The following is a 139689-nucleotide window of genomic DNA, read 5'->3' on the forward strand; positions in this document are numbered from 1 at the left end:
TTCCTGGTCTCCCATGTGGATGCAGTGGCCCAAGGACTTGGGTCATCTTCTGCTGCTTTCCAGGCACATTAGCAGGGAGCTGGATGCAAAACAGAGCAGCTGGGACCCATAAGGCATGCTGACGCTGTTGGCTTAACCATCCATGCCATAATACCAGCTCCAATTGTGTTTTAAATAAGATACCGATGCTTCTCAGTTTAAAATGGGGCTACATCGCAACGACTCCGGCAGAAGTTGAAAATGTCATAGGCTGGAAAAACATTTGTTATTTCTGACCTATGGAACAACCCAGCTCAGCAACACGGCATACTGTAGAGGGTCGGCTAGCTCTGTACCCTCACTGCCCTCTCCCCTCCCCTCTGCCCAGACCTATGACAGCATTGCTGACTGCTCTTGTCACAGTCCGACGTCCGGAGAGAGTCCTCTTTCGTATTGATAGTTCAGGGGAAAGATCTGAATTCAGAATTCAAACTACTCTCCTACTGTGTATTGTTTTCACACCATTGTGAAATCAAGAGATTGGACTGTAACTCTGACACAGTAAGTTTAATACATCCTGGGCAATATCCAGTAGTAACTCTTCGCTACTATTATTTTTGCATATACAGTATGTAGGACAGAAGTAACAGTAGAGGGGAAGGTAAGAAGGAGTCACAATTGGAGACTGGTGTGGTGGCTCAATGGGTTAATCCTCCACCTTATAGCAGCCACATCCCTTAAGAGTGCCAGTTCGTGCCCTGGTTGCTCCACTTCCATTCCAGCTTCCTGTTTATGGCTTAGGAAAGCAGCAAAGGTTGACTCAAGCCCTTGAGTACCTACACCTATATGGATGACCTAGAAGAGATTCCTGGCTCCTGGCTTTGGGTCGGCTCAGTTCTGGCTGTTGCAACCATTTGGGGAGTGAATCAGTGGATGAAAGATCTCTGTCTCTCCTTTCTGTAAATCTGCCTTTCAAATTAGAAAAATATATAATAATAAATCTTGGGGGGAGGGAAGGAGAAAGGAGTACTAATCAATCAACTCCATCTACTAACCCTACTCCCTTAACTCAGCACGCACACACCCTGAAATCCAGGAGCGCCACCTCCTCCAGGAAGCCTTTGAAGTTAACAGCTGAGTGGCTGTCCGTGTGCCTCTGCAGCGCTTAAGCTTTCACAACTGCCAGCGCCACTGCAATCATGCGTGTTTATTCCGTGTCCTCAGCCCCAGAACACACCGGCCCCTAGGTGCGTGGCTGATATGAACATTGCTGACTGCGTATTTGGCACGGTAGACTGCTTCTCTCCCCGCCCCCACCTCCCCAGCGTGCGTGTGTGTGTGTGTGTGTGTGTGTGTGTGTGTGTGTGTGTGTGTATTCTCCGCGTCTCTGATTGTCAGAGCAAGGACTGCACGTAAACGAACGAAGACAGACAGAGACTTGGACTAAAAATGGCTCAGCAATGTTTTGTGATGGAGACGAAAGAGAGGCGCTGGGAGCAGAGGCTGGGCAGCGGAGTAGGATTTGTGTCTCTTATCTAGTCTTCACCCCAGCAGGGGGCAGGACGCAGGCCACCTCTTTCTCGTTCGTTAGCTACATTCCTTTCAGAGGCCACAGGGGCAGGCCTGGACAATGCTAAAGAGCCGAGGACGAGACTTAGCCAAAGGGCCTCCAAACGAAGGGCCAACCAATAAAGGTTAGCCAGGAGGGACTAGAAAAGGAAGGCGCCTGTGCAGTTTCTAGCACCTTCTTTGTTTCCCCAGGAGGCAGGTGAATGTGCTGTGCAGGAGACCAAGTGCTCACGTTCCCTGGGAGGCTATGTGTGGGTCCAGAGAGCTCTTTGCAGACGGGAGGGGCCCTGAGTCTCTAGGCTCTGTGAGGTTATGGGACACCCACTATGCAGCAAGCCCTGCACACAGCAGGGTTAAACCCGGTGCAAACCGGAAGCTTTCAATCATTTGCTTTAGCTGCATCTTTAGAGATGCAATGGCGAGGATAGTGTGAAGGGGAAACGGCTTCTGTGATTGTAACAAGCAGCCTAAAGGGGACAGACTGAGCCGGTTCTTTGCTCACTTTTTGTGAGATCTTCTGACTGCCCTTGACCACTGAGGACCTGCAGCGGCATGGTGTGGCTGGGGTCCACGCATTCACCTGTGTAAGTGGTCCGGGTTCAGGAGAGTTTCCTAGTTGAGGTTCAGATCACTACTTTTCTTGCTCCATCTTTCCCCCTCCCCGCTCTCCGCACGACGGAAGGTCTGCGGTCTGCAGCAAAGTCGTCCCATGCACCAGCTGCTGATGCCGCGACACACACTGCAAGCCTAAGTGTACTTCCCCAGTTGGAGTCCTCCCTCCTCGTTGGAGCGGGGCAGCCTGACCTCCATTCGAAACCCAGAGACTAGAAACAAGAGGCAGAGAGCAGCCTGGCCATACGTTCTTCCTCTCCCACCCTATCATGTGCATAGCAACAGCTCGGGGAACAGGGAGGGGTTAAGCTCCTTATAAGGAAATGAACCTCCTCTTGCTTCTGCGGAAATCGTATGGGTTAGGGTTTTTCTTCTTCTTCTCCTTTATGTTTAAAGGGCGCAGTGAAAAACTATCTATACCCCATAGGATTCACAAAAAAAAAAAAAAAAAAAGATTCCCCCCAAGACGGGGAAGGCTGGGCGGAGGACCACGAGGAGCGAGGAAGGGCGGGGCGGGGCGCTATGCGGAAGGCGAGCAAGCGAGCGAGGAAGCCGAGGGATGAGTCATCAAAAAGAAGCTGAGGACGGGACCGGAACAAGAAATCGGAGCTGGGAAAGAGACGAGCATTCATTAGATGCAAACCATGCCAATCACGGCTGTTCCACAAATGACCGGAGAATCTCCTGTGCTTCTCCAACCGGGGGAAAAAAAAGGGGGCGGGGAGGTGGGGGGCCTGGTAGGCGGTCTGAAGCCTTTGAAATCGGAAAAGAGCAAGCCGTCAGAGGCGTGTGATGCGGCGCAGGCGGGCACTGGAGAAAGATGGCGCTTGCCATCAAGGTCACATGGCAGTTTTGGGAGACTGAATCAAAATGCTAGCTGACAACAATAGCATCGGATTTTCAGAAGCACTTTCAATTCTTTCAAAGAAAATTCCTGATTAGATCCGTAAACACCTGGCACTTGTCAGCACACTCATGCTACAAAATACCGTTACAGCTGCGCGCAGGGGTAGACTTGGACTCTTCTACCTTGGGGAGCCTGCAGGGGGTGGGGGAAGGTAGGGGCAGCCCAGGGGCATGGGTGACCACCGAGTGTCAGGGCAGAAGGTACGCACCGTGGGCTCTGCACTGGAGATGACGTGACCAGCTGACCGTCAAACACTGAATCTCAACAGATCTTTGCATATGTGGCAGGCTCAGTGTTGCATATGCTGTAGCTGCTAAAAGTTCCCCTAAGTCTGAACTATAGTTAATCCAGGAAAGGCTAGGTGAGGTGAGTTTCACAAACCCCATTTGTGTATTCTTCTATTGCTTTGTTGTGCTTTAGTTTCTGCAGAATTTCAACCCTGGCTCCACTGAAGCAATAAAAGGACTTGTGCTGTGCTTGGCTTGGGGGAAGGGGCACCCGTGTATGGGGGGGACAAAGGAAGCGCCCGTCAGTGAAGATTCAAGAATTTAAGCGTTCTCATCCAACCGATGATTTCTCTCTTTTTTTTGCACTTGAGTGATTTTCAGATCTCCGCCCACACTCAAAGAGCTGCCCCGGCAGTCACTTGCAGTCAGAAAAGCCAGACAAGGTGGGTGGGGCACTGTGGCAACACAGACTTCGGGGCGGAGGGACCTGAGGAGGGAGGGAATGGCAAACACCCACCTTTTCGCTAGCTCCCTCTAGTCCTTAGCTCTGGCCATTGCAGGCTTAGCATTTACCCTTGATAGAGACCCCGTTTTGAGAGAGCCATCATGAAACCACTCCAGTTGATATTTATTGATTGCTTTGAATCTAAGCAGCAGTGTGGGCTTGCAGGGGTAAGGGGCTACCATCCATCTGTTCTCCTTCCCGCAGCTCTGTTTATTCCCTGTCCCAGGCCTTTGACAGTGCCTGTAAGAATCCTAAGGGGAGCCTCAGAAGGGCAGACTTCTTTATGGAGGAGTCATTCTAGTGCAGTCATTCTAGCAGGGTAGGCGGCCCACGCGGGAAGAACTAACACTGGAGTCTGAGTCCCGTGGGGGAATCGGACCCTATTGCTGTTTTTCCTTAGGCCACTCTCGAGGCTCATGCCAATTTGGTCAAGTCTGTGGGGGGAGAGCGAGCGAGCGAGCTTCATCATCTGTTATAGAAAATCAAGCCATCATAAGAGTGTGTGGGAGTGGAGAGTGGATGGAGGGAGGGGCAACCAAAAGCTCAATCCTCTAGTAGTCCCTCTGGGGAAATAGAAACCTCGGAAATGGCAGGAAGCAGTGAGAAGCACTTTCCCTTTCTCTCTTTTCTTTTCCACTATATAGAGCTCAGAGAGCCTGCGAATGGCTGGCTCTACCCTAAGGGATCCCTAAATGCTGGGCGGCAGTCAGAAGAGGCCACTCGAGGGTGCAATATTCCATCTCAGCCACCAGGTGGCACCAAATCATAACGATAGCTTCAAAGAAACCATCAGGAAATGGACCTTGAGAGCCCTTGAACTATTTTCTTCTTCCTCTCTGCTCTCCATACAGAAGTGAAGAACAAGAAGCCTTTCAGATATGGTGGATAACCCTCCTTCGATGAGATCGCTTGAGTATTTAAGCTAGAGCCACTTGCAGCTGAAGATTCCCAGAGTGTCGGCGTGGCTTTGCTACCTGCCTTTTCCAGAGACAGATTTTCTGAGCTACAAATAAGGGAAAAGGTGATTTTCCTGGAATCTCTCCAGATGCCTCCAATCTCTCCCTCCCCCCCCCCCCCCCGCAGAAGCGTTGTTTTTCTCCTGGGAGGTCAGCTGAAGAACAGCAGACATGAGGCCTGGGAGGCTCTGTTCAAATTCACATTCCCCTTCCGCAGGACTGAGTGTTGTTGGCCTGGGCGTGTTGGGAGTGACCCTGGTTGAGTCAGTTGTGACATGACTAGTGAGCCTCATGGCCTCTTACGGTCACAGCCCTGCTGCCGGCACCTCAGAGGTGCTCCCAGTCCTAGGCTCCCGCCGCCATTCCTGTCAGTCAGCTCCAGCGTATTTGCTGGAAGGAATTGTCTCCTCTTCGCAGTGACTGTAACAGCTTGTGCCATGGGCCCTCGTGAGACTGTGAGCTCCTGCAGGGCAAGAACCATATCCAATATTTCTCTTGATAGCCCATAACTGCTGCTGGCTGCAATAGGTGCTAAATAAAGCACCATCGTTGTAACACATACAAAACGTAGTCACACACGTGTTTAAAAGATCAATTTTATTTATTTGAAAGGTCAAAGTGATGGAGACAGAAAGAGCAGGAGGGTTTCCTTCCGTTGGTCCACTCCCCAGACGGCTGCAATGGGCAGGGCTGGGCCAGGAAGCTACAAGCCTGGAACTCTGCCTGGGTCTCCCGCGTAGGAGCCGGATCGCAAGGGGAGTAGCTGGGACTTGAACTGGATACCAGTGTTGCAAGTGGCGGCTTAGCCTGCTGCGCGACATAGGCAGCCCCACGTTCTCATGCCTTTGTCTTTATTGAGCCTTACAAGAAGCCTGTGAGGTGAGCGCTTTGGATCCTGTTTTTCAGATGAGCAAATAAGACTCAAAGAAGATCAACAACTTGCCCAAGGACACCCAGCTCTGAAGAAACAGAGGTAGACGTGCAGACAGCTTTTCTCCACCCCACCTCCCCTCCCCAATCCGGTTCTTTCAACTTTCAAAACCAGTAAAATCCCTCCTGGAGACTGAAACCCATGGGGCCTACCCTGAGGACTGGGGCGATGGGAGGAGAAGATCTAAAGGTCAAACTCTCCTCCTTAAATGTCTACTCCCTTCCGCCCACCCCCCCCCCTATTGCCCAAGAGGATTTCAGGATGCAATTGTCTTGTTTAAGAACGTCTGGGTGAGAGATGTCCTTGTGGATAAGAAGGGAACATGTGGGGTGAAGACAGGGCAGTCAAGTGTGTTCCTGCTGCAGACTAATGGAGCTCGGTCAGCCCAGAGGAGCACTCTGCCTTAGTCCAATAATAGGATGAAGGATTTGGATGAGGACATTGATGGCATGCAGACCAACTTTGTAAATGACATGAAATTGTTTTCAGAAAGATCCCAAGAGGCCAGAGTAAGAAACATGAAACATGAAATTGACTTGTTGAGTTTTTCTAAACCCAGTGGTTATGTGCGAGGCAGGAGAGGTGTGGATTCCTAAGAATCCATGTGAAGGTGCTTTAGTGTTCAAGGGGACTGTAAGCTCATTATTTTTGACATGCGTTACCACAAAGGCTCATGTGCTCAGCTCTAGAAAGATGGCGTGTAGGGGTGGTGTGTGGGGTGGGGAGGCATTGTAGTTCTGCTTTCATCTCTGCTCATCAAGCCACAGTGGACAACTACCTTTAGCCTTGCACACCATCCATGAGCTGGGACATGGACAGCCTGGAGCATGCGCAAAAGAGAGACCAGGAATGGGAGAGGACTTGAAATCGTTATGTAGGAACTGGCGGGGCTGTTCAATCGGGACAAGGGATCAATAGGCTGATGGTGGTGGTTCAGGATCCAGTTTCTAACTATGGCAGGTTCCTAATAATCAAGGATCCACCTCCTAGTAATGAAATGTGCTCTGGGAAGGGCACAGTCATGCCTATGGGAGACCAGAATGGAGCTCCTGGCCTGCCACTGTGGCCATTTGGGGAGTGAATCAGCAGATGGAAGGCCTCTCTTTCTCTCTCTCTCTCTCTCTCTCATACACACACACTTTCAAGCAAATGAAAATAAATGAAAAACATTTTAAAAAGAAGTAGAAGAGGGATTCACCTGTTTTGTAAGAAAGCAAAGGGTGGGCGCTATGGGGGGCAACACTCTTTGCCCAGTCTAAGGAGGAATTTTCTACTGGCGTGAACTGCTCCCACATGCACTGGGCTGTTTTTTGTGAGGAGGATCATCTGACATTAGTGGAGGTATTTCAGCCACGGTAAGATGACTGCTTGGTAAAGAGGTTGCAAAAGGGAACAAAAGCATCAGAGCCTAAGGGAGATGATCAAGTGACCAGTACGGCTGTTTCCAGACACTATAATTTTGAGCCTCTCACTGGGGGGTCGGGGAGGATAGAGGTGGAATTAGTTGTAGCTCTGGGAGCAGGTACATCTTAACTGGTTATGATCTCTGCTTCTAACCATTGTTCTTTCATCCTGCCCTTCATCTAGGTTCCAGAAATATTTCTGTAAGTGCTCTAGTATGAGGCCTTGCAACTCAAGTACTGTAGAATGTCAGTGACCCTGGTCATCTGGCTCTTGGTCAGGACATCTGGCTCCAACTTTTATCAGATGCCTCCATTGCCTTTGGGTGGGAGCCACTGTCCGCATACCCCTGGCAAGAGACAGTCGCCTACCTTTTTGTAGGAATGCGTTCTGACTCATTACAAAGTTCCTCCTAAACGCCCTCCCAGTGCTTGTATCAAGATGGTGGGGGACTGGGACATTGTGTTCTGTTTTGGAAACTGTTGGTAATACATTATAAAGAACTTCAAGAGGCTGGTGTCATGAGTTGAAACTTTTATTATAATTTTTCATTATAAAAAAAGAAAGGAAAAAAGCATCTTCCTTATGTTGAACCCAAATCTTTCCTATCACTTCCATCCATCAGATCTTGGAGCCCTTGGAGTTACACAGAATAAATCTACAGCTTTCTCTTCCCCAAAACACCAATAATGATTTGCTGACAGTAGACAAGTTTCTCCTGGGATTTTCTAGTTCTCTTACTACTTTCATCCCTCTTTCCTGAATATACTTTCTTAAAGTCTGGTGTCCGTGACCGAGCCAAGGGCCTCCAGTGTTGCCTGACCAGCGCACGGTAACATCAGGTGATCACCTCCTTTATTCTGCACATTTTACTGCTATTAATACAGCCCAAGGTCACAATACTTGTAGCAACCAAACTGCACGTTTGACTCATGACTCATGATGAGTTCTCACTGACCCTAAAACCTTTCTAAGCCAGATCGCTCACATCCTGTGCTTGTACTGTGACACTTTGGAATTCACGTAAGGGACTTGACCAGCTTTTTGGTCATTTGTCCATTTGACCTGGTGACATTGTAAAACAGAAGGCTTTTTTTGTGTGTGTGCAGTCAACCAGTTAAGAGTCCACGTCGATGTACCTTTAGTCACCACCCACAATTATCCGCATTGTCCCAAGAGTTTGGAGAGAATGGTTTGTTGAACTGCAGATGCACGGTGGGTATAGTATTGCCCTAATTTACCCAAGCAGTCGCCCCATCCAAGGCAATCAGCCAAGTGGGAAGTGGTTAGTTTCTCCTGAATCTCTCCAGGGGCCAAGCAAGCTCTACTTGCTTCTGAAAGCATCCACCAAGCACCCTGGTACCCATCTGTCCTAGAGTCTGTCCCTCAGTTACTACCACATTTAGTCAGCTATAATCTGTGGAATTCACCTTATCCCAATCCCACGATTGGCGGGGCTGCCTCTGCCCATGCTTAGGGCTGCAGCGTGCACCTCTTCCTCTGTCCGGGGCCTTTTCAAAGCCACCACCAGTGAACTGTCCTGCCGTTGACGCTGTGAGTCTTCACAATTGCACTGGGCTGGTATTATTGACTCTATGAGATGAAAGTACTCACAGCAGCTTCAGGTTGTCTTGGATGATGCTGTCCGGGAGCTCCGCTCTGCTGTTGTGCACTTTCTCCATTGTTTGTTTGTTTTTTTTTTCTTTTTAAAATTTATTCTGAAAAGCCTACTCATGGAAGAGAAGGAGCAGAAGAGGCATTGGGAGGTTTTTGTTGTTTTCTGGCTGTGAAAGCATTAGCAAGAGTTCTGCAGGGCATCCTGCCACTCATCCGAGAGTACCCAGCCTCTTCTGCTGTCAGGAAGGCACTCCCCCCCCCCCCCCCCCCCCCCGCAGCCTATCCTGCCCATCAGATCTCCTTGAATTTTGAATCCTGTACTTCGGCTGGGCTAGTCCCCTCACTGCTCCTCAGACATGCTAGACTCGCTCAGCTCTGTGTTCTGGCTGAGGTTTTGCTGTTTTTTTCTTTGTTTTTTTCCTCCCAATTTAGAATAGCTACTACTGTATCCTACCAGCACTACTGCCTCATATTCCACGACTAGCCCTTCTCATCATTTCTCTAGTCCCTTCCCCCCTTTACAATACAATTGAAGTCACACTCTAGATAATGCTTTTCATTCATTTTATCGGAGTTTAGGTTTGTGATCCTGATAATACGCACCCCAAAATGGGTGTCTTTTATCCCTCCAAATATATAAACCAGCACAGGGCCCATACCCATGGTCCTGGTAACTTGTATTTTCCATAGAGATTTCCACAGATTGCCACCAATCTCTAACCACAAATTCAGTCTCAAGATAGTTGTCTAGCCCCCCTCAGAGACAAAAACACCAACAGAAAAGGAAACCGGATACACGCAGGGGTGAGGACTAGACTGAATCAAGGTGAAACAACTTTTGCCATGTGAAATACAATTCAAGCATCTATTCTTCAAACAAGGGTTTTGGCTTTCTAGGCCAGCTGAGGACGAGCAGTCGCAATTGGGCTAAGACAATCAAGCTACAAGGGGCAAGACTGGACTGTTGGTTAGACTGAAATCCTGCCTGACTTGGAACTCATCTCTTCCTACTAGAAGCTTCAAAGGTGTGGAGACCAACTCCAATCCCTCATTAATCAATGAGTCCTACTGTGAGGGAGCTGGGTTTGCTGTGACACCTTGAGTATTTAGCGAGGAGAGTCGGGGTCTGAATTTTCCCCAAATACAGTCTCCTAACATACACTGTGCCCATAGGGAGATCTAGTTTGGGCCCATCTGAAATGGAGCAATCAGAAGACGAACCATAAGAATAAAGACTCTGAATTTGGCCTCAAAAGGAAGCTGGATGAATACAAGTGCTTACCTTTGTATCCATCCACCCCGGTTGGCAATTGTTACTGAGGGCTTCTTAGGTGCTTGCGTCACCTCCTACCCAGAGCAAAATCTTTCCTTGTGTCTCACTTAATGCCCATTTCTCTCTCAATCATTCTTAGAAGAAATGGCAAACACAGGTCATCTGCTCTGGCCTTATCTAGGCGTCAACTTTTTTGAGGATGGCTATAGCACGCTTGTCACATAGTAGGTGCTTCATGACTATTGCTTCCTCCTCTGTAAGTTACACAACAAACAAACAGACAAACACAAACCAACGCCTAGTCCTTTGGCACATTGTTTTTGCTCTTTTCTGGACCCTCTCCAGCTTTTGCACACCTGCTCAGGATGTGTAGACTCATAGTAGGTCCCATTTATACGTTGAAAAGCATAACCAGTTGGCAGGCAGCGTGCAGCAAGCCAAGTAGAATGGTGGCAAGGGTCATACATCGCTGAGTTGTGTCCTAGGTCTGCTTCTAACTGTGACAGGCTTTTCTGGGCTCATTTCCCCAACTACAAAGTAAGTGGGTTGGACGCGATGACTCGGGGGTTACTTCTAATTCTAATACTCACGATCTGATTACTTCCCAGCTCCTCCATGCTATATTTGTGTTACTATATACTAGTATTCACAGAAGGTTTGGAAAGGAGGGAAGAAGAAAGGAGGGGGAAGGAAGGGAGGGAGACAGGGAGAAAACCAGCTCTACACTATGGACCCATTCCACTTGTGAGCCCCCCGATACCCTCTCCTCAGTCATTGCTCTTCATCTTCTCAACTCTCTGTGGGTCAGAGTCTGTTGTGCCCGTCCCTCTTGTCCCTGTACCACATCAGTACCTGAGTTCTGGCTTTTGGTCTTTGTACACACTTCCTCGTGCTCAGTCCCTCTGACCATTGTCCGGCTCGTGATGCGTCACCTCCCTCATTTTGCCAGGGTCCCCTGAAAGAATTCTAGTCCTGGTGGCTGAGGTACCAGTGACCCCACCCAGCTATCATGCCCCCATGAGCGGATGCCCAGGTTAGTCCTTCAAGTCACTGAGAATCACATGCCATCTCATAATACTCACCCCGTGGGGCCCCACTGAATCTGCTCTGCCCTCCCCCACCCCCCTCCCCCACCCCACCCCAGCCTCTCCTTCTCCTGGGGTCAGCACGGAAGCCCACAGATGGATCCTGGTCCCAGGAGAGAAATGGCTCTCAGGGCCCCAGTGGCCAGTCCAATTCCAACGCATACAACAGGAAACAAGAATCCTTGGGGATGGGGGAAGGCAGGGCCCCTGCCCAGGGACCTCACCCAAGGCCAGGGAGTCCACATGGCTGATGCCGCACTGGATTTAGATAAGAGAAAGAATGTCAGCAAGTTAGAGGTCAGGCCTCCTCCCAGCCCCCGAGTTCGAGAAGATGAGGGCAAGGTGGTGGCGATCGTGGCGGTGACAGCAGAGAAGGAGGCAGCGGCGGCGGCGGACGGCAGCGACGGAGGAAGGAACGGTTGTTTTTGTCTGTTTCCTTAGGAGGCCTGAGGTGCTAAGAGGAGGTTTTAGCTGCAGGAACCCAGAGCTTGGGTGGCAGGGGAAGGGGGCCCAGCAACCTGATTAAGGCTGGGCGAGGCCGAGGTGCACGGAACAGCAGAGAGCAGCCCAGACTTGCGTCAGCTTTAAAGGTCCGGGGGCAGGGGAAGGCCGCCTGCCCCCCTGAATCCTAGGTCTGCAGGAAAGTGGGGCAGGGGGCAAGGCCTGCGCAAGGGAGGCGGGTTGGGAGTGCTAACTGGATTCTTTATTTTTATATCAAGACACTGTGTTTAAAATTTTTACAAAGGACGAACTCCATGGGTTTCCGTTAGTGTTTTAAGAACTTTTCTTTAAAAAAAAAAAAAAAAAAGGCCGACGACAACAACAACAACAACACTAACAACAACAACAACAAAAAAGAAAAACCACCGCCTTTTGGAAAGAGGAATGACAGACACAAAAGAGACTGTAAAGAAAATGGGGCAAATTTCTGATAGCAGTTCCCCAAGGGGCAGAGGCAGAGCTCAGATGACCCCGTGCGGGGGTGGGGGGAGGTGGGCGTGGTGACACGGCCTCCTCCGCAAGACCTTGCCCACCACATCTGGGCTAGCCAGGGCGATGCTGCTGGCTTCGGGGGTGGGGAGGGAGGCAGGGCAGCAGCCCTCACAGGTAGGCAGGGCTGGTCGTATGCCTGTCCCCTATGATCCTCCGGCCCCAGCCGTCATTAGCCCCTGCCTCCTTCCACCCCATGGCTTTGCTCGGATCTGTTTCTTTCTTGGGGGCTGAAGATGGGGTGGGAGGGGGAGGCGGGGTCCTTTTTCTTGGTCTGATTATGTGGGCACCGAGGGTTCCAGAACCAGAGAGACCTGGGCCCAGAGCCCTCCCTTCCATGGCCTCTTAGCACTCACGGGTTGAAAAAGCATTTGTTCCAAAATTGGTGTTTTGTTTGTTTGTTTGTTTGTTTGTTTGCTTTAAAAAAAATCAACAAAAACAAGACCCAGAAAAAAGACCAAGTCTGGGGGAGGAAGAGCTACTCTGCTCTTGACAGCTCCCGAGTCTGGAGTTGGTCGGTGGTGCAGTTCCAAGAGAGGCCGAAGGCAAGCACCGAGGGGGTGTCCAGCTGTGGCTTTCAGGCCCCCCAGGAGTGTCTGTGGTCAGACTCGGGGAGCTGGCTGCAGCTGTTGTCGCTTGGCCGAGCACTCCTTTGTGTCCCCATCTGTGGGGTTTGTTCCCGTTTGCTTCTGTCATCTGTGTTTTTGTACATGCGGGTGCATGTCCACGTATGTCTTGTGTTTGTGCAGGTGGCTCTGCAGTTTGTAGGGTGTGGGTGAGTGCGTATACATAGATGTCAGTCTGTGTTTGCGTGTGCATGTCTGTGTGTGCATGTGTGTGTGGCTCTGGGAGGGAGGGAGCCGGGAGATGAGCTGGGCCCTGGGCTGAAGCTATACCCGGGTGGTGGAGTGTGAGTGGGGCAGCCCAGTGCTATTGAACCCTGCGGCAAAGGTGTTATAGGGATGCAAGGTCTGCAGGCCGACCAAGGAGTTAGGGATCATGGTGATGGTGTTGGGGGTCATGAGTGGGATGTCGTCAGGGGAGCGCCGCAGGGTCAGGGTGTAGTCGGGCAAGGCAGTGAGGCGCAGAGTGTCGTGGGGGGGGCCAGCCTCGCACTCGTGGTGAGTGGGGCCCAGCTGTAACGCTGCCAGCTCTTCCTCAGGAGCAGCTCCCAATTCCTGGGCCCCGGTTCCTCTCTGAGGGCTAGGTTGCCGCAGGGGCTCCTGGCGCCGCTTGTCTTTACGGTAGTAGAGGGCAGCAAAGGCCAGCACGTTAAGGAACAGGAGCGAGGCCCCCACGGCGATGGTGACACTCAATTCGGTGGAGTAGTCACGAGGATTCTCCACCAGGAGTGGCCCTGCATCCTGGTCTCCATTCCAGGAGCCTTGGGCATTCTCGTTGCTGTAGGCAGGTGAGATGGCTGGCCGTTTGGTGCTCCAGGTCTTGCCGTTGGGCCTGCGGGTGATGTGGGAGCTGTGGGTGGTATCCGGGGGCGGCACTTTGGTGGTTGTGGACGTATAGTGGAACATGTCATGCAGGTTATATAGGTGGGGTACCAGGTGTTTCCAAAAGGCCACCTTAGTGGCGCGATAATGATCGCGGACCCTTGGTTTCAGCCCGATGTGAAGGTACAGCTGGTCTCGGGGATTGTATTTGGACCAGGCCACTTCCTCAAAGCGGTTGGCCTTGGTGTGAATGAACTTGGTGTCCTGGGGGACCGGCTTGTTGGGATCCCTGAAATACCACATGGAAATCTGGGGTCACCACTCTACCTGGATGAGGAAAGGGCCCAGTGCTCTTCCTCTCACACCCGCCCCTTAACTGCTCCTCTAATCCAAAACATGCCCCCTGCCTCTGCAACTCTGTCTTTTTCAGGATCCCTCCCTCTCTTTTCCACGCCTTGAATCCCCAGGCCCCACAGCGAGCTGCACCGCGGCAAGCTGTCACTTCCTTCTCCATGCACATCCTCTAAGATCAGGCTTCACATGCGTTTCCTTCTCATTCCACGAGCATCTATCAGGCCCACTGCAGCCCAGGTGTGCCAAGAACCCACTAACGCCCCTGTCTGAATGCACTGGATTCTCATTTCACAGGCCTCTGGCCACTGCCCTCGAATCCCATACTTTGGACTGCTAATTCTCACTGCTGCCAAGTGCTAATGTTAACTGAATTCTGAGCCACACTTTTGAAGGGAAGAAAATGACATGGAAAGGAGGTGGGAAGGACAAGCAAGATTTCGAAATGATCTTAGGAAAGAAAAGATGAAAAAGGTTTCTAGAGAGAAGGGGAGGATTGGCATGCTGGAGTACCAAAGGAGAAAACCCCATTGACTTCTTACCCAGTCTTGGCAAAGTTGGTCCAATAGGTCATGACAACTGCACTGAGCATAACATCATTCTTGGAGAAGTTGCAGGGGAAAAGGTCAGTGGGACCTACCATGGGTACACCAAAGACGTACGGTACTTCGTCCCCATGAGCTGCATCTGACCAGGCAGGCTTCATGAGGCTCTGGCAGTGATGGTAGAAGGCGTAGAAGTAGGTAGGTGAGCCATAGCGTGCATGCAGATCAGCCGTCACCACTGAAGGCTCCACCCACTGGTGATCAGTGAAGAGTGCCACCAGTGTTTTACGGCGGGTCTCGGGATTGTCACGGTCTGCCCAGTCTGTGTACATGAACTTGATGGTCTCCCGCAAGGTGTCCTTACCCTCAGGGTAGCCGTACAGATTGTCCACAAAGTTGGAAACGGAATAGTCGAAGTCAGTGCCAGAGACGCCATCCTCGGGGTCCACCACACCTTCCACAAACTTGAGTCCCTCACCCTGGTTGACACCTAGCATGATATCGTAGTTGAGAAACTCGCCCTGCTCCATGAGGATCTCAGGGTCATCAGGAATGACGTCACCATCAATCACAGGGCCAAACGCCACATGGTAGCGGGCTGGTTGGATATCTTGTTCTACCAGCTCCTTTGCACTCTTTTGCCGGAGACAGTCCACCATGTCCACGGTGTCCAGCACATTACAGCCCACTTTGTCGGCCAGCAGGCTGGTGTATTTCACTGGTTGGTAGTTCACGGCCCAGCTAGACAGAGCAGAACCACTTTGGATGATGGCTCTCTGGAAAAGGCCTACAGAAAACAGGTAGCATCAGCTTATATCACTCATGTCATATATGCAGCCACAAAATTTCCTAGCCATCTGTCCACTGAGGGTGCTGTACATTTTGATGGGGTTTAGGAAGGCGGAATGAACCTTTAGACAGGGCGTGAGGGATGAAGATCGGCGGATGGACTGCTGAGCCCTCCCCCTGGGTGGCGTGCTCCTTGCCTGCTGCCTCCATTACTTCGCTGGCTTGTGTGAGGGTCGGTAACGTTGGGGTTAAGGACATGCCAGGAAGAATTAACCCCTTGGATTCCACACATCAGCCTCCTTATGCTCCCCTCTCTTTATCTCTCGTTGTCTTCCCTTCTTGCTTCCTGCCCAGCTGGGCCCAGCTCTGTGCCAACGCACCACCAGGGAGCTGGCGCTTACACCACAAAGGGGTCTTTTTCATGAGAGATGAGAAATGCAGGCAGGAGAGAGCCCCACATTCGGGCACTTTGGGGAAAGATCTCAAGGGCAAAGGCCTTGGGGTCTAAAGGCATCCAGGCCATGTGTTGTGTGCAGTTTCCGGAGCCTTGCCTTTTCCCGACACAACACTTTCACGTCCACATCAGCTCAGAGGCAGCCAGACCCCCAGACTCAAAAAAGAACATGGTTTTCAGCCCCCTCTTAGGAAAATAAAAAAGAGGGTGCCGTTCTCTCCTTAGCCCCAACACCCTAAGAGGGAGAATCCGGCTCTTAAACATGCAATCCCATGCTTCTCGGAGAAAAGCAGTTTGCATGGCAGAAAGAGAGGGTGAGAAATGAAGATTACTGCCCAACACACACAGCTTCACTTTCCCCAAAACTATGATTCCATGAGCCAATTCCAGAAAGATTCAGAGAATGAATCCTTAAAGAAGTCAGGCCTACACAGATGCTGGCCTTGGTGAGACAGTGTCTCTTTGGGAAAGGAAACGGTGCTCTCAGAGGTAGCACTCTCAGAGAAAATGTACCTTGAGGGAAAACCAGGGTGGGGGCAGCCCTGGCCCCACTCCTGTCATCCAGCTATACATTCGATCCCTTCGCATTGCACCTCACTCTGCCCTCACCAGGGTAGCCTCACCCTGTAGGGTGGAGCAAAGGTGACTCGCTTCTCTGAGGGCCACGCCTTCTCCGAAGAGAAACTGCAGGTCTTCCTGTAAGAGCATCACTAACTCCTGGCGTTGGTTTTGATGACAACAGCATGTTCTCTCTTACAGATTCCCTTACTTCAGAAAAAAGTTACCCCATACCTCAAGAGCGTTCTCTATAGTGTGCACGTGGGTACAATATTTTCTGAAAGCAAAAAAAAAAAAAAAAGAGAGAGAGAGAAAAGAGGCGGAAACATTTGATGTCCTTTTTGGGAGGGTCACTGGCAGGGGGACCCACTGAATGGGAGAGATTAAAAATGAGTCTCAGGGGCCCAGCAGCATGGCCTAGCGGCTAAGGTCCTCACCTTCAAAGCGCCAGCATCCCATATGGGCGCCGGTTCTAAACCCAGCAGCTCCACTTCTCATCCAGCTCCCTGCTTGTGGCCTGGGAAAGCAGTCGAGGACGGCCCAAAGCTTTGGAACCCTGCACCCATGTGGGAAACCCGGAAGAAGTTCCTGGATTCTGGCTTTGGATCGGCATAGCATCGGCCATTGCGCTCACTTGGGGAGTGAATCATTGGACGGAAGATCTTCTCTGTCTCTCCTCCTCTATATATATCTGACTTTGTAATAAAAATAAATAAATATTTTAAAAAAAAGGAGTCTCAGATTGTTGGTGTTGAGGCAGAGTGGGTTAAGCCACCATCTGCAATACTAGCATCCCAAATCAGAGCTCTGGTTTGAGTCTTGGCTGCACCCCTTCTAATCCAGCTCCCTACTAACGTACCTGGAAAGGCAGCAAAAGATGGCCCAAGGACTTGGGCCCCTGTCTCTCACGTGCAAGACCAGGATGAAGTCCCAGGCTCCTGGATTCAGCCTGGCCCAGCCTGGTTGTTGTGGCCATTTGAGGAGTGAATTAACGGTTGCAAGATCTCTCTCTCGCTCTCTTCTTCCCTCCTTTTTTCCTTCCCTCCCTCCCTCCTTATCTTTGTTACTTGGCCTTTTAAATAAATAAATAAATGTGTGTTTGCTTTTTTTTTTTAAGATTCAGGGCCCAGCATGACGGCTCAATTGGGTAATCCTCTCTTGCAAGCACCAAGATCCCACATGGGCACCGGTTCGTGTCCCAGCTGCTCCACTTCCCATCCAGCTCCCAGCTTGTGGCCTGGGAGAGCAGCGGAAAATGGCTCAAGTGCTTGGAACCCTGCATCCACGTGGGAGACCCAGAAGAAGCTCCTGGCCCCTGGCTTCAGCTCAGCTCAGATCAGCTCAGCTCTGACTGTTGCAGCCACTTGGGGAGTGAACCAGCAGATGGAAGATCTTTCTGCAAATCTGCCTTTCTAATAAAAAGTGGAAAGAATCTTTTTAAAAAAAGCTTCACAAAGCCTTCATGGGCTATGCCTCAATTCCCTTAACAACACAAATTTGTAAACAAACAAAAACAGTCTGGGGAATAGCATTTACTGCAGTAGTTAAGACAATCCTGGAAGTGCCCACACTGTAAGTCAGAATGCCTTGTTTAAGCCCGGCTACTTGGTTTGCAGTCCATTTTCCTGGTTCTGCACTTAGTGGGAGGCAGCAGGTGATGGCTTATGTGTTTGGGTCCCTGCCACCTACATGAGAAACCTAGATGAAGCTGCAGGCTTCTGGCTTCAGCCTGGCCAAACTGTGAATGGTGCAGGCATTTGAGAAGTAAACCAGAAGATACAGGATCTTTCTATCCCTCTCTCGTTTTTGTCTTTCAAATAAAATGGGAAAAATCAGATTTGTGGCAGGTGTTGTTGACACAAGGGGTAAGCTGTCCTTTGGGATACCAGCATCCTGTATGGAAGTGGCTGGCTGAAGTCCTAGCTACTCTATGTCGATCGAGCTTCCTGCTACTGTACCTGTGAGGGAGCAGATAATAGCTTGAGTACTTGAGCTCTTGCCACCCATACGGGAAGCCTCAATTGAGTTCCTGGCTCCTAGCTTCAGCCTAGCCCGATCCTGGCTGTTGCAGTCATGTGGGGGGGAAAAAAAATCAGCAGATAGAGGATCTCTAGCTCTGTTTCTGTGTGTGTGTGTGTGTGTGTGTGTGTGTGTGACTCTGGCTTTCAAATAAACAAACAAACAGATAAATAAGTCTTTTTAAAAAACATGCAAATGAGCCTCCCCTGGGTGGGATGTGTCACCCTTGGAGAAGGTCTCGGGTCCATGAATAGACCATCATCCCTCAGGAGTCCACCTCACAGATTAGAGATTCTCATTTCAGACCTTCTTCGCCCTCAGAGACGCTGCCTTTCCTGTACAGACTTGTTTCTCCAAGAAAGTGTTTCTTACACTTAGAAACTCATTTTCACCCTACATCACTATAGAATGATGTCCCCTGCCCCCAAACAACTATTGTCCTTTCAGATGGGTAATTGAGTCCCACTCTTGCACGTCAGATCCCACATCAGAACCTTGCTTTTTCAGGGCCTGAAGGGGATTCTCTGCTTCCCTCTCGTTTTCCCACAGACCCGTCCTTCCCATTCTCTCCACTCCCCCAAAGCAATACTGAGCTGCTAGGGTGCTCCTGCGCACAGACCTGGGCATTCCAGAGCCCACGGGGCTCAGAGTGGACAGCTGGCACTTGGTTAATTTACATCTGGTCCAATAAGCTACTCACCCTCTGAGTGATGGGACAGTGTGAGGAGGCTGACACAGGATGCCCCGATGCCTGAACCGAAGACGGTGATCCGGCGGGGATCGCCTCCAAAGAAGGCAATATTTTCGCTCACCCAGCGGAGGGCCTGGATTTGGTCAAGGAGGCCATAGTTGCCCTTGGCAGCCTGATCTCCGGTGCTCAGGAAGCCTGGATTCAACAAAGGGTACAGTGAACGGGGAGGATGCAGGGTTTGGGTTAGGAGTCAGGGAAGTGAGGGTGGACCAGGGGGAACATACCATGTAGCTAAACCATCATTGCTTTCTGCAAGGTCTAGCGTTCACAATAAATGAAGGAAGGGGTGGCTACCAGTTTCTCATCTGTTACTTAGGTGGGAAGGAGGGGCCTCAAGACCATAGGAAGGGGGTGTTTGTGGGTTACAGATTGAGATGGTGGAAACTCGAGCAGCCATTCAGAATCCTTTGCCCCATTTTACTATCCATGGGACAGCACCTTAAAACTATGTCTTGAGCTACACAAAAAGACAGGGGGTTTGGAATCAGTCCTTAGTCTGACTCCTGGCTCTATCACATTCTAGTTATGTAGCCTTTGGACAAGTTATTTAAAGGCTCTGGGTCATAGTTTGCTATTCTGCAAAATGAGGCCAAAAATACATCATAGAGTGGTGACAAGGATCCAATGAACATAAGCTTCTATAACACACTGTAGAACTACATTTCTTTGTCCCTTCCCATCTGTCTCTCCCTTTGTCCTTCCTGTATGATTGAGTTCATTGCTACTTCTTGACATGGCCTCTGATGTTCCCCTTCCCCTCATCTTCAGGGCAGGTCCTTAATTTCCCTTTCTCCAAGATCGGGGACCTGATCTGTTTTTCACAAGCTCCCCAGGTGATGTTAATGCCTGCGAAAGTTGCAAAGCCACCGAGTTAGACCATCTTGTTCATCTGGCAGAGAAATGGGAAGTCAGTGTTGGGCGTTACCACAGAAACAGGTTTTCCCGCCCACCCACAGGGATTTGCTGCTGAGGACATAGATCACCATGGAGACTACCTTCCCGCCCACCTGCTGAGATTTGCTGCTGTGGAGACTTGTTGCCATGGAGACTACCTTCCCGCCCACCTGCTGGCTATCCCACAGAGATGTCCTATATTCCCTCCCAACCCGCTTCCATTTTAGACTGATCCTGCTATTTTATTTCATGTCTCTCCCCCTGATCGGCAGGTTCTTTGGCAGGCTCTGTCTTCTCCTGTCCTAGGTTTTTGCATGGGGGTCTTTCCGGGTGAGGACTTGCAGCAATTTCCTAGACATTGCCAATGCAGACTTGGATTTGAATTTTGTTGTTGTTGTTGACACCATAGTAGAGAGCTCACTCACAGCACCTGGAATGAACTTTGTGCGGGGGCCCTGTAAGGAAGCTCCTGCAGTTCAAGAGGGATCCTGGGCCATCCTGGAAGTCTATAGTTGGAGGCTGAATTCCAACAAGCACAAGACCTCATGGCTTTCTTTGCTGGTTTCTACAAAAGAGTTCATCTTCAAGTGTGCTACTAATTTACCTTTGGTAGAATTAAGTATGCAAAGGGGCTTAGTTCTTTCTCCTGGCACCTAGTCACAAGTCTTTATTAATACCAGGTTCCAGATGAGGAAACAGGGAGAAATTAGAGACAGCCCAAGTAAGGATGAACTGAGGAATCCCCACTCCCACTGACAAGGGAATCTACTTCTCCTATGCCGGACCCACCGAGGAACTGAAGCTGCTCCCGTGAGCCTTCAAAAACACTGCTGACCAAGTTCAACCCCACTGCCCAAGCCCGGAACCGCTCAGACCAAGTGCCCTTCTTGCTTCTCCTGGTCCCCTCTCCTTCCCGTATATTCTCTTGGCCTTTTCTCTCATTTAGGCAACATCAGACTTGGCTTCAGTCTTGGCCAAGGCATCATTTAGGAGAAGCGTGCATTTTGGGATGTAGTAGAGCCGATTTCTCCGATTTCCTGGATGAGGAAAAAAAGGCTCAGGGAGGGAGGATTCAATCATCACTGTCTGCTCCTTCAGGTCCTCTGAGCTGCAGATATGGGACCAGGAGGCATGTGGCTAGTGCCAGGCCAACATCTCTACTATGACAACAAGCTCAGGCAGTTTATACAGCAAACACAACTGACCGCAAGCACACAAAACCAGGTAGGGTGGCAGAGAAGCAGCTCACTGAGAAGTTTCCCAGGAACTCAGCTGCCCCAGTCACCCCAGTCACCTCCATGGGAATGGAGGTTAATACCCCACTCTAGAAACTCTCAGAATAGATCTGAGCCACTCTCTCCAGCTCGCATTTATACTGCAGCACATGGTTAAGCTGATTGTCAACAGATTGCTTCAGAAACAGATACTTGTGTCACTTAAGGCTTGACGTTTCCCAGGTTTTCAGTCTGCCTGGAGGGTACCTAAGCAAGGATGGAGGATTAAATTCTGGAAGCCAGAATAAAACTTGGCATGCTCCTGCTTCCTCAGCCCCAGGAATATCCGTATCTTAAATCCTGCTGGAATCCCTCTCTTATGCTGGCTTCAAGCCCACTGGGGACTTCTCAAATAATAGCTACTCCTCTCTGCCTTGGAGAGGATTCATGGATTAGTCTGTGACATCCTCAACATATGTGATTCATCCAAGATATAGTATAGAGAAGCACCTCAGGGGAGTTGTCTGTTTGGGCTGGGTGCTCGGGAGAAGCTGATGGGAGGGATGGTGAAGGATGCATGCAATTGAGGTCCAAAACTGGCTGTGTGTTTTTAGAATGTTTGGGGCAAGAGAATAACAAAACCTTAGCTGCACAACACAGTCCCTATGCATCAGGGACAAATCCCTGTTCTACATCTGCCAAGAGAAAAAAATAATAAAATCTTTTATATACCTGGAACCCAATCAGTGGCTTGTTGATTATATTTGTATTCCAGAACAGGAAGTGAAGGGCACACAGGTAGTGGTGGAGGACTTCCATAGAAATCCCAGTTTATAATTCCCTGTCAGTTTTGAGTAATACAGAATCCATGCATATGTGGGGTCTTCGATAAGTTCATGGAAAATGAGAATTATGAAAAAGCTATGGGGACTGACTGTGGTATAGTCAGTTAAGCTGCTACCTATAGCACTGGCATCCCACATGGGTGAGGGTTTCAATCCTGGCTGTTCCACTTTTGATCCAGCACCCTGATAATGGCAGAGGAGGATGCCTCAAGTACTTGGGCCCCTGAATCCACATGGGAGACCAGAAAGAAGCTCCTGGATCCTGGTTTTCATCTGGCCCAGCCCTAGCCATTGCAGTCAGCTGGTGAGTGAACCAGTGGATGAAGATCTGTGTCTCTCTTCCTCTATTAGTATCTCTGCCTTTAAAACAAATAAACACATATTTGTCTAACAAAACTATGCACAGATTTTTAAAAATTACACTAAAATAAACCTACCTTTAATTCCATTTTCCATTAACTTTTTGAAGTATGCTTAAATTATTTTGATCATCAACTTAAGCAAGCCTGAAGAATAAATTTCTGTCCCTTACATGTGTTCTTCTAGTTATCCATGTGAGAGGAGGTTATAAAAGGGGCTTCTTAGCCTGGGTTAGTTTCAGGGGTAACCATCCAGTGTGTGTGCGTATGTGTGTGTATACACACATGTGTTTGTGCATGTTGTCTTGGAAAGTCTGTAGCTTCATCAGGTTGAGCTTTCTGATGCAGAAGCTTAAGGATTAGAGCTGCTGAAGGTCTGTGAAGTAATCAGAACACTGGTGCTCACAGGGAGCACTCACCAACGGCAGCCGTCCGTGCGGCCTGTAGCTTCCAGCTGATATGTGGGGACCTCACAGGCTGGGTGCAATCTTGAGTCTCTCCTTGTGTCTCCTCTAGGTCTCCTTTCCCTGTGGCTCTCTCGACCCTGTTTCTCCCCAACCCTTTTCTTCTCTCTCTTCCCTTCTCCTTTGCTCTTTTCTTTCCCCCAGTCCCCGCTGGCCTGGTAACATGGAGCTGGAGGCCAAAGCTTAGTATTCTCTGTACCTTCCAAGCAACCTTGCAGACTAGAGATTTGCCTTTAAAATGGTTAGAGGCAATGGAGTGGAATGACTTTTGTCACGCTAAGAAAACGTAGTAGTAAAATTGCTTTTGGCTTTTAACTACTGTATGGTTGTGTGTGTGTGATCCATTACTCTTTAGGAAGTGTGTAGCCCTACTGTGTCAGTTTCTAGCCTTATTCGTGGGACCGTGGGATTCAGACTTCCTTTATCAACAGGGGTAGAACAGTTAGCAAATAAGGGCAGAATCATTGAGTCCAAAGCTAACCAGACTATGGGAGACCAGGGTGGTGTTGTATATGTCCCCCCATCCCCAACTATCCCTGTTGCCACTGATGGGGACACACACTCTCTCTTTTTTCAGGCAATATCATTTCTCCCATCTAAACTCAACAAAAGTTTCTCCTTGCCCCACTCAGTGTTAATGATAAGTCAACAGAGATTTGGCCTTCTGCACACACAACTTCACCTCAAAGTCAGATGCAGTAGCAGGGCCTCACCCTAGGAATGGAGTGGGCAAAGTGACAGAGTGTAGAGTACCAATGAAAATAAGGCCTGTTTCTCAGCTGGCCGTGGGTGAGGCATATCTAACTGCTGGCTCAGTACTTTGGTCTACAGATACACAAACAGCCCAGACCTTGCTCCCACCCATGGAACTCTGAGGACACCAAAGCCTTCGGCAAGAAGGTGACTTCTTCAGGCAAGAAGGTAACTTCTTCAGACCCCTCCAGGCACACAGGGTCTAGGTGAGCCAGGTTGCTACGCTTAATCACCCTGTCTGAAGCACTTGTTTACTTCAAGACCTGAGCCTTATATAGGCATCGGGAGGTCATCAAGGAAGATACAGGCAGAGAGGCAGCTTAAAATGCTGAAACAAATGTGTACATGTAGAAAGTGTGTGTGTGTGTGCGTGCGTGCACATGTCCATGTGTATGATGAGTCATTGGACATAGTGGGAATGTACGTGTAATGGGTAGCAGTGTGTAAGGATGTGTGGTGGGAGAGAGTAAGAAGAATGTGGATGCATGTGGGGGTCTGTAAGGATTATTGGAGGCATGGCTATGGATACAACTGGATAGAGGTATGTACATATAAGATATGGATGTAGTTCAAATAGCCTAGATGGATACACATTTGTGGGGTGAAACAAAGCAACAAGCATGTGTCTACTTATGGAGTATTTAGACTAGAATACTTTAAAAGATTTATGGAAAATGGAGTGAAAAGTTATGTTGATTTCAATGCAAAAAAGACTTGCAATTTACCAGATTTTCCTTATAACACCATGTATTTTCCATGAACATTTTGAAGGTCCCTCTGAGGTAGGGTAAGTACGGAAAGAGTGTGGTGCGAGTGTATGGGGGGGATCGTTAAGTGTAGGGCATGGGATGTGTGTAGCGTGGAAGCAGGAACACAGGATGTAACTGTGTATCTAGTATCTGTGGATGTGTGGGTGGACATACAGGTGAGGGTACATGCATGTAGAGAGGGGGAATATTGCTTGTATCTGGGTGGAGAAGGTTGAGGACAGATTGTATATGGAGGTGTGTGAAGTAGATGTGAAGTATGATGTATAGAGGGCTATGGAGAGGTGTATGTGTGATAGTAGGTGAAAGAAATATTTGTGTACATTTACATAAATACATATAGATTCTGTATATGTGTGTGTAGTACGGTATGGATATGCAGGATGCAGGGTGCAGGGCATAAAGATGGGGTTGGGTGAGCATGGGTACATGCGGTATGCATGGGTGGAGACATGGACATGGAGATGTGGGAAGAAGTATATGAGAATGTGTGTGTGTACATAAATGAGAGGAGACAAATGTGTATATGTGGGCGTGGCTGGGGAGTGTATAGAGAACATGGGCATATGTGGATGTATGTGCCTGCGACTATGCATATGGCATGCATGTGACTGCCAGAATGTCTTTATGTGTAAGAGGGGGTGTAGAAGCAGATGTGGGCTAAGTGAATGTGCTTTGTGGGGGTACATGAGACATAATTATGTGTGGGACTAGCTGGGGCTTATGTGTGAGGGTATATAGGAGTGTGGACACGGTGTGTTCCAGAAGGACTGTGTATGTGTGGAGTGTTTAGGGGTGAGGAGGAGACATTAGAAAAATTAACAGGCCCTACAAAATTCATCAGTCAAAAACCTGGTAGCAAAGAACTAATAGAGGCCCTAAGACAAGGTGTGAAGCTTGGATTCCCAGTAGTCCCAGAATGAGGGACCAGTGATTGGCTAGCGGCTAAAGGAATACAAAATTTTTGTCTAGGGGTCAAGGAAGTACAACCTTTTTTGTCATGATCATGAACAGCAGCTAAAGGGGCAAGGCTTAAGCATCCCACACCTGCATTCTTTCTTCCCCCTTTGAGAAGCCAGTTCTTCCTCCAAGGCAGCCAGCAGGAAAGCATACCTAGCACTCCGACTCGATAGTTGAGGGTGATGACGATGACGTTGCCATAGCTGGCTAGGACGCTGCCATCGATCATGTTGCCTGTCCCTTCCATGTAAGAGCCTCCGTGGATATAGACCATGACAGGTTTAGCACCACTGTCCCGGATGTCTGCAAGTAGAAGGCATGAGACATAGGCTGGGTAGGATGCCCTTCCTGCCCCACCCCCGCCAACCCTGGTGGAGGGGGCGAGGGAAGGGGATGTGGGCAGCAAAGCTATCCCAGGTGCCAGGACACCACTGCCATCCTTGCGGGCAGGACTCATGGGGTTGCTAGGCCTGGAGCTCAAGCTTTGGCCACAGACACTGGGGCTTCAATCAACGTTTTCGCACGTTCTGGTTATAGGTGCCTCCCTAGCTGGAGGCAGTGAGACCACCAAGGTGTCCCCACCACTGGAGGGGCCCAGGTAAGGGGTAGGGGAGCAGCAGGAAGAGGGAGGGCTAGCCTCTTAGCTGCATCAGTTGAGTCCCTGCCCTGGGCACCCAGGAGTCCTGGGACCTGACATGGCTTTAGAGATCGGGGGCTGGGGAGCCCTGCAACCCCAAGACTACAACCAGTTACATGGAAAAACGGCCACTGGCAGCAGCTGGTCCCCCAGTGCAGACAGAGACAAGAGGTGTGGGATAAGGGGTGGCACGGGGAGAGAACAAGGAAGGATGTGGGGAGAGAGGTGTAAATGGCAGAAATGGGTGGGGGCACCTGACTGACACGGCTGCTCAGCCACGTGCCCTTTACCCCATTCTCCCTGGGGGGGGGGGGTGGGACGGAGCTAAGAATGCAAGTGTCTGTGCTCAGTAGGCATTAAAGATGAAGATGGGGGCCCCCACAGAGGCCACTCAATGAGGGACCAGTAGGCAGCCGCTCCCAAGCCCAGGCAGGAGGGCGTCGGAGCCAGGGCAGTCACAAGAAGGTTCCAGGCCTGATTACCTCTGCCTGTTGCCCCTCATGTGTGAGTGGACCCATGGTCTGCACTCCCTTCCCCCAGCACAGCCCTGCCCAGCACTGGGGGAGGGGGCCCTAAGCTGGCCCCTTCGAGGGCAAAGGGGCAGGAGCAGGGCACAGAGGTAGAAGGCAGCACTCACTGCTGTGGAGCAAACACAACCTGTTTCCCTGAGGAGGAAGGCTGGTCCCACCAATCAATCGGCACCCCAGGATCTTAGGTCATCTACTGACAGCTGAGGCTTCCTGGCCTCAGCCTGCCATTAGAACCTCTGCTCTTTCTGGCCCTGTTCCGAACCCACTGCAGCCCCTGGCTCAGAGGCCATTGCATGGTTGTGGGAGAAGGCTGGGCAGAGTCTAGGTGCTGCCATTCTCTAGCCCCTTTGCTTCTCCCTGTCTCCCTCTTTGGTTCACTGTCCTGTTGGGCCCCTCTTCCAGGAGCCAGACTCCCCCATGGGTCATAGGGGTCTTTTCAATGAAACCCAGGGGCAGGCCGGCCATCCGGAACCCTGTGTGCCTCTCCCGCACCGCCCCCCACTCCCAACCCCTGTCTCTCCCTTCTCCATGCTGCTCAGAAGATGGGATGGGGGACTGGGACAAGGAAGATGCCCTCCCCGTGGCTCTGCTTGTGGCCCCTGCTCCTGCCAGCCGTGTCCATCACCCTGGAACTCCCCGTGGCCGATGTGGCCCGAGACAGAGGAACAGCCCGTCGGCCTCGTACAGGAACAGAAACACACCAACGGACGGACAGACAGACAGATGGGGCTTCTCCCCATCGAGAAGGGGAGGGGCTCTGTGCCATGCACCAGCCGCCGCGCCCTGCAGCCCCCAAATACCTTCATCTTCATCCCCGTCATTATCCGCTAAGTCCTCGCCCTGTTTCTTAGCGCCGGATCCTGGGGACCAGACACGGGGAGACACAACAGCACAGAACAGAGAACAAAACAGAGAGAGAATTCAAAAACAGCATGACTGCAGTGTGGCCCAGCAAGCCAGCTCTGGGCCTGGGCCCAGGACAGGCAGGAGGGATGGCAAGAACTGAGGGAATGGGTGGGCTGAGGCCCAGACCTGTATCAGGATGATGGTGTTGCAGGCCTCTGCTGTGCTGGCCTCCCTGCTCCGCCTCCCTGTCCCCAACAGCCCATCTCAAGCAATTCCCTTCCCAGTTAGGAAGGAGGTGGCTGCAGGTGGACCAGGGCACAGAGCCAGAGGCCCACTTGGGGGCAGGATTCATTCTGCATGGAAGGGGCTGTGCGTGTGGGCCCAGGCAGGTGGAGCTGGAGCGCAGGGACAGGTACCGTGGGTGAGGGATGACATTGCCAGCATGTATGGATATCCATGTGAGGTATTTCAGGCCGAGCCACATTGCCGGGACCCCAGGCCTTGAGCTCCCAAGGGTCCAGTGAGTGGGCTGGAGCCAGGCCTCAGCTGACCCTGATTCCCGCAGGAGAAGATGGTAGATGAAGCTTTCTCTCTGCTCTTTCTTGTCCCGTCCCCCCGCCCCCGCTCTGCTTAATGGCAAATGGGGTTGCTGCCCACAGGAAGAGACTGCAGAGCAGCAAGCATTGCTCTGAGATGGAGAGAGCCAGAGATGCAGGGAGGGGAGGAAGAAAGGGCACAGGCGAAAGGGACAAGGGAGAGAATGAGAGGGATGGGGGGGGGGGGAGGGAGGAAAAGAGAAAAAGAGAGCGAGAGAAGAGTAATGGATAGCTCCTACCACATACTGAATGTTTACCATGTAACAGGCCCTCTTACTTCTGCCACATGGTTTGACGCTTACACCCCTATCTTCATTCCTGTTGCACTGATGGGGAAACTGAGGTTCAGAGATGTAATGTGACTTGCTCGAGATCACACAGTTAGGAAGTGCTCGAGACAGGATTCAAACCCAGGTTAGCTTGAGTGCAGAGCCCATGGTCTTTCCACTGCACCATGCCATCTTTCAGGGATGGAAGAAAGAGAAGAAAGAAACAGATGCAGAGAGAGAGAGATGGGAGCATGGTGAGGAGAGGAGAGGAGAGACCAGTGGAGAGAGACATTCCGGCAGCCATTCTCCTTCCTGTCTGAAGGAGATGGGAGGTGCAGCTTCCAAATGGTGGGGGAGAGAGGCTCTTGTCTGGATGGTGGCCAGCGTGCGGAAATGGGGCTCCCCCTCCACCTTGAGACAGCCAATAAGACCCTGGCCCAGCTCCCCTTCCCCTTTCAGGTTATTTGCTGAGCAGCTTTCCTGAGAGCTAGCCATCAAAATGGGATGAGACCTCCCACGACGACGAAGCAGCCTTTCCACTAGGCACCCGCCCCCGCCAGCCCAGCCCTTGGGGAGACAGTGCCCCCAGCTGCCTGTACTTCTGCTGACACCTACCGTCTTCCCGCGTTAGCTCAACACCTGCCAGCGGTGCCCTCAGAAACCCGCTGGGACACAGACATCATCACCCATACAGAGGACAGCCTGCCAGACTGACAGGACTCCCGCTTGCCCACACACAGTTCCCCTCCCACTCGGCCGGGGGAGGGGCAGGGCAGCTCTTCCCCAGAAAGCCCTTCACTTTGGATCACCCTGTCCCTCTGCCCCTCCCTGACAGTGTCCCTGGGCGGCTGCATGGGTTGTTTTTTGTTTTTTGTTTTTTGTTTTTTGTCTCTTTCACACAGATGACTTTGCTCCTGCAGCCAGGCCCCAAATTTTGGCTCTCTCTTCATGGTGACAACTGCCCCCCATCCATGTCTCTGCACGCCATAGCCCTAACGACCTCCGGGTGGGGGGGGGTGGTGTCTGCATGCCAAGAGACATGATTCCCACTTCACCCAACAGGTCTCGGAGAGGGAACTAATTGGAACACTAAATAACATTATGTCTATCCCCAACACACACACACACACACACACACACACACACACACACACACACACACACACATAAACACACACTGTGTGGAACCCATTGCTTAGAACCGGGGGCGGGGGCTTAGCAAAACCAGCTGAGTTTTAGGATGAGGTTAGGAGCTTCTTCAGAGCATTGACAGGCTGTTGGTGCTGTCTAAGGAGTTCCTCTACCTCAGATCCCGGTAGCACCTAGCACGTGACCTTGCCCGAATCTATCGTCAGGACTGGAAAATGTTTGTATTTGACTAAGGGCTTCCAGTCAGCTCTCTGGCCCACCCTTGGCCCTTAAAGGAGCCCTGGGTGATCATTGTTCTGAAGAACGGTCAGGATTAGCGCTGGTTCTTCTATCACCCCTCACCCATAACTCAAAGGAATCAGTCTAAGAGGCGTAAGAGACAGTCTTCCTGACTCCTTTACGAGTGAGTAGAGTACAAATGATAGATCAGTCCCCTACCAACTTCTGATGTGGAAACTCAGGATCCTAAAGGAAAGACTTGCCTAAGGGCTCGCTATGGGTTGGCAGCAGAGCTGGGACTGTGAGGCTTTGTGCTTCCCAGACCTGTTGTGCCTTTTCTACAGCACACGAGGCTTTTGCACTGGGGTCCAAAACATTGACTGCCTTATGCTTGTGCATGCACGGGTGTGGTCCCGAGCTGGTAGCGGGCATGGTAGGAAAGCCTGTCCTGAAGGCCTCGTGTCTCACTCCATGTCCCAGGGTGCACCTGAAGCACACAGGGTCCCTGCTCAGCACACGTATTCCTGCCCTGAGACATTCTTCAGTAGGGAGTATCCAGTCCCAGGAACCTGGACAGTCCCACTCACAGAAACCCTGCCTTGGGACATCAAGGGCAACCAAACTCCATGCCTGCCAAAGGGCTGCCAGGGAGTTGCTTAGCATTTTCCACCTGCTTCTTTAGGCTCTTATTGATTCCAATTCAGCCCAAGTCAGCCACATGTCATCATTTTTTTTTTTAATTTCCTCCAAGTTGAGGAGGTGGGAATGAGCAGATGGGAGTTGGCTCTGGGTGCAACAGTGGAAAGAGCATGCCCTGAGGGGCAAAAGATCCAGGTTTCTGCCAGCTCTGCCACAGACCGGCAGGGGGCGCCTTGAGCAGCAGCAAGTCACTCCCCTGGGCCTGTTTCCTCATCCGTAAAATTGGGATGCTGACTTTTGCCTTCTCCTAGGCCCCCAGAGGCGTTGGGGAGGATTTGACGAGGTAAATACGAAAAGGCTTTGCAGCGAACATAAAGTGACATTCAAACAGAAGGATTGGGTGTGGATTCCTCTCAGCAAGAGCGTGAATTTAAAATACAGGATCTCATCTTTCCTTATGGAATTCCTCGTTCTCAGGGACGCCCCCTCCCCTCGTCCCACACACGCAGCAGTGCAACCTGGGTCGCCCTGCTAGACTCTGGCCAGAGGTGGGGGGAGAGGAGGAGGAAGGGTGCAGGCTGTGTGACAACAGTTCCTAACCCCATGTGCACATGTGTTTGGTCTAGGCTTCAAGACTGAAGAACGGGTCTAGACTTTCAACCCGCCAGAGAGGCAGGGAGGAGTGGTCTTGTGGCTCAGCTCACTGGCAAAAGGGAGGAGCCTCTGGCTCCATTTTCTCCTGAGGTGTCACAGAGAGAGAGAGAGAGAGAGAGAGAAGAGAGAGAGCCGCTGGCTCTGTCTTTGGCACTCGCTTCAGGGTGGAATTAGGGACTGGGAAGATTGGCAGAAATTGGCAGAAATGGGCTTGCTGCTTCTGATCTGAGCCTGTCTCAGGTCACCGAATTCTCCCTGTAAAGCGGCCAGAGCCCTTAGACGAGGTGGCCTTTCTGCCTGCTCACTGTCCCCTGAGCCCGGGCTACGTGAAGGAAGGCCGGGTCGTCAGGGGCAAGGGCAGGTGGGCAGGCAGCCCTCCCTCTCTCTCTCTGTCCCTCCCCACCGGCTCGCTACCTACCTCCTTTCCTACAAATTTTCTTGTTGGGCTTTCGGGCGCATTCCTTGGAAATCCGCTTTACTGTAAAATGAATAAAAAACTAAAAAATAACAGGAGGCCTCTGCCCAGGGGCATGCACCCCCCACCCCTCCCCAGGCCCCAAGAGCTGAGCTGCTCTGCAGGCAGCACGTGGCAGAGAGCCTGTCCCACCATCTCCTTGTTTCTGTCACTTACCTTTGTATGACCCCCGCGGGAGGAGGCATCAGCTAAGTGGAAGAGGAGGCACCTAAGCATTGCCCACCAGGCTCGCCCCTGCCCCTCCCCCTCCACACACCCAACTCCCTTGGTCTCATACACCTACCACCTTTTGAAGCAGGTGGAATTGGTAATGGGTTGTGGGGGAAGGGGCTGGTGGAGCCAGCATCCTCCCGCGGGCAGCTGCCAGCAGTGTGACCCATACTCCCCCGGGGGGACCCCCATCCAGCACTGGACCTCGACCTGTCAAAGCTCTCAGGCCTGACCAGGCCCCTCCTGGCAACAGTGTCACTCACACATGGGAGCTCAGACAATGCTGGGAGAGAGCAGGACTGGGGAGGGGAGAGAGGAGAGGCCAAGCTGAGTGATGGTTAGAAGCATTTTCACAGACGGACAGACGCATGCTGCAGGGCACACCACCACATGCAAGCCACCGACACGACAGGGCAGGCGTGGGGGGAGGGCACAGTGGCGGGCCGCCGCACTCACCATCCTCTGTGGGCACATAGACATTCAGGTAGAGGCAGTCTTCATTGGGCTCCTGGATATAAGTAGCGACGATGTCCAAGTTGGCAGTGAACCAGACGGGAAGCATAACTTCGGGCACAGCTGTGTGGATGTTCTGGGGGCACACTGGGGGAAAGTGTGTGGCGTTCCGGATGCCCGACCAGGAGGGGGGTGGTTCAGGGGGCAGGAACCGTTTCTCGCCGATTGGAGGGGCGGCGTAGGGCACCCCCAGGTATTGGTCCACAGGTCCCAGGATCTCACTGGGCAATGGTACCCGGGCACCCCTTAGCTTTCCAAAGTGAGTATTGACTGTGGGTGCTGGGGCTTGAGTACTGGCCCTCAGCACCAAACCAAGGAACCACAGGGTGAGGCACAGGCTCTGGCCAACTGTGGGCTTGGGGCTCAGGGACGACGAGGGCAGGCCAAGCCGCAGCCACATGTTCTGGGCAGGGGGTACTGGCAGGAGAGGCAGACTCCAGGGTCACAGCATCCGCCCAATAGGCAGCCCCTTCATGGCCACACTGACTTGAACCTCAAATCTGAGCTCTCCAGAGACACCTACAGGTGCCGAGCGACGTAGAGAGCAGGTCGTCCAAGCACCACAGCTTCAGAAAGGGGACTCCCTCAGGGCCAGACAGGCCTGTGGAAAGAGGGAAGGATGTGTCATCCAAGCGCTCTGGGAGGGCTAGGAGTCTGTCTTTGCTATCCAGCTGGGCTTGGGCTATTCTCACACCCAGGCTTCCAGAAGACTCGCTGACCACCCCCAGACACTCAGAAATTCTACGGATTTGGCCATGGTGGGAAAAATCCAAGGGGGATGATGCTTGCTGCCAGTGTGAGTTCACAGTCCCCCAAGTTCAACTGCACAGCGCACAGTGGAGTTCCTCAGGGTCAGCTGGAGCCAGAGGAGTAGCATATGGGAGGAGGGAGGTGGGGGAAGACTGGAAATGGAACGCGGGTGGGTCCCAGTGATCCCGCACGGGGACCTCCAGATCAGGAGAGGGCAGGATCGATAACCTCACATTAGGACACTTGGTACACAAGAAAGGAAAGCAGCAGCGAGGCACAAGGTCCCCTAGAGAGTCCCCCACCCCTTCACCTCAGACAGGCCAGGGCCAGGGGCAGGATGCTGCATCAGCAGAGTCCCCAGGTCATCCTGCACCTATCCTGTCCACTTTACAGCTTTCACTGCCCCCGAACCCTATGCCTTGTGCTTTCTGCTGGCTATCTCTGACTTCACACCAAATGCCAGGATTGAGGGCATCCTAGGCATTGCGGATGCTTGTCCAGTCCAGTGTCAACAACGCAACAATGGTGTGTGTGGGACACAGTCACCTAGACTCACAGGAATAAAGTCACAAAGACTCAAGGAGGAAGGGAGGAAGGGAAATCAAACCGGGATCACAGACACTGCGATGTTCCCTCCGAGAGAGACATACATGCCAGACCCTCAGAGAGTCCCATGTTGTCAGACAGAATGCCCCACACAGCCGGGGCCTCACAGAGTGACACACTCAGAGACCCACACAGAGACTGACTGAAACAGAATCACATACACCCGCATAGGTAAATACCCAGACACACGCAGTGGAACGGTAACACACGGGTGGAGACCGACACCGAAATAGCAAGACGCTCCAACACACAGGCCTTCTGACATCGCTACACAGCCGACATACACATACACACACACACAGACGCTCCCACACTGTCACACATGCACGCCCCCGCACACGTGCACGCCCCCGCACACACGCATCGAGTGCACATTTCGTTTTTTCCCGTTTCTCCCGCCAAGATTGCAGCCCTGCTCCTTTAAGAACTGGCCGAAGGGGTGGGGGAGGGCGATTGGGAACGCCCGGCCACCACGAGAGGAGAATAAGAATGTGCGTGTGCGCGTGTGCGTATGTGTGTGTGTGTGTGTGTGTGTGCGTGAGAGAGAGAGAGAGAGAAGAAAAAGGAGGAGGAGGAAGGGCGGGTAAAGTGACTAAAGGGGTGGGGGCTCAGAGGAAATGGGGAGCAAAGTATGGGGGGGAAGATCCCAGACACGGCCCAGAATGCACCCCGGTAGAGGGGAGGGGGGAAGGGGAAGGAAGGGGTAGGAGTAGGGAGGTGGGGCAGGAGGGAGTGGGTGGGTGTGTGTGTATGGGGGGGGTAGTCCGCAGCTGAGTTCACACAATCCCCCCATTCACCATCTCCATGGCAACTCTGGGGCACAGACCGCTCATTCACACGGCTTCCCCGCCAGCAACCCCCCCTCATTAACCCCCTCAGTGCCGCCCCCACCCCACGAATTCCATTAACCCCTTCGGGATGTCTCCCTCTCCAGTAACCCTTCGGCGCCAAATGCCAAATTCCCTTTTGAGGCAATTCCCTGCAGCCCCTCCCCGTGAACACCTAACCAAACCAACCGACCCCCAAACGCCCTCTGTACCCTAGGACCCACTGTGAGCTCCCAAGGCCAAGATTCCCATCCTGGTCCAACTTGCAATTTGGGAAAAGACAAGGGGAGGCAGCGATAACGAGGAGGATGAGAATGGCATCTGGGGACACATCGGGGGCTGGAGCGGTATTGGGTGAGGGGCATTGTGCGGAAATGGACCGGTGTCGGGAACTGCAGTACTGGGGGCTCCATGGGTTTGGAATGGGATCAGGGGACAGAGTTGCACTGGAATGGGGGAGGATAGGATAAAGGCCTCCATTGGGTGGGGGGGCTGCAGAGAGTGGGGGAGGGAGCCTGGCTCTGAGATGCTATGATGGAAGGGGGATGGGGCTGCACTGCAGGGGAGGGGGGACTGGCAATGTGCAAGACAGGAATGGGGCTAGGGGCCCTCCAGAGGGGTATTTTGATGAGCATGCGGGCTGCGCTGTGGAAATCGGGGGACCGCGGGGCGGGAGGATGATAGGGATGCGGGATTTAGGGAGGAGGTGGAGGAGAGAAGCATGGAGGGGAGAGAACTGAGGGGTCAGGGGTGCCAATGGAGAACATGGGGTTGAGAGGAATGGGGGCCATTTGCTGGAGAGTGGAGGAGCCAGGAATTGGGAAAGGATAGGATACGGACAAGGTATGGATGGCTAGAGAATGAGAGACCAGGGCAGGCAGCCTCACCTGTTCCCCGGGCTGCTGCGAGCGACTGAATCGGGCCGCGGACCACCCATATCGCCTCCAGGCCAAGGGCTCCGCACCCGAATCCTCGAGATCAGCTCTCCGGCAGCCTGGCTGCTGTGCCCGCGCACCAAGGGGGCGCGCTGCGCGTGCCCGGACACGGGGGGGGGGGGCGCGGTCCCTGCCATTAACTCCTTTTGTGCCAGAGATGGCTGAAATCCTGGGGCTTGGCCCAATTCCCCCAGGCTCAAGCATGCTCTGTTCATGCTCTCTTCTTCTCCCTCTCTTAGACTCACCCCTTACACCACAAGATACCAGAAAGGTGATCTTATAGGACACCTAGTCTAAATTTCACCCGCAAAGCTTGAAGTCTTGGAATGAGAGGAGAAACTGAGGCACTGCAGGCAGGAGCCCTCAGTGATACTGCATAGACAATCGTCCTCGTTCCTCACCTCTCCTCAGCAGCAACCAGAGGGGCCATTCTGCCCATATTCCATCTCTCCTGAAGGTCAATGCCACTGCCTTCAGCTGGGGCATGTCAGATGCCCGTGGTCTCAGCATCTGCTTCTCCTCTCCAGATCTTCGTGTCTGTGCATAGCCCACCTGCCCATTTTGTCTGGCACCCCCAAGACCCTCTGAATGTCCTTTAGCCTAGCCCACCCTGTTCCCTTGTTGCTTCTCAGAATGTTTATGTCAAAAGCTGGGTCAGAAGAGAGCAAGTCTGAGTTGTGGTGCCCTTCACCCTGTCAGGGCATGCCATTGCATGCAAGCCCAACTCTTGAATGTGGTAAATCCCATGGAGAAAGGGCTTCATGGACCTCAAAGGGGATTTTGCTTTATAATTTGGCTATTGATTCATATTCGTGTTTTGTTTTGTCTTGACCAGCACACTTGAATACTTCACAGTATTAAGTCTAACTATAGTTTGGATGTTATCTTTGAGTCATCAAACCACCCTGTACCACCCTACAAGGCTGGGCTAGTTCTCTCACAGCCCAAGCTACGCAGACCCCAAGACTCAGAGTAAACCAGTTGACTCTCTTGGATAGCTTCAGATCAGAGGCCCCCACATGATGGCAAGGGGCTCGAGACCAACACTGTCACAGCTTCAAATGCAACTCTGCAGCAAGAGCTTTGAGTTTTCTCTACTGCAAAATGAGAGTGAGCAGCAGTCATCTTGGGTGGCCCCCAGGGGAGGGGGAAGCAAGCAGTCATGGGAAAACAAGTAGTTCTAGCAACAGGGCAAAGAGCAAAGGGCGTTGCTTTTGGTCTCTCTTCCTCCCAGCCCCACACCATCCTCCCACTGCCCATTTTATGATGACATATGCCAATGAGAGACATTTTCTTTTCATCCCAGAAATGCTGACTTTGGGGGATGTATTTTAGCATCTGACTAGAAGGATGCCACATGGTGCATGGTGGGGACCACACTACAGGCTTCATTCCACCCCTGGCCTACTGGAGACCCAGTTACATCTGTGGTGTTGGAGAAGGAAAGCAAGTTACATTGATTGGCTTCCCTGTGCTCCAGCCCCAGTGGCCTACTCCCTCCATGGAGACAAACTGTGAGGAAGTTGCCTCACTGGGCTGAGAAGTTAAGTTGCCCTGTTGAAGACAGAAAGGGTCCTCTATCTTGGTATGTTGCTAGGGTGGGGAAGGGAAGAAGAGGGTGGCCATTCAATCAAAATTAAGACATTCAGGGGTGAGAGATGAACTAGGGGAGTGGATCTGAACAGACTGAAGGCTCTCACTGGTGGGTGTGGCCCCCCAGCCCTGGCCCGACTGACCACCCTTTCCAGCCATGCAGGACTCACACACACCCTTTGCAAAGAAGCTTTGTGTATTGGGTGCAACAGCTCTGGGGTGTCTATATAAATAATATACAAAACCCAACAGCTCAATGCTTCACATTAACAAAAATACTAAAAACTCAGTAAAAATGGAGCCTGAGGGAGGGGCCCCAACCACTACTGGTGCTAGCCCAGGCAGGGGACTGGGGAATTCAGAGGGAAGGATGGGGCCACATCCAGTGTACAAGCAGTTCTTCCAGGTGGCTCAGTAGCGTCCAAATATGTTGGTGCTGGGCTGTGGCTGGGTATCTGTGAAAAACCAGAAATGATCAGGGTTGGGAGAATAAGCAAGGTGCAGATATATACAGAGAGAAAAAACTGTTTAGGCTCCAGGGGAGGGGAAGGAAAAGGGGAGAGGGAGCAGAGGCTGGGGAACGAGGGAAGAGCTAGCTTCTTCCCTCTCCCACTGCTTTAACCCTTAGGCCTAAGCCACTACCTTGGCTACTTCTGCCCCACCCCAAGGCCACATGTACCCCACAGGGCTCTCCCTGGGAAGGAAGGTGGACCTACTGGAGAGCTGTTGTTGGAGCTGCCGAACCAAAGCCGCTGTCTGCTGCTGCTGCTGAGTCTGCTGAAGCCCCTGGCGCTGAAACTGGGATAGAAATGGGAAGTGCAAGATGGATCTTCCAACCTGCCACCTCCCCCTTTCAGTCTTGTCTCCCAACCCTTCTGGAGAGGGTTGTGCCTTGCCTCCCAGCTCTCCCCCATTCCGTCCCGTCCCCCAGGTTGCTTCATTGGCTCCATGCCCAGGCTGGGGGCCAGCTGTCCCTGAGCCTGGGGCTGTAGTGAAGCAGCTACCTGGGGCTGAGACTGGGGCTGTGGTTGGGGAGGAGCTGCCTGTTGCGGTGGCTGCTGCTGGTGTTGCGGTGGCTGTTGTTGCTGTTGCTGTTGCTGTTGCTGTTGCTGCTGCTGCTGTTGCTGTTGCTGTTGCTGCTGGGAGAACATAGGAGACCTCTCTGAAGAGGAACGAGGGAGCCAGGACTGTGAGGTGCAGGGATGGGGAGGGCTGGACGGAGGCGGGGGGGGGGGGGGGGAGGTTCCGGGCCTGGAGACAGGCAGGAAACGCTGGGCCCATGGTCTTCCCTTCTTACGTGGCTGCCCTACCAGCTATTAAATCAAGACTCTCCAGCAGACTCCTCCCTGCCAGGAGGGCTCCTCAGAAGACAAAAGGGAACTGAGGAGGGCAGGGGCTTAGTAAGCCCCACCCTAGGCCAAGCACTCCACCCCTGCAGCTTTAGTGCCCAGCCTCCTTTAGTCTTGGTAGCAATGTGGTAACAGCTTCTGCCTGGCTCCCTCACCCCCTGGGTTCTCGGGTCCCAGGTGAGCTGCCTGGGCCTTACCCTCAGTATCTGCTGTTGCTGCTGTTGCTGCCGGATGTGATACTGTTGTTGCTGTTGCTGTTGCTGCTGCTGCTGCTGCTGCTGCTGCTGTTGTTGCTGCTGCTGCTGCTGTTGCTGCTGCTGCTGCTCAGGCAAGATGGAAGCAGAGCGGACGCCCGCCTGCACACCCTGGGCACTCAGTGGAGCCATGGTAGCTATCATGGGTGTCTGCTGCAGTGTCTGGTGTGAAAACCTCCAAAGAGGAAAGGGCCAAAGGTCAAGGCATGGCAGGAGAAGGAGGAGGAGGAAGAGGGAGGGCAGAGAGGGAGGTCCATAGGGAGTTTGAGCCCTGGGTTGGTGGTAGACATTTAATCCTAGTGGTTAAGAAACTGCTTAAGATGTTTGCATCCCATATTTAAGGGCCTGCATCTGATGTACAGCTCTGGCACCTGACTCTAACTTCCTGCTAATGCAGACCCTAAGGAGGCAGAAGTGAAGGCTCAAGTGACTGAGTTCCTGCAATCTTTGGGAGATACCTGGGCTCGGTCCCCAGCTCATGGCTTTCATTGTGGGCATTTGGGGCAGAAAGCTGGTACCCAAAGGCTCTGCTTATACATATCTCTGCTTCAGATAAACAAACAACTAGGTAATAGAGTCCTGTATCCCTGATCTGATTCATCCATTTTTCTTACTGCTAACAAGAGGAGCCCTTTGGGGGACTGACAGATTGGGAATAAGGCACAAGATGATACTCCATTTTGGTGGTCAGGAATGCTTCAATTTAGTCCAACTATTTTTTTTTTCCTTCTTATGAAAGTAAAAATCCATTGGAGCATGTGATAGGAATTCTAAAAACACTCACTTGAGGTCTTTAGTTGTAACTCTTGTCCCCCAATACCACTCCAAGGTGCTCTATTCCTTTGCCCTCCCTATCTACATCTGTCAGACTGTCTGCTGGGCAAGTCTCATGGTTTCTCCCACCTTTTGCTGGGCATCCTCTCCACTCATCCCACATGTCTCACTCTTTTCATTCTGCTCAAAATCTCAATTCTACAGCTAGGGCATTCAGGCACATTGCAGCCCTCCTTCTCCGACCTAAGTTCAGATTTTCTATACCCCATCCAAGCTCCTTCTTTCTAGCCCTCTAACTCTGTGTATCTTGGCCTCCATGTCTTTATTCATATTACGTCTTTTCTCTGGAATGCTCTTCCTTATCCCCAGTCCTGTAAACCCCAAGCACAGCTCTCCTTCAAAGGCCATCCTAAGGCTGACCCCCTGCATGCGACTCTGATGACTCAGGCCCACACTGATATTATCGCACACTTTCCCTACCCCCCCCAAATTTCTATTTTACTTCACAGGACACAACAGCACACCTGATTATATCTTTGTTCTGAATGTTCTCTAAATACTCTGGGTAAGTCTCATCTTTCCAAGTGTAGTAAAAATTCTTCGGTGCAAGAGACTATTTTTGCTTTGTTTTACGGTCTTCCCTCACCTCACCCAGTCCTGGCATATTGTTGGTACCCAGTGGCCAGTTAGTCAGCGTCCCTTCCAGGGTTTTCACCTGCATAGTCTCAAGACACAGGCTTGATCAACAGTAATCATGGTGGGAAAGTTTGTTCATTAGTCCCTCCTTGTGAACGGCTCAACCCTAGCTTTGTGACTCCTTATCAGTTTGAGTTACTAAGAACTCCTGATTTTTTGTTATTAGAGTTGGATCCATGACCCACCTGGCTTCTCTGGAACTTAGAAAAAATGTTTGGGAACTGCATGTGAGATTACTGGTCTCAGACATCCCTTCCAGCTCCAACTTTTGGCGGTTATGGACTACGTGGTCAGATAGGCATCCTCAAGTCCTGCAAGAGTTCTGACTGCTCCTACCTCTAGCTGTGGAATTTCCCCAGGGCACCTGCTTCCTCATACTGCAGGGTCTCCAGCTAGCTCACCATTACTTCTGGTACCTTTGAGTGGAGGTCAGTCCATGTCCATAGGTTGGGGCCTGCTGGTGCACATAGCCACTGGGCCGCTGCTGCAGGTGGCGTGTAGGATCTACAAGAGTAGGATTGGTAGAAGGGTGGGTGCTCTGATAAGGCTGGCTGGAGTAGCTGGGGGGCACCATGGTACCTGCAGGGCCTGTGTGCTGCTGCAGTCCCACATGAGAAACATAAGAAGTATAGCCCTGTAGGGAAGAAGGAGAGAGGGAGTCACGGGCAAGGGTGTGTGGAGCCATTCGTCCTGCTTTCCCTGAGTCTCATGAGCCTGGGTCCTTACCTGGGAGGTCTGCAAACCGTAGGAAGAGCTGGGAGTCATCTGATGCACAGACGACTGTCCCAACATCCCCTGACTCTGCTATAAGGCAAAAGAAGAAAACTTCAAGTCAGAAAACACTCTCTGCCACCTCCCATCTTGCCATCTGCCATCTTGCATTGTCCCTGTGAGGATCCCAAGTGTCTGTGCCAATGCTGTGATCCTCAGAAAGTCCCTCCCCCGACAGTCCTCCCTACAGCCCCTCTCACTATCTTTGCCTGGAGCTGTTGGCGAAGGCGCTGTCCTTGGGGTACCGCAGGTTGCTGCTGTCGGTACACAGATGTCTTGTAAGAAGAAGGTTCTAGGCCCATGACGCCAGTCATATTCGTGGGCAGCACTCCAGGGTATGTTGGTCGAGGTGGCAGCTTCTGCATTGGTAGTCGCACAGGGCGGTAGGGATCCACGCGTGGGCCACCTGGAAAGGAGAGCACAGTGACATCTTCTGGTTCCTCACCTCTACCACCCCCTTCCTGTCTCTTACTCAGTGGTCTCCTCTTCTGGAGCTCCCAGCAGTAGGAGGCTTGTTAACTCCATCATTCCCCACAGCTGCCACTCACCTGCAGGGAGCGGCTGGTTCTGGGTGTACAGGCCTATGGGATTATTCGTCCTGTAGTTAATATGGGGAATGGAGCCAGGGTTTGTATGGTGCAGGAGGTCTGGAGGCACTGTCACACCATAGGGCCCGCTCCGTCCTGGGCCCATTCCATAGTCCTGTGTGAATGGCATGGGATAGTAAGTAGCCCGAAGCTGGAGGGCAGACAGACAGGATGGGGCCAAGAGGAACTAGGTTGACTCGATTGGCTTTGTAATTATGCCAACAGCAGCCTTCGCCACCCAGCCCTCCCACAACCACGCACAGTAAAGTTCCAAGGGAAGCAGCTGTGGGAGTCCTGGGAGAGGATGCAGCACTTGCCTCGGTCTTGGTAGTTGTCTGGTTGCGCTTCTTGCCCTTGGTGGGCTTCTTCTTGCGCTCCTCCGTGTTAGGCGGAGCAGCCCCAGGCTTGTCAGTTTTGGGGGGTTCTGGAACCTTTTTCTCAGGCTCCAGCAGGGTGGGGGCAGGGGGCTCTTCATCTTCTGGAGGCAGTGGCAATGGCTCTAGGTAATAGGCACGGGGCCGGGGCCTCAGGTGTGTGTGGTAGAGCAATAGCCGCTGTTGTTCCTCTCCTCGAGATACTCGGCGGTCGACCCGGACAGTCCCGAACCAGCCCCATGAGAGAGGCCCAGAGAGCTTCAAGCCCTCCAGGAGATCCCATGGGGAGATCTTCTGTTTGGTGGAGACCTGTAGACCCTGCTCCAGAAAATGAGAAACAATGAGCCGTCAACACTCAGAAATAAAACGGATGTCGGGAACTGGCAGAGGAGGGTGAGGGGTCTGGTGATAGAAAACCAAGAATAATCAGAGGGAGGCTCCGGGCGAAAGAAAGGAAGAGAGGCTGATCAGGACACATGTGAGGGAACTTCAACAAGTTCATGAAGCTGGAATGCAAAGGTAAGTTTGTGAGGCTGGTGTTGTGGCATGGCATGTTAACCCACTGCACAAGAAATTGGGCATTCCCATATCAGAATCCAGCTGTTCCATTTCCAATCCAGCTCCCTGCTCCCACACCTGGGAAAGCAATGGAAGATGGCCCAAGTGCTTGGTCCCCTGCCACCCATGTGGGAGACCTGGATGGAGTTCCTAGCTTATGGTTTCAGTTTGACCTTGCCCTGGCTGCTGTGGTCATTTGGGGAGTGAACCAATGAACGGAAGACCTCTCTGTCTCTCCCTACCTGTCATTCTGTTTTTCAAATATGTAAACACACAAATAAAGTTTGTTGTGGAGCAAAATATGCTCAATCCATGCATATGTCCCTAGACTACATATTTTGCATGAATTCTGTGCAGAGGCAAGTGTTACGAGGGCAGGGAGGGCAAAGGGGAGAGATGAAGGCATGGTAAAAGATGCAAGAGGAAGAGGCAGGGGAAGGAGCCAAGACATAGACAAGGGGATGAGTGTGGGAGGAGGAGGCTGAGTGAACTTCCGAGGAAGACTGAGGTAAAATCAAGAAGGGAGGGAAGGCAGGAGACAGAGAGAGGGAGGGAGAGAGGGAGGGAGGGAGGGAAGGAAAAAGGGAGGGAGGGGGAGAGAGAGAGAGACTGAGTAAAGACAGAAAAAGAAACAGAGAACCAGAAAGCCCAATAAAGAGATAGCCAGAGGGCCCAGCGTAATAGTCTAATGGCCAAATCCTTGTCTTGCATGTGCTGGGATCCCATATGGGCATCAGTTCATTTCCCAGCTGTTCCACTTCCCATCCACCTCCCTGCCTATGGCCTGGGAAGGCAGTAGAGGATGCCCCATAGCCTTAAGACCCTGTACCTATGTGGGAGACCTGGAAGAAGTTCCTGGCTTGTAGCTCTGGCTCGGCTCAGCTCCAGCCATTGTGGCCACTTAGGAGCGAAGCAGCAGATGGAAGATCTTTGTCTCTCTTTCTCTCTGTAAATCTAACTCCCCCCGCCCCAAATAAATCTTTAGAAAAAGAAAGAAGCAGCTGGAGAGCAGGTGAAGAGTGGCAGGCAGGGAGAAAGAGTCAGATGGCTCAGTAAAAGCAACACAGGTTCAGATGGGCTGAACCTTAGACTTGAAGCCCTGCATACTTCTTTTCCTCTCAGAGCTGCAGTATGTAAGGATTACGGCTACTCAACAGATACCACCAATGACAGAGAGGGACAAGAGGCAGCTGCAGTGATGGGGTGGTAGGGCTGGTGACAGAACTGTCTCATTAGCCAGACAGAGGGATGGGGACCAGACAGGTAGCTGGTGGGGCAGAGGCAAGAGGAAGATGGGGCACAGAGAAGTTGGAGTGGAGCGGGTTAAGGGAGAGAGCAAAGAGGGTGGGACTTGGAAGATGGGGAGATACCTTATAAGGAAAGGTAAATGATTCACTGAAAACACCAGAGAAGGCTTTTGCCACTGGCCAAGCCCAGTGGACTCCTGAGCCTACAGAATCTCTTTGTAGCCCTGGGGTTAATGCAGGGGCACTTCTGGCTCCAAGAGGACAAGGGGCAGAGTTGTGGGAAGACAAAGGAACATGCCTCCTTCTTGAAGATGGAATCAAAGCCAGCAATCTTGTTGCCCTTGGTGTCGATGAGGGAGCCCTGGGGTTCACACGTGATGACATCTCGGTTCTGTTTGGGTAGTGGCAGCAGCTGGCGAACCTTTTCCAGACTGTCTGACTGGCGCTCCCCCAACTCCTTCTGCAGGCACGAGGAGAAGGGACAAGAGTTCAGAGTTACAAAAACAAGACAACAACAACCAAAAGAAAAAAAAAAAGAGGGACAGGAAGTAAAAAGCACATGAAAGGGAAGGGTTGAGGCTGTGGGCCAGAATGAAATTCCTGATGAGACCAGATAGAAAATGCCAAATCAGAGGAGAATATGCTGAGAGCCCAGCACTCTGTACTCACCTGCAGCTTCTTTACTAGGTTCATGTATGCACGCTTGTTTTCCTCCATGCTGCCCTGAGAGATGCTAGACATGTCTGCAGCCAACGTCCCATTGATGAGGACGCTCAGCATGTCCAACACAGTAGTGAAGAGTTCACTGTGGGACAGGGAATCAAGGAAAAATCCAGAAAAAAAAAAGTTAAGAGAGAAAAAGGCCTCAGTGTATATGTGTGTGTGTGTGTGTGTGTGTGTGTGTGTGTGTGTGTGTGTGTTCATGGGGTCAGGGGAGGTATTTACAAGCAGACAGGAGTGCTGGACACGTCATCCCAGGGGCAACAAAACTGGGTGAGGAACTGAGGATTGTGGGGTCCAGGGCATCAGCCACACTGACCAGTGGATCATGTACCGGGCATGGGGCAGGGGGACCCTCTGGGGGAATGAACCATGGGGCAGATAGGGGCAGGGATGCTTTACTTGTTGGACTGCATGTCAACAGTGCCGCTGATGATGACGTCCAGGAGGAGCATGGCCCACTCTGTGGTCTGCTGGGTGCTGCGCTGCACCGTGTCAAACATGCCCCCTACCTGCCAGGGCCAGAAGGCATTCAGATGGCTCAGGGATGACAGCCAGCATTGAAGAAGAGCTTAGCTTAGGAGTGGGGTTGAGTGGGACTCATGACACTTGAGCCCAGGTTGTTCAGTTGGACCTAGGATTTGCTACATGATCTCAGCTGATGACTAAATTTTTGAACATCTTGGAGATTCTATTTGCTTTCTTATCAGACAATGGGAGTTGGGCCAGACAATCTCCATGATTGCATTTAGCATTCCACAGTGGAATTCCAAGGTTTTTAGGGTCCAGCCATGGTAGAGGATACTCAAACAGAGTCCTTGAAAGGCTCCAGGGTATGCACACAACCTACTGGCCCCTGACCACAGTGATCCAGTGCCAAGAACCATTTTTAGGTCCCATGTGCTTTAGGAGAGCATGTTTAATCCTTGAAGTCTCAGAAAAAAAATCTGGGGCCTCTACCCTAAGCCTTGCAATCCCTAGCCAGGGTCGTCTTCTATTGCCAGCCTCTCCATCTCCCTTATTCTACCCAGCTCCCTTTCTTACCAGGTTGAGCCTCAGCTTGAGTGCCTCATGCATTAGCTGCTTTGGTTTGCAATCATCCAAGTACTGGCCATCTCGCCAATTTTTCACAATCTAGGACAGAAAAACAAGTTGCGTGTAGGGTCAGGGATCTTCTCTTCACAGTGAAGCATCCAATGTGCGTGTCAGCAAGTGCTCAAAGTCTCCAGTACGGGACGGCCTCACAGGTGCCTCAATCCCTTCCCTCCCACCCACCCTCTGTGGCTTGGGACCTGTACCTGGTGCACCTGGCTGTGGAGGGAGGTAAGGAGTCCCTCCCGTTGCTCATCCTGCCCCTTCAGACATGTCAGCACCAGTGACAAAAAGGGCTGCTGGCTCAGCAGAGACATGCTACCAACAGGAGGAAAGGAAACAAAAAGGGAGACTATGGATTAGAGAGTGAGACTCACCTTCTAACCTCCTTTATGCCAAGCCCCCAGCTCTATTCCTATTAAGGTACAACCTTTTGCTCAGAAATACCCAATCTTGGGCCCTGATCTTCCACTTTCTTATGTGGTTTATCATCAACCCTCAGTGTCAACTTCTACTCTGTCCTGGGCCTTCCCCTTCACCTCTCTACCCCCCTCAATCCTGGTCCTTCCAGAATCCTTTACCTTTTCTGCTTTTGTCGATCACGTTCTTTGCGGGAAGAGGATCCCAGGTGCTGACCCTTTTCCAATTCCTCCCCAGCAGCCTTTAATACGTGTCCCTGGACTGAAGTGGGCAGTTTAGCAATAAGGGGAGCCACCAGCCATACACCAGAGCGCTCAAGAGAGCTGGAGGAAAGATAGAAGACATGGAGTTATAGGGGAACTGGCCAGATCAGAACAAGCTATCCTCTCCTTTCCTCGATGAACATGCCCAGCAAGACCATGTGGTGGATGCTATTCATGGGGCCAAAAGAGAAACTCACAAAAAAAGGGGGGGGCCCTAGCACATTTCTACCCAACCTGAGCACAGGCTTGGTCTTGCTGCTGCTGGGCATGTTGCTTGCAGTGCTTCCAGAAGATGACCCTGTCTCTGCAGACTGCTGGAAAACCTCAATTGTGGCCTTGGCAATGTTCTCCAAGAGGGAGTTCATCTCCTGGGGAGGATGGAAGGCAGAGACATGCTATAATAGGTAGCTAGAGGGAAAGGAAAATGGATGAGAGGGGATGGGACATGAGGGCAAATAAGAGCACCTGATGGGCGGCAAGGTCTAGCAGGATTTATGCCTTCTAGCACCTCTGCGTCTCCCCAGTTCTTCCCACTATCTTCCCCTTCACAAATCTCCCATCTGGGACTACAGCAATGGGTTCTACCACCACATCCCAATAGCTCTAACACTCCCAACCCATTTTCCTTATCACCAGCTCCATATGCTTGCCATCTTCCCATCCTTTCTTATCTCTCTCTGCTCAAGAAATCATGTGTGGGGCTGACATCATGGCACAACAGGTTAAGTTGCCACCTGCAACACTGGCATCCCATATGAGTACTAGTTAAGAGTCCTGGATGGCTGCTCCACATCTGATCCAGCTCCCTGCTAATGAGGACTGGGAAAGCAGTGGAGGATAGCTCAGGTGTTTGGGTCCCTATTCCTATATAGGAGAACCAAATAAAGCTCCTGGCTCCTGGTTTCAGACCAGTCCAGCTCTGGCAATCAGTTGAGGAGTGAACCAGTGGATGGAAGCTCAATCTCTCTCTCTCTCCTGCTCTGCCTTTCAAATAAAGTAAAAAATCTTTAAGAAAACAAAAATGAACCTAAGGATAAGACTTAGCTTTCCCCACAGGGACTTAGTTTCCTAATACACAGACCTAGATGTGGCCATGGGAGAGGGAGGGCTGGGGTACTACTCACGTTGTTAGGCGTCTGCTTGATCATGAGTTGCAGCTCCAGAGAAGACTGGCGCATGGTCCACTGGTCCAAGTTCTGTGACAGAGGCCACAAACTGGTTGTCATCACCTTCCCCCAGAACCCCAACAGCCTGGGGCTAGCTTTCAATCTCCCAGGCTCGACTCAGCCTCCCGAAGGTCTAGAAGGTGCTGCTAGCCCCACCCTCAGGACAGGTTTTCAAATGCTATACATGCAGCCTATTTTCAGAATGACTCAGGAAAGATGCCTTTGCCCACACTGCTGCTCCAGAGACTCACACCCCTTAGCTTCAGGGCTGCTTAGTGCTCAGCCTTTCCATCCTTGCCATTTAGGATGCAGCCTGCTACTCCTGCTCAGCCCCACTGCTCAGAGTTCCCAATGGGACTTTCTAAGACAACCTTTCAGAGTCCTACAGAGTCTGCCAGGCCATGTCCAAGTGCTAACTTTAAAAAGGCATGGGCAGACCTGGGTCCATGTACTGACTCTCAACGTACTAGCCAGCTATGCGGCCTTGGACAAGTTTCCTTAACCTTTTTTGGGACTCAGTCTCCTCCTCTAGCCAGCAGGCATACTCAGAGCAACTTTGCAGGGGTGTGAGGATTTAATAAGAAAGTGCATGTGGAGAGCATAGCACTCTATAAAGAATGGATATTACAATTCAGTCCCTGAGTCAGGACCCAGTTACCAAACACACAAGGCCTAAAATGAGGCCTGCTACAGATAAGCTAATACTCACTCCCAACAGCTGGGCCTTCACCTACTGCTTTGACACTGGAACCTGGGCCACACGGGATTTATTCCTAAACCCACGTTGGAGTCATTGCTCTCACTGTGTTTCTGCTACATCCCCGTCAGTCTCCCTCTCTAGCACCCTCTGTTTTCTGCCAGATTCCCACTGCTTCTCTCCAGACTGGGCCATCCCACTGCTTCTGCCCTGACCAATCGCCTTTCCCTCAGCCGACCTGTAGGATCCGCTTGATGCGTTGCCGCTGAGGGTTTTCACCATCCTCATTGTCCAGCAGTCGATGTGGGTAGCAGATGAGCTGCATGAGGCGCTGTGCCTGGGCACTGCTCAACACTGGGTCTTGGAGGTCATTGCTGTCCTCACACAGTGACTTAAGACAACGTTCTCCTACCCATTCCTGAGGAGTGATAATCAGCAGGAGTAGGGGCAGACAGTGAGGGGCTTGGGGATAAGGCAGATGGGCCAGGGTTTGTCAAGAAACATGACATATGGTAGCAACGATCAGGGGCTAGAGACAGGGCTATATTATTCTGAGGCATGGGGGGAAGGTGAGGCTGACCTGTTGGCAGATGCTGCGTAGCACGTATTTGGCATAGACATCCAGACTGGCTGTCTCCACAGAGATGTTGCGGCCACCCTGCCTCCGACCACCATTGCCACCTCCTCCTTCCTCCTCTGGAAGTTCTTCTGTCCCTCCTGTCACGGTGAAGCCAGAGCCCTTCAGCTCCGCATCCCCTGTGGTTCATGGGTAGGAGATAGGAAGGGCAGAGTGAGATCAGAATCCTGTATGGCGGCTTGCCCCAGGCCCACACAGGGGCAAAAACTTTCCGAATTCTGCCCTACGGGACACAGGCATACTTCTCTCCTGCCCCGCTTCCCCAGAGGTCAGAGAGACCACCTTCAGGAGGGAGAAAGACTGTCCCTTGTAGTTTAACTGGCACTCCACCCGATACACACTTCTGGCACCACTCCCTTCCTATCCCCGTACCCAGTACAAACACAGCCTTGAGAACAGCAAACACAGCTCCATCCACGATGCGGTTCTGGGAGGCAGCCAGCAGGTGGCGGTCACAGGAGGAGCGGATTCCTACAGTAGGCTTGTCTGGGGAGGGAGCTTGAAGTGAGGGCAAGCCCAAGTAGAAAGGGTGGGGGTAAGGGAGCCACGATTTCTACTGCTGGCTGACTTGTTTCAGGGTCACTTACTTCCATCCGACTGGCAAGGATTGAGCTGTGGGGTCTTGAAAAGGTGCAGGAGGATGCGGCAGGTGAGCCGGGCTCCAGGCTCAGAGTCCTGCTCACTACAGGCTACAAGGAACAAAAGCAGAATTGCAAGAGCTGTTTATGGATGTGTGTGTGTCTGCGTGCATGTGCTGGGGGTTGGGGTGGGGGGCATAAGGCAGATGAGATAAGATGAAAGGCAAAACTGTAAGATAATTCTAATGGTGAGGTAGAGCTGGGAACTGCTTTGTAGCCATGGAGTCAACAACTGCAAAGTCCAGGCCTGCAGATCCTCCAGGGCTGGAAAAACAGACTCCTTCTAGCCAGCTGCACACTCGAGCAGTGGCCTTCGGTGAGGGCCAGCAGGGTCTAAGCACTGTCCTATGTGAGGATAACCATTGAGTGTGGACTGAAATGTGGGGCCTAGAAGTTTTAGGGGGATACAGATCAGTGTGTTCACCAGCATTAAGGAGTGAAGGAATGGCGGCACAGCGAATCAGATCTTCCAGAAGCAAACACTGCCGAGCGATGAGGATAGCAACAAAAGTGGCCAGGGAGTCGTGAAAAGACAGGTCACTGACCTGCAGGACAAAGCAGACAAGTCATTGTGACTCAGTGTGCAGAAAGGGCCTGCTTGGAGTGGCAGGTCTCTACTCTTGGGCACGCTCATCCACTTGACTACCTTTAAGGATCGTGAGCAGACCCCTGCCCTGGCAACTGCCCCATCTCCTCCTCCCTTATCCCCCAGCCACAGCCATACTCCATGCTAAGTCTCACATCTACGTTGCAGAGAAGGTCATTGAAGCCACAAGTGCCATTGTTGGAGGAGCAGCACAAGGCCTTAAGGACCCCTAGCCATTCAGCACTCAGGGACTTGCAATAGCCGGTGAGCTCAGCACACAAAATTGCGATGTCATTCACCCTAGGGAAAAGCATAGGTACCATCAGCAAAGGCCTCGCTCCACAAACCTCAGATTCACTCACTGCTCATCTCAGCTCCCCTGGTAACAATCAAGGCTACAGGAACCTCCCTGGCTATCTTACCCCTCCCCATACCAGGCAGGGGGGCGGTGCCCACATCTCACTCGGTATACCCCATACCTATCAGGATCATGATGCCCCACACAGACGTGCATAAGGGCATTGCAGACAAAGCTGTAGCGGTTTGCAGGGTTCTCACTAAGGCTCTTGCCCAGCCCTGTATAGGTGAAGGTGTGAGCTGCGGGGTTTTCCAGAGTGTCGATCATGAACTCGGGCGCCCAGCGCATATTGGATTCTGATGGCTCCACATTGCAGTAAATGGTGTTCTTCACTTTTGAGCAGAAGTCACTACAAGGGCGGGATCAAAGGAGAGAAGTAGTGTGGAAGGAAGCCTGGTGAGCTGGAGGGGCAGGGAGGAAAGGGGAGGGGAAAAAACTGGGGAAGAGAGAGCTTGGGTTGAAAAAGAGTGAAGGGACAAAGCAGACTCAAGGCAAGAAAGGAACCACGTGAGATGAGAACAGGGGCCTGGGCTAGAGGGCAGGAACAAAGAGCACGTTCCCCACAGACACGGGCTGCAGGCAAAGCCAGTGGAACAAGGCCTGCTCTCAATGATGCAGTAACATGCCGAGAACATGGTCCATAAACGGTCCCGGACAGACAGCAGGGGCTTGGGCTGTGCTTAGCTTCTGAGTCAAGTGGTCACAGCAAGGAGACGGGACCAGGCCCCCTCCATTAGCCTTTCCCTCCCACCTCTCTTACCTGAAGAGTTCCCCAAATTTGCTCTTTAAATGGCTACAGGAGGTATATAGATCATAGAGATAAGCGAGGATACAGCGTTCTGCGGAGGAGCCATCTGACCGGTTCATTCCATGCTTCACTACGCCACACAGCCTGCCGGGGAAAGGTCAGCCAGGAGGGGTCAGCAGGTGGCATGCAACCCCCCTGCTCCCTGGGGCATGAAGATCCCTTGAAACAGATTCAAGTCTCGGCAACACTAGTCTGTCTCCACTTGACTGGCAGGTGTCTCCCCATGGTGTGAGGTCACGTGCTCTTCCCTGGCCCGTGTACATAGGCCTGTGCTGGAGCCTTGTGCCTTCGAGTTCTGTGGAAGGCCCTGCTTACCCCTCGAAGACCTGTGCCATCTGGTCCTGGTTGAGGATGAGGCAGGCATGATAGTGCCGCAAGACCGCCACGATGCACAGGCATAGGCTGGTAGTGTAGCTGCCCACCAGATCCGAGGACTTGAGAAGCAGCTCGGCCTCAACAACGCTCAATTCATTCAGCAGCTAGCAGGGTGAATGGAGGTGAGAGCTGAGATGGGGGCCCTCATGTTGCACACAAACCCCTCCTTCCAGGGAGGAGAGTGGCTGAGGCCTGGCCCAAGCCCCTGGGCCCTGTTACCATATGCCACTGTCCTTTATTTTATTAACAACACCTCTTCCCAGTCTCTAGGATACAGTTCTGTGAAGGCCACAGTGGGAGGACGGTCTGTGCCCAATGCTCTAATCTGTTTCTTGGGCCTCCCCAGGGAGCACTTAAGTCTCTATTCCTGCAATCTCAGCTCATGTTCCACTCTCCACCCTCGTTCCACTCTCCACCCTTGTTCCCCGCCCCACCCTCCCCCTGTGCTAGTCTCTCTGTCCCTCCAAACGTCCCGCCCAGGGAAACTGGCTGGAGCCCCTAGCCCTGACCTCATGGCCCTCCACAGCGCCAGCTTCTGCCTCCACCCTTATCTCCCCCAACTTCCCCACCTGAATGGCAAAGTCGATGAGGCCACTGATGCTGAGTGAATATTCCATGAGGTCGAAGATGAACTGCACATGCTGCACCAGAGGCAAGTGGTATGACATGCCAAGGGCAAAGCTCGTGATCTGCTCCAGAACATTCCGGGAGACCTGATAAGGGCAGTGGGAGTGAGCGGGAGTGGAGGGAGGGAAGAAGAACCAGGGAAGCAGGAAAGGATGATGGTGAAAGGGGCTGAAACCAGCAGGCCTGGCCTGCCTAGGGGGAAAACAAAAGATAAGGAAGACAGGAAAACTGGACAGGACAGGAGACCAGAATACGGGAAGGGGCTGGGCTGAGGCCCACACCTGAGCTGTGACCTGGTGTTGGTCATAGTGTGAAAGGTGCTGGAACTTAGCAAAGATATCTTCAGCAGTGGGGAAGGCTTCAGGCCGGTTACGTCGCCGCTTCTGTCCATCCTCCCCACCTGAGGGGACAGTTGAAAAGGTCCAGTTAGGACGCAACAGATAACTAGCTGACTGGGGGTAGGGAGCTGGGTGGGGGGAGTGGGTATGGAGAGAAGGCTATGGGGGCAGGAGGGAGGGAGGGAAGGGGAGGGGAGGGGAGGTAGGGAAGGAGAGGAAGGAAGAGGGTAGAAGGGAAGGGAGGGTCAAGGGAGGGACAGGGGAGGGAGGGAGGAAGGGGACAGTGAAGCCAAGGTTTAGAGGACCACAGACTCTGTGGACCTTGGAGGAGTACATATGGGGAGGTGCTAGGTGGAGGGCGGGAAGGGGGAGGGCGGGAGGGCAGTATGGGGCTTACTGTGAGGTACCTAAGAATGTCAGGTCTCCAGGATTCAGAGGCACAATAGGAGCAAGCTGGTCTGCAGAGGGGGGGAATGAGGGGGGAAGTTTCAAAAGGACTAGAGCTCTCAGGAGACTCTAAGAGACAGGACATCGGGACATGGCTGGGGGGGTTCCCTATGCTGGGGAGGGGAAGACTGACTAGGGCACTGTGGCAGTGGCAGGGAGGGGTTGGTGGATGGGGGGGATCCATTCAAGGAGCCTCTCACCCACCAGTTTCTGCAGTTCCCTTGCGGTTCAGAACCTTCAGGATATCCTTGGTGATTTTCTTGATGGCGTGGCGGGCATCGTCTCGCTGCTTTCCCACCCCAAATAGCACGACCAAGCGCTGGTTGCACTCATGGCTGCATGATTCCTCCTGCATCCCGGCAGCACTGTCAGACTCCAGCACAACTCTTCTACCCTCTACTTACAAGCATGCTTTGTCCTTCTCGGCAGCCCCATGCCCAGGCCCCTTCCCGACATACCCATACCCTCAGCAACAGCTCCAACCCTCAGCAAATTCTTTTCGGGCAGAAACCTAGGCTCAAAGTGGAGTGCCACAAGGTGGGAGGCAACAGTACCTGAGGAATGGGAAAGTGTGTGGCGTACTGCACGTGTCGTGGCTGGTCATAGAGGACCCCAAGGGTCCCCTCGATCTTCTCTTTGGGTGGGGGCTTCACCTCCTTTTCAACATCTGGTTTCTCAGGGGAGGGGCTGCCCTTCCCCTCACAAGGCATAGTAGGAGAAAACAACTGAGAGAAAGGTGAAAGGGCAGGACATTTAGAAGAAAAAGGAGGAGTAGATAGGAGGGCGTCAAGAAAACTCCCCCCGCCCCCGAGAGGCATAACGGGAGGATCTAAGGAGCTGGATTCCTCCAAGCTCAGGATCTAACTTACTGAGAAGTCAGGCTTCTCCATGTCCTCAAAGAGCACACTGGAGCTAGGGTCAATGTCCATAGATTCTGACAGCCCTGGATCCTAAAGGCACAGAATACAAGCCAAGTTGCTGGAGCCCTACAAAGCTGTGCCTTGCCACTGAGTTCAGAGGAGACGTGAAGGAAGGTGAGCATGCTGCATCTGAATTCAAGCCCTGTCCAGACATGAAACCACTGAGGGCCTCAGTTGCCCTCAGCTTCAAATGCAGAATAGGGCCCAGCACAATGACTCAATTGGCTGATCCTCCCCCCCTTTTAAGTGCCAGGATCCCATATGGGCACCAGTTTATGTCCTGGCTGCTTCACTTTTCATCCAACTCCATGCTTGTGGCCTGAGAGAGCAGTGGAGGATGGCCCAAAGCCTTGAGACCCTGCGCCCATGAGACCCTGAGGAGGCTCCTGAGTTTTGGCTTCAGATCAGCCCAACTCTGGCTGTTGAAGCCACTTGGGACATGAACTAGCAGATGGAAGATCTTTCTTTTTCTCCTTCTCTCTGTAAATCTGTCTTTACAATGGAAATAAATCTTCAAATTTGAGGATAAAGTGTACCTTACACTGGCATGTGTTTCTGTATGGCAGGTTAAGCTGTTGCTTGTGACACCTACATCCCATATCAGATTCACATCCTGGTTACTCCATGTCCAACCTAGCTTCCTATTAATGCATTCTGGGAGAGAGCAGAAGTTGGGTCCAGTGCTTGAGTTCCTACTACTCAAGTGGGAGACCTGTATGTGGTTCCAGCTTCCTGGCTTTGACCTGACCCATCCCTGGCTATTGTGGATGTTTGAGGAGTAAAGCAGTAGTTGAAAGATTTTTTTTTTTTTTTTTTGCCACCTCACCTGTCTTTGTCTGTCTCTCTTTGCCACTTTTCTTTATAAGCAGTTAAAAATAAGCAAATAAGCATTTCAAAAAGCCCAATATTTTACAGAGATATTGCAAATATTAAATGAACAATAACAACCCCAAAGGTTATACTACCCTTACTGGGCAGAAGAGACTCTCAGAGGGCTGGTGGAGTCTTGATGACAGGAGTGTCACCAGAACAACTGGACAGTCAGGAACAGCCCGCTCACCTCCAGCTTGCTACTGCTGCTACCCTCAGCCTCCTTGCGCTCTGGGTCATCGGCCGGATCATCAAAAGGAGAGGGAGGCCGGGGACCAGGGGCTCCAAAGGCGAGGTCCCCTCGGGAGATGAGAGTGCAAGTGTACATGTTGTGGGAGAAAACATCGTGGCGAATGAGTTCACAGAAGAGCAGAACCAAATTAAAGAATTCCACCCGCTCGCTCTCACTTCGGGGGTCCGCTGCAGGGAGAGAAGGCAGACAGCTGAGTTAGGAAGAACACCAGAGAGGTGGGCACAAAAAGAGGGGCATACCTCAAACAGGGTGTTCCTAGAGGGCCCAGGAGATGGACACACTGAGGGAATGATTGCCATGACGGGGGAAAAAAAAAAAAAAACCTGGCTAAGGGGCAAAGTGTGGTTGGTTACCCCAGTGTATTACTCTATACTCCGGCTCAGAAAGAAATAGAGCTTCTTTACTGCTATTTGTAGAGTGCAAGAGCTTCAGCCACACATTCCCATTTTTATTCTTCTATTTCTCTACTCTGAAACTCCGAGATGAACAGGAACTAAAATTATGTCAAAAAGTCATTCTGCATTACAGTCAAGATCTCCCTGTTGCGTCTCCCCAACCCCATTATGCTTTCTGATGATGGGGGTTGGCAATTGAGTCTAGACAGAGTAAAAGGTGACAGGGGCTCATACTCAGCATGGGAGCCTGTGTATCCAGAAACTGCAGGAGAACATCCTGGAAAATAGGAGCGCTTGGAGCAGAAAGGGAGCCAGAGGCGACGGAGCCCTTCTCATCTGCGGCTTCTGATTCTCCACAGCGCTATGGGAGAAGACAACAAATCATAGGTCTGAATTCATTTGCTTCTTTATTCCTTAATTTGCTACCCTTAAACTATGTCCTGTTTTGCCTTGATCCCACACTTTTCACTTCTATTTCCCCTCTCTCTCGCCCCACGATCTCGGTTTCCTTTACCATCTACCAAGAAGGTGCTGGTCCCTTCTTTTAACTTGACATCAATATACTCCCTTCTACTTTGGACTTAGGTCCTTGAGTTCCCCTTTAGGTTCTCTACCTCTTTTCCACTCTATTCTCGCACCTTTAACTTCAGTCCCACTTCCATCTCAATGAGTCTCCAACCTTCCCATCAGCCAACTTCAGCCTCTCCTCTCTCACCTCAGCCTCAATCTCTGCCTGTCTCTTCTCCAGGAGCTTGGCTACCACCATAGCACGATGCCGGCCAGAACGCTTGCAGCTGACGGCCCATTCACATAGCAGTGAAACCACAGCATCATCATCTGAAGAAATCTGAAGACCAAAGGAAGACAGACGGGAATGCATAGCACAAACATTGGGGATAAAGGATGAAGTTCCAGTTTCGTAAACACTGCTGCCCACTCTTCAAAGCTCCTCGGCCTCATAAGATCAGCTCTACAGACACCCCCCTGGCTTCAAGGCTTCACCATGCCTTCCTCTCCTACAAGCCACGGTGACTTTTTGCTCATTCTAGTCCCCCTACTTGTTTACCTCATGCCCATCCTTGCTGGGCCCCAGTCCAAAGATTCGGTTGCAAAGTGAGTCAAGAGAATTGCTAAAGTCAGAGCGCTCGAAGCTATGGCTATCCAGCACTTCCAAAGTATGGAGCACTCGACCGATAGTGAAGCCTGCAGAGGAAAAGCAGTAAAGGGCACTTAACTAGGGCCCCAATGCATCCTTACTCTCAGATGCATAGTCCTGACCACCCCAGCCTTCCCTTAAATGTGTTTCTGTTCTCTGATACGCACCTGCAGTAGCTTCTTGGCATTTATCAAAAGACCAGCGAACCTCAACTGCCTGTCCCCGCTCCTTGATCTGCTGCTCAATTTCCCGCAACTTTGCACGGACCTGTGAAAGTTTCCAAGGATGCAAAAAGGCCACAGCCTTAGGCTAAGGAAACAGTGCCCAGCCTCCAAATCACAACACCTGAAAGAGTAATTTAACCTCATATCCTAAACTGGGAGTTGCAGGCTGACAGCCAGACTTACCTGCTGGGTGAAGGCACTATTGCCCTCCGGCATGGGCAGATTAGAGGGAGCTATCGGCAAGTGGTCAAGTGGTGAGCCAGTTTTAATTCGGCTATCAGTCAGCGAGTAGTGCCAAACCAGGGCACTAGGGCAACACAGGAGGATGGTCTGTCAGACAGAAAGAGCAAAGTCAAACTCAGTTACCATGGCTATCTCTCTGGAATGCTATTAAAAGCCCCAACCCTTGGATTTTGGATCTAAAGTTATGGTGAATCCCCAAAGCAGGCATCACTCCATACCCAACCCCTTCCTTCATCTACTTCCCTAAAAGCCTTTGGATCCATTATTTAGCCTGGGAATTAAGAGGTTGCCAAAATCCCCAAAGGGCAACGCCACCCTCTTACTGAGAAGCAACAATCTCCAAGCAAGGACTCAGTGCCTCCTTCCACCTTCAGTTTGGAATCAATCCCATTCTCCCAAGGATGGGCAGCTGCTGCTTTTTAGGCTCTCCTTTAACACTGCCGCGGCTCTACCTTGTACCTACCTGAAGGATACAGCTGAGGCCAAAAACCAGGGGTCGGTGCTGGGGGCACAGAAGCAGGTCACTAAAGGGAGTTGAGGGTGTACTGCTAGTTGGGGTCTGGGGAGCAGGGGTGGTAGGCAGAGTGCTTGTGGACTGTGCAGATATGACATGAGATGAGTGGCTGCTCACGCCGTCCAGCTGCAGGGCTAGTCTCCGGGTACAGAAGTAGGCAAGGCGGCGGGAAAGGTATGCAGACTGCACGAATTCCCCGGAGTACTGTGAAGACATGGCCATCAGAGCCGCGAGTTCTTGCCAAGGACACGGCTCTCTAACTTCTTCCTCAGATCCCACCTAGACCACCCACCCAAAATCCTAGGCCTTACTCGAAGCAATAGGGGCAGCAGAAGTTTAAGCAACTCATCCTCTCCGGGACGGATTTTTTCAAAACACTCAAGCACCCAGGTCAGGAATTCATGTCTGTCCAACATTCCATCCTAGGGAAACAGGAGGTGGCAATAAGATTAATTCAGTCAAGGGACTTATGAGAGATGAGGCAGATAAAGTAAGGGAAGGGAGGAAGAGGACCACAACTAGAGTAAGATGGCAAGGAAGTTATATCCTATACCGACAGGGGGTGAGGTCAGGCTCAATCCAATGCTCCAAGCAACATGTACCCCGTTCCCTACCTGGAACATGAACATGGCCAGCTTTTCATTGTAGTCCCACTGCCGGATTGCCACCTCTACATCATGGGGCAAGGGCCCTACTGTAGAACCACATCCCCCACTTCCTGTAGGCCCAGGTCGGTAATACTCAGCCATCTTCTGTAACTGTTCCCATAAGTACCTGGTGATGATCTGAGTCCATTCTGGAGGAAAGAAGTTAAAAGGGCTAGATGATATTATCCTTCTACTTAAAACACCTCTGTACCTTCCTCCTACCCTTCCATCGCCATATTTCTTTTGAAACATTTATTTATTTCTCTGAAAGGGAGAAGGACAGAGAAAGAGGGGCACACATACATACTGGGAGAGACACAGAGAGATCTACCATCTCCTGGTTCATTCCCCAAATGGCTGCCAAAAGCCACAGCTGAGCTAGGTTGAAGCCGGCAGCTAGGAGCTCCAGCCTGTTCTCCCGCATGGGTGATGGCAGACTAAAGCCCTTGGGCCATTATATGCTGCTTTCCCAGGTGCATTAACAGGGAGCTGAATCAGAGCAGCCAGGCCTCATATCAGCACTCTGATATGGAATGTTAGCATCGCAAATGCCAGCCCCAATTGCCATACTTTTAAATTCCATTTGTCCTCCTAGCTTACAACCAAATGCCACTCTCCTTCCTAAAGAAAGTGATTCCCCAAAGATATTCCCCAAAGAAAGTGAGCTTTCTGTTCACTGAAGTCTCACAGAATCGTCTGCCTCCTCCTTCGATACACACCACTTCCTACCTTTAATTGTTATTTGTACATATGTGTTAGCCCTGATAGACAACAAGCATTCTAAGGGGAGAGATCATTTACTGATCTTTATAGCCCAGTCCATGCACGCAGCAGATACCCAGATTACTCAAGGTTTACTAATGGAGTCTATGAGTACAAGACACAAGCAGAAGCAAAGACTACAGACAAGGAAGGTAGAATGATCCTGAGGGTTTGAGGCAACCTGTGGTGTTACTCACCCATGAAAGGATCAAAGACAGGTCTCTTCTTAACCTTGGTCTCAGTGATTGCTGCATAGTAGGCACAGGTCATCTTAATGAGCCAGGCGGCCCGCATTACAGGCACTGTGTATTTTGCTAGGTACCCAAACACTTCTTCCTTCTTGTTGAAAATGGGGACCTGAGTGGACATTACAAATAGTGAGGTTTCTATTACTCAGGAGGTCGTACCCAAGCAGCTTTTTAAAAACCTTTATTTATTTATGTTTCATCAACTTGAACGGCAGAGTAAGCAAGAAAGAGAAGAGAGAAACACACACAGAGAGAGAAAGAAACCTTCTATCCCCTGGCTCACTCCCTAAATTTCTGTAATAGTGAGGGCTGTGTCAAGCTGAAGTCAGGAGCCCATAATTGCATCCAGGTCTTCCATGAGGATGAGAGGCCCAAGTACTTGATTCATTATTCGCTGCCTTTTGGGATGCATTAGCAGGAAGCTCGATTAGAAGTGGAGCGTCCAGGACTAAAACCAGTATGCCAATATGGGATGTGGGCATCCCAAGCAGTAGTTTAACCTTCTACACCATACCACCTGCGCACAAGTTACTTTACCTGGTACCAGGAAGATACTAAATAACCACTCCCCGAACAACACCCCCCACTTGGCCTGAAGAACAAGAAACAGTAGTTTACCTTTTTGGCTAATTGTGTCAATGGTTTGGTGCCAGCCAGGTCAGTGAACCAAGTGTTAATGGCACTCTGGGAGCGTGGAGTGACCAGCCAGAAGTTGTCCTTCTGGTTTACTTGGAGCTTCCTGCGCCCACTGTCTGTGAGAGTGTTACACCTTAACTTCTCTGCGATAATGCTGCTGAAGTTCGAACTGATCTGAAGGGAGAAAAGTACATGTCAGGGGGGGAAGAAAGGGCAGAGAGGTCGTCAGGGGCTTGCTGGGCAAATGTCAGTGTAGTGGCACTAGGTTATTAAGGCAAACTCGGTCATTTACATTGTGGCTTTAAGCCTTGCTAACCCAAGGTCTTTGGTGCTTTGGAGATTCCTCCAGTCTTTTCCTTCAGCCTGGCACGGTTGTCTCACCTTAGCAGGATTGAAGTTGACGTTCTTGGCACTGCCATGTTCGTCCCCAGAGACAGCAGGCTGGTTATTGAAACCTTGTTTTACATTCAAGGCCGTCAGTTCATCCTGAGGCAGGAAAATGGCATTTTAGTGGATCCTCCCCAAACCTCCTCACCTTAGGAGGAAGAGGTGGTGGAAAAAAAAGAGGGAAGAGAAGGGAGTCAGGGGGCAAGGGCAGCAGCAGGATTCAGAGCAGGCCACTCAGTCCCTCACAGGTCCGCCTCCCTCACCGGCACAGTCACTGAGATTCCTAACCCCCCGGAGCTCTGTCAACATCACTTCCCTCCCAACCTGACTGAGCCAACTTTCTGCGCTCAGCGTATGCAGAGCAGGGTGCCTCTGGCGTGGCCACAGCGGTCCTTATTCCCAGCCCGGAAAGCCCCAGGCGCTGGGTTCCCCCGCAGGCAGACCACTTTTACTCTTCCCCCTTTCGGGACTTTTGCTCCCACTCATCGCCCCGCCCCCCCGCGAACTCCCCCCTCCCCCGACCCCCCAACGCCGGGCACCACCGTCCAAGCCTCCTCATCGACTACGATCGCGTGCCCCTGGCCCCTGGCACATCCGGATTTTTCACCGTACCTCCTTCTGTTTGGGATCTTGAGGATACACATCGGGAGGCCCCAGCCGCGGCCGTTTCAGAGGCCGGTGTTCGTAGCTCAAGATCCCGAAGGCCGCCATCTTGCCCAGCCCGTAATGCCAGAGGCGCCAGCAGGGCAAGACTGAGGGTGGGAAGTGGGAGGGGGGAGGAGGGAGAGGGAGCCGAAAAGGGGGGCGGCGGTCGGGAGGACGGCAGCCGAGAGACAACAAGGGGGGCACGTTAGAAACTCTCGAACATTGCCGGAAACTCCCGAGGGCAGCCGAGGGACGCCGGGAACCAGCGGACAATACCGACTGCAGAGAGGGCGGGGCCTGGCCCGGGGTGGGGCGGAGCTCCGCGGCCTGGGAGCTCTACCACCCTGGCGGTGAAAAGTCCATCTCGCTCCCGAGAAAACCTGGGAAAAGCTCGCGAGTCCCGTGTCATGCTGAAGGGCTGCGAACCCGCCCAGAAGGAAGCAGCCGTAGGGCTGCATGCACTCTAGCCTGTGCCTGGCTCGCAGCACCCAGATCGCTTGTCGGCCTAGAATAAATGCTCGGTAATTTTTGCCTCGCTTGCAAACTGCCTTTTACAGGCCACTTGGTTTCTTCGTTCCCGGGTTGGAAAAACGCCTTTGCTAATACCTCCTTGAAAGCACTGTTGTGCCGATTAGAAGCTATGTATGCACAAGAAAGCACCTATTAAGCCCGGAAACGCCGACCTAATCCCTCCGGGCCCTTCTGGTCTAGCACAGAGGTTCCTAATCTCTTTTGATACGCAAACCCTTTAAAAGGTCGAGGCAAGCCATGAATAGTCTTCCCAGAAAAACATCCATGTGCACACACAGGATGTCACATAGTTTGCAAGCAGAGTCCCAGATCTACGCATGTGTCACAGAGGAATCCATGAATTCCCGGTTAACAAGTACTGCAGCAGAGTGTCACTACTTCTCAACCATTACCTCCTTCAAGCCACAAACGGTTCACGATTTAGGGATTACTGCCAGGGTATGATACAGCCCCTCAGTAACAGAGCTGGGTCCCGATTCTGTTACTTCCAGAGCCACAGTCTTTGTGTTACAGTAACCTCTTCTAGAGAAGACAGAACCAAGCTGTTAGAATAACAGTGACAAAGGAAAAGAACAGAATGTCATTAAAGCACATGCAGAACAAGAAGCAAATTCTGATTAGAAGACGAGAAGAACGTCTTCCAGGAGGCAACATCTGAACTAACCTTGAAGATTAACGATTACTCACACACACAGAGGAGTGGGAGACACACACACGACTTAAAATTGGTGCACGGAGTTTGGGGGATTAGTTACAGGTTCACAGCAAAGTTGGAAGGAGTGTCGAGGTAGCCTCTCTTGCCACAGCCTCCCGCATTCCCAATATCTGCCATCAGTGTAGTTTGTGTCATTGTCACCCAGATTTCATGGTTTACATTAAGGCTCATTCTCCACATCATGCACTCTGTGGACTTGGACCATGACATGATATGTATCCATCCCTAAAAACCTTCCGTGTTTTGCCTAATCATCCCTTCCTCAACTCAGGAAGCCACTGATATTGATATTGTTACCCCCTGGAGACCTCCCCCGTATCTCTTCATGGCCTGCCAGCTCTGTTTTTTCAGTGCTGAATGATATTATTCGGGATGTTGCAAGTTTGTTTGCTGATCTACTGATGAACCTTGCAACTGTTTCCAAGTATTTCCAACAATGTTACTGCTATAAACTTTCCTCTGCAGCTTGTTTTCCTGCCTCCCACCCAAGAGGGCTGAAGTGCCCGCTTCCAGTGCTAGATGGTGGAGGCCACCCTGGCCGAGCAGGTACTGCTAAGTGGGAAAATGGGGGTCATGCAATGCAAGAGAACCAACAGTTTGGGAATGTTCTACAGAAATGAGGTCAAGGGTCCAGCGCAGTGGCCCAGTAGCTTAAGTCCTCACCTTGAAAGCACCAGGATCCCATATGGGTGCCAGTTCTAATCCTGGCAGCCCCACTTCCCATCCAGCTCCCTGCTTATGGCCTGGGAAAGCAGTCGAGGACAGACCAAAGCCTTGGGAACCTGTACCCACATGGGAGACTGGAGGAAGTTCCTGGATCCTGGCCTCGGATTGGGACAGCACCGGCCGTTGCAGTCACTTGGGGAGTGAATCATCAGATGAAGGATCCTCCTCTCTGTCTCTCCTCCTCTCTGTATATCTGACTTTGTAATGAAAAAAAAAAAAAAAAACAAGCTCAAGTACCCAGCCTCCCTCCTTGAGTGGATATGAATGCTGAATATTTTTGTAGCGCCTTCATCTCTGGGGCATGCCCTGTACTCTTTGGCAAGCTGAACAAGGCATGTGGCCCCACAATACCTCATGGTACACTGGACCACTTCAAGGTGTTCAGTCCACTCCATGCCCTATGACAAGAAAATGTGAATGGTGGCTCCTGTGGCCCTCAAGGTTCTGTGTCTCAAGTTCCCTACCTGAGATGACTGGCTCATGAGTTTGGCAGGAAGTACCAGGCAGTGACAGCCAGCCTGGAAGAGGGGAAAAGGGCAAAGAGAAGGCCAAGATCCATTAATGAAAGAGAAAGATAAGAAAGAAAAGAAAGAAAAATCATATCTCATTGATGCTACAGAAACAGGCCGAAATCAGCTGGCAGAAACTGGCGCTGGGGCTAATCCTGTCAAGTTAAACTGCAGAACCACCTGGAAAGTGCACAATCCGGGAGTGAGAGACCTGGGAGGGAAATAGTGGGTTCCTCCCTCTTGGGTTACCACTCCCACGGGAGGGCACGAGAACTAGGACAGGGGCTGGGGTAGCTAGACAGAGAGGCACTCAACCACACCCATGAAGGCTTGACTGTTGAGCTGGTTAGATGGATCCAAGCTTCAATGCCATTTGCCATGTACGAGAGCCAGGGGGGATGTGGGACAGATTGGACTGGTCTGCCACACATATTGGCAAACCAGGGTAGGGGGTGGGCCTGGTGGGGGTTATTGTGGACCGCTCTCATCAGGATGCAGCTCCCACTGGTTTAGGTGAAGACCGAGTATGTGCTGTGCAGAACCAGGCTTGACTGCAACACCCATTGGTTCCAGTAGAAGGCGGGGCTGAAAACAGAACCAACCCAGCAATTGCAACTACCAGCTGACTGGGTAATGGACTGTGCTGGGCCCTGTGCTTGCTGGTACATACAAGTATCTGGCCTGGGAACACCTCAGACGAAGTTTCTTTGGTGATCTCCCCAATTGAAATGCCAGGTTCAGAACCCAAACCATGAAGGGACAGAAGATGGAACAAGTTAATCAACCACCTCAGCTATAGGCTGGCAACAAAATACCGGGCAAATAGAGATGCTATGATGGATAATGTCAATTAATGGATTTTTCAACGACCTCATCGTGTTTGGAGAGGCAAGATTGGCAGCAATTTCAAAACTGGTGACCTATTGAAACCACTTCAACGAGTATCTCAGAGCATGCCCCACATGTGGGACTTGGGGTGGGTGGGAAATCGGGTGGGGCTTCTCCCTCAATATCCCCCTCTACCTCAGATATATGAAGGAAACAATATGGAAATAATAGTATTACCCACTTTCCTGTAGCCCTTGACCCTTTTTGCCCAAATTAACTATGTAAAGATTGACAAAATAAAAAAAAAAAAAAAGAAAGAAAGAAACAGGCTGAAAAGAATGTATAGAAGAAAAAGAACACGGCCCGGCACCGTGGCCTAACAGCTAAAGTCCTCCCCTTGAACGTGCCAGGATCCCATATGAGCACCGGTTCTAATCCCGGTGGCCCTGCTTCCCATCCAGCTCCCTACCTGTGGCCTGGGAAAGCAGTCGAGAACGGCCCAAAGCCTTGGGACCCTGCATCCATGTGGGAGACCCAGAAGAGCTCCTGGCTTCGGATTGGGGCAGCACCGGCCATTTAAGTCACTTGGGATGTGATAGATCAGACAGAAGATATTTCTCTCTGTCTCTCCTCCTCTTTTTATATAATTTTGTAATAAAAATAAATAAATCTTTTTAAAAAAAAAAAGAAAGAAAGAAAAACGAATTCACAGAGATTCTCAAGATTCATGGAGGACTCAGTCCAAGCTCAATAAAACCTTATTGCTCTAGAAAGATAATAATAACAAAAAAATAACCTGAGGACTGGCATTGAACTGCAGCAGGTTAAGTGGTAGCCTGAGACACCATCATCCCATATGAGTATTGGTTTAAGTTCTGGCTGTTCCACTTCTCTCTCTCTCTCTCTCTCTTTTTTTTAAATTTATTTATTTTTATTGGAAAGACAGATCTACAGAGAGAAGGAGAGACAGGAAGATTTTCCATCTGCTGGTTCACTCCCCAAATGACCAGAGCTATAATGGCCAGAGCTGAGCTGATCAGAGGCCAGGATCCAGGAGCCTCTTTCAGGTCTCCCATATGGGTGCAGGGTCCCAAGGCATTGGGCCATCCTCTACTGCTTTCCCAGGCCAAAAGTAAGGAGCTGGATGGGAAGTGGAGCAACCAGGACATGAACTGATGCCCATATGGGATGCCGGCATTGAAGGGGGAAGATTAGCCAATCAAGCTATCGCACAAGGTTTCCCAGCTGCTCCAACTTCCCATCCAGCTCCTGACTCATACATGTATGAAAGCAGTGCAAGAAGGTTCAAGTGCTTGCCCCCCAACCCCCACCACTTATGTGGGAGACCCAAATGAAGTTCCAGGCTCCTGGCTTCAGCCTGGTTCAGTCCTAGCCATTGCAGCTGTTTGGAAAATGAACTAGTGAGTGGAAGATTCTGTTTCTCCCTCACTTCTAGTAACTCTATCTTTCAAAGAAATACGTGAATCTATATACACTTACATGTATATGCTTACTGAAGATGTCCAATTTTATTTTAAATTGAAAACATCAAAATTTAATAAGAAAAATCTGTTCTTCAGATTTCTATGTGGATACTAGTTTTCAACTCCTTTCTGGTCAATACCAAGGATCACAACTATTTAATCTTCTAGTGAAAGTGTTTTTTTGTTTGTTTGTTTCAATTTCTTTTTAAAGATTTTTATTGGAAAGTGAGATTTATAGAAAGAAAGATCCTCCATCCACTGGTTCACTCCCTGAGTGGCTGCACAGCCAGAACTGAGCCAATCTGAAGCCAGGAGCCTTCTCCAGTCTCCTGTGCAGGTGCAGAGTCCCAAGGCTTTGTGCAGCCCTCCACTGCCCTTCCAGGCCACAAGCAGGGAGCTGGATGGGAAGTGGAGCAGCTGGGATACGAACCGGTGACCATACAGGATCCCAGAACATGCAAGGCAAGGACTTCTAGTCTACCACTCCAGGACCCCAAAGTATGTTTAATTTGGTTAAAAAACAAAAACATGAAACAAAACAAAACAAAAAAACCTGCCAAGCTGGTTTTTAAAGCGACTATTCAGTTTCACATTCCCACCAAAAAGAAATGAGTTTCTGTTGCCCTGTGTTCTCACCTGCATTTGATGATGTTAGTGTTCTGGATTTTGGCTATTTTGAACCACGAAAAGATAGGGAAAGGTTAATTTCAGCTATAGAAAGTCAATGAGACCTTCCATCCACTGGTTTACTTTCCAGATACCTGCAATGACTAAGGCTGGGCCAGGCCAATGAACTCCATCCTGATTTTTCTACATGGACAGCAGAAGCCCAAGTACTTGTGCCATTTTCCACTGCTTTCCCAAGTGCATTAGCATGGAGTAGAATTGGAAATGGAGTAGCTGGGACCCCAGCCAGTGCTCGTATCAGATGCTGGCGTTGCAGGTGCTGGCTTAACTGACTACAGCATATCACTGGAATGACATGTGTAAAAACAAAGAAATGCCAAGAATTGCTGGAAGCCATCAGAAGCTAGGAGAGGGAGATATGGAACAAATTGTTCCCTGGAGTGGCCAGAAGAAACCAACCCTGGGGATACCTTGATTTCAGATTTCTGACCTCCAGAATTGTAACAAAATGAATTTTCTGTTGTTTAAAGTGACCCAGTTTGGGATAAATAGTTATGGTAACCCTACCAAACTTATACACACCCTGCGTCATATGATCCAGTTTTCTTCAGACTTTCAATTAAGCAGGTTTTATTTAGGGTTTTATTTAGGGTTTGGTGCCATGGTATACCAAGCTAATCCTTCATATGGAATTCCAAATGGGTGTCAGTCTGCTCCACTTCCAATCCAGTTTTCTGCTAATGGTCTCTGAAAGCAGCAAAGGAAGGTAAAGGTCCTTGGGCCTGGACATCCATGTGGGAGACCTGGAAGAAGCTCCTGGCTTTCAGGTTGGCTCAGTTTTGACCATTTTGACCATGTGGGGAATGAAACGGCAGATAGTAGCTCCTGTTCTCTGTCTCTCCTCTCTGTAATTCTGTCTTTAAAATAAAAATAAAATAAATGTAAGAAATAATACTTTTTTTAAGATTTATTTTTATTATTTTTTATTGGAAAGGCGGATATACAGAGAGAAGAGACAGAGAGGAAGATCTTCCGTCCGATGATTCACTCCCTAAGTGAGCACAACGGCCGATACTATGCCGGTCCGAAGCCAGGAGCCTCTTCCGGGTCTCCCACACGGGTGCAGGGTCCCAAAGCTTTGGGCCATTCTCGACTGCTTTCCCGGGCCACAGGCAGGGAGCTGGATGGGAAGTGGGGCTGCCGGGATAGAACCGGCGCCCATATGGGATCCCTGTATGTGCAAGGCAAGGACCTTAACCACTGCGCCACTGCGCCACCGTGCCGGGCCCAGAAATAATACTTTAGAAAGTGTTATTTATTTGTAAGGCAGAGTGAGAGAGAGCAAGATTTTACATACACATGTTTTCCAGCCTCTGATTGACTCCACAAAAGCCCACAACAGCCTGGGCCCAGAACTCACTCCATCCAGGATGCCCACATGGGTAAGCAGGGAACCCAAGTGCTTGCTGCCTTACAAGGTATGAATTAGCAGAAAGTCACTAACGGAACTGGTGGTGGGACCTGAACCCAGGCAGTCCAGTAGAGGTTATGGCATCTCAAATGGCAGTCTAGCTATTGTGTCGCAATGCTCACCCTCCAAGTGCTCTGTTCTACCTGATTTCCTCCTAGCTCCTTTTTGTCTGGTACAATTTGACTCCATCTTTAAGATGCCAATCAAACAGGATGTCCTTAACGAGACCTCCCTGAACTACGCCACACTGGTGAGTGTAGTTACTTCCTCTTCTGTGTTCATGCGTTTTGTAGTATCTTCACGTCTATGCTCCCCCCCCACCCCGCTTATCTATGAGCTTCTGGAAGGAATAGGATGTCTTACTTATCTATGTATTCCCAGAGCATAAGCACATTGTTTGGCACCAATGAGGAATAAAGATTCAATAACTACTTGCTAAATTAAACATTTTGGTAAAGAGCTTCTCTGGTTAGCTCTGTGTTTCAGGGAAGGTGAATCCGGCAACATAACGAAGCATGGATTTGAGGGCAGGGGACCTTTAGAAAGGAAGACCTTCTGGTGAGTTCTAGTAATAATCATGACTAGCCATAATGAAAGGCTGATTTAGCAAACTAGCTGTGGTAATGGAAAGGAGGAAACTGCTGGGTGAAACACCACAGAAGCAGAGATGATTGGATTCTCAGGGTGAGAGAGAGGAATTGAAGATTATTCTGAGGTTCTGATCCTCGGTGACTGACTGAGAGGCTGATGATAATATTAACTGAGATAGGGAAGACAGGGAAATAAGCAGATTTAGGGCAAAGATGGGAGAGTCTGAAGCTAACATTGTTGCTCCTCTGTTTCCAGAGTCTCTTTCTAGGTCTGACTTCCTTACTGGTCTGTCTTAACAGGAGCTCAGCTCCAGCAGCAGCTGGGGGTGGGTGTTCTGGTTTAGATGAGGTCAGAGGAAAGCTAGCCTCCGGAGCTGAGACAGACAGTATTTTCCATTCTCCTAAGACACTAGACCTTTGGCAGTTAGGAGTGATGAACCAAGGAGCATGAGTGGGTGTGGGGCATTAGCACCTCCCCCTCTACAATGTCATGGCTTAAAGGAGAAAGTGGCTGGGAATGGTGGTAGCGGTGAGCAGATCCTTCGCAGGATCTAGGCTGTCTGCCGATTCTTCAGTCTGTGACATTATTGTGTCCCCAGCCTCGGTCTGTATTTACTACAACCTTCCAGTAACATCTCGACTCCTGGGAGGGTTCAGCCCGTGTCACAGTCTTTACCACACTTCTGTAAACCCCTGGTTTCAAAGGTTCTTTCCACCGGAAGCTATGAGACAAGGAAATGGTGTTCGTGGGGAGGGGCCCAGGTTTCTGACACAGACTGCACCCAGGGGACGAAGAGAAAGCGAAGAGGAAGCGCCATGTTGAAGCCGCCATTGCCACTGCTATCCTTTTTGTTCCTGCAGCTGCTGGGGGTGGGGCTGAACCAGAGGCTCTCCACACCCATTGGGAATGAAGACGCAACTGGTGGGCAAGCTGGTACTGGAGGGGGTTGGGGAGAAGGGAAGCTGTGGGAAGGCACCCCATAGAAATCTGGATCCTCCCAGTGTGCATGAATACAACGTGGGCCGAATTGAAGAGTGAAGTGGGGAGGGTGAGGGGAAGTGTTCCCTGTCTTATGGTATTTCTTCTCCTGATCACCATTTCTTCTCTCTTTCCCCTCCATTATTTTCTCCCCGACCCAGATTTCTTCCCAACTTCTCTGTCCCCTGAGTCCCTCAGTGTTTCTACCCTGCCCCTCCCAGAAGTTCAATGCTTTGTGTTCAATGTCGAATACATGAATTGTACTTGGAACAGCAGCTCCGAGCCCCAGCCTACCAACCTGACTCTGCACTATCGGTATGAGAAGGGAAGGAGGGGAGCTCAGGGAGGAAGGGGTGGTGGGCTGGATGAGAGAGATTGCACATGGACCAAGAAAGAGGGCGGCCAGGCACCCCACTATTTTCTCATCGGCTATGTCATAAGGCAGTTCCAAGGAGATGAAGCTGTGCTGTGGATACCTGTATTACCCAAATTTGCCCCCACTGACCCTCTTTCTTCTAAACTTTCCTTCTCCAGGTATGAGAATACTGATAATTCTAAATTCCGGGAGTGTGGCTACTATATATTCTCTGAAAAAATCACATCTGGCTGTTGGTTGCCAAAACAAGAGATCCAGCTCTATCAAACATTTGTTGTCCAGCTCCAGGACCCATGGGAACCCAGGAGGCAGGCCATGTGGAAGCTAAAACTGCAGAATCTGGGTAATGTGGGGAAAGAAAGGGAGGTAAAGAGTCACAGTGATGTTGGGGGGTTCTGGAGCCTGTAGAGTAGTGTTCTTTTACCTTAAGGAGATGTGGGTGGAAACGAGGAGGCAGAGGGTGGGGAAAGGAGAAAGAAGGGAGAAGAGCTGTTGCTTTCAAGATTCCGACTTGCCTAGGCCAGGGAAGTGACCATGTATTCGCCTATCTGCAGTGATTCCATGGGCTCCAGAGAATCTAACACTTCTCAACCTGAGTGAATCTCAGCTAGAACTCAGCTGGACGAACAGATACCTAAACCATTGTTTGGAGCACCTGGTGCAGTATCGGAGTGACTGGGATCACGGCTGGACCGTGAGTGGCTGAGGACCTGAATGTAGCTGCTAAGGCCAAACAACTGGGGTAAAGGGTTCAGTCAGCCAGAGAGAAGGATCTAAGAGCCAATCTCCTTGTTCTTTACCTCCGGGTTTGTCTGCCCCCCATACCCCACCCTCTTCCAACTCCTTTCGCTTTCATCCTCAGTGAGTTTTCATTTAGATTTTGGTACCTGTACCAGAGACAAGTAAACAAAAGGAAGCCTTTAAGGGAGTGGGGACATTAGATCCAAGGAGAGCCTGGCTTGAGAAGGTTGTGACGAGAGGTAGGAAGAACCAGAACCGGTTTTCTTCAGAAAAGAGGTGGGGGAAAAAAGATAGTGCTGGCAGTGGGCAGGGCTGTGCGTTAATATTGACCTCTTTTACTGACACCCACTCTACTGCCACCCTCATTCCTCCCAAGGAACAACCAGTGCGCCACAGGCACAGCTTCTCCCTTCCCAGTGTGGATGGACAGAAATTCTACACATTCCGCGTCCGGAGCCGCTTTAACCCCTTGTGTGGAAGTGCTCAGTACTGGAGTGAATGGAGCCACCCAATCCACTGGGGGAGAAACACTTCAAAGGGTAAAACAGGCCCTAGTGCAGAAACCCAACTGTGAACTCTCCACCCCAACCTAGTAACACGACCATTTTTTGTTCTGCTTCCTTAGTCCTAAGCCTCTACAGTGGGTGCCCCTTTTCCCTTCAGTCTTCAACTCTAATCCTTCAGAAGCAGAATTTTTCTGTGTAGGGTTGGTTCCATGAATTTTTTAGAGTAGGAGAGTGGCTTGAGAAGGGAGCCAAGCGCTGCTCAGGGGCGAAGTAGGAGGGAATATTCCCCTGGTCAGTATTCTCAGAGAGCTTGCACAGGGACAGTGGCTTTGAAACCAGACTGAGGCTGTGCCACATGCTACCTCTTTAGCCTTGGGCACATCAGTAATCTTTTTGATCCTGCTTGTTCATAGATAAAGTGGGGATACTAATTGTCCCACCCTCTCAGGAGCTGTTGTGTGGGGATTAAATGTAGGGAATGTGGGGTGAGTACTGTGGTGCCCCGGAATAAGCTGCCACGTGGGATGCTCACATCCCATAATGGAGTGCTGGTTTGAGTCTTAGATGCTCCACTTCTGATCCATTTCCCTGATGATGAACCCTGGGAGGCAGCTGATGATGGGTTAAGTATTCAGGTCTCTATCACCAATATATAAGACTCACATGGAATTTCTGGATCCTGGATTTACCCTGGATCAGATTTGGCTGCTGTGGCTATTTACGGAGTGATGGAAGATCCATCTCTGTTTCTTTCTCTGTCACTCGGCGCTTCAATTAGATGAAAATACACATTTAAAAAGAAGCACAGGGAATGTGTTTTGTACAGTGTCTGATAAGAGCTGGGGGTTCTATGACTGTCTATGCATGTAGAGTGGGGACACCACAAACATGAGATCCATTGCCCCTTTTTTTTTTCTTTAGAGAATCCTTCCCTGTTTGCTTTGAAAGCTGTGCTTATTCCCATCGGCACCATGGGACTGATTTTTGTCCTCATCTGTGTGTATTGCTGGCTGGAACGGTGAGATCTCAGGGAGCCCTCGAAATGAAGTAGGGGTGTCTGTCAGTAATGGAGGAGGCTTATAGTAGCGTGTCTAGGAGTAGAAGCTGAGATAGGAATGAGGGATCAACCAAGAGGGCTTGGTTGTGGAAGTTACAGGCGGGAAGAACAGAGAAAATTACTTCGTTGCTTCTGAGACAACTGGGAGAGTGGTAATAAAAGAAAAGTTTTAACTTGTGTGCTTCTGCTCTCTCTTTCTCTTGCCTCAGGATGCCCCCGATTCCCACCCTGAAAAATCTAGAGGATCTGGTTACGGAATACCACGGGAACTTTTCGGTGAGAATGCTGTCATATGCATACTGCAGTCTGTCAACTGCCAACTGCCTACTAGCAAGACAGAGTAGGTGGAGGGTGAGGGGAGGGGAGAGGAGCCTGCACTAACTGTCGGTCTGTGGCCAACCAAAGGGGGGATGGGTTGAGGAGAGAGAGAGAACACACACATGACAGATTAGAGATTGGGTGAGACAGATGGAAACAGCGGTTTTTGGGGGCCCAGAAGTCTGTGTGTTCCTTCTGTGATCATAGTGGTTGCAGATATCTCGAGACCTCTGTTGGCGCAGAGCCTGGGTCTTATACTTCCTGTCTGCATTTGACCTCTGACCTGGAGATATCTGTCTTTAGGCCTGGAGTGGTGTATCTAAGGGACTGGCGGAGAGTCTGCAGCCAGACTACAGCGAACGGCTCTGCCACGTCAGTGAGATCCCCCCAAAAGGGGGCACCCTGGGAGAGGGGCCTGGGGGCTCCCCCTGCAGCCAGCATAGCCCCTACTGGGCCCCACCATGTTACAACCTGAAGCCTGAAACATAACCCTCTCTCCCACCAGAACCCTCAGGGTCCTATGCTCACTTTGCTCCACTGTGGATAATTTTGAATTTTGTGCCCTGTGTATCAATCCCCTTCATTTAGTCTCCACTACTGAAGAATTGCCCCTTTGTCCCTTATGTTTCTTGTCTCTTACAATGTGGTGACCCTTCCTTTCTGTACCCCCTTCTCCCCCATCCCTCTTTCTATCTGCGCTTCAGTTGTTCCTAAACCAATGCAAAATAAAGTTTCTTTTGATAATTCTCAAGAATGTCTGTTATGGTGCCACAGAGAGCAGGGGAAGGATGGATTATAATGAGGATAGAAGGCATGGTGCTGAAGGTAAGAAAACAGAGTGGTAATCACATTGTGGAAGTGATCATACTCAAAATGAGCTGGCAAGAGTAAGTTTTGGAGACTTATTTTTCTCCAGGTGTTTTGTAGTCATTCCAGGATCCGAGTTAGAATGAAACTGACCACGCTCTCCCTGACTTCCCTTCAAGTCTCCCCAGAAATCTGATCCTGACCCTGCCCAATTGCTCCTCTGCCTATCCTTACTCCAATTGCTGCCACAGGAGCCACTTCTGACATCATAATCCCTCAACTGCAGCCTCTGGTCCTGCCCAACACAAGTGTCCATGGCTGTCTCCTGTCTGCTCAGTCTGAGCCTACTCAACCTATGAGTTCCACCTACCTACCCCATCCCCCAACCCTATGTGCTCCCTGGATCCCTCAGAACTCCTGGAAAGCAGCCTGCTGCTGCATGACTCGTACCAACGAAGACTGAGACCTTGAGAACATGTTCATCTACGTCAAATATGGAGGTGAAGGGCAGCCCAGAGCCGGGGTCTGTGCTGGGGATGGGAGGGCGGTGACGATCACAGGGATGTTTGTAATTAGAGGAGTGTCCACCACGTTCCCCATCCCATCTCTCCTCAGATGATCAGCATTTTCTGGCCAATACCAACTGCTCTGTCCTGTTGTTGCTGCATTATGCTCGGAAGAAATTAGGCTTGCGCAAAAAAGGTGAGGAGTTTGGGTAAGGGTCAAGGGTCTAAGGGAGTAGGGTCGTTTCTAGGCTCCGAATTCTCCTCCTGAGGAGAAGGGAATTTCTTGGATCTCCACAGCTGCCCCCAACATGCCGGGGAGAGGATCATTGGCCCTCTTTGCCCGCCCTCTTTACTCAGCTGTCCCAATTTACCCTGTGGCCTCTCTCCAGTCGTCATCGATTTTTGTGATGAAGCGGGGACGATGAAGTTGTTTTTCCTGATGAAGACCCCTGGGGAATATGCCACCAAGTTCCTTACGCCTCGAAGCACCTACTACATATGCAGGGTGGACCGTGGTGCACCAGGTAGAGGCTTGGTTGTGTTTCTCAGCAAAAGCCCTCAGGACAGATAAGCCTTGTCCTTAAAAACAGGATACCCTCCACTAGATCCAAGTTGGTAATCTCTGGCCAGCCTAAGAAAAGGCATTGGCTCTATGATGATAGGTTATGTTCCTACACACCATGTTCCCCATCTTCCATTCCACAGTGCACAAGTCACCCTTGGGCCCATACCTAAGGGGTGGGAATGAGTTACACAAGTTCAAAGTAGTGCTCAGTGTTTGGGTTTTGCATTCTGTGGTGTCCAGAGGGTGGGGACAGGGGTGGCAGGGGACAGGGATAAGGTAGCACACTGCTGTGTTCACAGGAACCCGCTTTCAGCATGCCTATAGAGCTTTTGTTCCTCTCATCAAGAATCCAGAGCCAGAGATGCTTGGTAAGGAGTGTGATGGGCAAGGGAAGAGCATGAAGTGAGTACGCTCCTTGGAGCCCAGCAAACAGAGAGGCAGGGTAGGAGGGACATTGAGATCAAACAAGGTAGAGCATGTATGTGCCCTTATTTCTCAGCCATATTCTTGGTATGTCCCTTTTCCTTACAAAAAAGTTTATTATATTTATTTGAAAGGCAGAGTAACAGAGAGAGAAGAGAGAGATGTTTCATCCACTGGTTCACATCCCAAATGGCTGAAACAGTGGGGCCGACCCAGGCCAAAGCCAGGAACATGAAACTCCATCTGGGTCTTCCACATGGGTGGCAGGGGCCCAGGTACTCCAGTCATGCTCCACTGCCTTCTCAGGTGCATTAGTACGGAGTTTGATCAGAACAAGGGGGACTTCAACTGGCTATCTTTTGGGATGTTGGCATTGCCAACCACATTGCACATGGCGGCTTACCCTATTTTGTCACAGCATGGCCTCTTCTTCTTGGCATATCTCTATCTCCCTGTCACCATGGTCTGCTTCCCATCGAAGGCCAGATCACTGTAGTTGATCAGTTGCAAGCTGGGAGTGTCAGGACTGGGAGAGTCTCTGGCACTCGGAGGTTGCAGGGACTTGTTCCTGGTTCCCAGATGCTCTGCGCACACAGTGTGACATGCTGGAGAGAAGCAGACTGAAGATGCTTAGGGCCCAAGAAGCCAAGAAGGTTGCTACCATTGAGTCCACTGTGAATCTCCCAGGAAAAGGTACCAAATCCAGCACCTCGGCCCTCGGCCAACAAAGGATTGGTTCACCTTCAGCCTTCAGCCAAAGGGTAGGTTCATCTTCACTCTCTGAGTTGGACATGCTTTCCCAATCCTATCCTATCCTTCCTCTAACCCTTCTGTCTTTTCTGACTCCTGTTGGTAGAAACCTCCAGGGGTTTGGGTGGGGGGCTTCTTAGTTATCTGTTTATTTTCCCTTTCTAGTCCAAAGGCCGATCTGATGCAGATGGGTCCAGTCGCAGAAGTCCACTCTACAAGCCTCGAGTAGGATTTTCCAAGAAGGAGAAGCGTCGTTAAACTCAATAAAATAATGAAGTGAGAGCAGCAATAATGGGTATGAAATGACTGTAATCCAACGGGAGGTTCATTTTTTTTCTAAGCGCGCTCCTTCTCCCACTATCTGCACTGAGGTCGAAGTCAGCCCCAGGGGGCACCGTGGAGGCGCAGAGGGTGGTTGGGAGCGGCAGGAGAGGCAGGAGACGGCTGGGGCGGCTGCATGGGTGGGGGTGAGGAGACCCGGCTGAGGTCTAGTACAATGAGCCTTTGAGGGACCGATGCGGGGGTGGGGTCATCTCAAAGCAGACTACCTCCCCTTGAGAGGCCTTGGACACAGCACTCCTCCTCCAGCCCGGGTTAGGTGTCCCTCCCCTCCGCAGTCCCCGCCCCCCTCTGCAGGCCGAAATTCCCCCACCCCCTCACCTCTCTGCCTCAGGGCAGTCCGTCCCCGCCGCCCGGCTGCCCGCCCACCCAGCCACCCTTGGCCTCCCTCCTCCTAAACCCGAGGGGAGCAGCGAGGCAGCAGAAACCAGAGCTGGTTATAGGCATTTATTGAATTTATTCATTTATTGATTTGACACACTTCCCCACTCCAATCTAAGCACATGATACAATCTGGGTAGGCCAGGCGCTGACACAGGAAATGATGGGAACCCACAGCAGGGGTGGGGGAGGGGATAATGCAAAGGGCGCTGGGGGAGGGGCTGCTTTGGGGGCTGGGGTGGAGAAGGAGCCCCAGATGGCCTCCCTGGCAGGTGCTAGTAAACCTGATCCACATTCCCCCCTCCCCCCTCATTTCTCAGACCCTTAGCCAAACTCCCTAGCTCCCTCTTCCCGGTTCCTCCCCTCCCCCCGCTGGCCTGCTACCACACACACTTCCACATAACCCCTGTCGTCAGGCTAGGGGAAGAAGGGCAGGGACAGCTGTCAGGGGCCTTGAACAGGGAGGTCTCTGTACCTCACTTCACCACCCTAAATCCTCCTCTCCTCTTCTCCCCCCTCCCAAGGCCTCAGACAAATTCCAGGCCTTCAATGCATTCTCCCTAACCTCTACACTAACCCACATGGGGGTCATTCAAGAGTGTGGCTGCACCCCAAGACTGCATACTCCCAGGCATGAGTTGACAGAAAGAAAGGACCTGGCTTAGCCTTTGCTTTAAGGAGACTCTAGCTCAGACCTTTCTTCTGACTGGGAGGCGCTCTAGGCCCCATTTGCTATGGCACCCACCTCTTCCCTTCTTCCGGGACTGCCCTAGTCTTGTCTGTAGTGTTTGTATCATGTCACTGTGACGAAGCCCTCAGAAAGAAAAAACAAGCCTTCTCCCATCACTAGCACCTTGCCGCTGTTAAAAAATCTTCTATATTTGTGTTTATATTTCTTTAAAAGTTTATAAAAAGCCTTTCTGTTATCTGCAGCCTTCCAAAGGGTGACATGGCCTCGCGAGCCACTCCAGGGCTCAGGCCTTGGCCCTTCCAGGTTCCCTATACCCCCACCCCCCACCCCATCCCACCCCGCTGGCCTAAGGGGCCACTGCATAAAAATCCCAGGCTCAACCTAGCCTGGCCCAGCTCAGATAAGACTCTCTACAAAAAAATCCTGCTCCCAAAGGCAGGGGTAAGGCCACTGGTGACTTCACATTTCCAATAGCACTGCCCACCCCTGCTACCAAGCCTAGGGGTTGGGAATGGGGGAAGCAGAGGCTGGCTCCTGAGAAAGGGCCTTACCCCCCAAAATTGGCACAGTGAAAATAAACCCTTTCCCTCTCCCTACCCCCCTAACTCCCTCCCCCCTCAACGAGGCCCCAGCAGGGGCAGCTTTATAACTTCCTCAACTTCCTGTGTGGTGTATGTGGTATGTTTGTTTATGTTATGTCCATCCCCAGACCCCACCCTTATGCTAAGGCAGGGGCCCAAATCCCTGGGGAGAGCTCAAGGGAATAAGAGTATATACGGACACGCCTGGCTCCACCTCTGAAGTGGGGGACAAGGCTCCCAGCCATGACTCAGGGATCTGTAGGAAGAAGAAATAGAAGACAAGGTAAGAGGCTCATCCTTGGGCACGGCCATTTTCCACCATTTCCATTCACACCAAGCACAGCCGAAATACTGCCTGCTTGTGCGGGTGCGCGCGCGCGCGCGCACACACACACACACACACACAATCTTTTCTGAGTTATACTGGAGGGGCAGGCATTGCTGAGGAGTCTCACAGATTCATCTGGAAACTATCATCTAATACCCTCCCTCTGATGCCCCAACTGAGGTTACCCCCGGTGCTAAAGCGCCCCTGGCATAGGACCAACCAGTCACTAGGAGTAGATAGACTTAGGTCGTGAAATGCTATGGTGATCAGAGAGGTGCTGTACCTGGCTCAAAGTTGAAGTCCAGTCCCTCGCCTCCGTCCATGAGGTCACTGATGATGTTATCCATGTCGCACTCTAGGTTTTCCATATACATATCCAGGTCGAGATCCTGAGGCATTCTGTCTTGGTTTGAAGCTTCAGTAGGAGGTGTGAGCACAGGAGTCCCCAAAGCCTTGGGGACAGGGGCACCTCCCATGACTGGAGGGGGTGCTATCATAGAAAGGCTGGGAACCAGACTGCTGGGGCCTGGAGCCTCTAGGGCCTTAGGACACAGACCAACTCCCGTAGGCAGCTTATTGGAGGAAGGTATCCCCCCCAGCAATAAAAGTGTTGGAGCCTGGGAAAGAATGGGATCCACCTGGGTCATAAGGACATCTGCTGGGGGTGGTGGTGTATCAGAAGTGAGCAGGGCCTCCAGAGACTGGGAGCCTGAGAAGCACCCATCTCCTGCTGCCAGGGACCCCTCTGCTGGGCTGAAGAGGGTGCTGTAAGTGTGCAAGGGCCCGCTAACCCCAGTGTGCTGCACAGAGAAGCCAGAGAGGCTGCTCCGGGACAGCAGGGAATGGGGAGATGTGAGATTGAGCCCATCTAACAGCTCTAGATCTTCATTCAGGGTGGGAGGGATCCCCCCTCCAAAGCTGCTGACTGAGGCAGAGATTTCCTCCTCCGCCAGCACCTCAGACTCCGGCTGCATGGGCGACAGCCGGGTGCTGACTGTGCTAGCATTGGAACTGCTTCGTGGACGGAAGGAGCCCCACATATCAGCTTCTTCTCGGTTGCCCGACCACTGGGAGAAGTGGTTGAGAGGACTCGTCGGGGTGGCGCCTTCAGGTGGAGCAGGCAGCACAGCTGGCTTCTTCTTGGGGGCCTTGCTACGGCCTCGGAGCAGCTTGTTGCTGCTATCCATGGAGGCTGCCCTGCGCCGGGGCGTCTTGCCGCTCTTGCCTCCCTCGGGGTTCAGCATCCACCAGGAGCTCTTGCCAGTGGCCTCGTTGTGAACCTTGATGAACTTGCTGTGCAGGGACAGGTTGTGACGGATCGAGTTCTGGAAGAGGCAGAGGCAGCAGGAAAGGGGCATGAGGGCGCTGTCTAAAGGGGTTGCGGGGACACAGCAGGGGTGTCTCTGCAGCCTCAGAGAATGTCAAATAGGGGGGCGGGGGAGAGGGAGGCGAAAATAGTAGTGAGCCCCTGTCCTGTACCCTGGCTGACAAAGCTCCCGGGTCAGGGGACGGGCGGGGGAGGGGGTATCTGGGGCTGGTGGGTATTGGAGAGGTAGGTACTCCTGGCCCAGTGCAAGAAACTAGGTTCTGGCGGGAAGGCATGTTCTACCTGTTTTCCTGAGCACAGGCTCCCTTACAGTTCATAGGAGAGTGATGTAACACCAGCCCGAGGTGGGCTTACCCTGTCTGGAGCCAGTTCTCCCAAGAGGCTGAGTGCTTAAAGCCCATGGGGCATTTGGGTAGGCTAGCTAAACTTCAGATTGGAAGATCCCGCCCCCCGCCCCCCCCCTCGCTTTTTTTTTTTGGCCCTGGATCCTGGCCTTACACCTTCCATTCCACAACACACATCCTCAAACTCAATTCAGTCCCGGCTTGTCACTGTATCTCACGCAGGAGCTGCAGTCTGCCCTTCCTCCTTTTCTTAGAAGGCTGTCCCCTCCGTAACTTCTAGTTTGTCCAGACCAAGTTTAATTTCTCCTTAGCCCACAGGAACATTTATTTGATTTGATGAAGGGTTTTCTAATACTAGAACTAAAAATAAATCCAAATTCAAACATTTTTTTTTAAAAGCGTAAACTTAAGCCTCACCTCTTTTTATCCACATTTCTTGCACAGTATTTTTCATCTGTTTCCCACATCTTTTTGCCCAGTCTACACGGCGTGCGTTTATTCTCATGTAGTTAGTCTCATCACACATAGGAGTACCAAGGGTGCTGTGATAGTCCCCCAGTCCCCACAGCCCTCAAGTGCACCCTCGGAGTACCCAACTCACAGCACACACTCAGTACACCCTCGTGCTCATGACTGCCTGCACGGTGGGTGGCCCCGCTGTTCCGACTCGCGGGGTGGAGAGGCTCCCCTTGTGGCTCTGTCTGGAGTATTGGAAGCCCTGTGTTCTTCTCCCTCCCTCCCTTCCTGGTGACACTGGACTAAGGATTCTTTTATTTTCCTTTCTTCCCAGCTGTCTGGGGAGCCCAGATTAGTTGCTTCTGGAGCCCCAGGTGCAGTTCACTCTTCCTGGTGACCACAGGCTACTTACACCACAAGTTTGAATCCAGTCACCTCCCGCCCTCGTGTCCCCCCCCCCCCACCACCACCCTGCCGTCCCGCCAAACTCCCTTTTCTTCCCTACCTACCTCTTCCCAGCTCCTTTCCCCCACTTCTTAGGAGTTTGTATATAATCTCTCTACCCTTAGGGCCATTTGGAGCTCTCTGGTTCAGAAACTCAGGAGGCCATCAGAAAGGCTGGGGAAAGGAGGAGGCTGGGGATATGAACAGTTAGAAGCCACTTGCATTTTTTCTGACTGGTGTTCTAAGATAAGGAGGCCCTTGGCCTGGGAAGCCATGCTTCAGCAGCTTCTCCTCCCGGGCTCTTTACCAAAGGCCTCCTCTCCTGGGACTCGTCCCTAATGGCACTCCCACTACACCGGCTCCACTGATGCTTCCCGGTTTTTTCCAAGACTCGCCTTTGTCCATGTGGGCCAGAGCTGCTAGGAACAGGACCACAATGACTTTTGGCACATGAGTTGCCTACAGCTTGCTACTCACCAGGCCCATTTGTTCATCCTTTCTTCTCTAGGCCTTGTAACTAGCAAGCAGTACAGCACCTTTGTTGCAGAGGTCAGTTCCCTAGGAACCTTGGTGGAAGGTAGGGGTGTGCCTGCTAATTGCTCCCCAAGCCACGGAACCCAAGGTTTCTTGCTCTAAGTGAGTGCCGCCCCCTGGTGGGGTGGGAGCAACCTTGGACACTTACCAGGACAGGCAGCTGGGACCAGAGGCTTCCTTTTTTCAGCGTGTGCGGAGTCCTGGAAGCCCCGTGCTCAGCCTGATTTGGTTTTGCCACCATCCTAGTGTGCACAAGCCATGCTTTTCTTGGAGGATCTGAGCTATAGTTAGACCTGTGCTGCTGCTATTGGGCGAACATCTTAACCTCTCTATTCCTAGGTTGCCTACTACAAAATGTGGAATCTCAGAGTTGCTGCAAAGACTAATAAAATTCTTTCTTTAGAAAAAAAAATTAAAACTACTTGGTAAACAATAAAGCCCACAACAGTGTAAATTATAAGGAGGGATGATACTCCCACAATATAACAACTCGTGGTTATTTCTTCTAGCCTGGAAAATGAACCAAGGGGAAAAGAAAAACAGCTGTGTAGGCTGGGTCCAAGGAGGGGAGTTCTTTATGAGCTGAGGCTGTGGCATGGCAGTCTACCCAGAAATAGTGCCAAGGGTCTCAGTCAGCTGTCCCTGCTGTCCTGCCCAGCTCCGAACAACAGTGCAGATCTGATTCCTCCACCTCTCACACCTAGGGAAAGATCGCGTGCCTGTCTCAACCCTCGCCTTTGTTGTATACTGACCTCGCCACCTCCAGAGGTACATCAAGAGGGACTGAAGCGCCTCAGTTTGCTTATTAAGACCCCATATTTCTCAGCCCAAGATTTTCATGGTGGCTTGCGCTCTGAAGCCAGGATCCTACCTCCTTTTCACAACGAACATTCCTCCACAGTAAATGAAGTGTCACCCACCCTCCCACCCACCCGCAAACTTGGGTAGCCCTTACAAGAGAGATTCTCTTGCTCTTACAGGGTAGACGGCGACAGAAACTAGCTCACAGCCCATTTTCTTTTTGCGACATAGAATCAGCTCCCTTTCCCCCAGACATAGCACTCTTTTTGCCCTTTGCTACCCCTCGTCCTCCTTTTGGGGTAGAACAGTACCTCTACACTGAGGTACTGGAAAGCAAGCAGGGAATCCAAGTAATCCCACAGGAATGGGGGAGAAGGTGTCAGGTGGGAAGTGTGTGGGGTGAGGGTGGGGGAAGCGAAGTTCGTGTGGGGAATCCACACAGGTCCTGCTGTACATAGGATAAAGACTTCTCTGTGGGAATAAGTGTTTGGGGCAGCCCAAGCCAAAGTGCTGGGAGTGCTGAGCAGTGAGCAGAGAATTCAATTTTTTTTTTTTCCTGCAGGGCAGGGACAGTGTCTTATTCATCTCTGATCCTTCAGCATCAAGCTGTGAGTGCGGCATATACTATGTACTAAGTAAATGTTTGTCTAACTGGAGATTGAAGGTGTATCTCTGAGCTTCCCAAAGGGGCAGCGGGAGGCAGCACAAGGGGCCCCAGCACAGAAGTAAGGAGGTGGGGGAGGACCCTGGGCGGGATGGTGTGGGGTCAGAGCTAAATGGGAGGGGGGGGGGCAAAATTACCTTCCATCCAGCTGAGCTGTTGCTGTCACCCTTGTCCTTGAAGTAGGGCACCGTGCGGACCATCCACTCATAGATCTGGGCGAGGGTCAGCCTCTTCTCCGGGGCGCTCTCAATGGCCTGGCTGATGAGTTCTGCATATGACTGATTTCCCCAGGCATTCCGGCGGGAGCCTCCCTTCCGAGGACCTGTTACAGCCCCCAGGATCCCGGGCTGGGGGCCCCCTGCCGGCTCGGGGAGCCTTGGGGGCAGCAGGATTGGTTCTGAGTGGCCCTCCGTGGGTACCTCCTCTCCTCCCAAAGCAGGCTCCACCACTGGCGGCTCGCGCGGCTCAGTAGTGAGCTCTGGTCGGGGAAGGGGCCAGGTGCAGGAGCGGGGACGGCTCTGGGGTTCGAAGTCGGGATCGAGGTCTATGATCGCGGCAGCCTCTGTGGCTGATTTCTCATTCCCTGGATCCATACGTGGAGTCGGACCTCCGCGGCTCAGCGATCACTGCTTGCCACCGTCCCTCAGGATGCCTCCCCCCAGGGGGGAAGCACCGAGAGCCAGGAGGCACATTCCTGCCAGTCCTCAGAAAGTCACGAAGTTCCCCCCTCACCGCAAGGCGCTAGCCCCCTAGCTGCCCCTTGCACACAGTTCTCCGATCCTCTTGCCGACTACAGCTACAGCCTCAGAGCTCTCTCCGAGCCACCACCTGTAACCTCCGCCTAAGCGAAGGCACTTTTTCTGCAACCTCTCACTCAGCTTCCTGCTCTTTTAAACCTGAGGCACCGTATCCCCTCATACATTGCGCTCCCATCACCGAACGTCTCCTCAGCCGCAGTTCCCTCCCCCTTTTAAGTTGCTGCCCCCCGGACACTCCTCCCAAATTTCCTCCACCCGGATCACTGCCCTCCCCCACGCCCCGCTCCCCCGCGTCACTTGCCCCTCCCCTGGCTCCCCCTTCCCCCCGTCTTTCCCCCCTCGCTACTCTCAATAGGGTCCAGGTCCTCGTGGCCCCAGCCCCTCTAATTCCCGTACCGATTTCCCTACCAAACCCCCCCACCCCCCGCCCCCCGGGTTTCCCTTTTGTTTTGCTCCAAGCAGCAGCCCCCGCCTGACGTCTCTGTTTACCACTCGCTGGGGCAGGCATCTGCGCACGCGCCTGACGAGCCAGTTGGGAAACCGAGTTCTTCTGTCTTGCCACCCTGGTTGGCCTGAGGACTACATCTCCCGCCCTTCCCCGCGGCCAGGAGCCCGAAGCGGGCGGCAGGAGAGCGGCGTGGCAGGATATGGGGAGGTGGAACTTGAATTATTAGAGGTCGTCGCGGACTCTTTCTCGGTGCTTAAAAATCATTTTCCGTCTCCCCCCCGGCCTTTCTACGTTCTCCCTTGGGATTAGCGGTCGCCGAGTGACCGTGTTGAGAGACACTAGACCTTTTTCCTTCAGTTATGAGAGGGCAAAAGGGAAAAAAAAAATGCCGTCTCTACAAGCCGAAAATCCAGAGGCAAGAAACTGGCCAGGAAATAGGCGCGCGTCGCGAAGCTTGTAGGGGGCTTGTGAAACAGACAAATGTCGGCTGATGGCGGCGTTCCTCTCCAGCCCCTCAAGCCTCTCTCACGAGTTTCCAACCCCTTGCTCTTCTGGTCTCCGCTTAAAAAGTATTCTCCAGGTTCCTGTCCTCAGCGGCTTCACTTCTCATTCAACAGGTCGCAAATGAATTCACGATCAGTTCCTGCACTTACACCTCCTATCCTCTGGCCACCCTTTTATTTCTCAATTTGGTGAATGGTTGCCCTGCTGTACTCAGTCTCCAAGCTAGATTTACCCATTACTTTTTCATGTTCTTAATTTCCTACATCCGAATCCCAGTTCAAGACCTCATTTATAACTGGATTTAAATTGCAGTATCGTCTTAATGAGACCTCCTCCCATCAATCTTTCTCCCCACCACAGTTTATGTTCCGTGCCGCCAACAAGGTTGCCTTTCTGAGAAACACGCCTGGTAATTACAGCTAAAATTTATGGAGCGCTTATTAGGTACCAGTCACAGTGCTAATGGCTTTTCCAATGTTAGCTCATTTACTCCTCAAATCAACCCTGTGATGGAGTTACCACTATTACTTCCTTTTTATAGATGAACACGGTAACAACGTTCAGAGAATAAGCAATTTGCCTAAGGTGGAAGGAGGACTGGGATCTTATCCTTTGTATGTGATTCATACAACCTCCCTGCTTGAAACGCACTCCGAGTCTCCATTATCTGTGCAGTAGGGTCCAAATTCCCTAGCTGTGCTTCTCAAACCGTTCCTGCCTCATCTTTCACTGAATTCCAACAAGCTGGAATTTCCTCCTGCTTCCTGGAAATACCATGCCCTTTAATGCATCCTGGAAAAGTCATCCTTGTAAAGTCTGACTTGGGAGAACTCTTATTCAGCCTACCCTACCCCCCTCATGCACAATCTTCTTCTGCATTCCCAGGCGCTTTGTGTGGCCTTGTGTTCTTTCTATAGCTCAAACCACATTGTGCTCTAATTATTTGTTTGTCTGTCCCTCCCAATAAACTGTGAGCTCCTTGAGAGAGCAGACAAGTTTTATGTCTCTTTGTAACTCCAGCTCAGGGTTACATAGTAGATAGTGTTGTAGGAATGAATGAATGTGATCAGAAATCGAATGATAATGCACATGTGCCTATTTAACAATTTTTGAATGGACACATCCCATGGGATTTTTGCAGCTGGCCATTTGCCAGTTTTTCTGCCAGACAGCAAGCTCCAGGGGGGCAGGAAACTCTAATGTTCCTACCATTTGCCTTCTTGCTTGTTAGATTTTCTCTAATGACTGGGCCTTCCTCCTGTGAGGAGGGCTGTCCGTGCAACCTGGAGTGTTCAGCTGTGCACACTGAGCCTTCCAAGGGCTGTTAGCCTGCTCATAGTAAAATAATCGCTTCGCTTTTTCGTATTCTTGCTTTCTTGTGCGCGAGCAAGTATTTGTCCTCCACCTGTAAGCTAGTGGGTACACAAGGTCGTGTATTTCTATCCGAGCTCTGGCCTGGAGGGAAGGGAAACAGTGCCTGCAGACATTTCCTGCATATTTGCCTTGCTCCTGCAGCCCAGCCTTGAGTACCTTGTAAGTGCTGCTTGAGTGGTGAATTTGGAGGAGAGAGCCTGGTGGGCACTAGGTCACTAGGAACTCCCATCGAACTGCAACAGGTGTGGTAGCATATCATGCAGAAGTGCTGAGACACTGAACTGGCAGGGTGGGGCTGGCACCTGTCCTGGCTTGAGTTCTATCTTACATTGTCTGCCTTTGTGAGTCTGTTTGAAAAAGTCCACCTCTCCACCAACTCATGTCCATCACCTAATTCTAATTCAAAGCTCCAAACTTACATGCTCTTGGAAGCATTCCCCCAACTAGCCCAACCTGACAGATCACTTCTATACTTTGCATCTCCGGAACCTCAATGAACTCAGTTTGTGTTCTTGAATTCCGTGCTTGTGGCCCACGGCTTTTCATTTCATGAGATTAATTGTCTCCTCAATCCGATGATACAGAAATACTTAAAACATGGGTGGAAAAGTGAAATAACAAATTGGCTTCGGTGCAAAAAGTTAGAAATCCAAGCATGTTTTTCTTTCCCCTATAGTGTGCATTTCCATAAACTTTTTGAAGAACTCTGTGCATAATTTTCAGACTTGTTTTTCACACCAAAATGTATCTTTTAATGCCATTTTCCCACAAATATTTCGAAGTCACTTGTAAGTATCTGTTTGACAAACAAGAGGTGTTTGTTGAGCCTTTTCTGTTACCTTGAAATCCTGACCAAATAAAAGCAATCATGTGCCATAAGACCAGTTGATTTAGGAAGGTGAGTTAAAGGATTGGGGGATGGTAAAAATGCTGTCAGTTGAAAACATGCAGCTGGAGAGGAGAGTTCAGGGCTGTTCACCTTATTGCCACGGGAGTGTTAGCACATACATTAGTTAAGAGACAGCGAGGTGGCCTTGGAAGGAGAGGAGACATTGGTCAGGAAAGAGAAATAGCAGGAGGCCCTTCTGAAAACCACTGGAGTCCTAAGTTATGAATAGATACAGCGGTATGTGAAGGGTGTGGGCTTCACCAGTTGAAAACTCAGAGTTTATGTTCTCAAATGGCTCCCCATTCACCACTTGGTTTTTTTTTTCCCCTCTCTTGAAGGTCATAGGAGTTCGTCTCTTTTGCCTCTTTCACTGCCACCACCCACTCTGCCACCTGGGTACCACCCCCCAATCCCACCGCCAAGCCGGCTCTATTCATTCAAGTTGAGATAGACATTTCCCCACTTCTCTCTTACCTTGCCTAGTTCTGAAAAAAAAAAAAATACACAACCCTTGCTGAGAGTTTTCACGGGATTCTTGGCAGGAGTTTTCACGGGATTCTTTCACAGCAAAAGATGGAGGGATTAACAGAAATCGCAGTGAAAAAGCTCAAGGACTCTCAAGCCAGCAGAACCTCTGCTTGTCCCTGATCTCAGATCCGCATGCAGGCTGCAGTTTTTGGTTATCTTCTTCCCTGGGCCTTTTCTATGAAAGATTTCTAGTCCTCGCCTTAGAAGCCACCCTCCCAAGCCCTATCATTATTTTAAAAACCTCTTCAGTTAATAAACATTTCCAGACACCAGGCTGGGTGCTTTCGCATAAAGTACACCCTAGACTGAAGTACTCACATTTTAGCCCTGAATAAATTTGTTGAGTTGGCACCATGGCTTAGTTTTTTGTTCCCAGTGGTTGACTTTTTAAAAAAGATTTATTGATTTATTTGAAAGAGTAACAAAGAGAGGGAGAGATTTTTTTTTCCATCCACCGGGTCACCTGGAACTGACTGTAATAGCACTGGACAGGCTGGAGCTGGTAGCCAGGAGCTTCATCTTGGTCTCACATACGGGTAGCAGGGGCCCAAGCACTGGGACCATCTTGTGCTGCTTTTTCCCAGGCTATTAGCAAGGAGCTGGATTGAAAGTGGAGCAGCTGGGACTTAGACTGGTGCCCATATGGGATGCTAGCGTTACAGTCTGTGGCTTCATTGGATGCACCACAGTGCTTGACCCATGACTCTCTCTCTCTTTCTTTTTTTTTTTTTTTTTGTAACCTAAAGGAAATTCAGTGCAACCCAAGGAGCACTAGTTTTTAATCAGGAGATCTGAATCTTTGTCATAGTTCTGACACTAACTAGTTGAATATGATACCAGTTACACAGATAATTAATAGCGACATTTATTGGATTTTTGTTATGGGTTAGGCAACATGCTAAACACTCTCCATGAGTTATCTGGTTCAATCTACACCATAAGCATTAGAAACTCAAAGGCTATTCCCATTCTTACTTCACTGAAGAAAATGAGACTAAAGGTGAAGTTGACCCGACTAAGGAATGGAGTTACTAAGTTGTAGAGCGGAGGCACAAAATCAGAAGTGCTGACTCTAGAACCTACATGTACAAACTAATTCTCTTCTGCCTTTGGTTTCCTCGTTTGTAAAGATCAGAAGAAAGTATCACCAAAGTCTCTTTAAACTCTAGCATTCCATTTCCTGTGATCTCCAATCCAAGTGGGGTGGAAGACCCCACATTGCCCTCCCTTTTGCCCTTGGGCTGTACTGAGCTTACACTTCACATCCACACAAATTTCCTCCTGTCCCTCCCACCCCATGAATAACATCCCCCTGTTGATCCCTCTGATTTTGAGAGACCTTCAAGATTCCGCTTTAACCCTTGCTGTGGACCTTTCTGGTTTCAATAATCGAAAGTCTTACCTACATCATATTTACCAGAGTTTTAACCAGGAGTGCCACAGCAGGGTATGCAACACACAAAAATGTGCTTGTTTTCAAGTTACATGGAAAATATAAGATGTAATACTTTACATTCTATATTGTCATTATTTTGCTTTAAAAATCAGTGTTAAACAAACGTGCACAGGAGCACAGTGGTTATTTTTCCCCTTTTCCTTGCCTGAATGCCCCACTACCCCATCTGCTATGACTATGTTTAACTTTTAAACTGGGGGAAATGCTTTCTATTTTCCCTTTCTCTACCAGCGATTTACAACACCTTACCAAAGAAGAGTACTAATGTCATAAAATTATATATAGAGAAAATCAGAGGCATGGAGAGGAAGAGGAAGTTGATGTACAATGACTGAGCATTAAATTCAGCCTTTTGGATAGTCAAGGGGAAAGAAGGAAATGCAGTAAATTACACAATCCTTGTTATCAGAGAGAGAAGCATAGCAATTCCTCAAGAAAGATAGAGGGAGATTTTTCTCGCCACTAAATTCTTTTTTCCCTCATTTGAAAAGACAGGGCTCCAACAAACAAAACTTTTTTTTTTTGACAAACAGCAAAGCAATCCTGTGGCCCTCATACAACTTTCATCTCTCCCTATCAGCTTTCAGTCCTGTCCACAGGCACAGAGAATTTCACAAGGCTGCAACAAGAATCCATCTACCACTGGGTGTTCTGCTTTCTTTCAATGACTGTGACACAGACGTGTTTTCATAGTTAGTCCCCTATAAGTCTGATTTTTAATGACTATTCAATGGTCCACTGCTGATACTAAATTCCACAAGCAGTGTCTCCTGTGAGATTAATATAAGAGTTGATGTCCTTGCTGACAGCATAAGATCACACACAGAAGAGACTTTCCTAGTACTTTCGTGTGTGCGTTCCTGCACACAAGACTGAGCTCAGATGGTTTCGGCCTGTAACCTTCTGGTGCTCTAACTTGATCTGAGGACACAACTTAAAATGCCACCTAAAGAAGTACATGGATAGAATGTTCCTTACAATCTATTCCATAAATATCCCTCCCCACAGTGAGACTTTTGACAGGATGTCAGAGGCCAACTCCATTTATTCGCTGTGGAAGACCGGGGGTATTAGTGCGCTCTGCTGTTGACTGAGGCAGGATCCATACATTTCGGAAGCCAGAGGAACAGGTGGTTGGGTAACAAGAGTTACCATTCAGGTTTGAAAGTTGAAAAGACTGACCAGTGTTGTTCCCTGCACTAAAGTTTGTCTCCTGTCTGCATGGAGGATGGGTACAGGTAAATCCAGATGATTTTCTTAGGGAGTACTTTTTGGATCTGAGTTCTATACCACAGAAGCGTGATTTTTTTTTTTAAGTTTATTTCAAAGGCAAATTTACAGGGAAAGGGAGAGGTAGAGGAAGAGTGAGAGGAAGAGGAAGAGAGTCCTTCCATCTCTGATTTACTCCCCACATGGCAGCAATGGCCAGGATTGTCAGACTGAAGGCAGAAGCCAGGGCATTCATCCAGATTACCCTCATGAGTGCAGGGGCCCAAGGATTTGGGCCATCTTCTGCTGTTTTCCCTGATGCATTAGCAGGATGCTAGATCAGAAGTAGAGCAGCCAGGACTGGCATCGTAGGTGATTATTTACCCTCTGGAGAGCTTTCTTAAGTATGAACAATTTTCAGAGCCTTTAACCAATCAGATGGCCTGAGTAGGAGAAGGGAAGTCTCAGACTACTCCAGTTGGAATCTGTGGTATTAGAAATTGTAGGATCTTAGGGTGCCTACCAGTAACAAATTCACAGAATGGGTTTTTTATATTGTTCAGTTGAATTTTGGAGAATGTCACCAAGAATGATTAATATTTTACCTAAATAATGTCAGGTTGATATTTCTGACACTATTATATGTCAGAGCCAATTGCCTCTTACAAACTATACCTCAGCTGATGCTGTTGGCTTGCTGAGAGTAATGGTCATTTCCCCTCTCCCCCCACTTTCCCCAGATTTAGGAAGAAAAAAAAAAGTAAATTGGAGGTAGCTATCTCATCCACTTTCACTCATTTCTTGATCCTCCCTTCCCTAACCGGTGGTCCACATGGGCATGCACCCTTCTTAACTAGGTGAATGTTATCAAAAATAAATTTATTATTAGAAAAAAAGGACTATACATCAGAGCAAGTGTACAGCCCAGTGGTTACGTTGCAGCTTGGGATGCTTGCATTCCATGTTGGAGTGCCTATTTTGAGTCTCAGCTAATCCAATTCTGATCCAATTTTCTGTTAAAGTGTACCTAGAGAGTAAGCAGGTGATGGCTCAAGTACTTGGGTCTCTCATCCTGCCATGTGAGAGAATCAGTTTGAGTTCTGGGTCCCTGGCTGCAACATCATATAGTCTTGGCTGTTGCAGGTTCTTGAGGAGTGAACAAGTGAATGGCCGATTTTTTTTTCCATCTGTCTCTATGACCTTTAAATAAAAGTGAAAATAAAAAGCTCTACGCTTGTCCAGTTTGGTAGCCTAGTGGATAAAGTCCTCGCCTCGCATGCGCTGGGGTCCCATATGGGCACTGGCTCATGTCTCAGCAGCCCTGCTTTCCATTCAGCTCCTTGTTTGTGGCCTGGGAAAGCAGTGAAGGACAACCCAGGTCCTTGGGACCCTGCACCCGTGTGGGAGACCCGAAAGAAGCTTCTGGCTCCTGGCTTGGATCAGCTCAGCTCTGGCCGTTATGGCCACTTGAGGAGTGAATCAGCAGATGGAAGATCTTTCTGTCTCTCTTCCTCTCTGTACATCTGACTTTCCAATAAAAATAAATAAATCTTTTTTAAATAAAAGAGCTACACTTAATATGTGATAGTATAACTATGCCAGTAGCATAAAGCCAGAATGATTTATTTTAAATTTTAATTGTATAAACGTTTTATCTGCAAAATAAGAAACTTTTTATAAATAGAAAAAAAAAGAATTACCCACAATCTTACCATCTTTACACAACTCTCATTAAGATTTTGTTGACTTCCCTTATTTTTTCTCTGTCATATTTTACATGTTTATGTTTATATTGCATATATAAATTTGTATCAACAGCTGGTAGTTGGTGTAGTAGTTAAGATGTTGCTTAGGGCACCTGAATCCCATATTGGAGTGCTCTGGTTTAAGTCCTGGCTCTACTTCTGATTCCAGCTTCCTGCTGATGTGCGCCCAGGACATAGTAGAGGATGGCTCAAGTAGGTTTTTGCCACCAACATGGGAGACCTGTAAGGATGCAATTCCCAGCTCTGTTGTGAGCATTTGGAGAATGAGTCAGTGAATGGAAGGTATCTCTCTTTCTCTCTCTCTCTCTCTCCATTTCAAATTAGCTAAATTTTAAAAGGTCTTATTTTAGTAGCTATAATTATGCAACTAATACATGAATATATTTTGCTCTAAAAATGCAAAATATTTCAGAAAAAGTTATACATCTTTTTGTATTTTTAATCTACAGACCTTTGTCCCTTCCCTGAAATAACCACTGTCCTGGTTAACCAGGCCTTTTAAAAAATGCTCTTATATGGGGATTTTGTAGTCTTAGCCCATTTTCTGCTGCTATAACAGAACACCACAGGCTGCATTATTTATAAATAACAGTAGAGGTTCCTTTGATTTATGGTTGTGGAGGCTGGGAAGGCCAAGATTGAGGGGGCAACATCTGCCCACAGTCTTCTTGCTGCATCATAAAGTGACAGAAGGCCTCACATGACAAGATTTTGATGGAGAGGTGGAGAGGGGGAGCCAAACTCTTCCTGTATAAGGGCTACACTTTGGAGTAACTAAGCCACTCTCCTGGCAACAACCTTGATCCCTTTTGTCCTCATGACTTATTCAAAGTCTTAAAGGTCTTGTTTCTCAACATTGTTGCACTGGTAATTTACTTTGCAACATGTGGAATTTAGAGAACATTCAAATTGTAGCAATGTGTGTGTGTGTATGTGTGTGTGTGTGTGTGCACGCACATACACATGTGCATTTATATAAGTGATTACATTTTATGATTGGGCACTGTGGTGCAGTGAGTTCCACTACTTGGGAAGCTTGCATTTCATAAAAGAGTGCCTATTTGTGTCCCCAATAATCTGTGCTTCTGATACGGTTTTCTGCTAGTGTTCCTGGAAGGCAGTAGATGATGACTTAATTGCTCAGGCTCCTACCACCTAGGCGGAAGACCAGAATGGAGTTTCTGGCTCCTGGCTTTGGATTGACTCATCCCCAGTTACTGTGACCATTTGAACAGTGAATGAGTGGATAGAAGATATCTCTTGCTCTGTCTTGTCTGTCTGTCTCTCTCTCTCCCCGCCCCCCTGCAGCTTGTGTCTAGAGTATTAAATGATGAAACCCACAATCCTTTATGTTGAAAGTTTTGTTGGAAGGGGCTGTAAAAACAATTGCAATCACTGTCTAAAGATCCATGGATGATGCTAAGATGTAATCTTGATTCTCTTACATGTCTTTGTTTTAAGGTTAAATCTTTTTGTGCCTGGTCTGTAGATGAGTTATCATACAGAAAAGAAAGGTTGCAAGGAAACCTCTTTCTGGGAACTAACTCTATTCAAAGCATGGAGAAATTAATTTCTAATCCCAATACCCTCAGTTGACATTTAATAAACTAAAATCCCCCATCAGTCATCCTACTAGCCCACTAAAAGCTTCAAGGATGACAGAAGTCCTACACAAAGTCAACAAAAGAATATAAACATTTTACAAAAATGGCTTTGGCTAACAGCCAGCATTGTTCATTTAGTTGAGTTGCATATCATAAATGGGGTTTAGACCCAGCGAGAACTGATCTACATTCTTGTTTTCCCTAAATGCCCCTGGGACTCCCTGAATCCCCATCCAGATCTCTTTTATCACCCAGAAAGTTCCTGACTGTCCCATGTGGCTCGCTAAATCTATAGCTCACATAGATAGGCAAGTGATTATGCAATTTTCTCCCAGAGTAGGCTCCAGAGTGTCCAGATCTGGTGTCCAGTTGAGCTTCTCTGGCAGTATCAGGAAGAAATGACAGCACACATGATGTGGGCTGAAGAAATACATAGTCTGCTTCTTGGAAGACTAGCAAGAGGGTCACAAGCATAAATATGCACACTCTTAATACAACCCATCATAAAACAACCCAAAAATATGCTAGCTATGCCTATAAAATCCATCATTGGCTCCTTTTTCATATGGGCACCAATGTATGAAAGTATACCTATCCTTTTGCCTTGCCCTCTCCCTCTCATTTCCTGTTCTTTTGTGTTTACTTTCTCTGATCTCTACTGAGTCCCCTTTCTCCTGCCTCTGGCAGTTTCCACCGCTGATCCCCTTTCTTTTCCTGGGGCCAGTCTTATAGCATCCTTCAGCAAAGTTAGACACTCAGTTAATCTGTAAGTGGCATCAGGCCATTAAGATATAAATTAAAGAGAAAGAAGGCTTAAACATGGTCTTCTTTTACTTATGATTGTGCCTTGGTGAACCAGGGGACTTCTCCCAACTCTGAGACTTTCTATTTTAAACTTTCATAAAAGAAGTCCCTCCTCTTTTAGTGTAAGGGTAATGCATGTTTATTAAAGAGAACTTGTAAAATGCAGAAAAAGATTAAACGTCCTGCTACCCAATGAAAATCAATTAAGATTTTGCTGTATTTCTTTTCTTTTTCTTTCTGCCTGGATTTAAAAAGAATTGCTATAATCATAATGTACATACAATTTTGTATTTTTTTGGAAGATTTATTTGTTTTTATTGGAAAGGCAGATATACAGAGAGGAGTAGAGACAGAGAGGAAGATCTTCCATCTGATGATTCACTCCCCAAGCAACCACAATGGCTGGAACTATGCCGACCTGAAGCCAGGAGCCAGGAACCTCTTCCGGGTCTCCCACGCAGGTACAGGGTCCCAAGGCCTTGGGCTGTCCTCAACTACTTTCCCAGGCCACAAGCAGGGAGCAGGATGGAAAGTGGGGCTGCTGGGATTAGAACCGGTGCTCATATGGGATTCTGGCACGTTCGAGGCAAGGACTTTAGCTGCTAGGCTTTGGCGCCAGGCCTTTAAATAACGATTTTTGTGCCTGTATAGTAATCTATTACTTGTACCTATCATAGTTTAATCATGTCTCTGTTGTTAATTTTTTATTTTGAAATTATACTAAATAAGGATTTGTGCAAACATTAATTACGAAGGGTCTATGTTAAGCACATATAAATTGCTCTCAAACATTAATTCCTCATGTAATCATAGGAAAATGATGATAGTTCAATGAAATGGTAGTTTTTTTTTTAATGAATGGTAGATTTCCCCAAAAAGTTTTGTAAGAGAGCAGTGCATCTTTCGGTAGTGTCAGGACCTCCTTCTCCATGATGGCATCTTGGTGTAGTAGAAAGGAAAACATGGAATTGGTTTCCTTTGTCCAATAAATATTCATTGAGTGCATATAATGTGCCAGGAAGTGTAGATATGCCATCAAGAAAAACAAATTGCCAGCCCTCATGGAGTGTATGGTCTAGTGGAGTACACATGTAGCCTAACAGTTACTTAGAGCATGCTAAGTGCCAAGACAAAGGAATTACAGGGGGCTACAAGACATACATTTAGGATGTAATCTGAACATGGAATTAGAAAAGCCTCTCAAGGAAGTGGCATCTAAGCCTAGATGTCAAGGATGAATATGAATTAGCAAGCTGAAGATAGGGAAGTGATGGGGGTTTTGGGCTGGGGGAGGGGAGAACTGTGTGTGGAAGATCTGTCTCTCTGTCCCTTTCTGTAACTGCCTTTCAAATGAGTAAATAAATCTTTTTTTTTTAAAAGGATATTTCTACTGAACATAAAATTCTGGGCTGATACTAGTTTTCTTCCTTGCAATTTAAAGATACTTTTCCAGGGGCCAGAGCAGCATATTAAGCAAGCCTCTGCCTGAGATGCCAGCATCCCATATTGGAATCAGGGTTTCAGTGTCAGCTCCTCTACTTTCTATCCAACTTTCTACTAATGTGCCCCGAAAGGCAGAAGATGGCTCAATTACTTGGGCCCCTTGCACCCACATGGGTTAATCAAATGAAGCTCCTGTCTTGTCGCTTCAGTCTGGCCCAGTCCTGGCTGTTGCAGGCATTTGGGGAGTGAGCCAGCAAATGGATAAACTCTCTCTCTGTCTCTCACTCACTTTGTCTCTCCTCCTGTCTCTGTAACTCAACCTTTCAAATAAGCAAATCTTAGAGAGATGGTTTGCTACTGTCACCTTAGATTCTTCTATTCTTCAAAATGGTAATTTGAATCATTGTATGCAGTGTTGTTCTTGGCTTTCAAGATTTTCTCATTATCTTTGTTCTCAAAAGTTTTGATTTTTGTCTTTTATTTTAAGCATATTTCAAATTTACAAAACAAAATTTGTGAATTAGTAGAGAAGTTTCTACACCCAGCTTCCCCTAATATTAGTCACAACTCATATTAACACAATATATTTTTCACAATTAATTGGTTCACAACAGTTTGACTATGATGCAGTAACTGCAGTTTTCTTCATATTTATTCTGCTTGATCCTAATTTGGGAATGTTCAACCATTATTTTTTGTTTGCTTGTTTTTTTATTTTTTTCTTTTAACCATTATTTCTTTTTAAAAAAGATTTATTTAATTGGAAAGTCATATTTACACAGAGAAGCCGATACAGAGAGAAAGGCCTTCCATCCACTGCTTCACTCCCCAAGTGAAGCTGAGCCAATCTGAAGCCAGGAGCCAGGAGCCTCCTGCAGGGTCCCAAGGCTTTGGGTCATCCTCTACTGCCTTCTCAGGTCACAAGCAGGGAACTGGATGGGAGGTGAAGCAGCTGGGATATGAATCAGTGCCCACATGGGATCCTGGCGATTACAAGGCAAGGATTTAGCCATTAGGCCATCGTGTTGATCTCCAATCGTTATTTCTTTAAATAATCTTTCTGCCCATTCTTTCTCCTCCTTCTGGGATTACAATCACATTTATTTCAGATCTCCATTTTTTTTTTAAGAGAGAAAAAGAGATCTTTTATTCACTGTTTCACTCCCCAAATGACTTCAACAGTGATGACAGGGTCTGGTTAAAGCAGTAGCCTGGAACTCCATCTGGCTCTCCCATGTGGGTGGCAGGTGCTCATGAATTTGAGCCATCTTCTGCTTTCCAAGATGCATTAGTAGGCAGCTGGATCAGATGTGAAGCAGCCGGGACTTGAAGGCTTGAACACTCATAAGATTCCAATGTTGTAGCTTGTGGCTTAATCCACTATGCCACAACAACCTCCCCACCTCCACTCCCCCATCCCTTCTTGTTTACTTTTTGTTTCAGATATTTTTTCTAGAGTTTCCATTTAGTTGTTTTTTATATTTTCTCTTCTGAAGCATCCTGGCTATTTTTTTCCTCATTTGTTATCAGGGTGATTTTTCTCCTAATTAAACATCATCTTGTTAGGATTGGTCTTCATTCATTAGCTTTTTTCTTGAGGATGGGTTATAGTTTCCTGATTCTTCCTATACTGGGTAATTTTAGAGGAGTTCCTGGATGTTGTGAATGCTGTGTTGTGGAGACTCTGGATTCTGTTTTAGACTCAAATTGCACTTTGCTTTGCCTATAGTGGGTGGTAGCCCAAATGTCAGTTTCAATTTTAGATGGAAATTTCTTTGAGTCTGTCCTATGCATTCATTGTTCAAGATACACCTTGCAAAGAACTTAGACTGATCCGTTAAGGTTCCTTTTGTCAGAGCTTCTCCTCTCTTCGATATCTTCTCACATGGCAGAGACTGGTTATTCCAGGCTCTGTTCTTTTTGTTCTTCAGGCTACAAAGACATGAATTTCTTAATAGAGTGCTAGTGATCTGACCAGTGACCAGTGATTGCAGCCTACCCTCGGGCTAGAGCCATAAATATGAGAAACTCACCCCACCCTGTGCTGCTGTCTCATTCCAAGTTCCAACTGCCCTCTGGAAAGCTGCTTGCTTTTGTTTGCTCTCTGGAGCTTTCTGTAGGATGTATGTGTGTGGGGATGAAGAATGTGTTTGTGTGTTTTGTTTATAGGTGTTATATATTAAGCATTTTTCTCTATCATAGTGAATTCTCAGATGAACTCCATAATTTCTTGAGAAAATCGTAATTCTTGACTTGTCTCCTTTTCACCTTAATTTTGTGTGTGTGTGTGTGTGTGTGTGTGTGTGTGTGTGTGACATCATCCACATTCCCATCTTGCTTTCGAGAAAAAAAGGCTAATGTTTATATTTCTATCCTTTCCCATCAGCTCCTATTTGGGGCAGGACTTACAATTCATTCCTCTGTTAATTCATTTAATATATATTTGAGCCAGGTACTGTTCTAGGTGTCAGGGTAATAGGATAAGAAAAACCAAGATCCTGCTTCACTGAGATTGCTCATTTTTAGATCCTCAAAGAATAATTATCAGATAAAATGACTATTTTCAAGTCACCTCTTTTTATGTTTTTTAAAAAAATATTTATTTAGATATTTGAAACATGGAGTTACAGAGAGGGAGAAGCAGGGGGAGAGAGACACAGAGAGAAGTCTTCATCTGTTGGTTTACTCCTCCAATATCTGAAACAGCCATGGCTGGGCCAGGATGAAGCTAGGAACCTGGAACTCCAGCCAGGTCTTTCACATGGGTGGTAGGAGCCCAAATATTTGGGCCCTCTTCTGCTTTCTCAGGCACATTAGCAGTGAGCTGGATTGGAAGTAGAACAGCTGTAACTTAAACTGGCATCCATGTGGGATGCTGTTTCTGCAGGCTGAGGCTTAACATACTATACCACAGAGTGTGTATCTCCTTAAATTTCATTGCTTCATTCTCCGCTGAATTTTTTGACCAGCTTTTCATTAAAGCTGCTTTCTTTGCTCCCAGTTCTTCCCCCACACTGATACTCTCCCACCTTCCAAGGAGAGGAAGACATTCTCAGAGACTTTGTCCCTGGCTCCTTCCTTCTCTTGTCCTTGGCAGTTTTACCTAATCCTTGTGCTTCAATCACCACTTTCACGCCCAAACTCCCAACACATTCTCTTCTGCCTCGACCTTTCTCTTGAGACTGATACCTGAGTTTCTGTTTGTCCAACAGTCACATTAAACTGAGTGTAGACAGAATCCAAGCCATGATGTTGCCTCTGAACATTCTGTTGCCTTCCTCTTGTATTTCCTTGTTCAGCTAATTCTGACTTCTTAAAGCATAGGGTTAAATAAGATCTGTTTCAGGGTCGTTTTAATAAGGGCAGATGTTGCATTGGGTAGGATGTTTGACTATAGGGAAAACTCCCAAGTCCCTCCAAACGCTGTGATTCTAGTCTTAGCACAGTGCTGTCCATTTCCTTCAAGAAGTTTACAGTCAAATTGACGGAGACAAAAACAATTGAGTGATAGCTAGTCCTGACTTCAAATGCAGCAGGAATTCAGAGATGGGAGATAGTGTCCTTTGAAGTGAAAGAGAAGACTTTTTGAAGAACAGAACCAAAGGAGAAGCCGTGTCTTCTATTTATCGTTATTCCCAAGGCACTGTTATCTTGTACATTGTCTAGACCCCATAGAGGCCAGGAGAATAATTTTGTAATATTGGTCATGTTTATTGAGTGCACACTGAGCATATAATCCCTCACGAAATAATGTGAGGGTTACTAAGGTTAGATACATTCCCTTACCCTATTCAGTTAGTTATTCGCTCAACAAATATTTATTGTGTGCCTATTAGTTGCAATACTGCATGCTAGGATTTGTGTATATGTGTGTGTCGGGGGCACAGGCTGCGAGAGCAATCTATCTTAGTCCCTTCCCTTAGAGCGTTTACAATATGGCTGATAAGGGGAGGCAAATATGCACACCAGGCTAACTAAGAATGTGAATCAGAGCCAAATGAACATTACAGAAAATAAACATTAAAACCTTTTTTTTTAATAAGTACAAATTTCTATAGACCGGATGGATATGGAGACACATGTACTAGGCTTCAAAAGATGAGCAGAAATTAAAATAGGCCTGAAGTTCTCATCGTTATCAGGAAGACAGAATTCAATACAGCAAGTTTCAGGCTGAAGACCAAACATGAAGAACATCATCTCGGTAGGCGTGACCGGAATATCAGCACTTTATTAATGTTATCCTACCCCTTCCCACCATAAGTACTTTTGCTTGGTCTTCTCTTTTTTCTTCCTTTTCTTCTTCTTCTTCTTCTTTTTTTTTTTTTAACTTTTTAAATGTTTTTCCTCCTACTCCTTTTATGGTAACATACAGGGCTGAAAGATTCTTCTCTCAAAGGCATGTTAAAAGCCTGGGGCTCTGGGCAGGTGTGTGGCACAGTGGGTCAAGCAGTTGCTTGCGACATCGGCATGCCATATCAGAGTGCTGATACGAGTCCCCACTGCTCCACCCCTCAGCCAACTCCCTGCAAATGTGCCTGGGAAGGCACCGCATGATGACCCAAGTCCTTGAGCCCCTGCCCTGGTTCCTGGCTTCAGCTTGGCCCAGCCCCACCCGGTGGCAGCTATTTGGGGAGTGAATCAGTGAATGAAGGTGCTCTCTCTCTCTCTCCCTGCCCTGTATCTGTCTCTCCCTCTGTCATTTTGCTTTTCGAATGGATAAACAAATCTTAAGGGAGAAAAAAAAACCTGAGCCAAAAATCAAATTATCTGGGTTCAAATCCTGACTTTACCACTAAAGTCTCTTTCTCATTTAGCTGCGTGGTTAATCTGACTGTGCCTGATGAGTACGCTGAATACAAAAACAGTGCCTATGTCATAGGATTGCTTTGAGGATTAACTAAGTTAAAGTATATGACATGTATAAAACAGGGCCTGACACATGGAAGTTTTTAAATAAATGTTAGATTTTATGAAGGTAAGAAGGCTGGCTATTTGCAACATTAGTATCTTTCCAGGGTCTTATGGAAGCTGGAGGCCAGACTCCCCGTCAGGTCGCTGGGTCTGTAGTAACCCCCCACAAGCACACATGAATACTTACAACACCTAGGGCACACCACCTTTCCCCAGATCGCCCTCACCCTTAGGCGACTCGGTGATACTTTAGTAAAATAAATACAATCACCAACTTAAGTAGACAAGTTGAGTATTTAAAGAGCACTTCATCAACCCAGGGAGCAAACTGACAACTTTTAGAAGGGATTTAAAGTAGAGACTATCCCCAGGGAGGCGCCAGGTGAAACCAGGGTTACTTCAGCTTCAGGAAGGGAAGAAACCCCCAGTGGTAATAGGCAGCTGGATGGTTTGTCCGGGAAAGACAGGGGAGTTTCATAGAAAGGCAGTCAAACTCTGGATCCAGATCCCTTCAAGTACAGAGAACATACAGACATGAGTACTGTTTTTTTTTTTTTGGTTTTCATCACAACGCCTGTTGTTTTCAGCCTCAAACCCTACCCTTCTGCTCCCTCCCTGCAGGTCCAGTCCCCTGCTCCTAAGACCACCAACCCATCAACTCATAGGGGCTTCTGATTTGTCTTTGGGACAGCCTGAATAGGGAACAGAAAGAAGTTTTTGTCAAGACCGTTTCGTAACACTGAGTCTGAGATTGAGAAATGCCTTCCAGGGAAAATTTAAGTGCAGGAAGATGGATAGGTGTCTGTTTGTCTCAGCTACAGTATCGCCTATGGGCAAAATAATGAAGACATGAAATTCCTTCCAACTCAGGGATTCCCAAATTTCTATTTCTCATTTTCCACAGTATTGACTCCTATTAGCAAAGAATTAATGTGATTAAGAAAATCCCATTGAGGGGAAAATGGACCCCAAGAACTGCTTGGGACACCTGCATCCCGTTTCAGGAAGTGGCCAGTTCAAGTTCTGGCTCCTCCACTTCCCATCCAGCTTTTCGCTAATGAGCACCCTGGTAAGCTGCAGAAGATGGCTCAAGTACTTGGGTCCTTGCTACCCCTGTGGGAGATCAGAATGGAGGTCTAGTTCCTATTTTCTGCCTGACCCAGTCTCACTCCTTTCCCAGCTGTTGTGAGCATTTGTGCAATGAACCAGGAAATGGAAGCTTTTTATTTCAAATAATATGAAAATAAATAAAAATTTTTGAATAGATGAATTAAAAAGTAAAAAAATTAATTACTTGGTGACCATGAAACTCCGCTTCCTAAGAAAGAAGGGGTGTGTGTGTGTGTGTTATGTTCCCATACCCAAGCGCACGCGCGTGCACACACACACACAGCAGCTGTTAACAGCTGTTAATAGCTCCTTATTATTGCAAAGGATTTAATTAGCCCCTTATCTTCTACTTTCCTCCTCTTTCCACCCTACCAAGTTTTCCTCTTAAAAAACAGAACCAACCCCCCCAACCCAAATAAAAGACCATGTATTTTACACCTCATTGTGAACTTAATGTGCACATTTCGCCTAGGGCTATTTGATTTTAAGCCTTGCCTCTGCACTCATTCATATATCCAACTTGTACTTTCCATGAAATTGTCCCCTCTAGCTGCTAAAGATATTTATCCAGTGTTAAAATAACAAATAAACAAACCCTTCTTTGAAGATCCATTTCCTTCTAACTGCCACATTCCTTTCTTAAGCAAGCTTTCCCAAAGATTCTGATTCAATTATCAATCCACTGTGATCTGAATTCTACTCACAGTGCTGTACAAAACTGTTCTCAGGTGAATGTCAAATCTAGTGCACATTTTCTCTAAGCTTATTTTATTTCTTAAAAAATTTGTTTACTTGAAAGGCAGAGAGAGAGAAAGAGAGATCCTCCATCTGCTGGTTCACTTTCTTTCTTTTTTTTTTATATTCAGAAGAATGTTTTATTTTGACAACCATATATTCATAACATTTTAAAATTTCTTTCAATAGTTCTACCTGTATTTAAAGTGCTGGTTCACTTTCCAGATGCCTGGAAGAATCAGGACTGGGCCATGCTGAAACCAGAAACTGGGAACTCCATCCAGGTTCCCACCATGGGTGATGGGAACTGAGGTATTTGTGTCATTTTCTGCTTACCTTTTCAGGCTCATTAACAGAGAGTTGGACCCACATGGACACTCAGGTATGGGATACCAGCATTGCAAGCAGGGTCTTAACCCATTGCGCCACAACTTCAGCCTCAGGGCTTATCTCCCTTGACCTTTCTACTGCATTAAACACTGTCAGCTGCTTACCTGCTTCTTTTGGAAATTTTTTCATTCTTTGCTTTCAGATTACTATCATTCCCTGGTTCCCTCCCCACCTCTCTGGCTACTGCTTCTGAGTTTCCTTCTCAAGCTTTTTCATCCTGTGTGTGCTATTTAATATTTTATTTTCATTTATAAATTTTTTATTTTTTTAATTTTTTTACTTGAAGTGCATAAAGAGAAAGAGAGAGAGAGAGAGAGAGAGAGAGAGAGCGCTCTTCTGTCTGCGCATTCACTCTCCCAAATGACCACAATGGCTGGAACTGAGTTGCTCTAAAGCCACTCATAAGCCAGGAGCTTCATCTGGGTCTCCCACACAGGTGCACGGGCCTAAGGACTTGGGCTATCCTCTGCTGCTTTCCCAGGCCACAAGAAGGGAGCCAAATCAGAAGTGGAACATTTGGGACTAGACCCAGTACTGAAATGCTGACACCTGTAGGTGGAGATTAGCCTGTTGAGCCATGGTGGTACCAGGCCCTCCTCCTCCTCCTCTTCTTCTTCTCCTTTTAACAAAAGGATTTATTTATTTATTTGAAAAGCAGAGTTACAGAGAGAAGGAGTTACAGACACAGAGAACAAGAGATCTGCCATCTGCTAGCTCACTCCTCAAATGGTGGCAATGGCTGGCATTGGGCCAGACTGAAACCAGGAGCCAGGAGAACCATTTGGGTCTTCCACATGGGTACAGGGACCCTAACGCTTGAGCCAGCTTCCACTTGTTTTCCTAGGCACATAAGCTGGAAGCTGGATCAGAAGTATAGCAGCTAAGACTGGCACCAGGGCTCATACCACATGCCTGTGTGGGAGACAGTGCCTTAATTTGCTGCACCGTAATTTAGGATCCTAAATGAAAACGGTTTTATTTTTTTTTCAGAATAAAAAAAATGAATGTAAGTTCATTGTTTTAAGAATTCATATATATTTTAGAAAAGTATACATGAAAAGATTCTACCACATATAGGTAAACACTAACACTTCAATGTATATCCTTCCAGACATGAAAAATTCTCATACCACAATATTTTTTTAATCAGTGTTCTTTCACTTTTTCTGTCCATTCCATATTAACAAGCATAGGCTATTATTTTGTTTTACTTATTCTTTATTTTCAAGTTACTTCTTTGAGAGGCTGGTGGGGAGGATGGGGGGCAGTAGCAAGAGTGAGAGAAGAAAGAAATCAAGAGAGACATCGAGAGAGAAGCCTAGCTGCTGGTTCACTCTTCAAAAGCCTCCAGTGGCTTAGAGGCCCAAGCCAGGATCCAGGAACTCAGTCCAGGTCTACCATGTGGGTGACAGGGACTCAACTGCTTGAGCCATCACTGATAACTTCCAGGGTCTACATTAGCAGGAAGCTGCAATCAGGAACCAGAGCCAGGTATTAAATGCAGGTGTTCTGATCTGGAACAGAGACATACCAGTCACTGTTTTAACCACTAGGTCAGATTACCACCTTATGACACTATCTTAAATGAGTGTGTAGGAGAACCCTGAATTTGGTTATTTACATAAAAGTTTTGTGATGGAAATGACTGAGATACAAAGTCATGTGAAGTAGGAAATTCACTACCCCTTGATTTATATATATATATATATATATAAATGCGGAGAAAATGCTTACAAAATATTGCATACAATTCACACTTTAAAAAAAAAAAAGATTCTTGAGCCCAGCATGATGGCTCAATCAGCTAGTCCTCCACTTCCAAGTGCTGGGATCTTACATGGGTATCACTTTGTTTCCTGGCAGCTCCGCTTTCTATCCAACAACCTGCTTAATTAAGGCCTGGGAAAGCAGCAGAGGATGGCCCAAAGCTTTGGAACCCTGTTCCTGCATGGGAGACCCGGAAGAGATTCCTGGCTCAACTCTGGCTGTTGCGGCCACAAGGGGAGTGAATCAGTGAATGGAAGATCTTTCTCTCTGTCTCTCCTTCTCTCTGTAAATATTTGCCTTTCGGGCCTGGCGGCGTGGCCTAGTGGCTAAAGTCCTCACCTTGAGCGTGCCCGGGATCCCATATGGGCACCAGTTCTAATCCTGGCGGCCCCACTTCCCATCCTGCTCCCTGCTTGTGGCCTGGGAAAGCAGTCGAGGACGGCCCAAAGCTTTAGGACCCTGCACCCGCGTGGGAGACCCGGAAGACATTCCTGGTTCCTGGCTTCAGATTGGCGCAGCACTGGCCATTGCGGCTCACTTGGGGAGTGAATCATCAGATGGGAGATCTTCCTCTCTGTCTCTCCTCCTCTCTGTATATCTGACTTTGTAATAAAAATAAATAAATCTTAAAAAAAAATTTGCCTTTCCAGGGCCCGGCAGCGTGGCCTAGCGGCTAAGGTCCTCGCCTTGAACGAACGCTCCAGGATCCCATGTTGACGCCGGTTCTAATCCCGGCAGCTTTACTTCCCATGCTGCTCCCTGCTTGTGGCCTGGGAAAACAGTTGAGGACGGCCCAATGCTTTGGGATCCTGCACCCATGTGGGAGACCCGGAAGAAGTTCCTGGCTCCTGGCTCCAGATAGGCTCAGCACCGGTCGTTGCGCTCACTTGGGGAGTGAATCATCAGATGGAAGATCTTCCTCTCTGTCTCTCCTCCTCTCTGTATATCTGACTTTCCAATAAAAATCAATAAATCTTTTAAAAAATTGCCTTTCCAAAAAAAAAAGTATTTCTTTTAAGGATTCTTATATTGTTACTTTCTTTTAAGATTTATTTTTATTTTATTTTTTATTGGAAAGGTGGATATACAGAGAAGAGAGACAGAGAGGAAGATCTTCCTTCCGATGATTCACTCCCCAGGTGAGCGCAACGGCCGATACTATGCCGGTCCGAAGCCAGGAGTCTCTTCCGGGTCTCCCACGCGGGTGCAGGGTCCCAAAGCTTTGGGCTGTCCTCGACTGCTTTTCTGGGCCACAAGCAGGGAGCTGGAAGGGAAGCGGGGCTGCCGGGATAGAACCGGCGCCCATATGGGATCCCAGGCGTGCAAGGCGAGGACCTTAAGCACTGTGCCATGGCGCCGGGCCCATATATTGTTACTTTTATGTGATTATTTTCCCAGGATAAATGATTGGAAGTAAAATTTTTGAGTAGAATTTTTTGGTAAATAACATGTGAAATGTAAAAAGATCCAAACGTAGTTACAAATAATACGTGAGAAACAACTCAAAGAAGGGTCACACTTTCCCATGACAACCAGTATTGCAAGTTTCTTGAAGTGAAAGTGTCTTGTATACATGCTGCCAATTTGCTTCTCAAAAGGATTGGATGATTTGCACTCTTTTTCTCCTTAGCAACTTCTCGATCTTTCCTTGCCTTTTTGGTTTTTCTTACTGTATTGTATGCTGATGGATCCCAATGATTTCTCTCTAATCCAAATCGGACCACACCCTTGATCTCCAGGCAGAATTTTCAGCTGCCTTCTCACCTTCTCCATCTGATGTCCTACAGACATTCCAGTTTTTTCTAAACCAAACTCGTGGTCTTCCCTCCCTAACTTACTCTGTACTTCTAATTTTGTCTAGTGATACTAGCATCCATCCAGTTACCTAAATAAGACACCTAGGACCCATTTTCAGTTTCCTCTTTCTCCCTTCAAACAGTAATAATAACTAACAGTTATTGAATACTATTTGCACACATTTTATTTTATTAAATTCCTACAGAAAAGCTCCTCAGTGGTAGCTGCTAGTATTACCATTTCCAATTTACACATGAGGAAAGCTGTGTATCTTGCACAAAGTTACAAAGCTAGGAAGCAGCAATTGAAATGTAAGTAGCCTAAGCACAATATACCTAATCAAATAAAGTTCTAATACTTCTCAATCTATATACTGTGTCTTCTCTCTCCCTTTAAAAATATTTATTTATTTTTATTGGCAAGGTGGATCAGATTTACAGAGAGAAGGAAAGACACAAAGGTCTTCCATTCACTGGTTCACTCCCCAAATGGTCGCAATGGTGGGAGCTGAGCTGATCTGAAGTCAGGAGCCAGGAGATTCCTCTGCATCTCCCATGTGGGTGCAGGGTCTGAAGGCTTTGGGCCATCTTCCACTGCTTTCCCAGGCCAAAAGCAGGGAGCTGGATGGGAAGTGGGACAGCTGGGACATGAGCTGGTGCCCATATGGAATCCTGGTGCTTACAAGGTGAGGATTGAACCATTGAACCATTCATTGTACTGCCCCCCCCACCCCGCTGATCTTAATTCCTGTGCCAAATGCCTACTCCTGATTTTGAGTCTAATCGTCAACATCTTATCTTCATAATCACCGTAAACTCAAGTGTATCTGCTATGTTGCCTGCAAAATAATTCTTCTAAAACATAAATTTTTCATGCTTAAGATCCTTTATTGGCTCCCTGCCACTTACCGTAAATTCAAGAGGTTCTTTGCTTAACATAGATCAGTTTCAATAACATATCCTTGTCTGTCCAACCCAGCGAGCCTACCTTTCTAAACACTTCCATCAGGAACTCATGATAATTGCCTAAAAATACCACGTTGGTGCTTATCTCAAGGATTTTGCAGGTACTGCAGGTTAAACCACCACCTGCAAAGGCCTACAGCTTGTATCAGAGCACCTGCTCCAGACCTGGTTACTCCACTTTCAATCCAGCTCCCTGCTAATGTGCTTCGGAAAGCAGCAGAAAATGGACCAAGTGCTTGGGTCCTTGCCGTTTAAGTAGGAAACCAAGATGAACATCCTAATTCCTGGCTTCTGGTTTCAGCCTCTGCCAGCCCTGGCCTTTGTGGCCATTTGAAGTGTAAACCAACACAGGGGAAGATCTCTCTCTCTCACACACACACACAACACATCTTCTTTGTCACTCTGCCTTTCAAATAACTGAAATAAACTTTTTTTTTTCTTCTTAAAAAGGGCTCTGACTATGTTATTTCCTCAGAAATGGCCTTTCCCCATTTCACCACTATTTATGTATGTCTTTTCACATCTGTTAAACTCAGATGTTTCTTCTTCAGGAAGTCTGCCCAATTCCTCCAGTTATACACATTTGCTAATTTTGAATCTCATATTATATTAGCTTTGTATATAATTCTCTAACCCCCCCCCCCCCTTGCTAGAATGCTAGCTGCCGGAGTGCTGGTATTCTTATTAGCCCTAGGTCTTCAGTAGGTGGCATGGAGCTTGGGATAGAAGTAGTTGCTTAGTAGGTACCAGTTCAAATGAATTAAATAACACAAATATGGGATTGTGGGGCCTTGTATTCTGTTTAGAGAATTTAATCCTCAGAAGTAATAGAGGGTTTATTTGCTTTTTTTGAAGAGAAGAGGGCAAGTGGAGGGAGGAGGATGGCCTGCTAGTCCCCCTTACTGTGGGATATGTGTAAATTGCTGTAGATGCTCTCAAGTACACACACATGCTATCTCCATTATGGATCGCCAGTAATCACCGAGCAGAGCCCAGTGTGGAGTTCTGCGGAGCAGAGATAAACGTATGAAATAAATGCTCACAATTTGCCGAGAAATAGAATATTGAGTACACCCCGAGTTAGCTTTTTAAGTAGCAACAAGTGGAGGCTGAGGATACGTGTCGTTTTGTTAAAGTGAGAATGAGAAATCATCATTGTTTATCCCATCCTAGTTGTTCACCGCTTTCCTGGCACTATAAATAGTGATGAGTGTTCACTTGGTGCCTGGCATGAATTGAAACTAGCTGCGTGGTTGTGTTCTAGGTTCTCGGTACTATTGTTGGAACCCCACCCTCCAGAGACCACCCTTCTATTTTCGCGGAAAAGCAGGACTTCTTTAGGTCTCAGGGCTTCGACCTATCGCTGTAGGATCCTGGCTTGCGGGGGCCGTGCCCACCGCTGATTGATACATCATATGAAACAATTTTTGGAGTTGAGGAGCAGCGATTGGCGGAGCCTGCCTTGTGGTGCTCCCCGGGATATTGGGTGGTGCACCTCGGAGATGCCGGTTCCGGGGCGGCCACAGGCAGCACCCGGAAGCCTGAATGAGGCCTCCTCCATACAGGGAACGCAGCCGTCAGCGTAGCTGCTATTCAGGGCGCAGGGCCTAGGGCCGGCCGGCGTGCGCGTGCGTGCGTGCGTGGGCGCGCGTGCGCGGCGCCCCCGTCTGCGCGTTGGCTGGTTATTTTGCAAGCGGGAGGGGCCGTGCGCGCTCCTGCCTCCGGTTTCTGTCCCCCACCCCCCTTTCCCCAGTCCCAGGCGCTCCTTCGGAAAGATGTCGGACACAGCCGTAGCTGACACCCGGCGTCTTAACTCGAAGCCTCAGGACCTGACCGATGCTTATGGGCCTCCAAGTAACTTCCTGGAGATCGACATCTTTAATCCACAGACGGTGGGCGTGGGCCGCGCGCGCTTCACCACCTATGAGGTTCGCATGCGGGTGAGTCACGGGGTGAGGAGCCAGCTGAGGGAGGACAGGGCGGGGAGGGGGCAGGCTGCCATGGGGACGGATTGCCGCGGAGAAGATGCCTGCAAGGGTCATTTGGGGGTTAGAGGCAGGGTAGGTTTTGAGAGAGGTCTGCAGACTCGCTTGTGGCCCGAGGACACAGAAAACTCTGGAGGGGTATATGGATGGGGGTTGGGAGGGGGTGAAGGAGAACACAGGGAAGAAGTCAAGCGTGGCTGGATAGGGTGGGGAGGATGGAAAAGGATTAGAGTGAGCAATTCAAGTAAATGACAATCCCTATTGTAGTGACAGAAGGAAGGCAGGGAAGAGGGCCGGGGGACGGAAAGCCAAGGCGTTTTGTCGCCCTCCGGGTCCCGTAACTGAACTAGGTTGTGGAAGTCAGTGTGAAGAGGGAGGGCTCCTTGCTCCTGAGGTCTCCCTTGGGGATGATGAAGGGCAGCACAGCCTCGGATGCAGGGGAAGCCAGACTCTGGAAGGGAGACAGCCAGCTTGTGGGAGCAGAAATAAGAGGAGTTGCCTTCAGACACAGTGCTTCTCTCACTTGTGTGGGATTGGCATGTGAAGGAGAGGAATGTTTTATGCTTAAGTTTTCTCAGGTACTGCGTGTCACCCCTGGAACCTGGCCTTACCCTGGCATCGGTGGATTAGCAGCTGCTGCTCGCATCCCGTGCTGAGCCGTAATCTTGCGAAGGCTCCAGAATGTTTTTATTTCGGTGTTTCTGGGCTCTTTGTCTTTTCTGTCCTGCATTCCCCTATTGGATTCTGACCCTGATCTGTGTAGTGACTTTAATACAGGATGTATCAGGACTTCCCCAGGATTGGTTTCGCCCACTGTCCACCACAGAGGACTTTACTCTAGTGCTTGGTCCACAAATGTAAGGATGGAATGTGTGGGTAGAGGATGTGGTTTGCAGCTTCTTTGTTCCAACTGAAGTAGTCATAGGTGAGAAAGTTTGAAAGCCTTTTTTTTTTCTTTCGTTCTTTCTAGTTTTCCTTGTTTTCTTCTCAGACTGGAGAACAACGTTAGAGACCTTAGTGATTTCATTTTTGAATAAATAAATGAATTGGCAAAGAAAATGTGATTTCTTACCTGGGCTTTGAAATTTGAGAAATGATGATCTCCATAGTCCAAGTTTGCTGGAGACCAAACCACAGGAACAGAAGTAAATGGCAAAACATGAGAAATACCTTTCTGTGTGAGACTTACTTGAAATCATCTCTTTGGGGGAAGGATGGAATTCAGGTGTTTCAAAATAGAAGCATGCTAAAAGCAGAGTTAGTGGTGGAGAACCTAGCTTCCCAAGGGAGCCTGGACCTAACTTGTTCAGTTATAAGGCCTCTCTGCTGTCGTGTCTTGCTCACATGGTCTCAATGCCCTACCCAAGAGCCTCAGGGATTAGGAATGAAATAGGTCTCTGCTTCAGGTATGCTGGTAACGAGATGCACTAATTATAACGCTAGTGCCTACTAGGTGCCAGTCACTGAGCTAGATTTTAAATTTTATTGTAGGAATTCCATTTTACAACTAGAAAACCGAGGAGGAATGCCGTTTGAGAAACTTTCCCAAAGCACATAACTATAACTGCCAGAGCTGGGATTTGAACCCAGGCCTGTTTGATTCCAAAGTCCATGCCCTTTCTACTACATTTTATTTATTTGAAAAGTTTTGTTTGTTTATTTATTTGCAAGGTGGAATGACAGAGAGAGGGAGAAAGAGATAGTGAAAGCCTTCAGGTACTGGTTTACTTCTCAAATGGCTACAGTGGCTGAGGCTAGATCAAGGATAATACATGGGTGACAGGGGTCCAAGCACCTGGATTGTCACCTGCTACCTTCCTAGGTGTGTTAGCAGGAAGCTGGATCAGAAGTAAAGTAGCCAGGACTCAAAATGGCCTTTACAAGTAGGATGCCAGTGTTGTGAGCAGCAACTATAATACTGGCCCCAAATCACTTGATTTTAAATTATTATTTTAGATGATTGATGGTGAGATGCTTTATAGGGAACATGAGACTCAGAATGAGCTTTGATGGCTAGGCATTGTATAGGATATAAACATGGCACTGACTTTTTTTTTCCCTAAAAGCGGTAGCTGTTTCTGAAGCTATCTTCTTTCATTTTACTCGAAAAGGAATCTTTCCCCCTGTTTCTACCAAAAATAGAAACTCCAGAGAGGTGTAATGGTGGCTTCGTGTGATACATATGGAATATTTCAGTTGTTTCTTTTTCCCCTGTAGACTTGAGCTTTGTTTTTGTACTCTCCCTTCCTTTGACGTTGTGTTGATCAAAGCCAAAGGATTCTCCATATCCTGCACTACATAATCCTGGCTTCCTTGAATGGTTTGTACGTTGGAGCTGGGGGACTATCTGAGTATATAGTAGCTTCTTCCTTAGATGACTAGGTGCTGAGATAAAAGGCCATTATTGTCACCATCCTGTGGGGGTGGGGAAAGAATAGTATTTTTGTTAGTCAAAGGAGGAAGTCTTGCAAAATGGCAAAGATTGGTTTGGCTGGGTCTTGGAAGAATCTGCTCAACTTTTGTTTTTCTTTTGTTTGGTCCCTCGTTGGCTTCTGAGAAGGCCTGCTAGTTAAGATTCTACTACTTGGGGAGTCATCCTACCTGTAATGAATTTTGTTAGAAATCTAGAATCACATGATCCCAAAGAGCCCTTTTTCTTGTAGAATTCTGCAAATTTTTTCTATAATGGTTATTTTGAATAGTATATACACATGATATATAATTCAAAGGACACAAACATTTACACTATAAAAGCTTTAGTTCTTTGGAGGAAGGTTCTCCAAAGCTTCCTTTTCTCTCTTTCTTTCTTTCTTTCTTTTCTTTCCTTCCTTCCTTCCTTTTTTAAGATTAAATATTTTGAAACTCAGAGAAAGACATGGCCACAATGGCCAGGAGTGGGCTAAACGAAAGCTAGGAGCCAGGAAATTCATCTGGGTCTCCCACGTAAGTAGGGACACAATCACTTGGGTCATTCTCCACTGCTTTTAGCAGGAAGCTGCAAGCTGGATGGGAAGTGGAGCACTGGCTCATGAACCAGCACCCATATGGGATGCTGATGTCACTGGTGCAGCTTTGCTCACTGTGCCACAGTCATGTCGCAAGGGTTTATTTATTTATTTATTTATTTCTGAAGAAGCCACCATTTTTACTTTCACATTTATTTTTAAGGGAATGACTTAGATAAATAAACTCTTATTTTACACATATCTCACTATGCTTCAATCCATCAGAATTGGATCCTGAAAAGATAATTCCCATACTCATGGACCATAGAGCATGAGACAGGAGGGCCTGGGCTGGTGCTGTGGTAGAATAAGTAAAGCCTCAGGCTGTGGTATCGGCATCCCTTAAAGGCACTGGTTTGTGTCCTGGCTGCTCCACTTCCGATCCAGTTCCCTCTTTATGGCCTGGGAAAGCAGCAGAGGATACCCTAAGTCCTTGGTCCCTGTACTGTGTGGGAGACCCAGAAGCTCCTTGCTCCTGGCTTATGACTGGCCCAGCTCCAGCTATGGTGACCATTTTGGGAGTGAAGCAATGAATGGAAGACCTTTCTGTCTCTAATTCTGCCTTTGAAATAAAATAAAAGTGGGCCTGACGCGGTGGCCTAGTGGCTAAAATCCTCACCTTGAACATGCCAGGATCCCATATGGGTGCCGGTTCTAATCCATGCAGCTCCACTTCCCATCCAGCTCCCGGCTTGTGGCTTGGGAAAGCAGTCGAGGACGGCCAAAAGCCTTGGGATCCTGCACCCGTGTGGGAGACCTGGAGGAAGTTCGTGGCTCCTGGCTTCAGATTGGCACAGCACTGGACGTTGCTCTCACTTGGGGAGTGAGGCATCAGATGGAAGATCTTCCTTTCTGTCTCTCCTCTCTGTATATCTGACTTTGTAATAAAAATAACTAAAATCCTTAAAAAAAGAAATAAAGGAAAAAATGAATGTAAAAAAGAAATAAGAAGGCTATGTGGCTCTAGCAGAACCCCAGGATGTACTTTTCCTGCCAAGCAGTTGAGGAAAAGGGAAAGGACCCATTTCATTTGTTACTTGTACACTGATCTGAACAGGTCAGTTGGAAATATTGTCAGTTTTGATACTTGTGGTTGGACATTGCTGTTTTGAGCTTGTAAATAAGCATGAACAAGCTTTTAAAAAAAGATTTATTTATTTTTTGTTAGAAAGTCAGGTTTACAGAGAGAAGGAGAGAGAGAAAAGATCCTCCATCTGCTGGTTCACTTCCCAAATGGCCACAGTGGCCGGAGCTGAGCCAGTAAGAAGTCAGGAGCCAGGAGCTTCTTCCAGGTTCTCCGCATGGGTGCAGGATCCCAAGGCTTTGGGCCATCTTCTGCTACTTTTCCAAGCCCTAAGCAGGGAGCTGGATAGAAAGTGGAGCAACCAGGACTCAAACCAGAGCCCATATGGGATCTCGGTGCTTGCAAGGGGAAGATTAACTAATCGAGCCATTGTGCTTTGCCCAAGGAAGGCTTTTTGTTGCCAAGGTGTTCGTGCTGCCTCTCGGGCATTGGGAATATTCTCAAAGATTAAGATGTGAGAATGAGTCCACATATATTAAGGAGCAAGTTGTGGTAAACCATCTTGAATAATGGACATTCTTTCTGTATTTTGTAGGTCAGGACAAAATAAACAGATATATGGGATATCCATTAGTGAAATGTGCATTTATTAAGTGATTTGTATTTCTGCCTGATCTTCATGGCATAATAATTTCTATAGGTGGTTAAGACAAGCATGAAGCATTAAACAATAATGTATATGATTTATAGGTACCACATGATTACGATTTATTATTTATTTGAAAAAGTGAAAGAGAGACAAACAAACCCAGGGCTGGCTCAGGCCAAAGCAAGGAGCCTGGACGATATTCCATGTAGGTGGCAGGGGCCCAAGTACCTGAGGCATTTTCTTGTATTTTCCCAGGTATATTATCAAGGAGCTAGACTGGAGAAGTTGGAATGTAAGCTGGCACTTAGGTAATGGTTGCTGATGTTGCACACAGCAGCTCATTAACCTACTGTTCCACAGTGCTGGCCCCCATGTGATATTTTAATTCATGCATGTATTATATAATGTTCAAATTGGGGGCAAGCATATCTGTCTCATACATTTATTATTCACTGTTTTGAAAGCATTTGAAATCCTCCTAGCTTTTTGAACCTTTAAAAAACCAATAATGTGTCAGGAAATACTAATACAAATGCCAGCAATCAGAGGAGACTAGACCAAATCATGCAGTTGATGTCATCAGGAAAGATTTCCTGGATGAAGTGAGACTTGGCTGAGATTGTAGAATAGAGAGAATTTGGACAAGACAAGTAGAGGGAGGCAGGCACACCCTGGGGATAGTATCTGCCTTCTCCTTATTACTTTTTACAAAGAAATTGAATTTATTTTCAAAAAAGATTTATTTTTATTGGAAAGGCAGATCAGATTTATGGAGAGAAGGAGAGACAGCGAGAAAGGTCCTCTATTCACTGGTTCTCTCCCCACATGGCCATAATGGCCGGAGCTGAGTTGATATGAAGCCAAGAGCTTCTTCAAGGTCTCCCATGTGGGTGCAGGGTCCCAAGCAGTCCTCGACTGCTTTCCCAGGCCACAAGCAGGGAGCTGGATGGGAAGTGGAGCAGCCAGGATACGAACTTGTGCCCCTATGGGATCCTGGCATTTGTGAGGTGAGGATTTAGCCATTTATCCTTGGTGCCAGGCCCTTGGTTTTCACTTTTTAATGCAAAGTTAGTATATGCACAGTAAAAAGGTAATTTTGCTACCTATTCCTATTGTCTAGTCTTATTCTCTAGCTACTATTGCTACTTCTTCATCAATGTTTTGCTAATTAATACAAATATATTTATGTATCCATTTTAGGACACAAATAGAAGCTATATATATAGTATGTAGTACTGTTCTGTACTTTTATTTTGCCACTTAAAAAACCTTTCTGGGCCTGGTGCGATGTCTAAATTGGCTAATCCTCTCTCTGCAAGCACCAGGATCCCATATAGGCTCTTGTTTGTGTCCTGGCTGCTCCACTCTGGCCTTTGCAGCCATTTGAGGAGTGTACCAGCAGATGGAAGATCAGTCTGTTTCTCCTTCTCTCTGTAAATCCACATTTGCAATGAAAATAAATAAATCTTTAAGAAAAATCTTTCTATACTTGCACATGTAGCTCTTTGATTTTCTTTTCATAGTTGGAGAGTAATTCACTAACTAAGTATACCATGATCTAATTGATGCAACTGTATAAGCAAATTTTGTTTAATCAATTTTCTGTTAATGAATTTTTTTATTCTTAAATATTTGTTTATTAGAGATTTATTTTTATTTGAAAATCAGTATTACAGAGAGAGAGAGAGATTTTCCATTCTCTAGTTTACTCCACAAATGGTTGCAACAGCCAGAACTGAGCCAATACAAAGCCAGGAACTAGAAGCTTCTTATAGATACAGGGGCTGAAGGACGAGCCATCTGCTGCTTTCCTAGGCTGTAAGCGAGGAGCTGAATCTGAAGTGCAGCTGCAGGGACATAAACTGTTGCCCATATGGAATGCTGCCTCTGTAGGTGCAGGCTTAGCCTACTACTGTGCCGTGGTGCTGGCCCCACAATTTATTTATCTATTTTATTATTATCTAAAGGTTTATTTATTTTAATTGTAAAGTCAGATATACAGAGAGGAAGATCTCCCGTCCCATGATTCACTCCCCAAGCAGCCACAACAGATGGGTGCAGGGTCCCAAGGCTTTGGGCTGTCTTTGACTGGTTTCCCAGGCCACAAGGAGGGAGTTGGATGGGAAACAGGGCCACTGGGATTAGAACCAGTGCCCATGTTTGACCCAGGGGCATGTAAGGCTAGGACTTTATCTACTAGGCCACTGTGCCTGGCACTATTTATTTGTTTTTCAAGGTAGGGTTATAGAGAGAGAAGGAGAGGGAGAGATATCTTCCTTCCCCCATTTCACTTCCCAAAGAACCACAATGTCCGGAGCAGGGCCATTCTTTTTTTTTCCATTCTTTTAAATTTTATTTTTGACAATCTTTACATAGTTAATCAGGGCACAGAACGTCAAGGGCTATAGGAAAGTGGGTAAGACTATCATTTCCACACATGTTTTTTTTCTATATCTGGGGTAAAGGGGGAGGTAAAGGGAGAAGCCCCACCCAGTCTCCCACCCATCCCAGGTCCCCGATGTGGGGCATGCTCCAAGGGTCTTTTTTTTTTTTTTTGAAAGATTTATTTATTTATTGGAAAGTCAGATATACAGAGAGGAGGAAAGACAGAGAGGAAGATCTTCCATCCAATGATTCACTCCCCAAGTGAGCGCAACGGCTGATGCTATGCCGATCTGAAGCCAGGCTCCAGGAACTTCTTCTTGATATCCCACACAGGTGCAGGGTCCAGAAGCTTTGGGCTGTCCTTCACAGCTTTCCCAGGCCACTAGCAGGGAGCTGGATGGGAAGTGGAGCTGCTGGGATTAGAACCAGCACCCATATGGGATCCCGGGGCTTTCAAGGCAAGGACTTTAGCCGCTAGGCCACGCCGCCGGGCCCACCCAAGAGTCTTGCTCAAGTGGTTTTGATAGTTCAACAGTTATGAATTGCTGCCAATCTTGCCATTCCAAGAACAATGAGGTCACTGAGGAATCCTCTGATTGACATAGTCCATCTTAGAGTCTCCATTTGCCCTGTTTTTCACTGCCAACATATGGCTGGGGTAGTTGACTGTTGTTCTGTCCTGTGTCTTTTCATGGTTAGGGATCTGAGTCCAGCGGTTCAATTAGGGGGATCCCTAAAGAAACTTTGTCTGAGGTGAACCCAGACCAGGTTCTTGTGTGTACTTGCAAGTACAGGGCCTGGTACAGCCCTTCGCCCCAATCAGCTGGTGGTTGCAATTGCTGGGTCGGTTCTGTTTCCACCTCTGTCTTCCACTGGAACCAATGGGTGTTGCAGTCCAGCCTGGTTCTGGAGCTGGGCCATTCTAAAGAAGTCAGGAGCCAGGAGCTTCTTCCAGGTCTCTGATGTAAATTTAGGAGCCTAAGGGCTTGGACCATCCACTGCTGCTTTCCAAGGTCATAAGGCCGGAACTGGCTTAGAAGTGGAACATTCAGGACATGAACTGATACTCATATGGGATGTTGGCACTTCAGGTTGAGACCTAGCCTACTATTACATTGCACCAGCCCCTAAAACTCTTATTTATTCATGTTTATATGCCGCGGCAAGTGTATTTATACGATAAATTCTAAAGAGCAAGGGACTTTTCATCACTTGCTGTGACAAAGTTGGACATGGTAAAGGTTGTTTTGATAGGGCTGTCGGAATATGGTCCATAGGAGCTGTTTCTTCACTGGGTCCTGTCCAAGCTGTTTTGACAGGGAGCCACCACAGGTTGAACATTACCATCTCCAACTCTCTGCTTGAATTCTTCCTCCGCTGTAGACCAATCTGCCTATCTTCAAGCTGAAGGAGTCTTGTGTACGGCGGCGCTACAGTGACTTTGAGTGGCTGAAAAATGAGCTGGAGCGTGATAGTAAGGTATGGTCTCATTCCTTGGTTGTGGGACCCTTGGAGAAGTAAGATCGCATTCTGTAAAATCTAGAAAGAATGGAGAAGGTGCGCATTAGATTATTAGTAAAATCATGCAATTTAGCTCCTATAGAAATGGAACGGATAGTATCAGGAAAGGCCTACCTCCATTTTATTTATTTATTTATTTATTTATTTATTTCTACCTCCATTTTTAAATGATGGTGGATTGTTAAGGAGGGTGAGAACGATTTGGAGTTTGTTTCCTTCTGGGATGGCAAATTTGTCCTCCCACAAGAGGCAAGTCGGATTAATCTGAGCCATCCTGATTGTGCTTCCAGTTATAGACCCTGCAAGATGCTGGCTGTGGGACAGGATGTACCCTGTACCTAATAAGACACGAGGCATGCCATGCTTTGCTGTCTGATTTCCTGTCTGTCCCTCTCCTACGCGGCTGATATTTTACATCTGCCTACAGATTGTAGTACCACCACTGCCTGGGAAAGCCTTGAAGCGGCAGCTCCCTTTCCGAGGAGATGAAGGGATATTTGAAGAGTCTTTCATTGAAGAAAGGAGGCAAGGCCTTGAACAGTTTATTAATAAGTAAGCCACATGTGGGACCGTGCTCGCTCCTTTTACCATTTTGCTGTCACAGTCTTTCCATGTTTTGTCTCCCTGTCTTTTGTAGTGGGTATTGTGCAGTAGGCTGACCAGGACAGTAGAACTCCATTCCTTTGTGCAGATTTCTGATCCCATATGTCAGGGAATATGTAAAGCACTATTTATTGGTAGCATCCAGGAATTTCTCTACCTTGCCTCTCTGTCCCCTTTCTCCTCTATAATGGGGTTGGGTTGGTGCTCAGCGGTAGCTGCCCTCCATTGGTTTTTGAGCCTTGAGGGCTAACCTTGCCCTTCTTTCCCCATCCTTACTACTGTTCATCTGCTAGTTCTCTGTGATCCTCAATACTACTGATAACCATCTTGATCTCTTTGTAGAATTGCTGGGCACCCACTGGCTCAGAATGAACGCTGCCTACACATGTTCCTGCAGGAAGAAGCGATTGATAGGAACTACGTCCCCGGGAAGGTGCGCCAGTAGAAGCTCCTCTCGCCACTCGCCCTCTACTTTCCTGCTGAAATGACATTGGTTTTTACACTAAGCCCCACCCCCTCTCTCTCTGATCTGAAGTTGGCTGCCCATCCCCTGGCCCGATAGACTGTCTGGCATTGTGCTCCTTTATACCTGACTACATCATATGGGCACTCTGCTGGGATCCTCTTCTCTGAGGAAAGGTGGGGACCCAAAGCAGATGCCCTTTGCTTGGGGTTGGGGGTGGGTGGGTGGTGGGATTGGACTGAAAGGCAATTTCTTGGGCATTTACACATGCCAGAGGCTAAACTTGGTGGGAGGGTGGGCGGGGGGGTGGGGCTTGTGCTGGCGAAATACTTGGATACGTATTGATGCTGCAAGTCCAGGGGATTTTTGTTACTCTTAGGTTTAACCAGGAACGCTGAGCAGGGAAAATCCCTGCCTTTCCCACCTGCATGAACTTTTTTCCTTTCTGGGAAGGTGGTAGAGGCCCAAAGGCTCTCCTTGTTTTCTCTAGGCCTGCTCCCTGTTTTCTCAATAGTTTGTTCTGTTGCTTTCCCTTTTCCCCTTGTTGCTTTTCATGGCAGTAATCTTCCTAGAGTCCAAGCAGTCTGCTGTGTGAAGCAAGGTGTTTGGGTTTTCGAGACCCGCAACCATGGCTGCTTCAGAGTCAGAAGAAAGCCATAGGGCAGTAGGGGAGTTCCTATTGCCTAGCCCCTCTCCCTTTATGGTTCCTCACTCTGCCTATTTTTGCTCACCAGTAGGTGAGTCGGTATGGGCCAGCAGTTCTCCCTCTCCAAGCCCATGCTACTTTCGAGTTAGCTTTGTAGGTTTGGTGGCTTGAGGGGTGGGGGTAACTCACCACTGCCAGATAACTCCCAGAGGGTGGGAGTGGATCATGTTCCAGGTTCCTCCCAGTGGTAGGGAAGAGCATCATCTCTCTCTTCCTTCCATTCTGCCTTCCTCCCATTTCATTTAGTGCTGCCGCAGGGCAGAAGCACACAGGCCACGTAGTCTCTGACTTCTAAGCACTTTGTAGCTGTTGAATGGGGCTCAGGGACAGGAGTTGTTGCTGCCCTCCCCAGCTTGGTCACAGGGTTATTGAACTTCCTGCACTTGTTTCCCATGGAACTATCAACATTCTTCCCAGAAGCTGAACTAGGGATAGCAGCTAGGTATGGGTTTCCTGAATCTCAGAGTCTGGAACAGCTTCTTGATGCTGGCAACTATCCTGGGTTTCTGTCTAGGAGATCGTGGTTTGTTTGCTGGGGCCTGATAGTCTCTCCCAACTGGTGGGATAAGAGCAAGTTCACTCTGATGCCAGATGAAAGGTGGGGACTCTTTGCTTAGACACCCTACCATGGAAGGATTGGAATTTTCTCTACAGGACTTTGGAAAAAAAAAAAAGATTACTGAGTTTGACGGGACCCTAATCAGAGAGATTAGGATTGGATTTTGACATGAGATTTGAGGTCCATCTAAATGTTGATGTTCCCTGAGATAAATCCTCCAGTTGCTGAGCCTGTGCCAGGGGCTGAGTTGCCCCTAGGGAGAGGCTCTGGTTGCTTTCCCACCTCGCCAATGTTGATGTTGTTGCTGCCTTTTTGATTTGTACCCTCTGTTACTGGCTTTTTTTAAAAGGTTCCTTCTTTTCATTGTGCACAAGTGCTGAGAGTCTGAGGCCCCATTTCTGCTGTGTATATATCCTGACTTGGGGCTTTTATTCAGCAAACTGTTCATTCTTCTGTCAATGTCATATTCAACTCTGTTCATATTAAACCACTGTGAAGCAAGCCTCTGTTTTTCTGTGTGACTTGTAAATCGACTATTTTGTAGAATCTTGAGTGTGCTGGGTATTGTGCAGAAATCATACAACATGGCCAATGTCCTGAAGTAAGCTTTGCATTTAACTTTTTGAAAAGCAGAATCCTGTCAGTAGCAATATTTACCTGTTCTCCTTGCAATTCACAACTGATTTTGTCACAGAGCTAATGCATCTGTTTGCAGGAAATAGTCATAGGCTGAATAACAGTGGTTTGGGTAATATTTGGCAGATTTGGTTTTAAGCTTGTGGGTTTCTGCTAATTTGGAGAGAATATTTGTATAGATGTGTGTGTGTGTGTGTGTGTGTGTGTGTGTGTGTGTGTGTGCGCGCGTGCGCATAGGTAATATGCCTATATAAACACATGTGCTCATACTCCAACACAATCACATAACTACCAACAAAGCTTATCTTCCATGGCTTTTTCCTTCACTTGAGACAAATTATAGAAAGATAGATTTGGTGCAGATATAAAGATGGATGAACTGTGAGAACTTTTGATAGCCAGGTCTTTTCATCTCCCCAGTGTGTGCTGAAATGGATTTCCTGTGTAGAATGGGCATGGGGAAAGCTTGGAGTGAGGGGAGGTCTTGTGGAAAGTCAAAGCTAGTTTTAGTGTAGGTCAATATGAGGAAGGTATAGAAAGCACTGTGTTCAAAACATGAGGGAATTAACTGGTATTTGGTTTGAAGTAAGAGAGTAGGGATTAAACTCAATGTTTGGGAGTTGAAGAATGAGATGATTGAACATATCTGAGAGGTCAAGGAAGAATAGGCTTTTCTTTAACATAAGGGAAAGGAAGAGTAAAGAGAGATGCAAACTTCAGCAGCAGCAGTGTCAGAATAAATCAGAGAATAATTAGAAAAAGCAGCTGAAAAATAAAGTATTCAGGAAATTTGGGGTAGGTGACTCTCATTTAACAAATGCTAGTTAATAATCTGTGTGCCCATCTGTATGCTAAAATCTGAAGTGGTTTTGGGTGGTCATGGTGCAAGTAAAATACAATTACCTTCTTTTTTTCCAAAGACCTTAGACAAGAGATATCTCTATAAGACAGGAAAACTGTAGAGGCAAAGTAAGATCAATGGTTCAGGCACATTTCTTATCTTTATCTCCTTTTCTTTTTCATGTATCAGGCTAGGTAAATTGGCCATTTTAGTGCAGTAATGAGATCCCTGAAGAGTCCTAAATCATAGTCTTACTCATCTACACTGAGTAGAAGTGTACTTCCATAGAAAATTCAAGTTTCCATATGTATAAGTGTCTGGATGTTTGCTACGAATCAGTCCCCTTTATCCATAGCACAAAATATAAATAACCTTATATGGGCGCCTGGGAGACAGAAGCCAACAAAAATGTTAACACAGCTACACCCAAAAGAAGTAAAAATCTTCACATTCCTAAGATGCCTTATCTACTCTTTGACCCAGTCTGAGAAAGCCTTGTAAAAGTAGGAGAAATGGACAACATTCTGGCTTGTTGGTAGTTTCAGTTTGATGGTATCCTAGGGGACACACTACAGTGTTGAAATATGTTATAGTAATTTAAGTGAAATTATTTTCTGCCATGCAAGTATAGACCAGCTGCTCACTAAAATGCGTATTTCTTCATATCCTTGAAGACTGAAGAGTCAGCTCTGATATTCCTTTCTTTGACTATAACAATTCTTATTTTTCCATGTAGCTCCTTTTAACCCTTTATCTTTTTAAAGAATATATTTGTTTTTGTTAGAAAGGCAATTTACAGAGAGAAGGAGGCACAGAGAAAAAGACCTTCCATCCACTGGTTCACTGCTCATGTGGCCTCAGTGGCTGGAGCTGAGCCAATCAGAAGCCAGAAGCCAAAGTTAGGAGCCAGGAGCCAGGAGCTTCTTCTTGAGACCCAAGCACTTGGGCCGTCCTCCACTGCTTTCCCAGACCCCAAGCAGGGAGCTGGATCAGAAGTGGAGCAGCCAGGGATTCTGGTGCATGCAAGGCAAGGATTCAGCCACTGAGTCTTATGATTTTGCACTTTTGGCAAGAAGTCAAATAAACCTCAGAGGTTATGCCACAAAAATAGTTAAAAGCCCCTGCCACCTAGATAACAAACCTTTAAAAATAAATTTAAATGTAAAGAAAAGTGAAAGCCCAAGTTTCCCTGAATATTATGGAATTTACTATAGTATAGTTAGTTTTATAGAACCACTTCAACTTATCCTAGCTAGAGTTTGTTTACCCATAGCATCAAATCATGAGGACCCCTCTGAAATTTAGTGTTGAGTTGATTTATATTTGTTCCAATTTTATCTTAGGCCTTCTAGATGAAAAATTTATCTTATAAGATTTATTTGTTTATTTGAAAGGCAGAGATACAGAGAGGAATAGATATGGAGAACTCTCCTGTCTGCTAGTTCACTTCCCCAAACGATTGCAGAGGCTAGAGCTGGGGCAACCTGAAGCCAGGGGACTGGAACTCCAAATGGGTCCAATGTGTCCAACTCCAGCAGGGGGACAGCCCAAGTCTTGGCACCCTGCATCCATGTGGGAGACCTAGAAGAAGCTCCTGGCTCCTGGTTTTGGATTGGCTCAGCTCTGGATGTTGTAGCTATTTGGGGAGTAAAGCATTTGATGGAAGAGCTTTCTGTCTCCCTTTTTTTTTTCTGTAAAAATCTGCCTTTCCAATGAAAATAAATAAATAATATGAAAAATTTTTTAAAAAGAAGTGGAAGTGGAGCAGCGAAGACTCAAACCAGTACCCAATCTGCTGTGCCATGTTACACACTATATGAAAATTTTAAATGAAATCTCTTGTGTGGAATATATAAATTATGACTTTGTTGATGGTTTTGATTATGTAAGTGCCTGTTTTGTTAAAACGTGCTTAAAAATGCAATTATTGTGGTTAAAAATTCAAAAGTAGTTAGTTGACACAATTCAAATAAAACATATACATAAATTTTAAAATGTATGATTTCTCCTTGAGTCCTAAACGTTACTACCATTCTCCAAAAGTAACCTTTAGTTTGATGTGTATCTCCCTAGACTTTATTTACACATGTGGAATGCCCACACACCCAGGATACAGTTTTTAAAAAATGAAATAGGATATCTGTGCTATTGTGCAATTTAAAAGTTTTCATTTTGCAGTATGTGGTGAACTTGTTCCATTAACACATGGAAATTGACCCCATTTTAGAAAATAGCTATGTAACATTTCACCTACTAATAGAAATGTGCCTCCCATCATTCGCTATTAGAAATAATGCTATATAAAATGTTTGAGTATTTCTGTAGAATCGATTTGGGGGGAAGGAATTGCTGGGTCAAAGGGCATATACATTTTGCATTTTGATGGATTCAGATAAATTGCTTTCCCAAAGAGAACAGTTTAGTTTTCTACCAACAGAAAATGAGAATTTTTTTTTCTGCCATAAATTGAATAAATTTTTGTTTCCCCATGAAAAGTTTCTTTCCAACAATGGCAAAAATGTAAGCATTTGATGATCACTCAGAGTGGTGAACATGATATTTGGTAGATTTAATTTTCATTTTCTCATATAGCTATAATATCACTGTGAGATTTTTAGAAGTTTTCCCATGTATTTAATTTGATCATGCTAGAGGCAGAATCTGTTGTTGCAGCTTAGGATCCCCACTACCATGGGATACTGATAATGCAGGTGGAGGATTAATGTACTACACCATGGCACCAGTACAAACAAGCTCCGTCATTCTTAATCGAAATTTCTGAATATCCCTAGATGTTCTTAGGGTTTTTATTTTTTATTTTTTTAAAGATTTATTTTTATTATTTTTTTAGTGGAAAGGCGGATATACAGAGAGGAGAGACAGAGAGGAAGATCTTCCGTCCGATGATTCACTCCCCAAGTGAGCGCAACCGGCCGATACTATGCCCAAAGCTTTGGGCCGTCCTCGACTGCTTTCCCAGGCCACAGGCAGGGAGCTGGGTGGGAAGCGGGGCTGCCGGGATTAGAACGGGCGCCCATATGGGATCCCGGGCGTGCAAGGCGAGGACCTTTAACCACTTGCGCCACCGCGCCAGGCCAGGGTTTTTATTTTTAACCTGACTTTGGGGTAAATTGAAGTGATTAGCCTGGTAACAGAGCTATATTACCAGAGAGGTGCTTTCACAGCCAGCATTTTCTAAACTACAGATTCATTTCCGGTTAAGGCCGGCCTCTTTGGATACTTGGGGAGATACTACCTTGCCACTTGCGCTACCATTCTGCAGCTTGGACCTCCAGTTTGACCGTTTCTCATAGATCCAAGCCTTATATTCCAGGCACCGAGGAAACTGGCGTGGTGACCAAGATCCAGATGTTGACTGGCTAACCGAATTAACCAGCCTCAGCTACTCTGGTTGGCTGTGCCCTTGTCAGTCATAAATGAGCAAGAGTTAATTGGCTATACACAATGGGAAACACAGACCCTCTCCTGATTGGTCTCTTAATAAAGGGGTGGTCCATAGGGAGTTCCGCTGATTGGCTGCATTGGCTCCTATGGGAAAGATGTGAAGGTACTTTAAAAAATGAAAGCGGGCTTGAGAGCAGTCGTGAATCCCACTTCGGATTAAAAAAAACTGCTTTCCGTCTGTCCCCTGGTACACTTCCAGCATGTCAGAATGAGTTTGGTTGTGCTGCAGCGACGCCGTATAGTCTGCCTGTCCGAGTTGGTTGGTCTCCTTTCACCACAGTAGTTTGGCAGTCCGGGGTTGTTCTGAGACTGTGGTCGCTGAGACTGTGAGTCTATGCCCTGGAAGTGACAAGTGGGGATCAAGGAAAAGGGTGAGACTTTGCGGGCATCAGAACCTAATTTTTCACGGTGAACGTTGAGATGGAACTCGGATATCACGCCAAAATTCATCGTGGAACACGGAAAGCTGCTGCCGCTGGTTGTGAAGTTGTTCCCATGAAGTGCGGGGTAGGAAGCTGCAGAGACCTCGTCCGCGAAGTTCCGCCATTTAAGTGAGTGCCGCCAACCCAGCCAGCCACCGTGTAGGTAAGTCACTGGATTTTACCTTCTTACTAGTCTCCTTGGTGCTAAAATCATTACAGAAAAGCCGTTGGCCCTTGCTTTCTGGAACAGACTCACCTTTATTCTTCAATGTCATCAGGCTTGCCTCCCTGCTTTTCTTTTTGCTCATGATTTTTCATTCAGTAGTACACTCATCTTGTAAAAATATCAGAGCATGACACAAGTGAAATTAAAGTATAGCGACAATCCTCCTTCTCCTGTTTCTCAAAAAGCAGCACTTTTTAAACAGTTTGCTGTGTATCCTACTAGATTTCCATTTTTTAAAAAATTTACTTTATAAAATGTCTAACATCTTGGATTTATTTTATAAAGCCTATATTGTATTTTACATACCCTGCAAGTGTTTTCATTTGTTATTTTGGAAACATTTTGATTTTAGTATGTAGAAATCCATTAAACAGTGGACAATCTGCTGTAGTATACAGATAAGATATTTTAACCATTTCTTTATTGATTCACTACTAGGTTTTTAAATTTTTCTTTGTTTTACCAGTGATATTTTCAGTGCACTGGTTTACAAGCTGTGATCACAGGACACCTTGACAGTCTTAAGAGAAACCGGTTTAAAAATATATTCATTAAAAACATCAGTTGTTGATCAGGGGAGATGGCTCAGTGATTAAATCCTCACCTTGCAAGCACTGGGTTCCTATATGGGTGCCAGTTCTTGTTCTGACTGCTCCACTTCTCATCCAGCTCCCTGCATGTGGCCTGGGAAAGCAGTAGAGGACAGTCCAAAGCCTTGGGACCTTGTACCTGCTCCTGGCTTCAGATTAGCTCAGCTGGGGCAATTGTAGCCACTTGGGGAGTAAACTTGGTGGAAAATCTCTTACTCTGTCTCTCCTGCTCTCTGTAACTCTTGAAAAAATCAGTAATAAGCCCTTCACACATAAAAATAACTAATATTTTTAAATGGAAATAAATTTTCTAAAGGAAAAATAAAGCTCTAAGATCATACTTTAAAAGAGATTTATTTATTCTTTATTGGAAAATCAGATTTACAGAGAGAAGGAGAGAGACAAAACTTCCTTCTACTGATTCACTCCCCAAGTGGCCAAAATGGCCAGATCTGAGCTGATTCAAAGCCAGGAGCCAGGACCTTCTTTAGGGTCTCCCACATGGGTGCAGGGTGCCAAGGCTTTGGGCCATCCTGTAATGCTTTTCCAGACCACAAGCAGGGAGCTGAATAGGAAGTAGAGTAGCTGGGATATGAACTGGTTCCCATATGGAATGATGGTGCTTGCAAGGTAAGGAATTAACCACTGAGTTACCGCACCAGACCCAAATTGTATTAATTTTTTGGTCTTAGTATATGGCTAATAGAGACACATCTAGATTCTCATGTGTTTCTCCATTTGGTCTATTATCTTTTGGTTGAAATATAATATACATATTGTGGTAAATATATACTCATACATAACAAAGTTTGCCACTTTAAATATTTTAAATTGTACAGTTTAGTGATATTAGGTATTTTTATATTCATGCAACTGTCACCATAATCCATGTCCTGAACTTTCTTTATTGTACAAGAGGCAGAAATAGAGAATTCACATTTATTGTTTCACTTTCCACATGTCTGCAATGACTGGGGCTGAGCCAGGTGAATCCGGGAGCTCAGAACATAATCCAGGTCTCCCACAAAGGTGGCAGGGACTCAGATACTTGCGCCATCAACTCTGTTTCCCAGAATCTGCATTAGCAGTGATCAGGAACTCAAACTGGCTATTGAATCTTTGATATGGGATGGTGGCATTTTGGGGGGATGGGGGGTGACATCTTAACTAGCATCTTTACTGCCAGGCTAAATGCCTGCTCCCAAAAGGCTTTATTGTTTTTGTTTTTTGCTTCCTTAACTGCAACTCAGAATATCTCCCCACTCCCCTTTCCCGGTCTATAGCTATCACTGCTCTACTTTCTGTGTATGAATTGGACTATTCCAGGTATCTCATGTAAGTAGAATCATAAATATTGCTTAGTGACTGGTTTATTTTACTTAGTGTAAATATCTCTAAAGTTCATGTGCCTTACAGCATGTGTCACAATGTCCTCTTTTTAAGACTGAGTAACATTCCAGGGTGTGTGTACATACCACATTTTGTTTGTCCCCTGATTTGTACAGGACACATAGGTTGTTTCTACCTTTTAGCTGTTGTGTACACCGTTGCTAGGAACATGGTACACAAATATTTTTTCCAAGTTCTTGTTTTCGGTTCTTTTGGAAATATACCTGGATGTGGAACTGTTGGATCTTGTATGATAATGATGGATATTTACATCAGTATTACTCAAACTGTATTTTACAGACGGATGCCAGTCATGGACTATTGCCTATTCTAATGAGATTAAGTACAGAAATTGAGGATTTGGTTGAGGTCAAAGCTGGGAATACAATCTAGTTCTTCCACATGGATGGCAGAAATCCAATTACTTGAGCTGTGGCTGCTACCTTTTGCTGTCTACATTAGCAGGAAGCTGGAGTCAAGAGCCAGAGCTGGGAATCAACCCAGGTACTTTAATATGAAATACACCCTAGCTGCCAGGCTAAGTGCTCTTTCCTGCCATTAGCTCTTGCTTACATGAGAGTTTCTCTGAGGGAGTTATTGTATATCTCTAAGGCAGGCGCTGCATATTTTATACTTCATTTATTTGGAAGAGATGAGCGGCGGCAGATCACCTATCCACTGGTTCACTTGCCAAATGCCTACAGCAGCAGTGACTGGGCCAGGCTGAAGCCAGGAGCACAGAAATCAGTCATCACTTGCTACCTTCCAGGCTGTGCATTAGATGGAAGCTGGAATCAGAAAGAGATGGGGCTCAAGCCCAGGTACTCTGATGGGAGATAGAAGCATACCAAGCAAGAAGTGTCTTAACCAATGTGACAAACACTCAGTCTCACATTTACATTTTGATGTATAGTGCAAAGTGGATCTCCATAAAGGCTAAAAACTTAGAACAATATGTTAAATTCCCTATTTCCCTACAATACTGCCAACACTTAATATTATTCTTTAAAAATTTGTTAAAGCAAAAAATGTTACCTTCTAATGAATAGTCCTTAGATTATTAGTGAATTTCAGTGTTCTTTCTTATGTTAATTTACTAGACATATTTCTTATATCTTTCACCCATGGTTTCTATTGGGTTGTTTGCTTTTATTGATTCATAGGAGTTCTTTATATAAGTTAGGTATTACTTATTTTTTTCTGTAAATGCTACAAATATTTTCCATGAACCTATCTCCTTTTTTATTTATTATGGTCTCTTTCAAATAGAAACTTCAGATTTTAATTTAATCAGATATATCATCCTTTTCCTTTATGGTTTTTGAAGTTTTTAAAAACCACTCCAAGGTTTTAAACATATTCACTTCTATTTTCTCATCTGTTTCTTGTCCCTTTTCTAGCTTGAAGTATAGTTGATATATACTAAACTGTACATACTTAAAGTATAAAATTTGATGCAGTTTGACTTTTGTATACACTTGTGAAATTATTACCACAATCAAGATAATGAGTATGTCTGTCATCACTGAAGGTTTCCTTGCATGTCCCTTTGTTCGTATACATTTCCTTTTTTTAAGATTATTTTTCTTGGCATGGCAGATTTATAGAAAGAAGAAGGGACAGAAAGATTTCCCATCTGCTGGTTCACTCCCCAAATGGCCGCAGCTACCAGAGCTGAGCTGATCCGAAGTCAGGAACTTCTTCCAGGTTTCCCTTGTGGGTGCAGGGTCCCAAAGCTTTGGGTCATCCTCTGCTGCTTCCCCAGGCCATAAACAGGGAGTTGGATAGGTAGTTGAATAGGAAGGCATGAATTGTCACCCATATGGGATCCCAGAGCTTGCAAGGGGGAAGATTAGCTAGTACAGTTATCGTGCCAGACCCTGTTCTGATACATTTCTAAGTGTTTGTGGGAGCAGGGGCAGGAAGGGAGGGTAACACGTATGCATGACTGTGTGCTTGGATTAGGTTTATCTCATTTTTAAATTTTGCTGTAATTTATATACTATAAAACTCACCCTGTATAAGTGGACATTTTAACTGCTAGCCAATTAATACAGTCATGTAACAACTGATATAATTAGACATTGAATAATCCCATCAACAAAAATTGTCCAATTTCTCTTTATAGTCAACCTATCCTGTTTCCTAGTAATGACTGTCTGTGAACAGTGTTCTGTGACTTACAGTTTTGCCTTTTCAAACCTGTCATTTAAATGAAAGTATGCAGTACATTAAAAAAAAAAAGACTTACTTATTTGTATTGAAAAGTCAGATTTACAGGGAGAAGGAGACAGAAGAAAGATCTTCCACCCGCTGGTTCATTCCCCAAGTAGCTGTAATTGTCAGAGCTGAGCCAATCTGAAGCCAGGAGCTTCTTCCAGGTCTCCCACGCAGGTGCAGGGTCCAAGGCTTTGGACGTCCTCTAATGCTTTTCCAGGCTACAAGCAGGGAGCTGGATGGAAACTGGAGCAGCTAGAATATGAACTGGTGATGACATGGGATCCTGGTGCATGCAAAGCAAGGACTTTAGCCACTAGGCCACTGTACTCAGCCCAGTAATACTTTTTAAAAATTTTTTATTTTTGAAATTTATCATATAATTTTGTATAGTCTGGGATTCCCCTCCCACCATTTTCCACCCCAATTGATTTTTCCCATAATGTCACAACTCTTCATAAGGAGTTACAATTCCATCAGCTTGCTATTTAAGTGTGCCCTGACATTGCTGTTACTTTTTTTTTTTTCGTAAAGAGTATTTGAAAGGAAGAGTTACATAGAGGATTGGGAGAGCGGGAGAGAGATCTTCCATCTGCTGGTTCACTCTCCAAATAGCTGAAACAGCTAAGGCTGAGCTAGGTGGAAGCCAGGAGACTGGAATTCTGTCTGGGTCACCCACGTGGGTGGTAGGAGCCCAAGCACTTGGATTATTTTCTGCTGCTTTCCCAGGCACATTAGCAGGAAGATGGATTGGAAATGGAGAATCTGGGACTCAAACTGATGCTGATATGGATGCTGGCATTTCAGCTGCTGGTTTAATTAGCTATACTACAAAGTCAACCTTTATACTGGGTTTTTTCAATTAGTATAATACCTTTAAAGTTCACCCATGTTGATTCATGTGTTACGAGCGAGTTTCTGTTGTTTGAATAGTGTTTCTTTTTAAAAAAAAGATTTATTTTATTTTTTATTGGAAAGTCAGATTTACAGAGAAGAAGATCTTTCATCCATTGATTCACTCCCCAAGTGGCCACAACGGCTGGAGCTAAGCCAGTCACAAGCCAGGAGGCCAGAACTTCTGGGTCTCCCACATGGGTGCAGGGTCCAAGGCCTTGGGCCATGCTCGACTGCTTTTCCAGGCCACAAGCAGGGAGCTGGATGGGAAGCGGAGCTGCTGGGATTAGAGCTGGTGCCCATGTGGGATCCTGGTGCATGCAAGGCAAGGACTTTAGCCACTAGGCTACCATGCCAGGTCCTGAATAATGTTTCTTTGCATGGATATATCACAGTTTGGCTTGGATGCTCTCCAGTTAGGGGAATTTGCATTGCTTCTAGCTTTTGGTGCTACAATTACTAAAAGCATGAGCATTAGGTGTTTGTGTGAGTAAATGTTTTTATATCATCTGGTACAGTGCCTAGGAGTATGTTATTGAATTGTATTGTCAATATATATTTCACTTTATAAGAAACTGCCAACTGTTTTCCAAAGTGGTTTTACTATTTTAATTTCCCACCAGCAATATATGAGAGTTACAATTACTTCCAGTTCCCTGGCACTTAGTAGTATCAATATTTATAATTTTAAAAGTTCTAATAGAAATATAATAATATCTCATTGTGGTCTTAATTTGATTTGCCTTTCTTGATGACTAATGCACTTATTTTCCATCTACATGTCTTCCTTGGTATAATGTCTGCTCAATTATTTTGCTTATTAAGAATTGGATTATTTTCTGATTATTGAATTTGGAGAACTCTTACATATTCATAGTGCATGTCCTTGACCAAGTAAATGATTTGCAGATATTTCCTTTTAAGTTTATAGCTTGTCCTTCCATTCTGTTACCAGTATCGTTTGAAGTTTGCAATTTTCATGAAGCTCAACATTTTTCACTTCTGCTTTGTAGTTTTAGTTTCATACCTAAGAAATTGTTGTCTAGCACAAGATTATTTTTGAGTTAGTTTTAAAACTTATTCTTGGGCCTGGCACGGTAGCCTAGCGCCTAAAGTCCTCACCTTGTATGCACTGGGATTCCATACAGGTACCAGTTCTAATCCTGGCAGTGGCCCTGTTTCCCATCCAGCTCCCTCCCTGTGGCCTGGGAAAGCAGTCAAGGTCAGCCCAAAGCCTTGGGACCCTGCACCCACATGGAAGACCCGGAAGAGGCTCCTGGCTCCTGGGTTTGGACTGGCGCAGATCTGGCTGTTGAGGCTGCTTGGGGAGTGAATCGTCGGATGGAAGATCTTCCTCTCTGTCTCTTTTCCTCTCTGTATATCTGACTTTCCAATAAAAATAAAATAAATCTTTAAAAAAGTTTTTGTTCCTTAAGTTGTCTAAAATTTATACAAGTGAGCAATTTGCTGTAAGTTTATTTTTTCAATGAGATAATTATTTTAATACTATACATCTACTTCCTTTAAAACATTTTTAAAAATTATTTTTAAAGGCAGATTTACACAGAGAGAGAATTTCACTTGCCATTTCACTTTCTAAATGGCCACAGTAGCCAGGACTGAGGCCAACCCAAGCCAGGATCTTCATCCAGGTCTCCCACTTGCATTAGGGGCCCAAGAACATGGACCATCTTCTACTGCTTTTCCAGGTGCATTAGTGAGGAACTGGATTGGAAGTGGAGTAATTGGGACTCGAACTGGAGCCCTTAGGGAATGCTGGCACTGTAGGTTGTGGCTTTACTTGCTGTGCCACAAAAGTGATTACCTGTATATCTACTTTCTCTAATGATTTGAATTACCACCTTTATCATAACCAAATACCTTATACATGATTCTGTTTTGTATCATCTATTTTACTTCACTGACAGTTATTTTTATGCCAGTGTCACAATTCTGAAATTATTACTATTGCTTTATAAAAAACTTGGTAGAGAAAAATCTTCGCATTGTTTTCAAACATTTCTTGATGCTAATGTGGTTCATTTTCTTATTCCCTCTCAGTTTTTTTTTTTTTTTAAGATTTGGAATAGTTTTTTTCTTGAAAGATTATGGAGAGGTGGACAGACAGAACCATCTGCTACATCACTCCTCAAATGCCTGCCGTGACCAGAGCTGAACCGATCTGAAGCCGGGAGCCAAGAACTTCATCCAGGTTTCCCAAATTGTTGCAGGGTCCCAAGCCTTGGGCCATCCTCTGCTGCTTTCCCAGGCCACTAGCAGGGAGCTGGATCAGAAGTGGAGCAGCCAGGATACAAACTGGCATCCATATGGAATATCAGCACCACAAATGGAGAAGGGGCTGGTATGCTACTGCACTAGCCCCTTCCTCTGAGTTTTTAGCATCAGTGAATAAATTCAACAAAAATCCTGCTGAGATTTTAGTTGAGATTATATTGAATTTTCAGCTTAATTTGGGGAGAGTTGCTATTTTTACATGTACAAATGTTTCTAATCAGTAACATACTATGTCCCTCTATTTAAGACTTAATTAGGGCCTGGTGCGGTAACCTAGCAGCTGAAGTCCTCACCTTGCATTCTCCAGGATCCCATATGAGCGCTGGCTTGGGTTCCCATCCAGCTCCCTGCTTGTGACCTGGGAAAGCAATGGAGGACGATCCAAGGCCTGGGGACTCTGCACCTGTGTGGGAGACCTGGAAGAGGCTCTGGGCTCCTGGTTTCGGATCGGTTTAGCTCCAGCCAATGTGGTCACTTGAGAAGTGAATCATCAGATGGAAGATCTTCCTCTCTGTCTCCTCCTCTCTGTATATCTGGCTTTCAAAAAAAAAATCTATCTATCTATCTATATAGACTTAGTTAATGGGATATTTCTTTTATTAGACTTCTTTTATTTATTTTTATTTTAAATATGTTTTCCTACCCTGTGTTTACTTCTCTCTTTCTCGTATGAAAGCTTTTGTTTCATCTTTATATTTACAATGCATGACATATAGCAGGTTAATTATTAAAAACTTGATACTTGTAAATGTTTGATGAACACATTACAACACATTCTTTCAGTTTGACTAAAAATTACAAACTCTGTCACCTACGTAAATACACACAGGATATTTAATGCATGAAGTTACATGAGCTATATGGACTCTCACCAATGCCTGTCTGAATACCTCTGCCTGAGTCCTCCTAATCAGAAGGGATGCTACCTTCTAATTAGTACAAGTGCAGGACTTCAGGACTGGTTCATAATGCCACCATAAGGTATCAGGGAAACTTTCACAGAAAAGAGAGTGTTTGACCTGAGTCTTAGAGAACTAGTTGGCATTTTTCTGGACTTTCAAGTACAAGGGAAGGGCATTTTGAGCTGAAGGGTCAAGTTCATCTGAAAGCCAATTTATCTTGTAAGCCTTTTTCAATTATTTGTGTTTTTACTCATACTTTCTAGAATATATTTGAACTTTTTCCTATTCTTCCATATCTTCCCTTATCCCCAACCACCCTCTGCCAATTGTTTGTTACTTTTGTTGCCTGTGATTTGTGCTGTGTTTTCTGGGAAATTGACTCCATTGTATTCTACCCTAAATTTTTGCCAAACATTCTCTCTCCACATGTTTGCTTTCACTGAAATCTGGCATCTGCCTAAAGGTGTGCTTTGCTTATTGCTGTTGCATAATTTATTTAACCAGTCTCCTTACTGATGAAAATTTAGGTTATTTGAGGGGGTTTTTTTTGGTTATAAAAAATGGCATGGTGAACATTCTCATATACGTATGGGTGTATGTGTGTATATGAATAAATATGTAGAATATATTTATGGAATTGGTACTGCTGAACTGAATGGCATTAGCATGAAAAATTTTGAGAAATAATCCCCACATTTTTTAACCTAGAAAGCTTGTTCAATTGTAAATTCTTACCAATGATACATAAATGCCAATTTTCTTATAACTCACCAATGCTGGTGTTTTATTAATATTGGTAATTAAAAAATTATGTATTTACTTTCGAGAGATAGCAAGTGCTGTCTTCTGCTGTGTAGAGGGCAGGGGACTGCAGTCAGAGCTAGGAACTCAATCTAGGTCTCCCATCAGATGACAGGAGCCCAATTCCTTGAGACATAACTGTTGCCTCCCAGGATTTTCATTACCAGGAAGCTGGAGTCAGGAGCTAAAGGCATGTGTTGAATCTAGGCACTGTGATATGGGGTGTGGGCATGTAATTGCTAGGCCAAATACCTGCACTGGTCTTTGTAATTTTTATTTCACAGAAGTCACTGTTCTTACTTATTGTTACTGCTTCTAGATCATTGGTTTGAACCCTCAGATGAAAAGTCTGTCCTTTGAGGCCCGTACTTTTTGCAGCATTACCTTTTATTCCTTCTTAATAGAGTTATTTATTGACTTGGCTATTTCTTTGTATTCTAAGAGGACGTGGGCATCTGACTCTCATTTTCTGCTCTACCCCAACTACTGCTGTCCACATCCTAGCCCATCAGAATGTTCCAGCAGGCGAACTGGCCAAATAACATCCTGGCCGCACAGATATGTCACAGTGTTCCTCTTTCCTACTCCAACAAAATCTCAGCCTGACCTTGGATTCTATCATTTCTCAGAATTACACTACCTCTGAAAATAGAAACTTCCAATATCTTGTTCTCTGTCTGTGATTTTGAATTGTCCTAGTTTTCTTATTGCTTTAATCCCTTTGTAATTTCTCTCCAGATTTATAAGCTCTCTATTATATTTTTCAAAAATGTGTTCTTATTATTATATAAGTGATATGTATTATACAAATTTTGCTTAACAACATAAAACTATAACCTGGAAATTCCTTGTAATCCTGTCATTCTGAAATAACCACCATGAAGAACCTAGTTCAAATCAAATTTTGTCTATTCTTATATATTTTTATATAATCTTTACACTAGTGGGCACAAACTATATTTTATATACTATATTGCAACTTCCTTTAAACACAAACATTTATTTTTTTGAATGAGAGAATGGAGAGAAAGATGTCTTCCATAGGCATTTTCCAAATGGCTGCCATGGCAATGTCACAACCCTGGCTCCTGTAACTTCCTTTTTTGCATATTATACTTTTCATATTTTAATTGTTTTTCTATGCATAGCATTAATTCACATTTTAAAAGATGTATTTATTTTAATTGGAAAAGCAGATTTACAGAGAGAAGGAGAGAGAGATTTTGCATCTGCTGGTTCACTTCCCAAATGACCACAATGGCTGGAGCTAGACTGATTTAAAGCCAGGAACCAGGAGCTTCTTTTGGGTGTCCCATGAAGTTGCAGGGGAAATCAAGGCTTTGAGCCATCCTCTGCTGCTTTCTCAGGCCATAAGCAAAGCGGTGGATGGGAAGTGGAGCAGCTGCGACAAGAACCAGTGCCCATATGGCATACTGAAACTTGCAAGCGAAGGATTAGTCAGTTGAGTCATTGTGCTGGCCCCTAATTTATTACTTTTTTTTTTAAAGCATTTATTTATTTGGAAGGCAGAATGGCAAAGGGAGAGACAATGATAGATAAATTTTTCATCTGCTGGTTTATTTCCCGACTGCTTGCAATAATCAGAGCTGGAGTAGGCCAAAGTTAGGAGCCCAGAACTCCATCTGGGTCTTCTACATGGGTGGCAGGGAATCAAGTACTTGAACCATCATCTGCAGGCTTCCAGGATGCAAAAGCAGGGAGCTGGATCGGAAATGAAACACCCAGCACTTCAACCAGCACTCCAGTATGAGATGTAGGTGTCTCAAGTGGAGGCTTAACATGCAATGCCATAATGCTCCCAATTCATTCATTTCAAAACTGTGTAGTGGTCCACTGTATAAACAGACCATTATTTTTTTTTTAGTCAAACCCCTACTGATATGCTTTCAAGTTATCTCAATATTTGATTATTACAGATACCGCTACAATTTTTTGTTCATGTAAATACAAGTGTGCCTGTGTGAGTGTTTCCAAGGGACAAATTTTTAAGAATGTATTGCTGGGTAAAATGGTAAACATATTTAAAATGTTAATGAAAATTTGTCTCTTTCATTATTATGCAATCATATAACCCTGTGGATTTTACCAGTTTATGCTCCTCCCAACAGGGTAGGAAAGTATGTTTTCCCCATATGCTTGCCAATATTACATTATCAATAATTCTTTTTTAAAGATTTATTTTATTTTTATTGGAAAGTCAGATATACAGAGAGGTGGAGATAGAAAGGAAGATCTTCCATCTGTTGATTCACTCCCCAAGTGGCCACAATGGCCGGAGCTGAGCTGATCCGAATCCAGGAGCCTGGAGCCTCTTCCGGATCACCCATGTGGGTGCAGGGTCCCAAGGCTTTGGGCTGACCTTGACTGCTTTCCCAGGCCACAGGGAGGGAGCTGGATGGAAACAGGGCCACTGCCATTGGCATTAGAACCAGCGCCCGTTTGGGATCCTGGTTCGTGCAAGATGAGAACTTTAGGTGCTAGGCCACCATGCCAGGCCCACATGACCAATAATTCTTAATTCTTACCAATTTTGATAGTAAGAAATATCCTGTTTTGTCTTGTATTTTTAATTTTGTTTCATGATGTTTTAGAATATCTCTTTTTTTGCACTTAACAGTATGCTTTGCATATTTTTCCTAGATTATACTCATTTTAAATGGTTGTATAGTGTTCCATTGTGAGAATATAATTTTTTGCACTTGTGATGAACATTTTTACCCATGCAGAGAGGAATTATGTATAGTTGTCTCCATAAAATATGTTGCAATCTCTATCAATGCATCAGTGTCATTCCTCATGGAACTAAAAAAACAAAAGCACTTCAAAGTTCAAATGGAAATGCAAAAGACCCTGCATAGCCAAAATAATCTTGAACAAAAAGAAAAAAGCTGGAGACCTCACAGTGTCTGAGCTGAAGACACACTACAGAGCTGTAGCAACCAGAACAGAAATGGTGCTGACATGAAAATGGGTACATAACCCAGAAGAACACAAGAGATCTCATAAATAAATCAACACATCTATAGCCAGGTGAGTTTCAACAAAGGCACCAAAACATACCTTGGAGGAGAATCAGCTTCTTCAATAAATGGTGCTAGGAAAAACTGAGTATTGACATGGGGAAGATTGGAATATGCCCTGTATCTCTCACTCCATATAAAAATAACTCAAAGCGGATCCAAGACCAAAATGCAAGACCTGAAACTATGTAACTACTAGAAGAAAACAGAGGATGGACTTGAGAACTTTGATATGGGCGATAACTTTTTGAATAAGACCCTCAAAGAACCAGCAGCAAAAGTGAGAATAGATAAGTGGAATTGTGTCGAACTAAGAAGCTACCACACAGCCAAGAAGACAGTAATCAACAGAGTAAAGAGACCCTGTACAGAATGGAAGACATTTACAAGCTATTTGTCTCACAGAAGATTTGTAATAGTGGCAAACAAATACTTCAGATAAAATGGACAAAAGATGTGAACACACCTCTCCAAAGAAGAAATTCAAATAAAAACAAAGTTCTAGAAAAAGCTCAATGTCATTAGCTGTCCGGAAACTATGAACCAAAAGATGTGATGTCATCCCAGTGAGAATGGATATCATCAATAAGATGAGAAATAATAAATACTGGAGAAGATATGCAAAAACGGAACTCATATACGTTATTGGTAGGAATGTAAATTAGTAGCCATTGTGGTTCCTTAAAAAGCAAATAACAGATGACAAAGCATTTAAATCTTGTTCTATGGGATACAAAATACTATGTGACATATTTGTTACAGAAGCCCTATTTTTAGTATCTTAATACTTTCCCTGTGCTTCCAAGTATTTTGAAATGTATTTTCTCAGAACATGGCCATTCTCTTTCAGGATTATAGTGTAATGATCAAAATTAGCTAAACTATTATTACTGTATATTTTGGGATTTTACCACTTGTTCCAGTAATGTGCTCCATAGCGATTCTTCCCCAGTGCAGAATATAATCCAGGTTTTTTACGTGAAAATTCAGGTGTCACATCACTTTTGTCTCTTATTTTTGAAGAGTTTCTCAGCTTTTCCTTGTCTTTCATGATGTTGACACTTTGGAGGTATAAAGGCCGGCCTTTATGTAGTGTGTCCCCTACTTGGAGTTTGATGTTTGTTCATGATGAGATTCAGGTTATGTAAGTTGTTATTTTTTAAAAACAGGAATACTACAGAAGCGATCCATACTTTGTACATGGCAGCAGGGGATAGAGTTTGTCCCACTATTGGTGATGTTAACCCTGATAATTTGGTTACAGTAGGATATGCCAAGTATCTCTACTGTAAAGTTACTATTTGTAACTTTATAATAATTATTCAGTTTGTTGGGAAACATTTTGGAACTGTATAAATGTCGTTTTCTTCATCAAAGTCTCTCTTAATGATTTTTAATATTCATTGATAGTTCTTACTTGAATCTTATGTTAGGAAAATGGTGATTTAAAATTTTGTAGTTTGGAACAAGTGCTGTGGCTCAGTGAGTTAAATCACTGCCTGCAGTGCTGGTATCCCATATGAGTGCTGGTTTGAGTCCTAGCTGCTACATTTTCACTCCGGCTCCCTGCTGAATGAAATATTTCACTCTCTGTCTGCCTCTCTCTGTGTGTAACTCAGCCTTTCAAATGAATCAATCGATCAATCTTTAACAAAAATTTAAAAATATGAATTTTTTGGAGAGACAATAGCTGCTCTCATCTCTGATTTATTTCCCAACTGTGTACAGCAGCCAGGATAGGACCGGGCAGATGCTGGGAGCCAGAACCCAGGATGGGTATGTCATACGAAATTAACTACTTGAATTGTTATCATTGCTTTTCAAGTATACATCAGCAGGAAACTGAAAGAAGAAATGAGGCTGGCATTCAAGCCTTGGTACTCTGAGATGGAATATGGGAATTCTAAACAGTGTCTGTACTACTGTGCCAAATACTTCTCCTGGTGCTTTTCCTAAAATATATGATTTGTTCTACATTTCTGAATTGGCATTCTACTGTCAAGTTTTGCCTTTGCCCTTTTGTTGACTGATTCACTTATTATCAGTGTGAAGTCATGAATTCTTTTTTTTTAAGATTTTATTTTTTTTTATTATTTATTTATTGGAAAGGCGGATATACAGAGAGGAGAGACACAGAGGAAGATCTTCTGTCCGATGATTCACTCCCCAAGTGAGCACAACGGCCGATGCTATGCCGATCCGAAGCCAGGAGCCTCTTCCGGGTCTCCCACGTGGGTGCAGGGTCCCAAAGCTTTGGGCCGTCCTCGACTGCTTTCCCGGGCCACAGGCAGGGAGCTGGAAGGGAAGCGGGGCTAGCGGGATTAGAACCGGCACCCATTTGGGATCCCGGGGCGTGCAAGGCGAGGACCTTAATCACTGCGCCACTGCGCCGGGCCCGAAGTCATGAATTCTTGTTTGTTGGATTGGTTATAATGTTTTTAAAGTGATTATTCATTTTGTTGTTTAAATTGTCTAGGATTTGGCCACCGGGAGTCCCTGCCAGCTGGTTTCTTTAGCACTTACATACTTTCTGAAAGAAGAACATTTCAGGCTTATCTTGTATTTTTCCTGCCATAACCCTAGAATCAACTATTGCTCTAAGGAACTTTGCCCCTCTTAAGAGAGCAATGTATTTATTTTAATTCTTATTATTTTAAAATTTTATTTTTAATATTGTTTACATAGTTGAGAGGGATGAGAGCCCATGTGGGCCTCTGAATAGGGTGGGAATGGTTGAAGTATGGAAGAAGGTGGGGATAAATGTTTCAATTGTTTATCTCCTTTATCTGCAGTTGGGGAAATGCTTCAACCCAACCTGGCATGGCCCACCCATAGTTTCAACTTTCACTGGTGGTGTTGC

At 47.7% G+C, this 139689-nt stretch overlaps 6 protein-coding genes across 17 annotated transcripts; 3 read left to right on the forward strand and 3 right to left on the reverse strand.

Annotated features, from left to right (window-relative positions):
- Window positions 1-12474: 12474 nt before the first annotated feature.
- Window positions 12475-35145, reverse strand: NLGN3 (neuroligin 3). 3 transcript variants are annotated; one of them, XM_041002169.1, is made up of 7 exons: window positions 35028-35145; window positions 31901-32558; window positions 27188-27247; window positions 25374-25523; window positions 18914-19099; window positions 14391-15180; window positions 12475-13786 (listed from the first exon to the last, which is right to left on the reverse strand). In XM_041002169.1, the coding sequence occupies exons 2-7, from the start codon at window positions 32355-32357 to the stop codon at window positions 12943-12945; spliced, it is 2487 nt and encodes an 828-aa protein (XP_040858103.1). In that variant the 5' UTR covers window positions 32358-32558; window positions 35028-35145; the 3' UTR covers window positions 12475-12942. The 3 variants fall into 3 exon arrangements, with proteins under 3 accessions (XP_040858103.1, XP_040858111.1, XP_040858095.1); XM_041002177.1 differs by having other exon boundaries at window positions 12747-13786; window positions 31901-32044; XM_041002161.1 differs by lacking the exon at window positions 35028-35145 and adding an exon at window positions 31178-31237 and having other exon boundaries at window positions 12943-13786; window positions 31901-32398.
- A 1701-nt stretch (window positions 35146-36846) lies between these two features.
- Window positions 36847-60584, reverse strand: MED12 (mediator complex subunit 12). 4 transcript variants are annotated; one of them, XM_041000587.1, is made up of 45 exons: window positions 60318-60584; window positions 59700-59804; window positions 59301-59492; window positions 58632-58791; window positions 57640-57821; window positions 57337-57447; window positions 56975-57229; window positions 56452-56598; window positions 56212-56311; window positions 55955-56091; window positions 55604-55735; window positions 55123-55249; window positions 54431-54660; window positions 53320-53400; window positions 53005-53175; window positions 52655-52799; window positions 52411-52461; window positions 51947-52065; window positions 51608-51751; window positions 50979-51142; window positions 50616-50747; window positions 49977-50204; window positions 49653-49797; window positions 49336-49456; window positions 48861-48962; window positions 48646-48759; window positions 48217-48392; window positions 47875-48054; window positions 46898-46969; window positions 46008-46141; window positions 45672-45833; window positions 45297-45408; window positions 45043-45132; window positions 44401-44510; window positions 43948-44083; window positions 43577-43738; window positions 41417-41791; window positions 41061-41214; window positions 40722-40918; window positions 40468-40545; window positions 40158-40375; window positions 38215-38446; window positions 37673-37807; window positions 37385-37466; window positions 36847-37123 (listed from the first exon to the last, which is right to left on the reverse strand). In XM_041000587.1, exons 1-45 carry the CDS (start codon window positions 60414-60416, stop codon window positions 37080-37082), a joined length of 6543 nt encoding a protein of 2180 aa, XP_040856521.1. In that variant the 5' UTR covers window positions 60417-60584; the 3' UTR covers window positions 36847-37079. The 4 variants fall into 4 exon arrangements, with proteins under 4 accessions (XP_040856521.1, XP_040856529.1, XP_040856514.1 ...); XM_041000595.1 differs by having other exon boundaries at window positions 40468-40542; window positions 60318-60525; XM_041000580.1 differs by having other exon boundaries at window positions 37673-37828; window positions 60318-60525.
- An 8034-nt stretch (window positions 60585-68618) lies between these two features.
- IL2RG (interleukin 2 receptor subunit gamma) lies at window positions 68619-72554 on the forward strand. 2 transcript variants are annotated; one of them, XM_041000628.1, is made up of 8 exons: window positions 68619-68765; window positions 68972-69125; window positions 69345-69529; window positions 69741-69880; window positions 70304-70466; window positions 71355-71451; window positions 71700-71766; window positions 72112-72554. In XM_041000628.1, the coding sequence occupies exons 1-8, from the start codon at window positions 68648-68650 to the stop codon at window positions 72295-72297; spliced, it is 1110 nt and encodes a 369-aa protein (XP_040856562.1). In that variant the 5' UTR covers window positions 68619-68647; the 3' UTR covers window positions 72298-72554. The 2 variants fall into 2 exon arrangements, with proteins under 2 accessions (XP_040856562.1, XP_040856574.1); XM_041000640.1 differs by having other exon boundaries at window positions 68619-68753.
- A 96-nt stretch (window positions 72555-72650) lies between these two features.
- Window positions 72651-75148, forward strand: CUNHXorf65 (chromosome unknown CXorf65 homolog). Its single transcript, XM_041000651.1, has 6 exons — window positions 72651-73115; window positions 73231-73317; window positions 73511-73645; window positions 73986-74054; window positions 74689-74870; window positions 75025-75148. Exons 1-6 carry the CDS (start codon window positions 73091-73093, stop codon window positions 75115-75117), a joined length of 591 nt encoding a protein of 196 aa, XP_040856585.1. The 5' UTR covers window positions 72651-73090; the 3' UTR covers window positions 75118-75148.
- Window positions 75149-75630: 482 nt separating this feature from the next.
- On the reverse strand, window positions 75631-82759 carry FOXO4 (forkhead box O4). Its single transcript, XM_041000616.1, has 3 exons — window positions 81887-82759; window positions 77463-78504; window positions 75631-77107 (listed from the first exon to the last, which is right to left on the reverse strand). Exons 1-3 carry the CDS (start codon window positions 82340-82342, stop codon window positions 77100-77102), a joined length of 1506 nt encoding a protein of 501 aa, XP_040856550.1. The 5' UTR covers window positions 82343-82759; the 3' UTR covers window positions 75631-77099.
- A 25085-nt stretch (window positions 82760-107844) lies between these two features.
- On the forward strand, window positions 107845-119611 carry SNX12 (sorting nexin 12). Of its 6 annotated transcripts, XM_041000664.1 has the most exons (5): window positions 107845-108150; window positions 116642-116737; window positions 117207-117331; window positions 117725-117815; window positions 119206-119611. In XM_041000664.1, exons 1-5 carry the CDS (start codon window positions 107986-107988, stop codon window positions 119275-119277), a joined length of 549 nt encoding a protein of 182 aa, XP_040856598.1. In that variant the 5' UTR covers window positions 107845-107985; the 3' UTR covers window positions 119278-119611. The 6 variants fall into 6 exon arrangements, with proteins under 6 accessions (XP_040856598.1, XP_040856605.1, XP_040856614.1 ...); XM_041000671.1 differs by having other exon boundaries at window positions 107862-108138; window positions 117725-119611; XM_041000680.1 differs by having other exon boundaries at window positions 107862-108102; window positions 117725-119611.
- Window positions 119612-139689: the final 20078 nt, after the last annotated feature.

Source organism: Ochotona curzoniae, unplaced genomic scaffold (genome assembly GCF_017591425.1).
Source record: "Ochotona curzoniae isolate NIBS_2020 unplaced genomic scaffold, NIBS_Ocur_1.0 contig_1274, whole genome shotgun sequence".
In the NCBI taxonomy this organism is placed as follows: Eukaryota; Metazoa; Chordata; class Mammalia; order Lagomorpha; family Ochotonidae; genus Ochotona; species Ochotona curzoniae.

Excerpts from the sequence above, each read along its gene's own strand:
- SNX12 (XM_041000664.1), top strand. The coding sequence starts at position 107,986 with ATGTCGGACACAGCCGTAGCTGACACCCGGCGTCTTAACTCGAAGCCT. Across the intron at positions 108,151-116,641 it reads CCTATGAGGTTCGCATGCGG|ACCAATCTGCCTATCTTCAA; the intron begins GTGAGTCACGGG and ends CCTCCGCTGTAG. Across the intron at positions 117,332-117,724 it reads CTTGAACAGTTTATTAATAA|AATTGCTGGGCACCCACTGG; the intron begins GTAAGCCACATG and ends ATCTCTTTGTAG.
- MED12 (XM_041000580.1), bottom strand. The coding sequence starts at position 60,416 with ATGGCGGCCTTCGGGATCTTGAGCTACGAACACCGGCCTCTGAAACGG. Across the intron at positions 48,055-48,216 it reads TACGCAGCATCTGCCAACAG|GAATGGGTAGGAGAACGTTG; the intron begins GTCAGCCTCACC and ends ATCACTCCTCAG. Across the intron at positions 45,834-46,007 it reads AAGACCAAGCCTGTGCTCAG|CTCTCTTGAGCGCTCTGGTG; the intron begins GTTGGGTAGAAA and ends TCTTTCCTCCAG.
- NLGN3 (XM_041002161.1), bottom strand. The coding sequence starts at position 32,357 with ATGTGGCTGCGGCTTGGCCTGCCCTCGTCGTCCCTGAGCCCCAAGCCC. Across the intron at positions 15,181-18,913 it reads ACTGTCCCATCACTCAGAGG|GCCTTTTCCAGAGAGCCATC; the intron begins GTGAGTAGCTTA and ends TGTTTTCTGTAG. Across the intron at positions 13,787-14,390 it reads ACCAACTTTGCCAAGACTGG|GGATCCCAACAAGCCGGTCC; the intron begins GTAAGAAGTCAA and ends GTGGTATTTCAG.
- CUNHXorf65 (XM_041000651.1), top strand. The coding sequence starts at position 73,091 with ATGTTCATCTACGTCAAATATGGAG. Across the intron at positions 73,116-73,230 it reads CATCTACGTCAAATATGGAG|ATGATCAGCATTTTCTGGCC; the intron begins GTGAAGGGCAGC and ends ATCTCTCCTCAG. Across the intron at positions 74,055-74,688 it reads TCCAGAGCCAGAGATGCTTG|ATGCTCTGCGCACACAGTGT; the intron begins GTAAGGAGTGTG and ends CCTGGTTCCCAG.
- IL2RG (XM_041000628.1), top strand. The coding sequence starts at position 68,648 with ATGTTGAAGCCGCCATTGCCACTGCTATCCTTTTTGTTCCTGCAGCTG. Across the intron at positions 69,126-69,344 it reads AACCTGACTCTGCACTATCG|GTATGAGAATACTGATAATT; the intron begins GTATGAGAAGGG and ends TTCCTTCTCCAG. Across the intron at positions 71,452-71,699 it reads GTGTATTGCTGGCTGGAACG|GATGCCCCCGATTCCCACCC; the intron begins GTGAGATCTCAG and ends CTCTTGCCTCAG.
- FOXO4 (XM_041000616.1), bottom strand. The coding sequence starts at position 82,342 with ATGGATCCAGGGAATGAGAAATCAGCCACAGAGGCTGCCGCGATCATA. Across the intron at positions 78,505-81,886 it reads ACAGCTCAGCTGGATGGAAG|AACTCGATCCGTCACAACCT; the intron begins GTAATTTTGCCC and ends TGCCTCTTCCAG.